Source organism: Mobula birostris, chromosome 5, assembly GCF_030028105.1.
Source record: "Mobula birostris isolate sMobBir1 chromosome 5, sMobBir1.hap1, whole genome shotgun sequence".
NCBI lineage: Eukaryota > Metazoa > Chordata > Chondrichthyes > Myliobatiformes > Myliobatidae > Mobula > Mobula birostris.
In genome coordinates this window covers 113,326,231-113,470,409 of record NC_092374.1, presented here as the reverse complement: position 1 = coordinate 113,470,409, position 144,179 = coordinate 113,326,231, and the positions used below count along the sequence as shown (strand labels likewise).

General features: G+C 40.8%; 2 protein-coding genes across 3 annotated transcripts; both read left to right on the top strand.

The window, feature by feature from the left end:
• The first annotated feature begins 55,152 nt into the window (after window positions 1-55,152).
• Window positions 55,153-141,979, top strand: dars1 (aspartyl-tRNA synthetase 1). Of its 2 annotated transcripts, XM_072258586.1 has the most exons (18): window positions 55,155-55,286; window positions 63,854-63,950; window positions 64,905-64,931; window positions 72,794-72,851; window positions 75,435-75,527; window positions 77,401-77,503; window positions 86,008-86,110; window positions 87,068-87,145; window positions 90,672-90,731; window positions 102,038-102,149; window positions 111,682-111,816; window positions 114,020-114,167; window positions 121,088-121,234; window positions 122,602-122,644; window positions 139,027-139,107; window positions 139,207-139,318; window positions 141,251-141,322; window positions 141,416-141,979. In XM_072258586.1, the coding sequence occupies exons 1-18, from the start codon at window positions 55,264-55,266 to the stop codon at window positions 141,505-141,507; spliced, it is 1,584 nt and encodes a 527-aa protein (XP_072114687.1). In that variant the 5' UTR covers window positions 55,155-55,263; the 3' UTR covers window positions 141,508-141,979. The 2 variants fall into 2 exon arrangements, with proteins under 2 accessions (XP_072114688.1, XP_072114687.1); XM_072258587.1 differs by lacking the exons at window positions 139,027-139,107; window positions 139,207-139,318; window positions 141,251-141,322; window positions 141,416-141,979 and adding an exon at window positions 124,566-127,451 and having other exon boundaries at window positions 55,153-55,286.
• LOC140197943 (uncharacterized) lies at window positions 127,473-135,626 on the top strand. Its single transcript, XM_072258588.1, has 2 exons — window positions 127,473-131,359; window positions 135,272-135,626. Exon 1 carries the CDS (start codon window positions 130,447-130,449, stop codon window positions 131,356-131,358), a length of 912 nt encoding a protein of 303 aa, XP_072114689.1. The 5' UTR covers window positions 127,473-130,446; the 3' UTR covers window position 131,359; window positions 135,272-135,626.
• Window positions 141,980-144,179: the final 2,200 nt, after the last annotated feature.

Here is a 144,179-nt window from a genome sequence, read left to right as displayed (position 1 = left end):
AGAGCTCGATAAGGCGGGCCAGAGGGAATGTGAAATCTTGTGGGATTTTAGTTGCCCTTTATTCATCTGGGTTTGTTCTACTTGGTCTCGGGCATTAAACCAAGACCGGTCTGCATCCTGGCACTTTCTCAAAAACCAGAGGAGTTATTTCTCTGACAACCTGGCCAGAAATTCATCTTCCAGACACTATAACCAGAAACCGGACCCAGTCCAGCGCCATCAACCAAATCCAGTTTTGGAGTCTGACCGAGCTGATCCTCACCAACTGAGAGGACTCACACATAGCAAGTGGGCAACTTGGCCTTGTGGTGGTGGATCCAGCAAATCTGCCTTTTAAAGCTCCTGGAGCCTTTTGGCCAGCTCAGTGCTATCGTGAGTCTCTGAAATATTATGACATACAAGGGGTGATTGATAAGTTCATGGCCTGAGGTAGAAGGAGTCAATTTTAGCAAACCTAGCACATTTATTTTTCCTACATTTACACACTTAGTCCAGCGGTCATGGAGCATATGGACCCCTTCTTTGCAGAAGTCGGCCTCTCGGACCTCCAGAAAGTGGTCCACAGCAAGGGTGATTGATAACTTCATGGCCTAAGGTAGAAGGACGTGAGTTATTAACTTCAAACTTTCTGCATTTTCACTCAAAGAGTTGAACTACACGTGCATGTAATGAGATCTGTATAGCTCATCCCCTTCTACCTTAGGTCACGAACTTATCCATCACCCCTCGTAAATACTTCCAAAAAATCCTAGAAAATAAGTAAATATATTTGGAGCATGTTACCATATGAGAACCCAAATAAAAACATTAAAGTGGAGTATAATAATGATAAACATACCTGCACTTTTTACTTAAAAAAATCATGTCATTCCTTGTTAAACCCAGGTTACCATTAACAAGATGGCAGATTAAGTAAAAAAATGCTGGTAAATAGTATACATTTCATTTTGTTTACTTCACCTTGATGTTTTAATTGGGTTTTAATATTATAAGGTGTTTTAAACAAATTTATTTCATTTTATGTGTGTTAATAGTTCAAAGTTAAAATAACTCAGAGGCTGATCATGGCAGTTTGCTGGTGACACAGGAAAGGATGCAGTCTACTTATGCACAGCAAAATCCCACAAAATAGTAGAGTGAAAATGGTGACACGATGGCCCATATCATACTTACCTCTGGCCAGCTCTGGTAATGGAGAGAGATCCGATACATCAGCTGACTCAAGAGGAGGATGTAACTGGAGTTTCTCACAGATTTTCTCGTTGCTATTTTGTGGAGGCTTATTGTGTACCAACTACTGTATTTATTTCCTTCCCTTTGTTACAATAGCAACTGCACTTCAAAAGTAACTCATTGGCTATAAAACATCTTGGGAGGTCCTGCTGCCATGAAAAATTATCTGAATAATAATCTTCCCTTACAATTTACAACCAAAATAACTGGTTTTAAAAGTGATTATGAATTGGAATAATAAATAATGTTAGGTTTCCTTGGGACCTGCTTTTTATCTGAAGCAGGATTATATAAACTATTGTGCATTGCTTTTTCTATGAACATATTCAATATGGAGGGTTTGTGAAAAATATCAACACATTGCAGGTGAAAAATTGAGTCATCCGGTTTATACCTCAAGATGTCATTGTTGATGAACTAAGAGTTAACAGACTGAAATTATTCCGCTCAATCTTGTTGGGATGAGGAATTTAATTCTAATCATCAGATTCCCAATGTTGTTTCAATCATAATATGCAAATCCAATGGAAAAGCCATTGGATAAATATTTAAGGGTGTCAAAAAAGTCTTAAGCATTGGAGACAGCAAAGACGGCAGACGCTGGAACCTGAAGCGAAAAATCTATCTGCTGGAGGAACTCAGCAGGTCAAGCAACAATTGTAAAAGGAAAGAAATTTTCACCTCTGCAGGCCGAAACTGTGTATCAGGACTTAATTGTTCTTGTGTAGTCAAGTACTCCTTTAGAGAATTTTATTCCATAGCTGATTGACCTAATCTATAGCATGCAATAAAAAACTGCATATCACTGCCTTCGGAGAACAAAAGTTGATTTAAGCAACTTCATAACTAATCTGCACTGGCAAAATTAACCTCTCCAATATCTAGCAGTTGTGCATGCTACAGAATGTTTAGAAGATATAGATGAGATAAATTCAAGCAAGGCTTACTTACTGTGAGTCAGCAGTTACATTGCCACAAAGACATCAGAAATATGTCCTGACGAAGGGTCTCGGCCTGAAACGTCGACTGTACCTCTTCCTAGAGATGCTGCCTGGCCTGCTGTGTTCACCAGCAACTTTGATGTGTGTTGCTTGAATTTCCAGCATCTGCAGAATTCCTGTTGTTTAGAAATATGTTCAAATGAGTTAAATAACTTGGCAAAGCCAGAGTGGGGGGGGGGGGGGGAGAAGGCTGTATTTCTAATAAATCAGTCACCAGAGAATTAAATAGCCTTTTAAACTAAATTGTGGAGGGTGGGTGGGGGAGTCAATTGTTGAGGATCCCAGTGGTGGGAAATTTAGAGGGTGAGACAGGAACACGAAGCAGAACAGGAAATGACTGGGGTAAAATTAGCCAAATAACATAAGTAATGCACAGATCATACAAACAAAGGATAGTGTTATCAATAGGATATTGGAAAGAAAATTACAAAAGACAAATTGGTCTTTAGTACAAATATAAGCATCAAGATATCTAAAGGCAAGCCTGAAAGTGCTGAATCTAAATGAGAGTCTATAAGTCACAGAGTCATAAAAAAGTACAGTACAGAGAGAGGCTCTTTGGCCTATCTCGTCCATGAATCTTGAAGCATTCACAATAAAGAAAATTAGTAACAGTGCAAATAGGCACTAACTGATATGAAATGTTTGCTGTTATACAGACATTCAGCACTGTGCAAAATTCTTAGACACCATAGATTTTTTATATAATTTCAGATGGTATGACCTCCACAGAACCCTGATCTCAGCATCATCGAGGCTGTCTGGGATTGCCTGGAGAGGCAGAAGCAAACGAGAAAGCCAACATCTGCAGAAGAACGGTGGCAAGTTCTCCAAAATGCTTGGAACAATCTACCAGCCGATTTTCTTATAAAACTGCATGACAGTGTACCTCAGAGAATTGATGCAGTTTGAAGGGCAAAGGGTGGTCACACCAGATATTGATTTGGTTTAGTTTTTTACTGTTTACTGCTCTTCATAGTATTTTTTTTGACATTTAGAAGCTTTTCGTTTCATTATTTTTGAAAGCATCATCGCTTTACAGAATTTTTTTTTGTGTGCCCAAGACTTTTGCAACTACTATAGCCAAGACAGGAGCTGAATATCCAAAGATTTAAAAGAACCCACAATATAACAAAGCAAGTAGGTGGCATTATTCATAAAAGACGAAGGCAGTGCAATAATGGTGCAGAGTAATAGTTCAGAAGAAGAAGCTGTGGAATTTGTTCAGGTGGAGCCAAGCAGCACCAAAGATGGGGAGAGGGTGGAGACATTGTTGGGAGGTGTCCACGGTGGTGTAGTGGTCAGCACAACGCTTTTCAGTACCAGCGACTGGGGTTCAATTCCTGCCACTGCCTGCAGGGATTCTCCCTGTGAACACCGAGGTTTACTCCAGGTGCTCCAGTTTCCTCCCACAGTCCAAAGATGTACCAGTTGACAGGTTTTTTTACACAATATTTTTATTGAATTTTACATATATTTCCCATATACAAATAAACAATAATAATAATTAAACTAAATAGTGAAACACGTCCTCATGTTTTCACAATCATCAAAGGAAAAGAGATATAACATTTCACATACTTCACATATTTAATAAAGAAATAAAAGAAAAACACATCAGAACAAGAACCGTAGAAGCACTCAACAACACACAGCTATTTCAAAATGGCTGTGCACCTTGACGTCCAAGAAACTCCAATAAAGGTTTCCACATTTTTTCAAATTCTCCTGCCCTTCCTCTACTTATGTAAGTCAGTCTCTCCAATATAATACAAGATGCCATCTCCTTCACCCATACATGTATCGAAGGTATATCCATTTTTCTCCAAGATAAAGCTATCATCCTCCTGGCCTGCAGGAGTCCAAAGTCAATTAAAATTGACTGTTTTGGACTAACAGTAAAGTTCTTTGGATATATAGCTAGTACACACATTTTTGCTTAGTGAGGCATCTTTACTCCAACGATCTCAGATATGATCTGAACAACTGTTTTCTAGTATTTTTTTAATTTTGGACAGTCCCATACACAGTGAAACAGAGCACCCTTTTCTTCTAAACATTTAACACAAGTGTCCGGGATGTCAGGGGTCCAATGCTTCAGTTTGACCGGGGGAATGTAAGTTCTCATTCACCATTTGTATTGTAATAGCCTCATTCTCGTGTTAATTGATTGTTTTTGGTCTTTTAAGCATGCCATTTCCCACTCAGTTTCTTGTGTGTCCTCTTGAACATCCAGTCTCTGTGCCTCCAGCCTGTCAATGGTGGACTCCTTATCATATGACATCAAAGCTGTATAGAATAAAGAAATCTGACTCCTCCCCTCTAGGTTTAGGAATATAAGATTTTCAAGATGTGATAGTGGTGGTTCAGATACTGAATGCTTATATTTTCAGTTGCAAATATTTAAGAAGTGTTTTTTAGGAATATGTTATGTCTGACACAATTAATCAAATGTAATAAGATTACCATTCATATAAAGGTCCTCTATTTTCTGCACACCTTTGCCTGCCCAGATTCTGAAACCACCATCTGCTGTTCCTGCCCTGAAGTATGTATTGCCCCATATTGGGGAGAAGCGAGAGATGCGAGGAGTATCTTTAATATGCTGATGTGCTTTCTACCAGATGTCAGTCATATTTTTGGGGAAAGGGTTCTCAGTTGTTCTTTTCAGATTTCTTGGGTCTGCAGAGTACAGATAGAGCTTTAATGGGAGGTTTGGTACTGATGCCTGTTTAATATTCACCCAGGCTGGAAGGGCCTCCATTGAGAAATAAAACATTGCAGAACGTAACTGAGCAGACCAATGATATCATTTCAGGTTCGGGAGCCGTAGCCCTCCCCTTTCATAAGGCTCAGTCTAGAATTTTTATTATTCCAAATGAATTTACTAAAAATACTATTAAGCTTATCAAAAAATGATTTTGGTAGTGGGAGAGGAAGTGATTGAAAAAGGTATAGAAATTTTGGTAATATATTCATTTTGATCACGTTTATACGGCCAGTCATTGATATGGGCATTGTTATCCATAGACCCAACGTCTCTTTCACTTCGTCCACTAGTGGGTCATAGTTTGTTGGGACGATCGTTTTAATTTCAGGGGTAATTTTGACACCAGGGCAGGTAAATCCTTCCTTTGCATTTTCAGTGGGGTTTTTATGACTGGTTTCAGTCTTTCTTCTTTGTTCAAAAATAGTACTGTATTGATGATTTTGAGTTGTTAATGTTGTAACCAGAGAACTGCCCAAACAATTCAATCTGTTACATTAAGTTTGGAATACTGATGGATGAATTTGTTAAAAAAAAGAATCATGTCATCAGCATGTAAGGATATTGTATGTTTCTGTTCTCCTAGCTGGATGCCCGATAGCTATGGCGTTCTTATTGCCGTAGCCAGGGGTTCTATGGCCAGTGTAAACAACATCGATGACAAAGCGCATCCCTGGCGAGTAGATCGTACCAGGGTGACTGGTTTAGAAACTATACTATTTGTTAAGACTCTGGCTATTGGGTTTATACATAAAATCTGAATCCACTTAAATAAGTTCTTTCCAAATCCAAATCTAGGCAATACATTAAATAAATATGGCTATTCTATTTTATCAAAGGCCTGCTGAGCATCCAGTGATAATACTGCTGTATCTTTAGCATCAAATTTTTCATGAATTATGTTAAGAACTCTTCAAATATTATGGAATCCTTGGCGTTTTTGCACAAAACCATTCTGATCATTATGAACTTGATGTGGGATATGAGGATCCAATCTTCTTGCTAAGGCTTTACAAAGTATTTTTGTGGCTGATCCAATTAGACTTATCGGGCTAAATGAGGAACATTCTGTAGGAGGTTTGTCTGGCTTCAAGATCAGTAATATTATTGCCAGCCTTAAAGAGGATGGGAGAGTTCCATTCCAATAAGATTTGTCATACATATTTTAGAGTGGGACTAGTAATTTTTCTTGAAATGTTTTGTAGAATTCAATTGGTAGGCCGTCAGGCCCTGGCACTTTACCACTGTTAATATTTTGGACAGCCTATGATAACTCTTCATTTGTTAAACCTCTATCTAACTCATTTTTTGCATCTTCTGTCAGTGTCTGGAATTGAAACTGATCAAGAAATTTGTCCCGTTCTTCTGAGGCTTGGGGGCATTCTGATCTATATAAATGTTCATAAAGTTCTCTAAAACAGTTATTCATTTCCAATAGGTCTACTATTAGGCTTCCTGAAAAGGTTATTATACTGTTAATTGCTCTATCAGACTAGTTTTTAATTCTCCATGCCAAAAGTTTCCCAGCTTTTTCTCCTTGATTGCAATAAGATTGCTTCAGCCACATTAAACTTTTTTCAGCTTTATCAGCAGATAATTTATTATATTTGACTCTCAAAAGTAGCAGATCTCTTTGTTTTGTTGGATCATCCCTTTCATTTAGTTCTATCTCTAAAGATTTAATTAGTTTTTCCAAAGTTTTCATCTCTATTTTTTGTTGTTTGGACTTAGAGCTTGTATAGCTAATGATTTCTCCTCTAATATATGCCTTGAATGCCTCCCATCTCGTGCTGGCACTAGCTTGATCAGTATTTAACTCAAAATAACTATCTATTTTAGTTCCCAGAAATTTAACAAAGTCTGAGTTTTGTAGCCATCTCACCTGAAATCGCCAGTTAGGGGGGCTGTGAATAAATTTCTCTATATGAATACTTAATGAAATCACAGCACAGTCACTTATTACTATGCTATCATACCAGCAACTTCTAATCTTTGATAAGAGCTCTCTGGAGACAAGAAAATAATCAATACGAGAACAAGATTTACATATACTTGAAGGGCAAGAGTATTCTATTTTGCCAGGGTTTTGTTCTCTCCATACTTCAACCAAATTTATATCCACAATGTATTGTTTTAGTAATTTTCTAGTTTGTGCCTTATAGGTATCACAGCCTGTAGAGCAATCCATTGCTGAGTTTAAAGTGCAATTAAAGTCTCCTCCAATGATATAAAAGCCTCGTAAAGTGGACAAAGTAAGGAAGGAATCTTCAAAAAATTTAGGATTATCCTCATTTGGGCCATATATACTGACCAGGTTTAATGTGAAAGAGAGGATATTACCTTGCATAATAACATACCTTCCGGCAGAGTCTTGGATTGTTTTCATAATTTGAAATGGTATTGTTCTATGAATAAGAATAAGTACACCTCTAGCATAGTTGTTGTATGTTGCATATAATACTTGGCTAGGCCATCTATTCCGTACCAGTTTAATATCTGAGACTGTCAGATGGGTTTCTTGAAGAAAAATTATTTTGGACTTAAAATGTTTGATCCTATTTATAACTTGTTTCAATTTGGTTAACTTCTTTAGTCCCCTAATGTTTCAGCTCGTGACTTTTATATTGAAGATATTCTGAGTGCTCGTCTGTTCCATATATAGTACATGTCAATTATACCAGGAAAAGGAGTAAGAAATATTACTGCTGTGTTGGGTGCACAACATACATATAGAAAAACAAAAAACACATATACATTTACACATCTAGACATTTGAACTCTTGAATTCCCCCTCCCTTACTCAAAACAAAGAACTGTAGAGCTTGTGCTGATCTATGGAGGAGCAGCCAAATTATGGCAACTAGTGGTGTCCATCAACCATGCACATTATTATATCTTAGAACATTACATATTCAACCCATTTAGCATAAAAATAAAGTCAAAGTAGCCACTGAACTGTATGCCAGTATCGTCTATTATAAATGTTCATTCAGATCCATGGAGTCCCATCTCAATAGAATTAAGGTTTGAACAAACAAAAATGTTGTATATAATAAAAAAAGACAAAATAATAAAGCTATTCTGGCTGTATAAACTTGTTACATACAGCTGTTCGGGTGCATTCTCCAGTTAAGGTAACCGTAACCTTCAGCCAGGAGCAGATGTCATCAGGTGGTTCCCAACCTTCACCGAGTGTTTCGACCCTTAACCCAGACACTCTCCAGCTGGTGGGCCGGCAATGGTGGCCAAATCACTGCCCGTCTGCTCCTGGCTTCCAGCTCCCCTCCTCTCGCCTACTCCAAATCCAACAAGAAGCTCATTCTGCCTCTTCCCCCATCCCTCGAGCTGCTTGTTTTTTTCTCCTTTCATCCAGGCCCAGATCTGACAACAACTGCCATGCTGATTTGGCTGGGAAACCTCTGCAGCCGATCTCCACAGGGAACAACCATGCCTGCCATCCCTTGTCTTTACACTCCTGCACTAAGGGCTGGTACTTCAAGGCCTTTCTCTCATGGGCCTCTTCTCATTCCTCCTCCCATGGCACAGTCAACTCAACCAGAATTATTTTCTTGTCTTCCGTTGACCACAGTACAATGTCCAGGCGTAGGGTTGTGAGCACCACATCCGGGAACCGCAACCTCCTTCCCACATCGACCCTCATCTCCCAGGACCTGGCCGTTAGCAGCAGATTGGGCTTTGGTTGTTTGGTTACGAAAAGCCTAGCTCCCTCTTTGATGAAGGTGATGGCCTTCCTCAAATCTGTGCCAGCCGTCCTCTTCTTGCATCTCTCCCTCTCTAGTGTGTCAACAAGAGCCAGAAGCACCTTATCATGGCGCCACCTATACCATCCTTGAGCTAGAGCTGTTTTACACCCGGACAGTATATGAGCCAGTGTCCCCTTTTGACCACAGAGCTTACAGTTCGGGTCTTCTCTCATCCCCCATGTGTACAGATGTAATGGTGAAGGAAGGGTGTCATACACGGATCGCAAGAGGAGGGAAATACGGAAGGACTTCAGTCTCCATTACTCTGCCCATGAGATCTTGCGCTTAGGCAGATCCCACTTTGTCCAGGCATCCTGGGACCCTTGTTTCACTGCCTTTGAAATCTGCTTCTCTTCCTCACGGATCCGTACTTCTGCCTGTATCATGTTTCGCCTGTTCCTTATGCTTGCGTTTCCCCACTTCTGGAAGTGAACTGAGCCGAGGCCTTGCCGCCCGACGCAGGGGTTGCCGATGATATCTCGCAGCTTCAGTAGGAACACACTGTCTCCTCCACAGCAGCGTTGGCTGCTCACTTATGCCCAGATCTGGTGGTAACCCCTGCTTGCTTTACCAAGACGTCATTAGAATCTCTCAAGCTTAATAAAGTTCTGCATTTTGCCACCTCGAATTCCTCCACAACAGATGACAGGGGAAGCTGCAGTTGCCCAGAACGAATGTAGAGGCCCACTGAAGAGAAGCTTGGGGGAACTCCCAACCATCTCCGCAGGTGCTTGTTGGTTTTCCTCTCGATGCCCTCTACGACAGTCATGGGGAACTCATAAAGTGTGAAGAGCCAGAGAAGCCTGGGCAGAATGCCGTATTGGTACAGCCAGATCTTGAATTTACCCAGAAGTCCGGATTTGTCGATCTTCTTCAGCCATTCCTCTGTCTGCTTCACAGCATTGGTGATATTGGCCCCATCTGTCAGTGACACATTAAACCACTTCTCCAAGCATTTTATCAGGTTATCTTCGATGGAAGGGATGACCTCACCCTGAACCTGGAGGCTAAACTTGCTAGTAACTTTGCCCTTTCTGATCACCATACACCTGGACTTCTTAGCCTTGAAGGACATCCTCACCCAAGTGGCTACATTACCCAGGGTTTCCAATACCTTCTTAAATACAGTATCTTTTCAAGAATAGAATAAAAGTGGCTAAAATGGCAGTTCTAGTAAAAGAAAAATAAAGAAAGAAAAAGAAAAGATGTCTTCTGGGACTCAGTGTAGGCTTATACCTGTTAAGCAGTCAGTATCAGCTAATTCTCATGAGTATGGAAGTAAACAAATCTCACTACTGCCTTAATCAGACCCCTCAAGCGTGTCCTCGATGGAAATCTTCCGCCTCTTTTGGATATGAAAACAGATGTATTTTCCCATTGTGGAGGACTCTCATTTGCATGTATTATGTTGAAATCCGCGGAAAGTTCCTTTTTCGACAAACACACTTCTGACTGTGTTAAACTCGTTTTGCTGTTGCATGGTCTCAGCTGAGAGGTCCTGAGTGAAGAAAAGCTTGTTTCCCTCATACGTGATAATATGCTGTTTAGTGGAGCGGAAAACAAACTCCCAATCTTGAAATTTCAGGAGCCAAATGAGAACTGCTCTGTTCTGGTTTGGTTTTGGCAGTGCTAGAGTTCCGTGAACTCTTTCTAGAATGAAGGATCTGTCGGTGACCAGTTCCAGCCAGTGTGGTAGCATGTTTTGTATAAACTTCAGCAGTGGTTGGTTTCCCTCAGCGCCCTCCCGGAGGCCGAACAACCGCAAGCTTTTCCTTCCACTCCGATTCTCCAGGTCTTCAGTCTTGGATTCCAGGTAGGCAATGCGTTTCACGGCATTGGTTAGTTCAGCCTTGTTCTTTTCCAGGTGCTCCTCTGCCATCGTTATTTGATTTTCAGCCTCTTCCATCGGTGTGGTATTAGAAGCAACATTTCACTTCACCTCCGACATATTGTTTTCCAAGGCAACGACAGAGCTGGCCATCTTACCCAGACGGTCATCTATCCAAACTCAGAGCGAAGTAACTTTAATTCAGCTAGCACCACCATTAGCTAGAAACATCCTCATCTTGCTTCATCAATGGAGTGTTGATTTTCGATTTTTTGGAGCCACATTTTCCGGTGAAGAAATCATAGTCCTTGATTGTAGTCGTTTTTGACATAGCCTAAATTCAGTTGGTATTGTTAACTTAGGGTTTTAAAGTTGTTTAGTGCAAGGTTGTATGGAGCCTCCATATTAAGCTGCCATCTTGGTTCATAGCTCCATAGTGCCCCCATCAGTTGGTAGGTTAATGGCCATTGTAAATTGTCCTGTGATTAGGCTAAGATCAAATTGGGGACAGCTGGGCAGCATGGCTCAAAGGGCCAGAAGGGCCTATTCTGCACTGTATCTCAATAAATAAATAAAATAGTTCTCCATACAGTGGTGATAATGTAAGGAATGGCAAAAAACTGAAATTAAAATCCATGTATCTAGGGCATTTCAGTAACTATGGGTGACTTTAGTCCACAGATAGACCGATCAAGTCAAATCAGCAAGAAGGTCGTGAAGACAATGGGATAGCTTTTCGGACCACTATGTTGAGCAGTCCATGCAAAGCTAGGTATTCCACAACAAGAAAGGATGAATTGTCATGCTGGGTCATTAGGAAGGAGTGATCGGAATATGATAGAATTCTTCATTAAAATTGAAAATTAAATACTGTAGTTCAATCTGAAATTGTGGTCCTAGGTATAAACAAGGGTAACTATGAAGGAATGAAGAATACATTGGCTATAATATATCATAGCAAAGCATGATAGGATAGGTAATATTTAAAAAACAAGTGCAGGAATGACAATAAATTTATGTTAACACCTGCGATAAGAATACAAAGAAGAGTGAATCAATTGTGGCTAACGTGAAACTAGGTATGTTTATTTGTGAATGTAAGGAGAGTACAAAAAGGCTCCAAAGCAGTTTCAGAAGATTAAAGGACTAGGAAAAAATATATAGTAGATGCAACAGAGATAAAAGTGAAATTATCCATATAAACAGGTAAAACAGAAAAGTAGCATATTACTTAAATGGCTTTACACCGAGGAGTGTTGATGTAAAATACAGATTGAATATCTCTATACACAAACAGTGGCATTATTTCATTTGGAGTTTGATCAGAATTGGTTTGGCACCAAAGACACTCGCAAGTTTTTACAGATGTACCATAGAGCAGTGGTCCCCAACCACCGGGCCACGGACCGGTACCGGGCCACGAGGAAACGATATGATTTGACGATAGGAGTCAGCTGCACCTTTCCTCATTCCCTGTCATGCGCACTGTTGAGCTTGAATGCATGCGAGGTCATTACGCACGCGTCATCCATGTCAGCGCGGGAAGGAGATCAACTCCTTGAGCTTGCAAATGACGGCGGGCCAAAAAGTATGTTTGACATAACATCTCTGCCGGCATTCTGGATCAAAATCAAGGTTGAATATCCTGAGATAGCCACGAAAGCACTGAAAACGCTGCTTCCATTTCCAACATATCTCTGCAATGAATGCAACGAAAACTAAATTGCGGAATAGACTGGACATAAGGAACCCCCTTCGAGTATCGCTGTCTCCAGTCACCCCTCGATGGCACCATCTAGCTTGCACGAAAACAAGCCCAGGGCTCCCACTGATTCAGCGATATTGGTGTATTGCAATGATTTTATATGTTCATATGGGGAAAATATGTGCTGTGTGTTTAATATCCAAACGTTACTTAAAATGTTATGATGCTATTGACTTATAAGTGACTTATCTAACCATATAACAATTACAGCACGGAAACAGGCCATCTCTGCCCTTCTAGTCCATGCTGAACGCTACTCTCACCTAGTCCCACCGACCTGTACTCAGCCCATAATCCTCCATTCCTTTCCTGTCCATATACCTATCCAATTTTTCTTTAAATGATAATATCAAATCTACCTCTACCACTTCTACTGGAAATTCATTCAACACTTACTTGAAGCTCCCCCGTCCTCCCCTGATAATTGCCTTATCACTATATTCATGCGAGGAAAATATGCGCTGTGTGTTAAATATTAAATTTGTTAGATAAGCCCCTTTAGAAACGAAATTGAGTGTATTAGACACTTATCACCTATATTCCAGTTGTGATTAACACCCCCCCCCGAACAGAATCGCCACAAACGATTTTGTGGAAAAAAAATGAGCACGTACACACATGCACACTGGCTCCCGTGCAAGGCTTCATGGACATTGTAGTCTTTCTCGGGGTAAACACAACGTATTTGACTGCTACCTCTTGTCCATTGGCAACTGTTACCCCCCCCCGCCCCCCAGGTCGGCTGGTCCGCAAGAATATTGTCAATAATAAACCGTGCAGAAAAGGTTGGGGACCCCTGCCGTAGAGAGCAGGTCACTGGCCTGAGTGCTACTGGTACCATGTAACCCAGTACTACCTGTCTCATGATCGGGTGGTCGATGACTAAACCGGATCCCCCACCAGGCTTGCCTGGTGAGGAGGGAGGCTAGACACCCTGCAGGATGAAAAACAAGACCTGTCAAAGGGCGGATGAACCCTCTCGTCGGGTCAACAGCCATTTAGCAAACATGTGCCGTGAAGCGTGGAAAGGGCATCCCTTGCATCGAAGCTTGTTCTGGCTATTCACTGCAACAGAACTTCCCCCAGCCGTCTTGGACCCCACCATGCCGCTGGATCCGGGAGGGGATGTCGAGAGGGGGGTCTGGACCTGTGCAGCCCCCTACTCACCTAAATCCATTCACGCACACGCTGTTCCTTTCTGAGGAGTGGGGTACCACCCCAATAACTGACTGAAAGGAACCATCATCATCCTATGGGATGGATAGCCAGAAGAAGAAGACTGTAGAGAACATCGTAACTGGCTGCATCACCACCTGGTATGGAGGGGCTACTACACAGGATCAGAAAAAGCTGCAGAAAGTTGTAAGTTCAGCCAACTCCATCATAGGCACAAGCCTCCCCAGCATTCAGGATACCTTCAAAAGACAATGCCTCGAAAAGGCAGCATCCATCATTAAAGAACCCCCATCACCCAGAACATGTCCTCTTATCATTGCTACCAGCAAGGAGGAGGCAGAAAAGCCTGAAGACACACACTCAATATTTCAGGAACAGCTTCTTCCCCTCCGAGTCAGATTTCTGAATGAACAATGAACCCCGGAACATCCTCAGTACTTCTCCCTTCTTTTTTGTGCGAGTTATTTGATTTACTTTTTAGATATCCTTCTTATTATAATTTATACTTTTCATTACTATGCACTGCTGCCACTAAACAACACATTTCACAACATTTGCCAGTGATATTAAACCTGATTCTGATTCAGAATGCAAACATCCAGCAAACAGTTAAAAAGGGAGAAGCAAGCTTTAGCCTTCAAAGCAAAAAGATTTGAATAGGTGAGTAAAGATGATTTACTATGGCTATATGGAACCTTGGTGAGATCACAACTAAAGTATGTTATGAAGAGTTTTGCCTACTTATCTAAGAAGGGAAAGATTTGCAGTTGAGAGATTTCACCAGACTTATTTCTGGGGAAGCAGTACATGAGGAGAAATTAAGTCAATTAGGTCTGAATTCAGTATTGCTATTTTCTAAGAGACTGTTCTGCATAAAATAGTGAGAAGAACCACATAACACTCAGATGGAACTGGACAGACCAGATCTGGGGAAGCTGTTTCCCCTGGCTGGGGAGCCTGAAAGAAAAATGAATAGTAGTAGTAATGTTGAATGAACTATTTCCATTCCAATCTGCTGTGAGACAATGTTGTATGAAATGGTGGGCAACAGAGTATGTCTATATTTCTATAGAAATGTGGTAAGTTTACACATGGAGGCAACCTTACATAGTAGCATCCAAAAATGTGCAAGGCATCTTTAGGAACCACTAGTCATTTATACATTCATTGGATGGGGGCATTGCTGAGAGGCTAAGATATAATAATTGTCTTTAATTATCCCTGAGAAGGTCCTGGAATGGTGCCTTCTTGATCCAAGAGAGAAGCACAACCTTTTTTGCAGTTGACTCAACACTAATTACGTGCTGAGAACAAATGGGTTGCAGTTCATGGACTGCAGGGGTCACATGGGAGGCAAAGTCTGTAGAAGGATCAGCGCAAGAGGTGCATGGGATTGGGATGATACCGAATCAAAACATCATTAGAACAGGAACATCACATTGGTTGTGGATGGGGGTTAAACTCATAATCACCTGCTGTAGTGGTGGAGTCTCTGAGGGATAAAGGTTGGAACTGAGTGTTGAGAGTTCAGTGTCTGAATCAGACAGGTAACATTGAGGGGAAATGAATAACTCCAAGGAAACCTATCGGTGGGTAGTTCCAAATGGCAGATTCCACAGACTGAGGCCTGGTCAGGAAAACAGCATTTAAGTTTCACTTTGGCAGCCTCTAAAGACATACTGCACATTTTTGGATGCAACTACGCATACCAGGGGCATCTCCTTACATAGGCGTGTCATATGTATGGCAGACGTAGAAATCAGCTGGCGTGATTCATTATAGATGAGAGATGCTCACTAATCATTATAGGTCAACTCACAAACAAGAGAAAATCTGCCGATGCTGGAAATCCGAGCAACACACACGAATACTGGGGGATCTCCTTATATTCCGTTTGGGTAGCCTCTAATCTGATGGCATGAACATCGAGTTCTCAAACTTCCAGTAATGCCTCCACACTCCCCTCACCATTCCCAGTCCCTTGTCCCTCTATCATGTTATCTCCTTGCCCGCCCATCGCCTCCCTCTGATGTTCCTCTCCCCCACCCACCCCTTCTTCTTTCTTCCATGGCCTTCTGTCTCTTTCACCAATCAACTTCCCAGCTCTTTCCTTCATCCCTCCCCCTCTGTTACGCCTATTGCCTGGTGTTTCTCTCTCCCTTCACCCCACCTTTCAAATCTTCTCCTCAGCTTTTTTTCTCCAGTCCTGCCAAAGAGTTTCGGCCAGAAACATCGACTGTACTTTTTACCATAGTGCTGCCTGGCCTGCTGAGTTCCTCCAGCATTTTGTGTGTATTATTGCTCGGTTACTTGATTAAACTCTGCTGCCTAGCACACTGTCTCTGCATAACATGGAAGCACTGAAGTGATTTGGTGAAGGTTTGTAAAATGATGAAAGCATCCGATTGTTTTGGTATAAACAGTTTTGTTATGTGTTGTAACTTCAAAACATTAAATTAATTCAAAGGAAGATACAGGGATCCGAGAATATGGATGTAACTTCAAGTTTACTTTAACGAGGTGCGCACACATCATGTGGTAGTGTGATGATGTATACAATTAACCCATTTTTACATATAACTCAATGATTTATTTAAGGGAACAAGAATGCCTAATCAAACTATACATACAGCATTACTAAACTATTACTGAACTATTAAATTCACAACACTCCTCCCTGCTTGGCTATAAACTCCAGCCCAATAGAGAATGCATCACAACTACATACACAGTATGCTAAATAGTACAACTACTGCATACAGACATCCGCAGCATAGTCACTTTTTAATTTGTCCCATTCAGGCCTAAAGATTTAATTGCTGTGGAAGATTAATAACTCTTGTGGGATAACATCTTTCCTGACAAGGGGGTTCACTCTTCTTGGCAGGTGAGACCTGTGGCTGTGAAACAATCTCAGGTTCTGGGGCCTCCTCTGTGGTGGTTGTAGGAGTTGACTCTGAAACTGCAAAGGAAGTGGTTCTGATTGTGGTAGCTAACTTTCACTCAGAGCTACCACTTCACTCTGCTCTCCTCATATGATTGATGTGTTGTCTCCAGGTGACATCAAACACAATCTCCACTGTGTAGGAGAGTGGTCCAGTTCTGTCCTTAGTCATTCCGAGTACCCCCTTTTGATCTGCTCTGTAGTCCCTCGCCAGGACTGCTTGTCCAGAAGTGAAATATCGAACCTCCTTGTTTGAGGAGCCCTCAATTTGTCTCAGCTGTTTGTCCTGCATTCTCCTTCTGAGATTGGGTTTGAGGAGATCCAAGCAAGGGACGACCCAGGAACAGCACAGCTGGTGAGTTGTAGATGGTGGAGTATCCTGCATTGCGATATGCAAGGAGGAAATTGGCGAGCATCTGATTCAGTGTCAGTGGAGTGTGTCCTGCTGACATTGCTCACAGTGCATTCTTTAGGCTCCGGACAAACCTTTCCACCAAGCCATTTGTAGCTGGCTGGTACGGTGCAGATGTAATATGTCTTATTCCATTCATCTTCGGGAATGACTGAAACTGTTCTGCACCAGACTGTGGTCAATTGTCACTAACTAAGTGTTCTGGAACACCAGTCCTTGTGAAGAGGCTTCTCAATAGCTATAGAGGAGGTTATTGGGAACATTTCTGGTCACTTTGTAGTGTATCCACTACTACCAAGAAATTTGTGCCCATGAATGGTTTCACAAAATCCACATGAATCCTCTTTCAGGGTAATGCAGATCATTCCCTGGGAAGGAGAGGTGCTACACCTGGCATCTTCTGGAAGTATTGGGACCCCCTACAGAGCTTGACAAGCTACTCGATCTGCTGATCTATCCCAGGCCACCAGACAAAGCATCAATCTAACACTTTCATTTTAACCACGACCAGTATGTAGCTCCTCCAACACTTTGGCTCTCAGCTTGAATGGTACAACAGCTCTCAATCTCCACAAGGGCAAGTTCATCCCAGCGCTGGTAAAAATGGGATAAATGGGATTTCTGTTGTCCATTCCAGCCATTTTGGGTTGCCATGTACACCTGAGACAGTGTGGGGTCTTTTCTGATTTCCCTTTTTATTATCTCTGCTGTAATAAGGAGACTTCCGATTTGCGTTAGGGAGAATATGTCAAGGAGTGTGTCTTTTTCAGTAACTTTTTCCGGTACTTCCTCTTTCCAAGGGTAAATGGGACAATCCATCAGCATTTCCACTATTAGTTGTCCTCTTGAATTCGATCTCGTAACTGTGTCCTCCACGAAACAGAGCCCATCTCCGCATTCATGGCGTGCAAATGATGGATGGATCTCCAATCAAGTTTTAGTTGTCTCAATTGCTTTAAATAATGAATTATTCAAACAAACAAGAATGCATTATCAACCAATATATATGCAAGATTACTAAAATATTATTGAAATATTAAATACACAAGTTTGTTACAACAACACACACAAAATGCTGGAGGAACTCAGCATGTCAGGCAGTACCTATGGAAATGAATAAACAGTCAACGTTTCAGGCCAAGGTTCTTTTTCAGGATCAACAGGGACAAATGGATCAAAATCTCAAGTTTTGCAAGGGCATTAGTTAGGTGCCAGGAGGTGGCTTTTCTATCAAAAAGTAATGGAATTGACTGTGACATCATACTGTGAATGTTAATCAGTTAAATTCCTCAAAGCAAGAACTGCAGTTTTTAAGGGAAATATCATTTTGTACAAGAGTTTGACTTTGATGTACCATTAATTGGGCTCAGAATGATCTTGGGAACAAGTTGTGATCAAGCTTGGGAGAAATTTTCTAGTTGATCCCATTTTCCATCCTTAGATTCTTCAAAACCACTTGTCCGTTGGCAGCCAGTTCCTGTTTTTATGTTCCTGCTTAAAACATTTCCTGCTTCTTAAAATTAATGGACAAAAGCATTATGGGCTGGAGTAAACAGTTTCCTGACGTAGTGCACTTCAATATGGTTGTCCACTTAACGTTTACTTTTAAAAACAAACATAAATAGTGTGACGGCTGGATTTTTCAAAAACACGTACAGTTTCCTGTTTACAAGCATAAACAATTATTAAACCAAAATAGTTCAAACAAGAAAGGTATTTATTAGATTTCCCTTGCTAACACTACAATCATAATAATCACTGCACACGTTCACACGTTTGTAAGGAGTTTACAATGGTAAATGCACTTCAATCAGTTTGGCCCCAATTTAATGCTTAAATCGGATCAGCTCGCGATCCAGAACACAGGTTGATATCCTGGCTGCCGCTCCAGGTTGGAGCCAATTCCAGGACGGCGGTGCAAAGTAGGGAATTCAACAGTGGAGCACAGACTTTCTCACTGGGAAATCTGTCTGCTCTGCCTAAGTCAGGTTAACCTTGGCGCATGTCTAACAGACTGAGAAAAACCATCAGGAAGAATAGGCAGTTCAAATAAACAAATGGCAATCAATTTCCTTCTTTATGTAATGTAATTCTATTTAATTATTTTAACTGGCTGTCTTTCCTTTTCAGTGTTTTAATTATTATTAAATATTTTAGAAATATTTTAAAGGTGTACCCCTGAGTGTACAGGGAAACCAAATATATTCACAAGCTTTCAATTTAAAGAGCAGTTTAGCATGCAAAAAGCCTCAGGTGGGATTGTGCACCATGCCGGCCTTTTCAATCGCCCTGGAATCAGCCTCCAGCAGAAGACCCCACTCGGGGGGTGGAGACACCGAAAGGAGGCCAATCCACCGGATACTCAAGCTGCTTGCTGTCTGGTAGAAGATTGCTGTTATTTACCTGTATGAAATGAAATTGTGATAATATATTGGCAGGGGTCTGTGCAAATTCTTGGGGAAAGCGAAGAAACTGCTGTGGGCACATGCCCTTCCACTCTCTAACCTGTGCTGATGCACAAGCTGATGAAGCGTTCTGGATGAGGTCACCAGACACTAATATATGTTAGATAAGTACTAGTGCTGGTCGAGTGGGGAACACCAAAGAACAGTGAGGGAGCTGCTCTACATTGTAAGAGCCATCTAGAGCACGGAAAGGTGCAGCACAGAAACTGGCCCCTTTTGGCCCTGAAACGTCTGCCAGCCATGAAGCCAATCCAAATTAATTCCTTCTGCCTCAACATGATCTTTGTCCATCCATTTTCTGCAGGTTAATCTGCCTGTCTAAACACATCTCAAACTCCACTACCCAATCTGACTCAGCAATTTGTACAAGACTGCATTTTTAGCCCAGACCGGTCAGATAGCATAACCACTGTGTCACCACCAAGTCCTTAATTGCAATTATTCACCCAATATTACAAAGTGCCAATTAAGTTCAATGCTAAAATTTCTCAGTCCCTTTATGCACTAGATTCATCTTTATTCTGACCTGAGTTCAAATCTCAACATTTATGGAATCAAAATGATCAACAGAGCCATTGTCTCATAACACCAGAGACCTGGGTTTTATCCTGACCCCATTGAGTTAATGTAAGGCGAAATGGATTTCCTCTGGGTGATCTGGTTTCCTCCGAGTCCAAAAATGTGCTGGTTGGTAGGTTAACTGGTCACTGTAAATTGTCCCTAGTGGTCGAATCTGGGACTAGTTAACAAGAATGTAAGGAGGATAATAAAACAGATTCATATAAGAGGAGTGTAAATGGGTGGTTGACTGTCTGTATGGGCTTGGTGGGCTGAGGAAGACCTGTTTATATGCCGTGTGTCTCTTTCAATCTAAAACAAAAACCGATGGCTAGTACCTGTAATGAACTGTTGGATTCACTAGTCTCCTTCATTGAAAGAAATCTGCCTTCATCCCCTTGTCTGGCCTATGTACTGTTAATATCACACTCACTGATGTGATTGGCCTTGAATAGCTTGTCATCTCGCTCAAGGACAATCAGGATGAGAAATAAATGTTGTCCCAGTTCATCTTCCCCAGGTAGTAAAACAAAATTCCTAAAAAGATTACCTTGAATATCCTACTGTACTGGTAGGATTATCATCTGTCAAAAGAGTAGTCTTCTTTCCTCCTACAGATAAATGTAAAAGATCCCCATGAAAATACCAGAAGCGGTTCTGTTTCCTTCAGTGTTATGACTCACATTTGGCTCGGTCCACGGACAGAAAACAGTTTATCTGGTTATTACATTGTTCTTCGTGAGACATTGCTTGAGCCAATTGCCTACAATAATTTCCAGTACTCCAACTCTGAGTACACTTCAAAAATGCTTAATTGGTCGTTAAGAGTTATATCACATCCAGAAGTAATTAAAGATACTGATTGAATGAGCATTTACAATGTTCCGAATGCTTTTCATAATTTTTTTAAAAGTTTCCCTTCTTTGACTTCTTGTTCTCTGATGCTTGATTTGTAATTTGCATTGCTGATTTCTATTTCTGCAGTGAAAGATCGCCCACCTGCTTAGTTGCAGTTTACCGTTGCAACTCTGTGAAGGCTAATGCTTTCAGAATACATATTAGATAGATTCATATATAAATTACCACGTTCATATGTTAACCAAACAGTAATGTTGATTAGAATCAGGGGATATACCATTTAACCTCCATCATGACTACGTTTAGTATCCCCACTGAGAATATTTTTTACCTTACCCACACTAACACCAGTATTTTAATTTTAAAACTCTAATTCAAAACTCAGATGAGAAAGATGCATTTAACTTGCAGATGCACTAAACGTAATAAAAAAATGTTAGTATGGTATGATTATGAAATATCTGCAAAGAATAGCGATCAGAATACCAGCAATCCAATAGGAAAAATGAGTCCAGAGCCTATGTGATGGGATACAGATATATAGAGACCCGGGATTCTGAAGAGCAAAAGATCCCACAGGAGTCATGAAGTCACACGCTCCACCATAAACTAGGGCACAATGCTGGAGGAGAGTGCAAGGGGATTCAGCAATCACCGAGTTAGCCACTGGTGTTTGAGCATGGGTTTGACATTTATACCAAGAAAGGGATATCGGGCAACTTTGAGTTTGAGGCTTGAATTCAGAAACTGCCTGTCTCAATTGGTAGACAACTGAAATCTAGCTGTCCTAATTATGTGCATGTTATTAATTCACACTTGCTTTCAAACAGTTGGGAGTCCAAAATCAAAGTCGAGTTTATTGTTATATACACAAGTACACGTATGAAACCTGAAATCAGTGTCAAAAACATCTGGGAAGATAGCAACACTTGACATGTAATCACTTCTAATATACATTCAGTGGCCACTTTATTGGGCACTGCATGTTAGTGCAAATATCTAATCAGCCAGTCATCTGGCAGCAACCCAACACATAAGAACATGCAGACATGGTCAAGAGGTTCAATTGTTGTTCAGCCCAAACATCAGAATGGGAAAGAAATACGGTCTTAGTGACTCTGACCGTGCAGTAATTGTTGGTGACATACAAGGTGTTTTCTGTATCTCAGAAACTGCTGATCTCCTGGGATTTTCACACATAAATCTCTAGAGATTACAGAGAATGGTGTGAAAAACAAAAAAGCAAACATCCAGTTAGTGGCAGTTCTGTGGGCGAAAATGCCTTGTTAATGAGAGAGGTCAGAGGAGAATGGCAAGACTGGTTCCGGCTGACAGAAAGACAACAGTAACTCAGATAACTAGGAATTACAACAGTGGTGTGCAGAAGAACATCTCTGAATGCACAACATGTCGAATCTTGAAGTGGATGGGCTACAGCAGCAGAAAACCATGAACATACATTCAGTGCCCACTTCATTAGATATAGAAGGTACCTAATAAAGTGGCCACTGAGTGTATGTTTTATACGATACCTGTCATCTGAGGGGTGAGGGTCAGTAACTTTAAATTCTTGGGGGTCATTATCTCAGAGGACCGGTCCTGGGCCCATCATATAAATGTAATTGTAAAGAGAGCATGACAGAGTGCCTCTACTTCCTTAGGTGTCTACAGAGATTCAGCAGGACATCAAAAACCTTGGCAAACATCTATAGTTGTGTGGTGGAAAGTGTGCTGACTGGCTTCATTACAGCCTGGCATGGGAACACCAAAGGCTCTGAATGGAAAATCTTACAAAAGATAGTGGATACAGCCCAGTGCATCATGGGTAAAGTCTTTCCAACCATTGAGAAAATCTACATGAAACACTGTCGTAAGAAAGCAGCATCCATCATCAAAGATCCCCAGCACCCAGGTCATGCTCTTGTATCGCACCTGCCATCAGGGAGAAGGTACAAGAGCCTGCGGACTCACACCGCCAAGTTCAAGAACAGTTACTACCAAAAGGGGATAACTACACTGATTTATTGTGATGTTCCCACAACCAAAGATCGCACTTTAAGGGCTCTTTAACTTGTTATTTCATGCTGTCAGTATTTATTTCTATTTGCATTTTCACAGTTTGTTGTCTTCTATGCTCTTGCTCTTTCATTGATCCTCTCTACAGTTACTATTCTGCAGATTTGCTGAGTGTGCCTGCATGAAGAAGAATCTCAGGGTTGTATGTGGTGACATTTACGTACTCTCATAGTAAATGGATGGTGACGGCCCTTCATGGTGATAATACCTTCTTGAGGCACTGCTTCTTGAAGAGGTACTTGATGATGAGGAGGGTTGTGCCCATGACAGGAGCTGGTTGAGACAATAATCCTCTGCCTGTGCATTGCAGCATCCCTGCCAGGCTGTAATGCAACTAGTCAGAATGCTCTCCACAGTACCTCTGTAGAAATTTGTGACAGACTAAATCTCCTCAGACTCCTAATGAAGTAGAGCCTTCACGGGAGCAAAATCTCAACAAATATGGCACAATTTTTATACATCTGAAAAGGCTACTGGCTGCCTGGCTTGAATCTTGCTTGTCAAGATGTTCTTGAGTGCCTTTGAAATCAATGTTCCCTCTAATATTTTTTACAGCTGAGCAAACCAAACATTGCTCTGAGCAGGAAATTTTCACATGGCCTGAAAACTACACGGCTCTTTATTTTAACATTGCATGAAAGAAAATTTCAGCTGCACAGCAACAAAGGCTCAAGGCACAGGAACATTTCAATTACTGCGTGGCCACACACCTGTGGAGCCTAGAAGGAACTGTGTTTGAAACTTACTTGTGAATGACAAATTCTGACATGTGTAATTGTGCCATCTTCTGATTTACCTTTGTTTCAGATGTAAAGCAGGGAGAATGTTCATGGTTACGGTTCATTTATCACTCAAAATTAAAAACACTGAGATGAAACGCAATGTCATTTGACGTTAATGACAAAATTGTCACAAGACGTGCTGTTAAGAACAATTTCTGTCTATAAGGAAATGATGTTCTTCCTGCCAGCTGCAACAAGTAAACAGTGCAAAAATTGACAAAGGGAACCTGAAAAAGACATGAAGCTGATCAGATTATTTTCAAGAACAATTATTGAGATGAAATACTAAGGGGCTTATTTATTACTAAGAATAAAATAATGCTTTGCAATATTCTACCCTTTTAAATCCCATTCAGGCCCTCTGTTGGTCAGCATTGACCATATTTGTTGCATCCCAGATGTGTACATGATAGCCAGACAGTACACATCCCAGTAACGTACAATATAGAGAGCAAGCTGTTGCCCATGCATCAAGCTCCTCCTCTCCATGCAGCTGATGAATCCAAAGGAATGGCAGAGACTGATATAGTTTGACACCAGCGGCATTGCAGAAGCTGCTAGTCAGCATTGAACTAAGCGTAGGATTCCGTTAGAGACTCCAGCTCTAGATTTTTCCTCCAGGTTTACTCCCGAAACCTTCCCTATGAGTGGGTGTTACTACAAGGCAGCAGAGGCTTGAGGTCAGAGTTTTCCTTCTCCTAGATGAGCTGCCAACCATAGCTAACAAGCTCCAACTGCCCAAAGCAGCTGGTTTTAAGTCACCTGTAACCCACCTTTGCCCCTTCTCCTGTCAGTAGAAACAGTTCCACTGGGCTTCATAACTAAGCCACATGTGAGGGCCAGGACCTGGACTTGGCTTCACAGGCTATTTGACATGCACACCACTGGAAGCATTTGCTAGGTAATAGAAGCTTGTGCCCATTACCACCCCCAGCTATAACAATGGTAAGGAACCTATGTTTACTACAATAATAGATAGATAGATAGATAGATATACTTTATTGATCCCGAGGGAAATTGGGTTTCTTTACAGTTGCACCAACCAAGAATAAAGTATAAATATAGCACTATAAGATGATAAATAGTTAAATAATAATATGTAAATTATGCCAGATGGAAATAAGTCCAGGACCAGCCTATTGGCTCAGGGTGTCTGACCCTCCAAGGGAGGAGTTGTAAAGTTTGATGGCCACAGGCAGGAATGACTTCCTATGACACTCAGTGCTGCATCTCGGTGGAATGAGTCTCTGGCTGAATGTACTCCTGTGCCCAACCAGTACATTATGTAGTGGATGGGAGACATTGTCCAAGATGGCATGCATGTTGGACAGCATCCTCTTTTCAGACACCGCCGTCAGAGAGTCCAGTTCCATCCCCACAACATCACTGGCCTTACGAATGAGTTTGTTGATTCTGTTGGTGTCTGCTACAATCAGCCTGCTGCCCCAGCACACAACAGCAAACATGATAGCACTGGCCACCACAGACTCGTAGAACATCCTCAGCATCGTCCGACAGCTGTTAAAGGACCTCAGTCTCCTCAGGAAATAGAGACAGCTCTGACCCTTCTTTTAGACAACCTCAGTGTTCTTTGACTAGTCCAGTATATTGTCAATTCATATCCCCAGGTATTTGTAATCCTCCGCCATGTCCACACTGACCCCCTGGATGGAAACAGGGGGTCAGTGGCACTTCATTAGGGATGAGGGACTTCATTTATGTTGAGAAATCACAGTCAGTCAAATTATTTCCTTTGAGCAGAAGGAACACTGAATTGAAATATTCAAAACTATGGAAGATAGTAGGGAGAACTTGTTTCCTCTGCCAAATAGGTAGGAAGAGGGTGGTAATACCATTAAATTAATGAACAAAAATAATGAGTGTTTCAATTTTCAAGATTTTGATGGTGCTGCAAGGGTAAGTATTTATCCCCTGTACCTTTGAGTAAGTGCTGATGAGTCACCATTTTAAATTGCTACAGTGATGGCACCAACATAAAGCTGTTATTGACCCAGACTGCATGAACCTTGTAGTTTCTGCTGGTGGTACTCACACAAAGCCGTCACTGGCCCAGATCGCATGATCTTTACAGTTGACACCTGTACTAGTGCTAAGTTGTACTGCACCTGTACTAGTTCTAAGCGTTTGTAACAGCCTGGCTCCTAACACTCTGCTGCATCACGGCCCAGCTTTTCCTTGTGACACAGCAAACTGTGACTGGAATCTCAGACATGTGGTGGAAAAGAAAGGGCCAGGCTACTTTAAGGACCTTATGGTTCAATTCAGTCTTCCCTCTGCTCAAAGGAGATAATCCTGTCTATTGATGATCAGACAAGATTATGGAGCAATGGATCAGACGAATGAATGGAGCTGTGTTATTTGCACTAGCTATAGTTTGCAAGAAGTTGAGTGAAGGGCCTCCTACTCTAGCTAGGTATTTACAGAATGTCCCTCCACTTAACAGTGAGTCCAGGGGCACATTGACGCAAGCATTTTCCTGACTTCTGCACTGCACTCCACAGACACAAAAAAGCACACACAAATTGACATGTTTCGAGACAGACTAAGTGAAACAAAATAGCAGATGGAGCTAATATAAAGTTACTCACCAGTAAGGAAAATAGAAAAACGGAATACGTTTTTAAGCAGTGAGAAAGTAATAAGAATTGCACTCACGTTTTTATGATGCATGAACACATCAAGTTAGCATGCAAGTTTACTAAGTAACAGAAAAGGAAAATCGTTTCATTTGACTGCATTTGTAAAGGACATTAGTGAGATGACAGCTAAAGTACTGTATGCAGTTTTGTCTTCAACCTAAGGAAGGATGTAATTGCCTTGAAATATGGATAATATAGACTCATCAGATGGGAATAGAGATGGTCAGGGTTGGAAGTACTTTATCCAATATGGACAGATTTACTAACTGGAGTTTCAGAGAAAAGGTGGTCTCAAAGAAACATATAAAACTCTGAAAGGCATCTAAAGCAGGAGTTCCCAACAGTTTTAATCCATGGACTTCTACCACGTATAATTCCTTAAGGTTATTGTAGCTGAAGTTGGTAATTGGGACAACTTCTCACTACATATTAAATGCTCCCAATGGCATGTGCTTCAAGTAGCCTCTGATGACCAAGTCTAGCTCCTGGCTTTCATGTGTGGCTTAGTTACTCTGCCCTGTAGAACCATTTCTACTGACAGGAGAAGGGGCAAAGACAGGTCACTGGCAGCTTAAGGCCAGTCACTTCGGGCAGATGGGGCATGTCAGCCATGGTTGGTAGCTCATCTAGGAGAAGGAATACTCTGATCCCTAACCTCCACTGCCTTGCAGCTAGACCACTCCTGGGGAAGGCTTTGGGAGTGAACCCCGAGTGAAAAATCCAGAGCCGGGGCCCCTGAGGCAGCCCTACATTGAATTCAACATTGACTGGCATCTCCTGGTGCGAACATGTGTCTGCTGTTCTTTTGGGTTCATCAGGTGCATGGAGAAGGGAGCTTGCTACATGGGCAACAGCTTGTTCCCCTTATTGTACTGGCCCTGACTTGCCCATCTAGACAGCCAGGTTGCAGTGTCCATGGTTGACCCTGACCAACAGAAGCCTCACTCACCCCTACCATGAACCGAGGGGTCCATGGAGCCCAGGTTGGGAACCCCTGATCTGAAAGTTTGCTCCTTCTGGCCGAAAAATTTAGAAGTACTGGGTATAAATCTCAGCAGAGCATTATTTATGCTGGTTTAAAGAGAAATTTCATCAGTAAGCATTTTCATCCAAAGGACAGTGGGTTCTTACTCATAGAATGTGTGAAAAAAGGTGCAGGACTACAATAATCGGGGGTGGGGGTGATCGGGAAGAAAAGTGAATGAGGTAAAGGAATATTAAATGAGAGTTGAGGCACAAAAGGGTGTATTACCTATTTCTGTCTCCGAGTCTTGTGTTCTTGTTGTTGCAGTAAGGGAAAGCAGGAAATGGTTACATACAGGTCACTGTGTTGCTGGATGGTACAGTAAGAGTCATAGGGTCATAAAGCACTGCAGCACAGAAACAGACCTTTGGCCCATCTGGTCCACGCTGAACCGCTATTCTGCTCGAGAATGGGAAGATGTAAAACACTGAGGAAAATGGTGGAAATGTAGTTTCTGCCAAAAAGTTTTTTGTGGTAAAGAATTGGCAAGAAGTAGGAAATTTTCAAATAAAGCTCCCATAGGGCAATAGGCATAAAAGAACCTTAACCATCGTTTAAGGACAAAATGCTTACACATCAGGTAGAAATCAGGGATAAAGGGTCAGGCTGAGATGGGCTTAAAAATAAAAGTTAACCTACCTTCACGACTGTTTAGATGCAAATTCAGCCCAGGCAGATGAGGCAGGTTCTGTTCAGTCTCAAAATTTCAATATAACCATATGGGTATGATGAAATTTCATACAAGGGAAGTGAATTTCATCCGGTGAGTTCAGTTACATAATTGCTCCAGCCACAAACCCCAAGGAAGTCCAATTTAGAACAGCCAAAACACAACACTCTTCAACTACTCCAACAATGCCAACACTGCTTCAGTTATGATAGAACAAGAATTTTCTACTATTTGCTTGTTACTAATGAAAGGATAATAATGATCAATAGCTGCAATTTACAGTAAAAAATGTAATTTTAACCATTCAGAAGTATATTTTACTGCATTCATTTAAAAACAATTGGTATTCTTTTGAGTTGTAGCTTCATTGTACATACTCATTGCATTCATTCATGGTAGGAGAATTAAGGGTTATGGGGAAAGGCAGGTAGGTGGAGATGAGTCCATGGCCAGATCAGCCATGATCTTATTGAATGGCAGAGCAGGCGCAATGGGCCAGATGGTCTACTCCTGCTCCTATTTGTATTCTAATGTTGAGATTACTGACAAAGTCAGCAATGATTAAATATCTGTATATGCTCTTGAGAAGACAGTGATTAATTACCTGCTTGAATATCTTCTACCTGTGATCTGACAATATTCCCAAGGTCCTGTTAGCTATGCATACCAAATATTTTAATCTCAGGGAGGATATAGGAACAACAATTTATTTCTAACACAAGATGGTGACTGACTTGGGATTATAGTTGGCATTTCTCTTCTAAGTGATTTGTCAATTTCCATTCCAAAGACCTTAATAAGTTGATACATTTGCATCTGTAAATGGCACATTCTACACGATGGGAGTAATGAAAGCTATATTGGATTTTAAGGTTTTTAAATGTTTGCTGAAGATCCACACATTTAGGCAAGTAAAAGTATTCTATCACATGGTGGTAGACAATGAAAAGGTTTTTGAGATTCCAGAATAAATCATTCACTTGGTCTTGCAGTTAGAATATTTATGTGGTTTGTTTATCTATGGCTTTGTAAAACAGTGATATTACATGGAGTGAAACTGAAGACTTGCTTTGGTAGAGATGGGATCGTCAAAGGAGAATAAAATGCATCAAATACTCATTTAGCTGCAAATGCTCTAACTTTATCTATGGGCTCCATCATCTTTGAAAGGATGACTGCACATGAAGCTGCCTGCACCTGTTAGTCATTATCCACCATAATTCACATCGGATTTGGCAGTACTGCAGAGATTCATCCTGATCTTTCACTTTGCTATTACATGCCACTTTTGCTTTTGCCATACATGAAATCCTGGAATGAAAATAGAAAACACTGGGAACATTCAGGCAGCATGTGTAGAAAGAGAAACAGCTTGAACATTTCAGCTCCAAGACCCTGGGCTGTGGTTTCACCAGCCTGGCACCTTATGTTTAAATATGCCAGCTCTCATGCTCTTCGCCACTCCACACTGAAATGGAATTGATTCCCTGCTGAAGGACAATAATAGATGGAGGAAGTGCTGAGCCATAAAGTTACAGAAGTGATGGACTACCATTCTACTGCTCTCAGTTGCCCTCAGCGATTTGTGTCTGCCCATATTTGAGCTGCTGAGTCTACTCTGCATCTATTTCTCTTAAAGAATAACGGGAGCAGACTATTAAACCCCACTAGCCTGTCCCCGGGTTGTAGAGAGGAGATACATCTCTACCAAAGGAGGTGTAAGGCCTTCCTTCCCTTTGCTAGCCTGCAGTTCACCCTTGGGCAAGGTGTCGCACATGGTAGCCCCCGATCAAAGTGACGTGAAGCCATGGGAGCAGCTGGTGGGTGGTCAAGTCCTGGTTATGTTACCACCGACACCAGACTGACAACACTGAAGAGAATTAATAATGATTAGGGTCACCTGCCTTGCAGAGACACAGACCAGAAGAAGGAAATAGCAAATCACTTCTGTAGAAAAATTTACCAAGAACAATCATGATCATGGAAAGACCATGATCACCTACGTTGTACGACATGGAACTACAATGAACGAAGCCTGTTCCACCATTCAATGAGATCAAGTTGGATCTTTTTCTTCAATGCCATTTTTCTGTTCAAAACCTTTATTTGTCAATTCCTTTAATAATTAGAAACCTATTGATCTCTGATAGTAGGGTGAATACAGTGGGGTGTAGGGATGGGATCAAGTCATTACTGTTGATGCTGATGCAGGTTTTGGATGTTGGCTGGTAGTTAAGATGCAGAATTTGAACCGTTGAATTACTTCCACGGGGCAAAGAAGGCCAAAGAACAATTCAAGAGTCATTGTCAGATTACAAAGTATTTCACAAGATATATGAGCCTAAGCTACATACTCAGTGGAAAGTCAGTAAGAAGGGCCAATTAATTTGTTGGTAATTTGATTCAAACTAAGGCACTGGCAAAGGAGAAGAATAAGATCATTCACAAGAGTAAGCAATTTGTGGACGGAGCCAAAAACAAATCTGTTGATCCTTCACACTTTTAACTGGACAACACAGTAAGGTGAGCAAGCCATTCTGACGATATTAAATATATTGATCAAGTTGTCCATGTATTCAAACACCAGAAAGTCTGCAGATACTGGAGATCGAAAGCAACATACTGATGAAGGGTCTCGGCCCGAAATGATAGCTTTTCCACAGATACTACCTGGCATGCTAATTTCCTCCATCATTTTGTATGCGTTGCTTCGGATAACGTCCTGCAAGATCAATTCATTGCTGTCTCTGAAAGGAAGCTCATTAGAAATGACAGTTGAGTCAAGACAAATTTAAATCAAGCAGTGATATTTTTCTTCTTTTGAATTTCCCTGCGAGTATGCCAAAGAGCATGACTTTCTGATTCAACTAGAGGTCCTGCCCAGAGTTGGTATAGCTCTGTGATGCCAAGTGGGCCTTGACAATTACTTCAGCAAATACAGATTCCTATGAAGCACATTCCTCAAACAATGATCACACGACACCAGCAAGCATGGTGGAGACCACTGACAGGATTCCTATAGATTTCATCAGGAAAGGCTCTGCAATTGTGGAAATGTAGGTCGTCTATAGAGAACTAGAAAACACACTGTTCACACACTTTATGTGATTGATGCCAAAGAGAAACGTAAATCAGATGAAGAACAATTTGGGTTTAATAAATGTCTATGCCAACTGAAAGCAGCAGGGACAAAGATCTTCTCCAGGTCCTCCTGTCAAGAAATCAAGGACCATTCAGTTGGAAACTGGGACACTTGTCACATGTACAACGGGAAGCTTCGGATGTGCCCTTGCAACCATCACCTCTTGTCATATTCAGGGAACAGATTTCTTGTTATGGAGAGATTCAGGTTCTAGTGAAGTTAGAATCACTCCCCCTGTGATCGTGAATGGGAATACTCCTGAAAAAATAGAACTGAAAAGAAATCTTCGGCTACAAAACAAAAAAATGCTCCTGAGCATTCAGTGCAGGAAGTGATGGATAGATGTGGATGAAATTCAGGAAGATAAGGGTCTCAAAGTGGAGATCTACATGTGAGCAGATGCCACACCCAAATTCCATAAGTTAAATACAAAGGCCTTTATCTTAAAGGTACATTTATTATCAAAGAATGTGTAAGTTATACATCCTTGAGATTTGTTTGCTCACAGGTAAGCACAAAGTAAGAAGCCCAAAAGAACTCAATTAAAGAAACAAATACAAATAAAACACCTATACCCAATGGCCAAGAGAAAAAAAATACAAATCATGCAAACAATTGAAGCGAACAACACCATTCTGAACCAAAATTGAGTCCTCAGATCTGAACCCCAGAGCAGCCTGGAGCAGGCCCAAAGCCTCACTTATCAGGTCATCATGTTAGCGGGCATGGAGCACAGCAGCCGCAGCAGTCTTCATAGCCTCTGCGCCATGGAGAGAGGAGTGACTATTGTGGAGAGTGAGTGAAATTGGCTCTCGCCTCCGATCCCGACACCCTGTCTTTCCAGTCTACCTGGGCTGGCATTTAAGTTGTTCAAACAACAGACAGTGAAAGGCTCCAGCACCCTGGTGAGAGGAGTGAATATTGCGGAGAGCAAGCGAAATCCACTGTAGCCTCCAAACTGGAACGACGTTTAAACAGTCTAAACAGCAGATCATACCTCGCACTAGAACCCAACAACTGCGAATGACTCTGGGCTTGACCACGCTACCAAGAAACTCACTCCGGGCCCAGGTTTCCCCACCAAGCCTGAAGCCGCACTCAAACTCTTCAAATCAGCTCAGCACCCAGAGCAATCCAGCCTTGCACCCAGGCCAGTTGCATAGGCATTGAATCTCCTCTGCCTGGGCCATGACTTCTCCTCTTCGTGCCCAGAATGATCCAACCTCGCACTCAGGCCAGTTGTACAGGCATCGGAACTCCCACCTGCATCAATTCCGCAACACACCATCTCGGCTAATCCCCAGAACTTCCCTTGCCATCGCTTATCTCTTCACTGTTTGTGGTGATAATCTTACATAATTTACCAGACAGAAGGTATTTTTAGTGATGCTTTTAGTCAGATTTGTTAACTTTTCAACTACCAGTGAGTTGTCGAAAAGTTTCGGCAACACCATCTTAACCAGAAGAGTCACAGTTTTTTTGGCAGCTTAGGTCAAAGTTCTTAATTCATTACAGCCACTTCGAGGGAAGAATGTTCCTTGCATGCTTGATCACTTTGACAATGGTCACTAACTATTTATTTGGATCTCTCTTTGTCATCTGAAAAGAGGAACTCCATATTGTTTCAGACTTGGATCTCCAGTTCTTCTTCTTCTTTTTCTTCTTCTTCTTCTATTTCTGGCTGTTTAGGCACATCTAGGCGTATTACAGCCCTCCACAGGATGTATAATTAATTATAGAACTTCAAGGAACTCAAATTCTCGAATACAACCTAGTCTCACGTATAAACTGAATAATAGACTTTTCAATCAGATGTTGATTCTCTTGATGGCCAAACAAAGATTTAATAGAAAACCAAAATAAATTTAAGCCAGGTAGCCTCTTGAACAACATGCTTCTTTCAATTTTGTATCGATTACAGCTCAGCAAAACATGCTGGACTATCTCTGGACTACCACAGTCACATAATCCAGTAGGATGTTTTCCTTTAAATAACCTTTAAATAATAGTTTAACCCACAATGCCCCAACCTAAGTCTTGTTAATTTCACCATATCTCTAGGACTTAATAGGTAACAGTCTGAGACCTTTCTAACTAGTGGGTGATTAGAAAAATAATGCCTGCCCCTTAATTCATTTTTCCAATCCTCCTGCCATTTCTTCTCTATAACTTTTTTAATCCTACTTCTCAATTCTGCTCTGCCCAGGGGAACTCTAATTTCTACTTGCCTGCTCTATAAGGAAGACTTTGCAATGCCATCCACAATATCATTTCCCTCCACCCCAGCATGGCCAGGTATCCATCAAAATCTAACTGCACAACCCATCTTCCCTACTCTAAACAATGCTAAGAGAATCTCAATAACTATGTCAGGATGAGCTTTTGATTTACTCCCTTTTATAGACTCTAAGGCAGCAGCAGAATCCAAACAGATGATAACCCTACGTGGTCGAGAGTCTTCTATCCACCATAAGGCCCAGAGGATTGCTAATAATTCTGTTGCAAAGACAGAAACACCATCTGAAACCCAATCTTAACTCCAAGTTGAGACGCATACATCCCAAGTTCTGCCCTGTTGTTCTCTGGGTCCACTGAGCCATCAGTAAAAATCTTCAGATAAGATCCTCATTTATTATTTAAATATTCATTTGTGATCAACACTGATGAAATTGCATTGCTTCCTTGAAGCTGAAAAAGGAGGAATAGGTCTACTTCTGGTTCTGGGAAGAGCCAAAAAGGGACGGGTGGCAAGCAAATTTGGTCAACTATGTCTTCCTCAGTCAGTTTCAATTTCACAGCCCAGTTATTAACCAAATCCAAAGATGGGTATCTTTTAATTTTACTTTGGTGCTCCGACTTTCCCTGCAAAAGACGCTTTGTTGGACAGCTGTGATTGAATCCACTTAGTTTTTCCCAATACTGCAGGCCTAACTGAATTCGCCTTAAATGCAGAGGCACTTCTCCCATCTCCACACATAATGCTGGGACTGATGTTCTAAAAGCTCCACAACAGAGTCTTTGGACTGCACAGTGTCTAGTTTTCCAAGCACTGCCGTAGCAGTGGAACCATAAATAATACAACCATAATCTATAACTGATCTAATCATAGCTAGATATATTAAGAACATAGTTTCCCGCCCTGCTCCCCAGTCGCATCCAGGAATACTTCTCATAACATTTAAAACTTTCTCACACTTTCCAATTGTTTTACCTATATGAACCCTCCAAGTAAGTCTTTCATCAAACCAGACACCTAAAAACTTGAACACCTTGACTCTTTCTAGTGGAGAATCATATAGACACAATTCACAATCAGGAATCTTTCCTCTAAAGCCAAAAATCATATATTTGGACTTAGAAGTAGAAATCCTGGAACCTCATTTATTAGCCCAGTTTTCAACTGATCTTAAAGCCTTTTGTACCTGACTTAATACGTTTGTATATACTTGATGTTTCTTCCTCTTTTCCAGATTGCACCATCGTCTGCAAACGATGATTTGCCAAATCCTGTCCCTACCTGATCAAAGATATCATTTATCATGACATTAAAAAGAACTGGACTTATGACACTTCCTTGAGGGGTACCATTACCTATTTTAACTGACTTGGAGCTTGTTCCGCCTATTCTTACTTGAATTGTCCTTTCGTTAAGGAAATCCTTGATCCAGTTAAACATTCTACCTCTAATTCACACATCATAGAGTTTAATTAATAAGCCATCCTTCCATGGTGAGTCATATGCTCTTTCAATATCTAGAAATACACTTACCATTACATCTCTATTTTGAAACGCTATATTACAGATCTCCAGTTTCTGCCTGACCTCTCTTATAAGAAACTCCATCACACTGTTTGAAAATTAAGGGGTTTTAAATAAAACTTAACAATTAGGAACAGGATTAGACCATTTGGGCTTTCAAGTCTTCTCTGCCCTTTTTCATGATCGTGATTAATTTTCCTACTCAAGGCCATCTTCCCACACAGTCCTGTACTATTAAAGAACTTATTTTGCTGCATTCTGTTTGAACTTTGTGCTCTTAAGAATATAGCACAAATCATGTCTCCTAATTTGAGGTTCAACTATATTTGTTTGGCATTATCTGCTCCAAAACTACTGCCCCAAGCTATCTAAGACAAGCTGCCAATAAACATTGAGGGTGAGCGTATCTGTCATGTGATAATGAGTTGCAAATCTAAAATGGTTTGTACCTTTTACTTAAATTAGAGGCGGTTGAGCTGGACAATCCAACCACTTTGCCTTTATCTTGGGCACACCCAGAAACTCCCCCTCTGATCAAGAGTACATTTGTGAGCAAGAGTACATTTTAAGATGTTAACTTCTGGGATTTCCCCAGCTGTATTTTTAAAGTACTCTTCTTTGTTGCGGTATTAATAGCCACACGTTAAAAATAACCATCCTTCTCCAATGCACATGGCGAAACATTTATTCTAATGAAGTTCCTTCGACCTGAGATGCTAACTCTGTTTCTCTTTCCACACACTGTGCCTAATTTCCTGAGTGTTTCCAGGTTTAACTGCTCTTATCATGAGCCCTGCAGCTTGCCATAGAGCGATGAGCTTCAAGGGTTCTTGAACACCTGTATTTACTAATCATTATCTTAACTAGAGCCGTTGAGCCTTGTGTTTTCAATTTAATCTGGGCAAGTTAATTGTGGCCAGCACAGATTTCCTGCATTCTATGATTATTTAAAGAAGACTCTCGTTTACTGCCTCAGCAGGGTCATTGTATAGGAGAGAGTGAATTGTTTTGTGGTATAACTCAGTTGCTCCTCCAATGTTCTGTTGGTATTCTTATGTCTTGTTTTTGTTCTTTCATGGGGAAACTGAAGCCCTCTGCTGCTGGGCTTGAGTTGTTGACAGTACTTCTTGTGACTGACAGCCTGCCATTCCTTCTGCTCTTGGGTCCAGCCCTGTCCTCTGAGTCCACACTCTGTCAGCTTTTTGTTAATTTCAGAGTAGTTTCCTTTGATTTTCATTTGTTCTTTGGTCCTCTTGCCCTATTATCTTTCCCTTCTATATTTCACCAAGATTTCTATTGACTATTGTGACTTTCTGACATTTCCTTGCTGTGCCATTGTGTTTGCCAGCCTTGTTTCCACTCTCTTCTGCTGTATTCTTTCCACTTTGTTGCATTTTATTTGTGTTACTATGCTTTGCTTCCTCACTTGGCTACTTTTTAATCTGTCCCTGAAATAAAATCAATTTAAGACCATCAGGCATAGGAGCAGAATTAGGCCATTCAACCCATTGTGATGCTCTGCCATTCCACCATGGCTGATATATCATTCCCCTCATCCCTCTATATATTTTATAAGTCTTACATTAAAATACAGCTGTATTAAAAATGACTTCTTGGGATCATTTGCCTTGAAGTCCAGCACTGATACCACTACACCACCAGATGGCTAATGTGGGTTTGTGTTTGAAGTACCAGGAGTGAGTTTACCATAAATAAATAGAACTTCTTTCAAGGGTATCTCTATCTTGATGAACCAACATTTATTGGAAAGAAGAGATTTTCAATTCTATAGATTTGCTAAGGCAAGAATTCTGTCAATGCAACCTTGCTCTAACTAATGTTTTCTTCAACACTACTCTAAATGTTGGACTGTATTTCTTTACTTTTGGACATGCAAAGGATGCTCCATTTATCCAATAAACCATTTTATAACCTTAACATTTCAACTTCAAAATGATTATCCTTCAACCATCAGGCTCCTGAATATGCATGGCCATCTCCACTTACCACACCAACCTGATCATTGACCACACATTTTGGATTCACTCTCCAGGACTCTACAACTCACATTCTCATTATATTTATTTACTTATTTGTTTGTTAGTATTAATACTTGTTTATTTTTGTATTTGCACAATTTATCAGTCTTTGTATGGAGCTTTTCATTGATGTTGTTGTACTTCTTTGTTCCACTGTGAATGCCTGCAAGAAAATGAACCTCCAGGTAGTATTTGCTGATATATACATACTTTGATAATAAAATTTCCTTTAAACTTTGATTTGGTTATCTGTGAGAATTAAATATTCACATCTCAGGTGCTCTCCATTGTATACTTATACAAGAAATTTGTATAAATGAGCAAAGATTCCTTTCTCTTTTCAAAGTGCTAGATAAAGTATTGGCCTAGAGTTTGTGAATGGATGAATATTTGTCTGAATTAGGAGCAAATTCCTAGACTAATAAACACCTAATAATGGGACACAGAGACTGCAGATGCTGAAATCTGGAGCAACAAATGGGTCAGGCAGCATCTTTGGAGGGAAATGGACAGTTTGCATTTCAGATTGAGTCCCTTCTGGACTGAAAGATAGAGGGGATATAATCAGTATAAAAACATAGGAAGGGGAGGAGCAAGAACTAGCAAGCAATGGGTGGGTCAAGATGAGGAGGGGTGACAGGCAGATGGAGGAGTGAAGAGTGGAAATAACAACTGAGACTGGAAGGTGATAGTTGGAGATGTCAGCAGGTCGCAGATAATGTATCTGCTGGGAGAGCAAGGAGGAACATGGAATTAAGTAAGGAAGGAGCTGTGGTGGAGGGGAACCAGTGAAAGGAGTGTGTGGGTGATGAACAGGTGGAGGAGGATAAATGGGGATGATACCCCATCCTTTCCTGCACCTATACCATCTGGATATCACTCATATACTCCTTCCATGGTCTATTTCCCTCCACAACACATACCTGGCATACTAGGTTCCTCTAGTATCTTGTTAGTTGCATCATTAATTTTCTCCTAATGTTGGTAGCTTACTTAGGGAAGTGGAGAGTTGCAATGAACTTTACAAAACAGAGAAACAGAAAATGACAAAAATAAACAATAGCAACACACACACAAAATGTGTTTCGGCCCGAAATGTCAACTGTACTCTTTTCCATAGACTCTGCCTGGCCTACTGAGTTCCTCCAGCATTTTGTGTGTGTTGCTCGGGTTTCCAGCATCTGCAGATTTTCCCTTGCTTGTGATTAAAACACACAATAGATTAGGCAGCATCTATCAAGAGAAAAACAAAATGTGAGGTCTGTGACCTTTCATTGCAGATACCAATGGGGTTTCATAAAAAAGGTCATTGACTTGAAAAAAATATCCCTTTCACACTCCACAGATGCTGACTGACTAGGTGAGATATTTTTGATTTACAAGTTCTAAATAACATGTTATTTTAAAGACCTTCAGATCTTAAATTTATTTTAATTTACTTTTTGATCTGGAAAGATCAAGATTTGAAATGCTGATTATTCACCAGGGTTTCATGTAACAGTTTGGAGCCCATTACCTAAATTTGTAAAAAACATCCTAAAAGAATTAACTCACGTTACTCTGACCTACAATAACACCTAGATGTAACTTCTAGAGTGAGAGAATAAAAGCAAAACCAATTATCGGTAAAGTCTAGGTGCACAAGTCATTCATTATATTAATTTGTGGGTTTTGGTGATGGGGAAGCTGGAAGATGGTACCAGCTAAAGATTTATTGAAAAATTCTGTTTTTTTACAGCCAGAACTAAATTTACCAATTTGTGTTTTCTTGCCGTGTCAAGAAGGAGCCATGTTTTCAATGTCTGCTGACATTAGTACATATGTGTGAATTGTTATTAATTCCATCTCCTTTTAGCACCAGCTCGGCAGTTAGAGAGAAGATACTGGAAAAGCGATGTAACACAGAGCATTGGTGATAATGACACATGTTTCTGACCAGAAGATCACCCTGGAGTTTGAGGTCATTTGTCTTGTAGTTAAGCAAATGAACCAAACAAGAGCATCGAGATTGTGCAAGCGTGTTATCAGATAGGATGTTGCAGCTTTTGTCTTGGATGAAAGAGAGCAGAGAATGCATGTAGGATATTGTAAAGTTGTTCCATGGTACCTTACAGTGCTGTTGGACTAAGTTAAGGGGACGACGTCTCCAACAACAGAAGAACCACAGAAAATAACAAGAACGTGTGTGAACAGCAAAAACACACAAAGGGAATAATGTAGACACGGGGAAAATAAAGTAATATAAGTGGAAACATTAAGGAAAATAACAAATGTAAGTAACTTAAGAGAGAATAACAGAAGAGAACAAAACACCAGTAGAACAGTTGTAGGAATTCACTAGGAAGCATCATGCCCCCTGATGTGCAAAGCGCTGGAGTTCTAATGAATGGTCTCGGTCCAAAACATTGAGTGTTTATTCCTTAGTAGACGCTGCCTGACCTGCTGAGTTCTTCCAGCATTCTGAGAGGGTGTTGCTCAAGATTTCCAGCGTCTGCAGAATCTCATGTGTTTATCTTTGATTAAACTCCTGACGTGGTTTAATCAAAGATAGCGGTAGGAACTGCATTGGGCAACCAGACACCTGATTTTCTTGCTATCTGCACAACCAATCACAGTGGACTACCAGAAGAATTCAGTGGGAGACAGAACAACAAGCTTCAGCACAGCATAGATTTCCAGAGCTTACACTGACTTTGAGTGGCATTTATTTATAATTTTTTTAACATCAAGTATGTAATAAGTAAATACGGAGTGAGGAAATGAAAATAATGAGTAAGATGCTGCAATAGACTTTTGACATATATTATCTTGTTGTGCTATTGCACCATAATTCTGCAGAGTTACAGATAGTGTCTCAGTAGCAGAATATAGATAACATTGTTCTGCTATAAGAAGTTTGTCTGCGCAGGTGAAATCAGCAAATGTATCCAGCAGGGGACAAAGAATCTAAATTATCTGTCTGAAGAAATATGATAAACATAACATAATTTGTGAGAAAACTGTAAAACAATATCCATTTTTTCTTTTCAAATCTTTTTATGATTATTATTATTATTCAAAAAATAACACGAGTACATCGAAGTAAGCAACACTTACAATGTCTCAAGGAAAAAAAAAACATTATTTTAAAGATTGAAAAAATTTTGTGATAATAAAAAAACCCTACTAAGCAGAGAAGTGATGGGAAAAAACCTCATTCGGTGTACAACCCCGGAGCCATGCATCATACAAAAAGCTTCTAAAGATAAACATCAAACCACCAGCAAGAAAAAAAACAATATCCGGTTTTAATAGGTTCTGATGAAGGATTGATGACCTGATAAGTAACTCTGTTTCTCTGTCCTCAAATGTTGCCTCGCTTTTTAAATAGTTATATTTCATTTTAATAAATTTCTGTTTCATCTAAGTTTGTATCAACTCAAGTAGTTTGCTCTTTCTATCTGAGTTAAGGAAAACCACTGAAAGGATGAAGTCAGAGTGTGCATGATATACAGCTATATAGTGCAAATAAGATAACTACTTAGGATAAGAGGTTCAGCGGAAAGTGATCTAAGATCAAGCCTGCATCTCCTAATGCCATGGATGTGGAGATAAAGTGAGACCAAGAGCACGGCTCTGGATCCCAGTGTAGAAACAGTCTGCCCCAAGCTTAGACATTTGTCAGAAAGGCAGATGAAACTGATATGAAGAGTATAGAGTTTTTGGGTTCAGTCTTCCCTATATTTGCCAGCCGGTGGTGAGGTGGCATCCGCACTGGACTTCAAGGTCCTGGGTTCGAATCCAGCCGGCTCCTTGCACACTTTCCATCCGTGCTGGGCTGAGCCTCAAGCTAGCAACTCGGCCTTGTAAAAAGCAGACAAAATGCTAAAGAAATAGCAAGGTTCCACCAGATGCACCACAGGGCATGAAGAAGAACAACAACTTCCCTAAGTATTGCTTAATCTTGCACTGGAAAACTAAATCAGGATAGTCATTTACAACGTAGAGGTGGAAGAACAATTTACAAATAATGACCACAATGTTGTTCGGTGCAATTTTTAAAAAATCGTGTAACAGAATTGTTAGAGAGGTAGTCCAATCACAAACAAGAGGAAATCTGCAGATGCTGGAAATCCACAGCAACACACACAAAATGCTCGAAGAACTCAGCAGGCCAGTCAGCATCTATGGAAAAAGTACAGTCCATGTTTCAGGCCAAGACCCTTCATCAGGAGAAGTCTGCTGAGTTCCTCCAGCATTTTGTGTGTTAGAGATGTAGTCCTTTAAGTAAATAAGCAATCCTGTCTGGTCCTCTCCAGCCAGGATGCACCCAAGTTGCTGTGTGACCTATGGATAGAAATTGCAGATTAAAATCAGTCCTCCAATCTTCATTCGACATCATGGCGATGCTAAATTGGTGAAGCATTGTAAATATTTCCCTCAATGTCAACAAAATAACGGATCATTGACTTCAGAAAGGAGGATGGTGCACTCGCTCCTGTTTACGTGGATGGTGCTGAGGTTGAGAAAGCATATCCTGGTCCTACCATGTTGATGTCACGGCCAAGAAAGTTTACTAATGCCTCTACTTCTTCAGGAGGCTAAAGAAATTGGGCATGTCTCCGTCAACTCTTAACAATTTATATCGATGTACCATCAAAAGCATTCTGTCCGGGTGGCGTGGCAAGCATTGTTCATGACCACAAGAAACTGCAGAGAGTTGTGGAAACAGTTCAGCACATCATAGGAACCAGCCTCCCACTATGGACTCTGCTACACTTCTCACTGCCTCGATAAAGCAGCCAGTATAATTAAAGACCCCACCCACCCCTGTTGTCACCTCTTCTTCCCTCTTCCATTGGGCAGAAGATACAAAAGCCTGAAAGCACAAGCAACTAGCCCAAGGATAGTTTCTATCGCTCTCTTATCAGACTCTTGAGAGGACCCTCTTATACCATTAGATGGACTCTATTTTACAATCTAACTTGTTATCATCTGGCTTTTTATTGCTTGCCTGCATTGCACTTTCTCAGTAGCTTTTACACTTTATTCTCTATTAGAGTCATACAAGAGTACAGCTCAAAAACAGGCCCTTCAGCCCATCTAGTCCATGCTAACCATTTAAACTGCCTAGTCCCATTGACCTGCAACTGGACCATAGCCCTCCATACCCCTGCCATCTATGTACCTATCCAAACTTCTTTTAAACGTTGAAATCAAGCTCACAAGCACCACTTGCACTGGCACCCTCTCACGGCCCTCTGAGTGAAGAAGTTTCCCCTCATGTTCCCCTTAAACTTTTCACCTTTCAATAACTATTATTGTTCTTTTACCTCATTCTAGCTCAATGCACCGTGTAAATTATTTGATCTGTATAAACATTATGCAAGACAAGCATTTCACTAGATCTTGAAACGTGACAAAAATAAACATACTAAAAATTGCAATCCTGACAGAGTTAAAAATGGTAAGCATGATAAACTGAGGTAAGCATGATAAACATGGTAAGCATGTAATGAATAAGGAGTTGATTAGACTAAGAGAACTGAACAGCCACTTGGGCACACACAAACCAATAATGAGGCTGCCACAGTCTCATTATCAAGAAATTGTGTTTGGCTATCTTCATTTTTGATTCAGGCAAAAGAGGGTAGTTGGAAGTAATTCAGTTGATGTGGAAATTCTAGATTTACAGAGACATTTCTCAAAGCACATCACGTTAGACGTACTAGTCAGACTTAAAGAGCCAGTGCTAATATTATGCAGAAAACAGGCAGTGGTGATGAATATGATGAACAAGGGAGAGTGATATAGGATTCTGTGACTACAGTTAATGGTTTGGACTTGAATCTAAAGGTCACAATTTCAAGAGTTGCAAGTGAGATAAAGATTGTAAAGTAACAAACTGCGATAAAGATAGCAATAGAATGATCAGATCAGCAGACTAGTTGCTGATGTAGCTCAACACAGAAAATTGTGAGGTGATCCATTTTGATAAGAAGGACAAGATTAGGAAAATATTGCAGAACATATAAACAATCACAAAATCATATGGCATCTTAGGCTACATAATCAAATACATAGAGCATTCATTTGTCTGTTACGTGCCGTGAGATATGACACAGGTGATCATGGTCTCATGACCATGACTGTTCTTGACAAATTTTTCTACAGAAGTGGTTTACCATTGCCTCCTTCTGGGCAGTATCTTTACAAGATGGGAGACCCCAGCCATTATCAATACTCTTCAGAGATTGTCTGCCTGGTGTCAGTGGTCACATAATCAGGACCTGTGATCTGCACCAGCTGCTCATACAACCATTCACCAGCTGCTCCCATGGGTTCACATGACCATGATCAAAGGAGAGGGTTAAGCGGGTGCTACGCCTTGCCCAAGGATGATTTGCAGGCTAGCGAAGGGAAGAAGTGCCTTACTCTTCCTTTAGTAGAGATGTATCTCCATCCCGCCACCGTATAGAGAACTAAAGGCTAAAAATTATGATAACCCAATGTAAAATAGAAGATCAGCTACAACTGTGCTACAAAGTCCAAGTCGGGGCATCACACCTTGTAGGAAAGATTTAAGAGGTTTGGAAAGTACATCAGAGATTTACAGGAATGGTTCCAGGGATAAGGAATGATATTGCGTGAAGGCACTGGAGAAGCAAGGTTGCTCTCTACAGAGCAGAAAAGGTTAGGATGAAATTGAGTAGACTTGTTTAAAATGATGAAGAATTTTGATAGAGTTAATAAATTAATACACTTACATTTGCTACTTTATCGATAACTAGGGAGATGTGCTTTAAGGTGATAGACAAAATAATAACAGAAAAAAAATGAGGAATTGAACTATTCTACTCAGCATTATATGAGGCATTGATAAGGCAAATAGCTTATATTTTCACCAGGATGGAAATGTCAAATGTGAGAGGGCATAGCTTTAACACAAGAGTGGAAATATTTAAAGGAGGTTTACATGACCAGTTTTATACCCATTTAGTGGCAGGTGCCTGGAATGTGCTGGTGGATGGATGCATTTACAATAACATTTAAGAGGCATTTAGACCGGCTCATAAACAGTCAGGAAATGGAAGAATACAGACCATCTGTAGGTGGATTGAATTAGTTTAGTCTAGCATCGTGGTAAGCAGAGATTTTGTGGACAAAGGGTCTGTTCCTGGGCTTTACTGTTCTATGTCTATGTCTAAGTGTCTACCTTTGGAATGCCTGATGCCATGGTGAAAACAGATTCAATTCTCGCTGCCAAAATAGGAGTAAAATTGCAGAAATACACACATAAATCTGGGAGTGAATTATTCTTTGATAGGGCAGGCTGGTAGTTAATGGGTCGTAACCTTTTCGACATTCTTCTGCTCTTTTTTTTGTAATTTATTTTTTATTGTTCATCATCAAAAAAACATTTCCATCAGATGTATTTCAGATATTGTACATATATATCATATAGTCATATATGCCACAAATCTCCACATAATATTTATCTGAGGTATACACTTACAGAAAAGAGAGGAAAGAATGTTCTCTTGTTCTATGATTCGAGAGTGAATGAAGAGACAGGTGATGGTCAAGCAAAGTTCACAGAAACAAGAAGAAATCTAAATGAAATTAAACAGGCAAGAAAGAACATTGGAAAATTATCAAAATTGTGATGGATAGAATAATATTGAAGTATATGAAAAGGATAATATCTTGTGGATGAAAGGAACATAAGTGAACCAAAAAGAAGTCTTTTGATGCCAAACAGAATCAAGGTGGTTTAAAAAAATGAAGAATCAAAAACTGACAAAAAAGAAACACTAAAATGGTTACCAAATAATATAACCTAGATGTTACATTTTATTAGCATATTCAAATATAGAGGACAGAAGGGATCAGCAAAGGTAAAAACAATGTAATTATGGAAGACAATGGCGTTATAAATTTACAAAGTAGAAGGGATTAAATGATATTGTGTTGTACATAATGATAAAAAACACTGAGCTTCCGGTTAAGATGGTGCTTGAGTACAACACTCCTTCAGTCAACAGCTCTGGACAGATCATGAAACCAAATATTTCACTTCTTTTATGTATTTTACATTTGTTTTTTGTCTTGAATGTGATTCTGGAACTGTTGGAGCCTGTGATTTGTTGTTTGGAGATCGCGTCGTGTTCCCACACTCTGCCGTCTCCGAGAGGGGCGTGAGCTGATGGTTAACTCTGTCTTGCCAATTAAAGCTTCCACTGTTTGCCGATTAAAGTGACAAGGGAGATTGAAACATCGAGACAAGTGCAGAAGCTTGGAGATCGTTTGGGTGCTTCAGCGCTCTGCGGTCTCCGGGAGACAGAGGCAGCGTATGCGAAGCTGGTAGCGGGCAGGCTGCGGGATGGGGTGCAAGCCGATGTTTCACTTTATTTCACCAATTAAAGCTCTCATTGTGCACCGATTAAAGCAATGAGGGAGGTCGAAACATTGGGGAAAGTGCAGATGCTGAGCTTTGGCTGCCTGTCTTTTGATTGCTCTGCAGGGAGTGGGGTTTGAGGGTTGATGCGCCGGTTCCACTTTGTTCATTTTTTTGTGGGGGGAGGGGAATTGGGGATTGACGTGCCTGCTCCGTTTTTGTTCTTTTATCGTGTGGGGAGCTGAGATTTGGAGGTTGACGTGCCTGTTCTGTTATTGTTCATTTTTTTGTGCAGGGAGGGGCTGATGAAGATGTGCCTTTCTTTTCTTTCTTGGTTTCATGGCTACCTGGAGAAGAAAAATTTCAAGTTGTATTCTTTGATAATAACTGAACCTTTGAACATTTAGTCATTTGCCTCATGGGCTGATATGGAGTAATTCTTTGAGCCAACTGCTGAAAAAAATGTCTCTAATGAAGTTAGCAGGGCTAAGGGTGGTTTGAATCATTTGTCCCTTGAGAAAACTATTCTGTCCATTAAAAAGGTCAGAGAAAACACAACAGAAGTTTTGTGATAGTAAAAAGTGCCCTTAGGATCATTGGGGACCTGAGTCACCCCAACCACAATCTATTCCAACTGCTGCCATCCGGGAAATGGTACCACAGCATAAAAGCCAGGACCAACAAGCTCCAGGACAGCTTCTTCCACCAGACCATCAGACTGCTGAACTCACGCTGACTTGAGTGTTCAATTTATTATAAATTATTATGAATTACTATGATTGCACATTGCACATTTAGGTGGAGATGTAACATAAAGATTTTTACTCCTCATGTATGTGAAGGATATAAGAAATAAAGTCAATTCAATTCAATTCTAAATTGTAGAACTGAACCTCTGCCCCAGTGTAAGATGGGTGCATGGTAAATATGGGTCAACTATTCACATCCATTCTTAGCATGGGTAAGTCACGACATAAACAAAAAGTAAGATGAATAGGTTAATCAAGGACAATCAGTTTCGGTTTGTCATGTTTGACTAAGATGATATTTGTGAAGTCGTCACTGTTTGGATAGATGAAGGGAAGAGAGAGAGGAGAATTGATATGTGTGGTATTTAGAAGGTAAATATTTCTTTTTACAAAATGTTTGTTAAATCAAGCATATAATGAGGAAATGGCAATGAATAGGTTGAAAGTGAAGTGATGAATAGATGTAGCTTAAACTAGAGAAGGAATGAAAGTAACACAGAAGTTCCAGTGCTGAATGAACGTTTGTTCCCAGTATTTATAAATATTTCAGAGTTCAGTTACATAGAACATAGAACATAGAATAGTACAGCACAGTACAGGCCCTTCGGCCCATAATGTTGTGCTGACCCTCAAACCCTGCCTCCCATATAAGCCCCACCTTAAATTCCTCCATATACCTGTCTAGTAGTCTCTTAAACTTCACTAGTGTATCTGCCTCCACCACTGACTCAGGCAGTGCATTCCACGCACCAACCACTGTCTGAGTAAAAAACCTTCCTCTAATATCCCCCTTGAACTTCCCACCCCTTACCTTAAAGTCATGTCCTCTTGTATTGAGCAGTGATGCCCTGGGGAAGAGGCGCTGGCTATCCACTCTATCTATTCCTCTTATTATCTTGTATACCTCTATCATGTCTCCTCTCATCCTCCTTCTCTCCAAACAGTAAAGCCCTAGCTCCCTTAATCTCTGATCATAATGCATACTTTCTAAACCAGGCAACATCCTGGTAAATCTCCTCTGTACCCTTTCCAATGCTTCTGCATCCTTCCTATAGTGAGGTGACCAGAACTGGACACAGTACTCCAAGTGTGGCCTAACCAGAGTTTTATAGAGCTGCATCATTACATCGTGACTCTTAAATTCTATCCCTCAACTTATGAAAGCTAACACCCCATAAGCTTTCTTAACTACCCTATCCACCTGTGAGGCAACTTTCAGGGATCTGTGGACATGTACCCTGAGATCTCTCTGCTCCTCCACACTACCAAGTATCCTGCCATTTACTTTGTACTCTGCCTTGGAGTTTGTCCTTCCAAAGCGTACCACCTCACACTTCTCCAGGTTGAACTCCATCTGCCACTTCTCAGCCCACTTCTGCATACTATCGATGTCTCTCTGCAATCTTTGACAATCTTCTACACTATCTACAACACCACCAACCTTTGTGTCATCTGCAAACTTGCCAACCCACCATTCTACCCCTACCTCAGTTGTGGGGATGAAACCTTAAAATCAGGTGCTGAAACAAAAGTAGAACTGGTAAATAGCCTGCAAGAAGACAAAGCCGGATTACAAAATGGAGCAACAAGTGATAGATGTAATTTAATGTGGATAATGTAATTTTATAGGGTAATACAGTACATTTTCAATAACACAAGAAGAACAGACAATAAACATTCGATCTTGTTTGGCCTTATCTTTTTATATTTTTGGTATGCCTCGAGGAAAGACTTTAGGATTATAGGAGAGGAGTTGCAACAGGATTCTCAACCCCTGAAATGTCCTTGCCACCACTGAATTGGTAATTGGTTTGGATCCATAACTGGACAATGGTGGGTCTGCCAAGATATTGATGACTATGATAATTCCACAGAGTATCAAGAGTTGCTGGTTGGACTCCTGTTTTAACGGAAAAGATCATGGTTTGGCACTTTGAATTAGATTAGATTAGATTACTTAACCTTATCGTCTTGAACTTCCTTGTTTGCATGAAGCTCGAAGTAAATAGAGATTTGTAAAATGAGATGAACTTTATTTGTCAAATGTGCATCAAGATGTACAGTGAAATGCATTGTTTGTGTCAACAACTAACACAGTCCAAGGCCAGCCTGGCACCAACACAGCATGCCAACAACTTTCTAACCCTAACCCTAACCCATATGACTTTAGAATGTGGGAGGAAACCAGAGCAGCTGTAAAAAAAACCCAGATGGTCACAGGGATAACGTACAGACAGCAGCAGGAATTGAGCCCTAGTTGCTGGCTCTGAAAAGCATTGTGCTAACCACTGGGCTACTATGCTGCTCTGGGTATATGTACAGTCTCAATACAAGAGATTCTGCAGATGCTGGAAATCCAGAGCAACACAGGCAGACTGCTGGAGGAACTCAGCAGGTCAGGCAGCATCTATGGAAATGAATAAAAAAGTCTACATTTCAGGCCAAGACCCTTTATCAGAGTCCTGATGAAGGGTCTCAGCCCAAAATGTCAACTGTTTATTCATCTCCATAGATGCTGCCTGACCTGCAGGGTTCTTCCAGCAGTCTGCCTGTGTTGCAGTCAGAAGTAGTGCAATCTGAAAAACACAAGTGACAATAACAGAGGGGTAGAGTTGAGTGTCTGAGAATGCAGCAACACCATAAGGCAGTGGAAATATAAGAAGCAATTGGTTCAGAAGTCTGAAGACTCTTGTAGTACTTCCCATGCCTAAGTATTGTTTAAGTCTTTCCTAACGGAAGCACAGATTGCTTCATGGGCGGAAGATTTTCAAATGGAATTGAATACAGTATTGCGCAATCACAAGTTCTTCCATTTCTAACTCTATGTTGGAAGGAAGTTCTCTAATGGAACAGCCGAAGATATTTAAGCCTAGGACACCACCCTGAGGAACTCCTGCAGTGTTGGGATGATTAGCATCAACTCACAGAGTTAAAACTCCGCAAAACACACTCAGTTATTTGCCAGGCTACTCACAATGCATTTCCCAAATCCACAAACAAACCACAACCATATTCCTCTGCAAACCTATGTCTCCTACCAGTGGAATGTTTTCACTTTGATACCTATCAATTTTAATTTTATCAGGGCTCCTCGATACCACACTTGGTCAACTGTTGCTTTGATGACATGGCCAGTTACCCTCAGCTCTTTCACAGTTCAAAGTAACTCCATTATCAAAGTACGTTTATGTCAAAATATACTTCTTTTGAGATTCGTTTTCTTGCATGGTAGAACAAAGAAATACAACAGAATCAATGAAAAACTGTGCGTAAATAAAGACTGATAAACATCCAATGTGCAAAAGAAGACAAGCTGAGCAAATACAAAAAAAAGACACATAATAAATAAATAAATAAACAACGCAGCCTGCAAGCCTCACTACACATGCAGTGTGACACAAAATGCTGGTAGAACACAGCAGGCCAGGCAGCATCTATGGCAAGAGGTACAGTGGACGTTTCGGGCCAAGACCCTTCGTCAGGACTAACTGAAAGAAGAGATAGTAAGAGATTTGAAAGTGGGAGGGGGAGGGGGAGATCCGAAATGATAGGAGAAGACAGGAGAGGGAGGGATGGAGCTAAGAACTGGGAAGTAGATTGGCTAAAGGGAAACAAAGCTGGAGACACAGGAGAAAGAAAGGGGGAGGGGAGCACCAGAGGAAGATGGAGAGCAGGCAAGGAGTGAAAGGGACAGAGAGAGAGAAAAAAAAGGAGGGGGGAAATTACCACATCTCACTAACCTTAACCCACGTCTTTGAAATATGAGAAAAGAACCAGAGCACCCAGACGAGACCCATGTGATCATGGGAGAAAGTGCAGACTCTTTATAGATAGCACGGGGAATTGAACCCCGATCAGTGATCGCAGGCACCAGAAAGTGATTATGTTAACTGCTATGCAGCCTCATTTTCCCAATACATTTTTGTGTATTGGGAAAAGGAAGTTCCAAGAACACCTCCATCCTTTATTCGAGTCCAAAGGACACAGCAGAAGAATTTCCAATTTAGTTCAGCAAAAAATGCCAAGTGGATAAAACATCATGGCTTCAAGATTACAGAAGCCAGAGGTCAGACTGCAGACCTACCTGATGGTAACAGTGAGAAAAGGGCATCCCTGGGTGCTGGAGGTCTTTAATAATGGACGCTGCCTTTCTGAGACACCACTCCTCGAAGATGTCCTGGGTACTTTGTAGGGTAGTACCCAAGATGGAGCCAACTAAATTTACAACTCTCTGCAGCTTCTTTCAGTCCTGTGCAGTACCCCCCCCCCCCCATACCAGACAGTGATGCAGCCTGTCAGAATGCACTCCATGGCACATCTATAGAAGTTTTTGAGTGTATTTGTTGACATACCAAATCTCTGCAAACTCCTGATGAAGTAGAGTAGCTGTCTTGCCTCTTTGTAACTGCATCGATATGTTGGGACCTGGTTAGGTCCTCAGAGATCCTGACACCCAGGAAGTTGAAACTGCTCTCTCTCTCCACTTCTAGTCCCTCTGTGAGGATTGGTATGTGTTCCTTCGTCTTACCCTTCCTGAAGTCCACAATCAGCTCTTTCATCTTACTGACATTGAGTGCCAGGCTGTTGCTGTGACACTACTCCAAAATAGTTGGCATATCTCACTCTTGTAAGCCCTCTCATCACCACCAAATTTATAAAATTCAGCAAATTTATAGATGGTATTGGAGCTAAGCCTAGCTGCACAGTCCTGGGTATATAGAGTAGAGCTAAGTAGAGAGTAGGGCTAAACACACACCCCTGTGCGCCAGTGTTGATCATCAGTGAGGAGGAGATATTATCACCAATCCGGACAAATTATTTTCTTCCAGTTCGGAAGTCGAGGATCCAATTGCAGAGGGAGGTACAGAGGCCCAGGTTCTGTAACCTCTCAATCAGGATTGTGGGAATGATGGTATTAAATGCTGAGCTATAGTCAATGAACAGCATCCTGAAGTAGGTATTTGTATTGTCTGGGTGGTCTAAGGCCGTGTGAAGAGCCATTGAGATTGTGTCTGCCATTGATCTATTGTGGCGATAGGCAAATTGCAATGGGTCCAGGTCCTTGCTGAGGCAGGAATTCAGTCTAGTCATGACCAACCTCTCAAAGCATTTCATCACTGTAGATGTTGAGTGCTACCAGGTGATAGTCACGACATAGTCAGTGATAATAAACCTGGTTCTCATTCTGATAACAAAGTATAAAAGTTATCAGCAACAGTGCCTATGATAGATCCTACTCACTAAGAACATGCTGATTTAATGCCCAGCTTGGATTTTGCCTATACCACTTGCATTGCAGCCCAGTGTGGAAAAATGCTTGTAGGTCAACACATCCATTCAAAGATATCACATTCTGAGTGTGCAAGTGTGCACTGTCATGAAAGAGCTGAGAACAATGTAGCATTCATTCAAAGTTCAAAGAAAATTTATTATCAAGGTACATATATGCTACCATTTAAAACCCCGAGGTTCATTTTCTTGCGGGCATCCTCAATAAAATCCACAAGAGAATAATAACCATAATGGAATCGATGAAAGACCGCACCATCTTGAGCATTCAACCGGTCTGCAAAAAATACAAAGTGTGCAAATACAAAAAGAAAGAAGGAAAGAAAAAGTAAATAAATAAATATCAAGAACATGTGATGGAGAGTCCTTGAAAGCGAGCCCATTGGTTGTGAGTGGAGCAAGTGAAGTTGAGTGAAGTTTTCCCTTCTGGTTCAAGAGCCTGATGGTTGAGGGGTGATAACTGCTCCTGAAGTTGGTGGTGTGAGTCCTGAGGCTCCCGTACCTTCTTCCTGAAGGTAACAATGAGAAGAGAGCATGACTTGGCGGCAGGAGTCCCTGATGATGGATGCTGCCTTCCAGTGACAACGCTGCATGTAGATGTGCTCAATGGTGGGGAGGGTTTTATCCATGATGGACTGGGCCACATCTGCTACTTTTGTAGCATTTTCTATTCAGTTGCATTGGTGTTTCCGTACCAGACCATGATGCTGCCAGTCAATAGGCTTTCCACCACACACCTACGGAGGTTTGTCAACGTTTTAGATGTCGCGTCGAACCTTCGTGAACTCCTAAGGAAGTAGAGGTGCTGCTGTGCTTTCTTCATAATGGCAATTACGTGCTGGGCCCAGGCCAGGTTCACTGGGACGATAACACTGATGAAGTTAAAGATGCTGACCCTCTCCAACTCTGAATCTTTGATGAGGACTGGCTCATGGACCTCTGATCTCCTCCTCTTGAAGTCAACGATCAGCTCCTTGATCTTGTTAACAGTGAGTAAGAGGAGGTTATTATGACACCGCTCAACCAGATTTTCAATCTCCCTCCTACATGCTGATTTATCACCACCTTTGATTCGGTCCACGGCAGTATGGTGTCATCATCAAACTTAAATATGGCGTTGGGACTGTGCTTACCCTCACGGTCTTAAGTGTAAAGCGAGTAGATCAGGGGGCTAAGCACACAGCCTTGTAGTGCACCTGTGCTGATAGAAGTTGTGGTGGAGATATTTGTTGCAAACTGACTAAGATCTGCAAGTAAGGAAATAGAGGATCCAACTGCTCAACGAGGTACTGAGGCCAAGTTCCTGGAGCTCATTAATTACTTTTAAATGGATGCTAGTATTGAATGCTGAACTTGAGTAAGTGAAGAGCATCCTGATGTATAGGTATGCATCTCTGCTGCCCAGATGTTCCAGGGTTGAGCTGCACCAGCAGGCAAGTTGGAGTGGATCCAAGTCGTTTCTCAGGCAGGAGTTGATATGTTTCATGATCAGCCTCTCAAAACACTTCATCACTGTGGATTGAAGTACTGCTGGACGGTAGTCATTGCAGCAGGCCACCACGTTCTTCTCAGGCACCGGTAAGGGTGAAGCCTGCTTGAAGCAGCTGGGTACCTCAGACCGCCGAAGCAGGAGGTTAAAGATCTCAGTGAACACTCCAGCCTGTTGATCAGCACAGGTCTTTAGTACTTGGCCAGGTACCCTATCTGGGTCGGATGCTTTTCGTGGATGCACCCTCTTGAGGGCTGCTCGCATGTCAGCCTCAGAGACGGAAATCACAGGATCATCGAGGCTTTGGGAGTTTGTGATGGTTCCTCCGGGTTTTTCGCAGTCAAAGTGAGCAGAGAAGGGATTGAGCTCATCTGGAAGCAAAGCCCTGTTGCCACTTATGTCGCTTGATCTTACTTTATAAGAGATCCATTCAAATCTTGACACAGCTGTCGAGCATCCTGCATTGATTCGAGTTTAGTCTGGGATTGCCACTCTGCCTGTGAGATTGCTTTCTGGAGATCGTACCTGGATCTCTTGTAACTTCGTTGGTCACCAGACTTAAATGCCTCAGCAGATTGTGAATCTGCATTCAAAAACAAAGTTAAGATAGTTTTGAAAATAATATATTGCCAAAGTTAGTGTATTAAAGAAAACAAATGGTAAATCTAATGTATAGGAAAGTAAATATTAAGACAAGGAATTTTTCAAAACGACATTGTTGATAACTCATTAAAGCTCATGCAAGCAACATGCATGTCGCTTGGATTTCCAGCATCTGCAGATTTTCTCGTTTGTGATTAAGGCTCATGCATTTTATTTTCCAAACACTGAGTCTTAGAGTTCAACATTGTAAAATCCGAGTGTAGTTAGTGACATTTCTTTCCTCAGATATTCTAGCTCTGGAGATCCCGACATAGCAAATTATATAGATTTTATGACAATATCTTCCAAAGGAATAAATGAATGGTAAAATATATCTTTGAGTAACTGAGGCACTAAGTCTAAATAAAAACTGCTTGAGGAATTCAGTGGGCCCAGCAATTTCTGCAACAGATCCCAACATCCCTTGTGTCTCCTGGTATTAAGACTACTTCCACTGAAATCTGAATCGAGATTCTGTAGACATTCTTAAAATAAGGAAATCTCAAATCAAGTCAAGTCAAGTCACGTCACTTTTAATCGTCATTTCAACCATAACTGCTGGTACAGAACATAGTAAAAATGAGATGACGTTTTCCAGGACCACGGTGCTACATGAAACAATGCAAAAACTACATTAGACTACAGACCTACCCAGGACTGCATAAAGTGCACAAAATAGTGCAGGCATTACAATAAATAATAAACAAGACAATAGGCACAGTAGAGGGCAGTAGGTTGGTGTCAGTCCAGGCTCTGGGTATTGAGGAGTCTGATGGCTCGGGGGAAGAAACTGCTACATAGTCTGGTTGTGAGAGCCCGAATGCTTCGGTGCCTTTTTCCAGATGGCAGGAGGGAGAAGGGTTTATATGAGGGGTGCATGGGGTCCTTCATAATGCTGTTTGCTTTATGGATGCAGTGTCTGGTGTAAATGTCTGTAATGGCGGGAAGAAAGACCCCGATGATCTTCTCGGCTGACCTCACTATCCGCTGCAGGGTCTTGCGATCCGAGATGGTGCAATTTCCAAACCAGGCTGTGACGCAGCTGCTCAGGATGCTCTCAATACAACCTCTGTAAAATGTGGTGAGGATCTGATATTAAAGAAATCGAATTTCCCTCATTTGAGAGTTTATGTCAATTATCAGCAGTTAAAAACAATGTGGTAGAAAAATATATCTTCCTGAAACAATGACATTAAAATTAAACAATTTTACAAAGTACATCAAATTCTGAAATGTGGAGCAAATATATGCTGTAGGAACTCAGCGGATCGAGTCCCTTCTGCAGATTGTATTTTGCTCCAAGTGCTACACTGATCTAACAGTAGACTACACGAGCATTTTCCAAACGACGTTTGATTCTACACCAAAACAAATGTTATATTGTCTCTCACAACCATACTCTGCTCACTTACTTTAGGGGCATAAATCAGGAATTGATTTGGATGATTAAAAAATACATGCATGGTAAAAGTATACTTTTAACTTGTTCTAAAATTAGTTTTATTTTCTGTTAACTTTCAGAATGATCTTCTCCTTTCCACTCTTTCAGGTTCCATTGCTTAACAGATTTTTTTAAAAACCCAAGCTTCTGCCTGTCCGCATATTCTACCACCCCGGCTAGTTGTGCCTGCCCGGATCCATGTTTGGGAACGTCTGTTGCACCCGGAGAGGTGGCTGGCGTGCAGTAATCCTCTTCCGGTTCGTCAGGGCTGCGCAGTGGGGCAAATAGCCGGCCGCGGGCGAGATTTGTTCGTTCATTAAAAGAGTCGGTTCTTTGTAAAGAAATCATCAAGATGACAAAAGAAGAAGCCGTGGGGTAAGATTTAAGCACAGAAAGGCAGCCATAATAAAACAATTATAGTTCAAAATGAAGGATGACAGAACCTCAGCTTTCACGAACGTTGCATCATCCTCTCCATCCTCTTGCCGGGGCTTTCCAATTCCCCTTTACCCCTCCCTCCCCACAGGGGCTTCCCAGTCCAGCCCACCCTCTTGCCTCGGGGCTTCCCTCACACACACACACACACACACACACACACACACACACACACACACACACACACACACACTCACACTCTCTCTCTCTCTCTCTCTCTCTCTCTCTCTCTCTCTCTCTCTCTCTCTCTCTCTCTCTCTCTCTCTCTCTATATATATATATATATATATATATATATATATATATATATATATATATATATATATATATATATATATATATATATCTCCCCCTCTCTCCCTCCTTCCTGTGCCCTCCAGCATTTGTCTTCCGCTCGGCCCTACGCATTCGTTTCCCTTCCCATCTTCCACACCCTGGCTCTCACATCTTCCCTTCATTGTTCTCAAGACATCCCATGCCCCGACACTGATCAACCCTTAACGTTAGTAGTTTATTACCATCTACCAACTTGTGGAGTACAGTATTTTGTGTGTGTCTGTCTCACCAACCTTCCCGTCTGTTTTGCACTAACTAACCTCACTTTAGACCTGCAGTACCATGTGTACCCGACTTCCTGGTACCAAACCTGCCACAAAGAGCCGCGCCGTCTTCCTCCCTTACCACGCCAAGGTGGAATTGCAAGTCATTTTTTTTATTACACAGTGGTAGATGCTGGGAATGCACTACTGGGGAAATTGTGGCAAAATAGATGATAGCAATGTTTTAGGGGCACGCAAGCAGACGTAGAAAGGAAGGATGTAGACCATGTGCCGTTTCATTTGGAATCATTGTGAGTTGAAGGGCTTGTTCTGTTACATCAAATGCTGCCTTGCTGCTGAACTCTATATTGGTCCAGGGAAGGACCACTGATGTCCTATGCTCGGGGCTGGATGCACTTTGTGTTTGGCTCCTTAGCTTTAACGTGTTACATTTGAACTGCATCTACTGGCAACTCATTCCACACACGCACCAGCCTCTTGAACAAAGTAGTCTCCTCCTCAGATTCCCCTTGAATATTTCACTTTACACATTAAACCTATGATCTCTAGTATTCATCTCATCCAACCTGAGGGGGGAAGTGTGCACTTTATCTATACCACCCATAATTTTTTATACTTACTTAAGATCTCTCCTCATTCTCCTGTGCTCCAGGGTGTAAAGTCCTAACCTATTCAGCTTATCCCTGTAACTTGGGTCCTCAAGTCCTGGTAACATCTGTGTAACTTTTCTCTGCACTCCTTCAAGCTTAGGTAGGTAATCAGAATTGCACCCGATATTCCAAGCTTCACCTCACTGACATCTTATACAATTTAAACGTAGCGTCCCAACTCCTGTTGTTCAATCCTGTGATATATGAAGGCCATCTGCCAAAAGCTCTCTTTACAACCTGTGATGATGCCACTTCAAAGGAATTACGGATCTGTGTGAGTCCTGCCTTGGTTTACCCTCCCAAATTACAACACCTCACAGTTGTCTGTATTAAATTCCATCTGCTATTGCTCAGTTCACTTTCCCAGCTGGTCCAAGTCACTTTGCAAGCTTTGATGGCCTTCCTCGCTGTCCATTACACCCCTAATCTTGGTTTCGTCTGCAAATTTACTGATCCAGTTTGCCTCATGATCATCTAAATTTTTACTGTGCCCATGGTCTGTTCTTTATCAAATTATGGTATTGCTTTGCACTGCTATAACTATATGTTATAATTATGTGGTTCTGTCAGTGTTAGTCTTTGGTCTGTCCTGTTTTCTGTGCTATCACTCCAGAGAAACATTGTATCATTTCTTAATGATCGGACAAAGTCAGCATGGATTTGTGAAAGGAAAATCACGTCTGACGAATCTCATAGAATTTTTTGAGGATGTAACTAGTAGAGTGGATAGGGGAGAACCAGTGGATGTGGTATATTTGGATTTTCAGAAGGCTTTTGACAAGGTCCCACACAGGAGATTAGTGTGCAAATTTAAAGCACACGGTATTGGGGGTAAGGTATTGGTGTGGGTGGAGAGTTCGTTAGCAGACAGGAAGCAAAGAGTGGGAATAAACGGGACCTTTTCAGAATGGCAGGCGGTGACTAGTGGGGTACCGCAAGGCTCAGTGCTGGGACCCCAGTTGTTTACAATATATATTAATGACTTGGATGAGGGAATTAAATGCAGCATCTCCAAGTTTGCGGATGACACGAAGCTAGGTGGCAGTGTTAGCTGTGAGAAGGATGCTAAGAGGATGCAGGGTGACTTGGATAGGTTGGGTGACTGGGCAAATTCATGGCAGATGCAATTTAATGTGGATAAATGTGAAGTTATCCACTTTGGTGGCAAAAATAGGAAAACAGATTATTATCTGAATGGTGGCCGATTAGGAAAAGGGGAGGTGCAACGAGACCTGGGTGTCATTATACACCAGTCATTGAAAGTGGGCATGCAGGTACAGCAGGCGGTGAAAAAGGCGAATGGTATGCTGGCATTTATAGCGAGAGGATTTGAGTACAGGAGCAGGGAGGTACTACTGCAGTTGTACAAGGCCTTGGTGAGACCACACCTGGAGTATTGTGTGCAGTTTTGGTCCCCTAATCTGAGGAAAGACATCCTTGCCATCGAGGGAGTACAAAGAAGGTTCACCAGATTGATTCCTGGGATGGCAGGACTTTCATATGAAGAAAGACTGGATGAACTGGGCTTGTACTCGTTGGAATTTAGAAGATTGAGGGGGGATCTGATTGAAACGTGTAAGATCCTAAAGGGATTGGACAGGCTAGATGCAGGAAGATTGTTCCCGATGTTGGGGAAGTCCAGAACAAGGGGCCACAGTTTGAGGATAGAGGGGAAGCCTTTTAGGACCGAGATTAGGAAAAACTTCTTCACACAGAGAGTGGTGAATCTGTGGAATTCTCTGCCACAGGAAACAGTTGAGGCCAGTTCATTGGCTATATTTAAGAGGGAGTTAGATATGGCCCTTGTGGCTACGGGGGTCAGGGGGTATGGAGGGAAGGCTGAGGCGGTGTTCTGAGTTGGATGATCAGCCATGATCATACTGAATTGCGGTGCAGGCTCGAAGGGCCGAATGGCCTACTCCTGCACCTATTTTCTATGTTTCTATGTATGCATTTCTAAATGACAATAAAAGAGGACTGAGTTCTCATAATCTAATCATTAATATAGATGATAATGTACCCAGCTGCAGTCCCAGCAGCACACCACTAGCTACAGGTCTCCAATCAGTGAAACATCTCTAGTGCTTTTTAAGTAAATAATTTTTCATATTTACTTAAATATATAATCAGTGATAATCAAGAATGTTCAAAAGCCTTTCCGGAGTCATTTAGGATATTCTAGGATTATGGCTCAGAGATCTGCTACCTGTGGATGGTTATGCAGTGTGGAATGCCAGTTGAATCAGTTGGAGGAATCAGAAGCTAGTTCAGTTAAAAATAAATGAATCTTTTATGTTCATCTTTGGAGGTGATGGTTTGATTATTTGAGTAAAAGAAATAAATTTCCATACCCTTATATTTGACTGGAACAAATAGTATAAAGAGTACTGTTGTTATTTAGAGTTATTACTAATATAAAAATGACTCATTTTAGCCTGTCACTTCCTTAATCTAATTTGCTAGCAGCTTTCATGTTTTATTGTCACATGGGTAGGAATGCAGCTTTAGTCATTTTCTCTCTCTTAAAAGATTGTTTTTCTGTTTGTATTGATAAATTACAATGCACTGAAAACTGGTTTCTCGTATGCAATATCTACAAGAGTCTTCTGGCAGACTTGTCCTCTGTTAAACATTGATCTTGTTTGTAATCATGTTAATTCTGAGCTGGTCTGTGGACAGTGTCTCTGTCAGGACAAGCTTTGAGCTATTTCAGTGATTACTGTTTGGGATTGTTATCTGCAGGTGATTTCCTATGGAAACAGAACAGTGGCAAATCTAGAAACGTAGCTGGAAGACTTTCCTGTTAAACAGCATTTTTTTCATTACTAAGCAGATCTGGCAAAGCAGAGTTGTTTGTATGCTACGGCAACATGGAGAATTGCAGGGACAAGCCAGTGAATCACACTTCCTGAGTACCACTTGGTGTATCCAGCTGCATTTTACTTTCATTTGAGTAATTTAATTGCTGTATGATTCATTATACAACTCTGTTTATCATCAAAGGGATACAATATCTATTCATAATGCACTCTGATAAAGGACATTAAACATGTTTTTCCTCTCAGAGTGTGCTATTTTAAAAATAAGATGATAGCAAGTAATTCAAATACTATGACACTTCCCTCGTCAGAACCAGGGTCCTTACACTTCTCATTCACTGCCTTCAGCTGAATAATGCAAGTTATCAAGACGTATAGGATATCTGATTCTACAGAGTGGATACAACTGTCATTATTCTTCCTCCAAAATATTGTATGGAAGTTAATTGTCCTAACTGATCCTCTGTTAACTAATAGTGTTAAATGGTTAATGTCTTTTGTGTGATTTTAGTTGGACACATTGGTGCTAATGGTGGATTTTATTATTTTGCAAGCTTTGACACAAGTGTTGTGTGAAGGAAATCACAGTCAGGATTTCCTGTTTATCAGAGGAAATGTTTGAAGCTGAATTTTCCGCATTGTCCCACCATTCAGAAAAGCTGCAGGTGTATCCATTCATAGTTTTGGACAGCTGGATTTTAAAGAAAACAGTTACAGTAATTGTGGGTTTGTGTGGATTGGAACCAGAATTGTGTCAGTGCATGTGAACTTACCTTCCTTTGCTCTAATACTGGATTGAATTTGGCTAAGTTTCCACACAAATATGTCCCATTTTAATAGTCATACCATCCTAGGCTTTTATAATGACTTTCATTAGCTAAATGTATAACTTTTGTCAGTCACACCAAAGATTTCACTCCTTTTTCCCAATGCACAAATTGATTTAAGTGTAACTGAAAGCTGATGTGTCCATCTGTTCGCTGCTTTAGCTTAACCAAGTTTTGATTTCTTCATCTCTTTGTAGGTCAGAGGTAAGATGTTAGATTATTATACATGCCACGTTCTTGCCATATGATATTCCAACCAAGACTAGCATGTGACTTCCTTGGGGAATTGCATTCTGTGACTTGTGTGCTCTTTGTAACCAGTATCAGTAAATATGGCTCCTATGCTCTGTTCTGTGTTTTGGCAGTTATTTTCTACTTCTAGTTTATTTTTTCTCCTCAAATATTATCATAATCCACTTTTCACGAAAAAATTATTTGACATGTGAGGCTAATTTCCCAGTCATTCAACTACTGTGGCATCTCAAGAATGTTCACTGTCACAACCAAACGAATAATTCACCGTTGGAAGGGTTAGGATTTTCTTATATACCCATCAGCTACTATAGGGGTCAGTTATTCTACCAGTGCACACATCATTGGGATGTAAGAGAAGACTGGAGCACCTGAGAGGAAGCCACGCTATTGAAGAATGTGCAAACTCCCCTTTGACAGCAATAGAGGTCAGATTGAACCTGGCTTGCTCAAGCCGTGAGGCAACAGGTCTTGCTCTGCCTCTGTGCACTTCCTAAAGATGATGTCGTTTGAGGCTGAAAGAGATGCTGAGCTTGCAGGCATCCTCCAGCCAGGGAGAATAATGAAATTTGTGGCAATGAAACAGAATAAACCACCATTTGAGATGGCGCCACTGAAGGCGAGCGACAGCTTATCTGTAGTTTGAAAGGCAAGAATTTCGGTAAAAATATTTCTAAATAACACCTTTTCTGAAGTAAATTGTAGTAAACTGTCATTGCAAACAATGAGTGAAGGTGAAGTGAATTTGAAGGATGATCTGTGCTGGTGCGTTGCAAAATCAACACAGATGCGGTTGAAGTGAGCGATTCAGAGAGGAGACGTTGAGGCAAGGGAGTCTCAATGCCTGTCCAACTAACCTGGGTGCAAGGTTGGACTGCCATAAGTGCCAAGCCAATTGGAGAGATGGAGAACGGCTTCAGACTGGGCAGCGGGATCCAGAGTGAATCACTGGGTAGCATGGTCTAGGCCCAGAGTGTTTCACGGTGGTGGGGCCCAGGTCTTAATCCAAGGCACGATCCACTATTTAGACAATTTAAACGCTGACCCAAATAGACCGGAAAGGTAGGGTGTCGGGACTGGAGGCGAGAGTCAGGCCGATTTTGCTTACCCTCCTGTGATGTTCACTCCTCTCTCCGCGACACTGAGGCTGTGAGACTGCCCGGCTGCTGTGCTTCATGTCTGTCATCTTTGTCCTGCTAATATGTTGAACTGAGACTGAGGCTTGGGCCAACTGTGGGGATTCAGATCTAAGGACTCAATTTGGTTCAGAATGCTGTTGCTTGCTTCTGCTGTTTGCATGGTTTGTGTATTTCTCTCTTTATGTGCATTGGGTGTTGGTCTTTCTTTTAATTGGGGTCTTTCGGGTTTCTTGCTTCACGGCTGCCTGTGAGCAGACAAATCTCAAGGTTATAATTTGTACATTCTTTGATTATAAATGTACCTTGAATCTTTAAGTACATGAGTAGTTGCAGTGCTTAATTCAGATTTCTAATTCAAGATCCAAAATCAAATCAGCAGTCTAATTCTGTATTTTGTGTTTTATCATTGTAAAAAGAAGCCATTTGGCTCATTTGAATCTATGCTTGCTGTCAGAACATTCTTTTCAATCCCGTTCCCTCACACATTGCAACCTATCAATTCCACCCTGGTTCTCCCACTAGCCATACACCTGATAACTTATCAAGCAACATATCTTTTGGGATGTGGGAGAAAACCAGGCAGAGCCAAGTGATCACAAGGTTAATATACAAAGTCAGTGCAAACAGAAGTGGAACGGTGAACCTTGATCACCATAGATTTAAGGCAGTGTATTACCTGCTGTAGCAGAAAGCCGACCACAATGATAGAATCAATGGCAGGTCAAGATAGGTTGAAAAGGTGACCATTCTGGAATATGCCTCATGATTTTGTATGCCTTTGCCAAAGGGCATTGCATTGATGAGGATTAGCTGGCATACATAGGTGAGTTTTCTGGATATGGCATGGGAAAGAAAATCTTCGTTAATGGTGATTTGCTGGCTGTAATTTGATGGATAAAAGTTGAGCTATGAATATAGATCCATAAACTTGAATAAAGACAAGATATTCCAGGAGAAAAATGCATTTTATTTCCTGAAAAATGTAGTGTTTTTACATTAGTATTTAGCATTCCCCTGAATTACAAAAGTTAATGCAATCATCTCTACGAATGTTAATGCTTAAGAAAAAGGTCGGCTGAATTTGATTATAATTTCAGTAGATTAAAATGGTGTAAAGTTTGGAATTAATTTAGACTTTGGGGAAATGAATCTCAGGGTTGTATGTTGGACATATAAGTACTTTGACAATAAATTTACTTTGAACTTTAAATTTTGTTCCTTCAGGATACAAAGAATTTAGGAGTACTCACAACACGCTGGAGGAACTCAGCAGGTGGGGCAGTGTCCATTTTCCACAGATGCTGCCCGACCTGCTGAGTTCCTCCAGCGTGTTGTGAGTGTTGCTTTGACCCCAGCATCTGCAGATTATTTTGTGTTTAAGAATTTAGGAGTGTTGTACGTAATTTATCAACAGTATTACTTGAAGCCTTGTATGTCAAAATATTTAATATTAATGTACATCAACCGAACTTTTGTTCCTGTTTTATTATGTTCAGTTGGCAGTAATGTTACATTCACAAAAAAGACAAAAATACCCAGTTCTTTTATTACAATGGAATGAACAGGGCTGAATGAGTTGGGTGTCGCCTGTTGCTAGCATTGTGTTTAATAAAAGCTATTTAATGTTAATAACAAAGGATCAATGGACTTCAGGACTAAAAGCAAATCTGTTACTTATCTCTGAATAACATCTGTTCTAGTCCTGTTGCATTTATAGAATTACAGAACAGCATTTGATAGCCAGGCTGTTGACTGTGAAAGTCAGCTGTGGCTGGTGCTCATCAGACGCTGAGTCTGATTCCAGTCCAGTGTGATTACATTATGTCTGAATGTCCCTGGCTTGGGCATTCTAATTTAAGTGGAAGTAACAAGATGACTAACATCAAAACAAGTTTTGAACTTATGCAACACGCACAAAATGCTAGAGGAACTCTCTTTGTTTTCCTTACAGCTGGTATCCCACAATAAAAGTTCATGTGTGTTTATTTCCTGAAGTTGTTTAATAATTGAATATCAACTGGATTATTTGTCAACCTTGATCTATTATAATTATTTTTGTTAATAGGGAATATAGTGTGGAATACAGCATTGTAAAATACAAAATCATCTCCACATCTAATAGAATTCCATCTACTTCCTAATAACTTACTACCATCCGGAAGGACATTTCTAAAATGTTAATAGGTAGAAATAACAAGATGATAATTTTGCATTGCCATTTCAAAAGCATTTCAGTGATTGCTGCCACTTGATCCTACAGTGTCCCGGAGGACCAGGCACAGTCGAAGAAAGCAGCAAAGAAGCTACAGAAAGAAGCAGAAAAGGCTGCTAAAAAGGCGGAGAAGCAAGCCAAATTGGTTGGTTTAAAAATGTTTTCAGATGCGTGAGCTTGCTCACGCCATTTATGGAAAATGGATAACTAGATTATTTAGATTTGCAGATGTAGATGTGGCTTTTACAATTCGTAAGTATAATTGGTGACAGAAGATCTTGCTCAAGTTATGGAGGTTAGCTTGCCTTTGATCTTGTGCTCAACTTCAAAGATATCAGAACCTTAGCCTCTTTTGTGAAATCCACTCTTCCAACATACGTTGTGGCGTTTAATTTGTAAGTTAAAAGATTACTGCATTCAGAGCAGGAAATATGTTTGTATTTTAATTCACAAGAAGTATGCTGTGTTTTGTCTTACTCCAGGTTTTTCCCACTCTTTCCCAGACACTAATGATTCATGCTGTCTGCATCTCATGGTTGTCAGCAAGCTTCTGGGGCCCTACCCAGAGGGCATTCTTCTTTAGAGAGCACCAAGAATCTCTGTAATCATGGGAAGTATTTCACCCCAACCAAATCTTGTCCTCTCCCAAAGTCCACAAAATGGACATTTTCCAGCATTTGTCACCAGATGATAACTAGGGATTCCCAATATACCTTTGCTTTTTCTTACCCACATCTTTCATCCATAAAAAGAAGACCCTGAAGATCTAAATGTAGTACCAAATTGCCACTTTGTCTGAGATTAGCTAACTCCTCATGTATTGATTTAGATTATTTAGCTTGGCAGTCAGCTCTCAAGTTATCAGGATGGCTATTTGACAAATTTTCTTTAGAAGTACTTTAAGGAAAATTTCTTGAAACCTAGCTATGGAGATGTAGTTGTTCAAATTTTTAAATACAAAATATAATTGCATTATATAATTATATAATTGCCTGGCTATCATAATTAATGTTAAAATGAATATCAATATTTGTATTTGATTACTTTATTAAAAAATGATTGATGTAACTAAGATAGTTAATATTTTTATTTCCTATAGGCAGCAGAAAACCAAGCAGATGAAGAGGTAGGTTATATCTAAATTTACAATTTTAAGTTTATTTTAACTTTTGAAAATTAAATATTACAATTTGTAGTGTGTCCAGAAATGTTGCTAATTTTTACCATTAAATAGCTTTGCCAAAGTTAGTGTAAATACTTTTCCATTAGGCAATAAGACATCGGAGCAGAATTAGGCTATTCAGCCCATCAAGTCTGCTCCACCATTTGATCATGATTGATTTACTTTCTGTCTCGATCCTATTCTCTGGCTTTCTCCCCTTAACCTTTGATGATCTTACCAGTCAAGATCCTGTCAATCTCTGCTTTAAATATACACAATGATTTGGCATCCACAGCCGCCTGTGACAATGAGTTCCACAGATTCACCACTCTTTGACTAAGAAGTTCCTCCTTATCACTGTTCTAAAGGGACATAGTTCTATTGTCAGGCTGTATCTTCTGATCCTAGACTCTCACTATTGGAAACATCCTCTTCATGTCCACTCTATTTAGGCCTTTCAATATTCAATTTGTTTCAATGAGATTTCCCTCATCATTCTTCTAAACTCCAGTGAGTATAGACCCAGAGCCACCACATGCTTCTCATACACTAACCCTTCTTTCTAGGATTATTCTCGTAAATATCCTCTGGACCCTCTCCAATGCCAGCGCATCCTTTCTTGGATAAGCCCAAAACTGCTCGCAATTTTCGAAATGCAGTATGACCAATGCCTTATGATGGCTCTGCATTATACCTTTGCTTTTATAGCCTAGTCATCTTGGAATAAATGCTAACACAGCATTTGCCTTCCTTACCACTGATTCGTACAAGTTCACCTCTAGGGAATCCTGCACAAGGGCTCCCAAGTGCCTTTGCACCCCTGATTTCTGAACTTGCTCCCCATTTGAAAATTAGTCTACACCTTTGATCCTTATGCCAAAGTGCATGACCATGCAGTTTCCTACACTGTATTCCATCTCCTAATCTGTATAAGTCCTTCTGCAGACTCCCTGCTTCCTCACCACTATCTGCCCCTCCACCTACCATCAACAAACTTGGCCACAAAACCATCAATTCTATCATCCAGACCATTAACCTATAATGTGAAATGTAATGGACCCAACACTGACCCCTGTGGAATAGCACTAGTCAATGGCAGCCCACCAGAAAAGACCTCCTTTATTCCCACTCTCGGCCATCTGTTGCTGTTTTGTTTTGCAGTCTCGTGTGGCATCGTGTCAAATCCAAGGAAACAACATCCTCTGACTCTCCTTTGTCCAACCTGCCTCATATTTCCTCAAAGTCCAACAGATTTGTCAGGCAAGATTTCCCCTTAAGGAAACAATGTTGACTTTGTCTTATTTAATGGTGTGCCTCCAAATACTCCAAAACCTCATCCTTAATAATAGACTCTAACCTGTTGCCAATCATTCGTTGATAACTGGCCTATACTTTCCTACCCTTTGCCCCCGTGCCTTTGTAAAGAGTGGAATGATACTTATGATTTTCCAGTTCTCTGGAACCGTTCCAGAATTTAGTGATTCTTAGATCATTGCAAATGTCTTCACAACCTCTTCAGCTACCTCGTTAAGAACACTGCAGCATAGTTCATCTGGTCCATTAATAAGTCTTGAGATCTCCAGTTCCCAGTTTGGTAACTAAAGATTTTTAAAACCTAAGCATGTTTGGTTCTCTTAAGAATACATGTTTTCTTCTGTATTGATTATATCACATGGAAGTCATCCATCACCTACATGATTTTATTTTCATTCTTGTTTCGGCTGTGTCCCAGCATGATGAGATTTTAGTGCAGTTTTGTTATTTTGTATGTCTGTTTGGGAGCATCCACTTTCATCTTGTAAATTCATGGAATTTTAACCTGGCTCTTGGGGTAGTGTGGTTGCTTTGGGCTGCCTTCAGGATATGCAAAAAGCTTCACAATTCATTATTCCCTTAAATATTTGTGTTGCATTTCCTGTTCTAGTTCATTACCCTTGATTTTTTTTTTAAATTAAACATGCTGGCGAGCATTCTGTTTTCTACATTTGAGGATGTGTATTTAGAGGTCTCTTTCTTTGTAGTGGAACATGATACATCAGTCTTCATGGATGAAGAATGTATTTTAAGATGGTGGCTGCGTGCTGTATTAGCTTAGTTCCTGATTGTGAACTTGCCCCATAGATAACTTGAAGAATTTCTCGGATACATTAAGAAACTATGTATAATTAGAACTCTTTGTTGAAATGATTTCCTAAATAATCAAAATAGTTGAATTGGCCTTTGGGTCATACTGCCATGGGTGTGCATGCCTACAAAGGTCCCTGGCCACCTTTGCACCTAACTTGCAAATGGGGGAAAAAAAGAGGTAGAGACATTTTCATTCCTGAAAAATAAAGGGCAAATTTTCTACCTACTCTTCATGAACATGGAGTGGGAAAGATGGCGAAAAATATTCCTGAACATTTTCCAGTGCATATTCACTTGAATTCCATGTGGAAACCACAAGTTAATATGGTGGTGATCAAAGCAAAAGGTTTAAGTTGATTAAATGTTTTTGAGAATGCAGGTGTTGTAGGGGTCTGGCTATTAATGGATTCTGAACAATTTTTAATCAATGTTAGGTTGAATTTCAATCTTGGTCTTTAAGGCCGATGATATTGCAATAACAAAATTAGCATCAGAGTGTATTTCAGTGCAAGATTCTGACAATTTTAAACCAATTAGACAAGACCTTAAATATTTAGTTTTATGACTGTATTGTATGTAAAGTTATAAATTTATAGTGCCTTGAAAAAATATTCAGTCTCCGCAGCTATCTTCACGTTTTACTGTCTCATTTTCTAAATTTAAAATGTATTGATACAGCATTTTTGAGCTAATTTACAAAACATTGTGTATCATTTCAAATCAAAAGAAAACTTCTAAAACCTGTCAACCATTTAGTATAAATTAAAAACCAAAATTGTGATGCTGAAAAAATATTCATCCCCATAAAGACTTTACAAGGTGTTACTGCACTGTTCTTGAGAATGTGGATAAAACAGGTTTTAATTTTGAAAAGAAAAAAATTTAAATGTTAAGAAACCTAAACTTATATGTTTATAGAACAAGGTCTCAGCAATCAAGCAATATTTCGGTGAAACCTCCTGATTTTTTAATGTTTTCTTAAAAGATGTGTTTTGCCTGTCATTACTTAGTTTTTGTCAACACAGTCAGACACAAGCTAATTATTTCTATTTATTTAGTCTTGTATAAATTTAGAGCTTTTAAATCATTGTGTCTACACCATAGGTACACATATATGCTGTTAAATGTTGAATATTCACTTTTGTTCATTTTTTAAATACTACTTCATGTGTACTTTAAAAGCTCTTACATCATGCAACTTTTATCATTAGCATTAAATATACAAAATAACCATTTTGGACATAAAAAAACACATTTTTAATTTTAAAGAGACAATTACTTTAATAAATCAACTGTTTTGGAGGAACAGATTGTAAGCATATTAATTTAAAACAAAGAAATTTCCATCTGACGATGGTGGCAGTGGCCTAATTACAACAAACAATTCCAACTTTTTCACCACTCAAGTCAATGCTTCCTTGCTTAACAACTTTATTTATCAATTTGGTACAACAAATAACAATTTGTGATATACATTTTATCCTTCTGTAAATATTAACAACAACGGTAAACAGCAAGATAAAAACTGCAGTACAACTGCAATGTTTAAGCATAAACATCAGAAAACACATCAGGAAAAAAAAAATTCCATCCATTTCTGGGCTTGAGAATCTTCCAAAACTTCCAGTCAGCTTTATCAGGAAGTAGACGATTAATATGCTTCTCTATGAAGTCCATGACTTCAGCAGACAGGTGGTAGATCTCTCTTGTCCTGCTTGCACGACCCGGTGATGATGGCTCCATCAGTTTGACCAGAATATCTTCAACTGGTACGAAGCACATATCCTTTCCACCTGGCTTTGGATGGAAGCGCGTGTTGGGCCCATGAGGGTGGAAAAACTCCACTTGAACATCGATGATGAGCATCCGCAGTGACAGCCTTTGCTAACCACCAATTTTAGTTAAAAATGACTGCAAGCCAATCTCCACAATTAATGACACCAGCAGATATATCTGTCGTAGTCCCGTCAGGACCATTCTGGGGTTCCTACTCCATTTCCTCCATCAGCATTACCAAAGGCCCTCTGTTCTTTCCCATTGTGGTAGGGCCATCATTCTCCTCAGCCTGTACCCTGCCATGTGTATTTTCAGTCAACTGAAATGTTGTTGGGCTGAAATACTGGCACTTCTGTGGCTTACTGCAGAAACATGACAATGATCTGCAATGGATGCTGTTTCCGTAAGGTATGACCTGATGGATTTTCCTTGTTGCTGGTACAGGTTATAGTGGTTGAGAAAGGAGTGTATTTTATGTCTGCATGTCACCTTCAGCAATATGATAGAACTGAGTACTGCAAAGGCTTCTCCCAACCATTTCATGGAAGATTTTGCTTCCCTGTAGAATTTGCTCTTTTTTTTCTTGGTGATTCTTGTGTTTTTTATTTCTAGTTTGCGCTTGTGGCCAACGCGTTTTCAGTTTGTTCCTATCTTTTATTATCTATTGAAGTTTATTTTTCAAAGCTTTCATCTCTCTCAAGTATCTTGCTCTTGTTTTCTTTCTTGCCCTTTCCCCTGCCTACTGCGAGCTGGCTCCTGTATAGTCTGATCCAATGGACTATCTGGCGGAGTTTCTGGGCGTTCTGGGCCCTCTCTCTTACTGACTCTCTCCCTTGACTCTTGCTGTCTACATTTCTATGCCTTTCTCTTACTCCTCTTTTCCCTTTCATTCAAATCACTGATCGTTTTTATCTTCCCATCCTCTACTCTCTTCTTCCATCTTTGCTTTTCCTTTCTCAGGTATTCCTCCTTTAACTCTGGCTCACTATATGTTTTCTCTGCCCACTTTTTTTAGTATTCCCTGTTTCTTCTCCTTTGCTCCTCCACTGATTGGTGCTATAACTTCCTAAAGTACATAAAAGGAAGGTCAGAATTTAATGGAATTACTATGAAATTGTGCAAAATTACTATGAATTTAATTATGTTTAATTTGGTGAAGTTCTATAAAATGATTATGAAATGGTGCAACTAAATTCATTTCTGGTTTTAGTCATTGGGGATACATATAGTAAGGAGATATTGTAGGCCTGTGTGTGAAAGAAATAAAGGGGAAATTATGTATAGTATAAATAAAGTGGTTAATGAAACATTACAAGCCATATTACTGTTTATTGTGATCATAAATTATACTCAAACCTCCACTGAGGATGATTTGGATGTTTTTGTCAACACCGTCAAACTGTGTGTCACCACTGTCAGACAGAAAACCGGATGGTGTTGATGTCTGATGGTGGTGACGAAAACACTTTTTTACAGGATGTGCATGAGTTGCATACAGGAGCCATAATGTTTTCTCTCTGTTGCTAGCTGCCCCGGGCCTCTAATTAAAATGCATGAATATATGTCATAATTTAAAATATTTCTTTCTGTACAAAAGAGACAGTGTTGACACGTATTGGTTGTGACAGTAGCAACATCAATAAATATGTAAAAATTATTGAAAAATAGCAAACTTACAGGAGCTTGTTTGACCTTGTTGCATTTAGCAGATGTAGAGGGTGGAAAGGGGGTCCTCAGGAATATAGTTGAACATGTGGTTGCCTGATTTTATTGCTTTTTTATAAATATCTGATGGTGTTGACAAAAAATTGGGACACATTTTGAGCAACCACAAAATAAGAGTAAATATTGTTGAAAATTCACTGCTTTTAGTTTTAAAGAGGTTTTTCACTCTACTCTTTCATCTGTCATATATATTATACATCTTAAATGAATTTTTTCACACTTTTTTATCAAATTGAAATGATAATTTCTTGTCTGAGGACAATTGATTTTGTGGGTACTGGGCTATCATATAATCATATAATTTATAAAATTAAAAATTATATGATGTTGGCCTTCATAACAAGGGGAGTTGAATATAGGAGCAAAGAGGTCCTTCTGCAGTTGTACAGGGCCCTGGTGAGACCACACCTGGAGTATTGTGTACAGTTTTGGTCTCCAAATTTTGAGGAAGGACCTTCTTGCTATTGAGGGAGTGCAGCGTAGGTTCACAAGGTTAATTCTCAGGATGGCGGGACTGTCATAAAAAGGTCGGAGCAACTGGGCTTGTATACACTGGAATTTAGAAGGATGAGAGGGGATCTGATTGAAACATGTAAGATTATTAAGGGATTGGATATGCTAGAGGCAGGAAACATGTTCCCGCTGATGGGTGAGTCCAGAACCAGAGGCCACAGTTTGAGAATAAGGGGTAGGCCATTTAGAACGGATTTGAGGAAAAGCTTTTTCACCCAGAGAGTGGTGGATCTGTGGAATGCTCTGCCTCAGAGGGCAGTGGAGGCCAATTCTCTGGATGCTTTCAAGAAAGAGTTAGATAGAGCTCTTAATGATAGCAGAGTCAAGGGATATGGGGAGAAGGCAGGAACGGGGTAGTGATTGTGGATGACTAGCCATGATCACAGTGAATGGCGGTGCTGGCTCAAAGGGCCGAATGGCCTACTTCTGCACCTATTGTCTATAAAACAAACATGAAAAAAACACTGCATTTCTGCAAAAGACCATCAGCTGATCAGCTCTGAGTATTTTAAATAAGAAAATGTTACTCATTTTCTATGGAATTAGCACTTTTCTTAGTGGGACATGTTTTCACTGAAGTCTCAAGAATCAGTGACTGATAAGATACTGTAAAGATGTGGTAGAAGGTCTTGTGGTTAGATGAGACTAAAGTGCAACTTTTTGGCCTCAACACTAGTCAATACATGTGGCGTAAATCTAATATTGTGCATCAGCTAGGTAACACCATGCCTACTGTGAAGTGTGGTGGAGGTTGCATACAATGGGGATGCTTTTCAGGGACTTGAAATCTGGTCAGGATTAATGGGAAAATGAATGCTGTTAAATACAGAGAGGTCCTGGATAAAAACCTGCTATAGCCTCTGCCAGAAAGCTTAGACTGGGGAGGAAGTTCGTCTTTCAGCATAACAACAACCCAAAGCACACTGCCAGAGCAACCATGGAGTGACTTGAAATGAAGAAAATGGATGTCCTTGAGTGGCCCGGAGTCCTGACCTTAACCTGATCAAACATCTATGGCAAGACCTCAAAATTGCTGTCTACCACTGTTCCCCAACTAATTTTGCAGGGAGGAATGGGTAAATTGTGTCTATCATGTTTGCAAAGCTAAGAGACTTATAGCAAAAAAGATTACTAGCTATAATAGCTGCAAGAGGTGGTTCAACTGAGTACTGACAAATGGGAATGAATACTTCTGAACTGCTGGCATTTCAGGTTTTGTATTTTCAGTTTCTCACGCTTTACAATTGTCCCTTTTTATGGGGAGGGCTCTACTATGAATAAAAATTCTCAGCTAAATACTCATTTAGGTGAACAAAGGTTTGGGGCTGAATATTTTTACAAAGCACTGTATATGTAAAGTTACTGTATGTAATAGCTTCTTATAAACTTCATAGTAAGTTGCAATAGTGATAGAAGTTCCTGTGAAGAATAACAAAGGCCTTCTTAAATGTATCAATACAATTGTTTAAAATTTGTGGCGGTAGAATGCCATTTGCTTTACATATGAAATTGCTATAATCAAATTATCATCTATACTGGGGTACCCAACCTGGAATCCAGGGACCCCTTGTTTAATGGTATTGGTCCATGACATAAAAAAGGCTGGGAACCCCTGATCTATAGAATATTTACCGTTCACGATATATGTAAGCCTCCAGTGTACTAAATATGGTTTCCCTTTTTAGGACTTTGCTAAGGACAGATATGGAATTCTTCCAATGATCCAATCACAAGAAAAACTGGGTGAGTTTAATAATTTAAAAAAAGACTTGCATATTATGCAAACAACAAGAAAAGTGCTAAAGAATACTTTTCTTTTAAAGAATCTTAAGTTAAAGTCTGGTTCGATAGTTTCAAAAAGAAACTCTAAATTCGAGTGCTTTCTTCGAGCTAACAGATGCTATTGCACCAGCTAAAATGTCAGAAACAAAAACTAAATAAATAGGTTAATTGTTTTCAGAGACACAAGAAAAAAGTCCCAAAACTGTGATTATATTACTATTTCGCTTTATTTTCTAAAGCCAAGGGTTTTATAATACAGGTTGAGTACCCCTTTATCCGAAATTGCTTGGGGCCGGAAGTGTTTCAGATTTCGGATTTTTGGGGATTTTGGAATATACTGTGTAATGAGGTAGCTTGGGATTGCCATCATTTCTGACTCTGAATTTATATGCGACTGGTAAGAAGTCTTTATCTTACACTTGTTCATCATACATTTGTACTTAACAGTAAAAATATTACATACCATTAATATAATGAAAATATAATGTGTGCATGGTAACAAAAGCAGCACGGCAGCATCAGGAAAATATCTGGATCGGCTGTTGAACAACAACAAACAACGGCAGGCTTTTAGTCTCCACCTCCAATGCTGTATTTTGATTAAAAGGTTACAGTACATTGTATTTGTACTTTACTTTTTTTTTCGGTTTATGTAGGTGTTAACTAACCGGCAACAATGAATATCAATCGAGACAGGTTATATAAAAACAACCAAACATTTATTAAACACGGATAAATAATTTTAAAAAATGAAAACCTCAACTGGAAGTTAACCACTATGCGGCCGTTCAACAAATCGTCATTCGGCACTGGTTCTTAAAGCGTTAAATGCGAAAACTGTTCTTAAAGCGGTAAAGTCAGATACAGTTCTTAAAATGGTAAATTCGAAGGTCCAACAGATTTATACGTTCAATTGGGAGAGACTTCTCTGGAGAAGGATTTCTTCATAGACGCGACTTTCCTGCTGGTTCTGTCCAAAGGATTCACGGTGGAGGAAATAAACGGCTTAAGACAACTGACCTTAATTTCTAGGGAGCACCTTGCATGAACTTCCTTTCTCTTTTGGCAAGAGTTATCTTTAATGCAGGTCGCTACTCCTTCAACGAAGACTCAATAAGGTCGATCCTTTATTAAACTACCGAACATTCCTGACTTCTCTTAATCCTTCATATCCTGTACTTCGATAAAGTCTTCACTCTCCAATACTGCTGGAAAAAGATACATCAACACATCGAGCAAAATTTGCCAGTCCAGCACTATTGTACCTTGCAACAGAACGTAACACTCCATTTTAAGAAAAGAAACTGCGTCATAAAATAAATACGCAGCAGAAACGGAGACACAAACACATGTTCTAGCTGGAAAACTAAAAACTAACTGTGTCATCTGAGGTCTTCCCTTATATACCCGTGGTGAACATGTCATCACGTGACCTCACATCGGCAGAAAAATTACCTCAGGTGACCTCCAAAAGACCATTACATCATTCTCACAAAAAAAAAATCACAGATCTCCTTGAGGCATGTAACAGTAGGGTATAAAACCGAACAGTATTGTAGGCTTGTTCTTTGTTAGATTTTCATCAGTGATGATCTTCACAAATTTATCAATGAATTTCTTTGCTGCTTTGTGATCAGCAAATTCTTTATCTTTAAAACCTTTAAAAATTTAATACCATTCTGTTTCTTAAATTTCTGCAACCAACCTTCTGAATATTCACAATTAGCGTCAAATTTCAGGTTTTCTTTGTAGATCTTTGTTTCATTATCCGCATGCCATTAAGCGGCATATGCTCACTGACACTGCCGAATTCATTCTTTCAATACATGATTGAGATTTTTTTTTTTGCTTTAGGCAGTGTTTTCTGTTTTTTCATTAACTTCATTACATATGTGATGTCACTTCTCATAACTGTCTGTGATGTGCAGAGACCTGTGCATTGCCTGCGATTTTCCATTTGTGACACCATGTCAGCGCTCAAAAAACTTCAGATTTTGTAACTTCAGATAATGGGTACTCAACCTGTATAGGAAAAAATAATAAGAGTCCTATGATGCAAGATTAAATGATGGAAATTCAACTTCCTTTATGAGGGTGCTGAGATTCTTTCTCTCTTCTCTTCTCCCCCCAAATCCTCATATTGAGAAAGGATGATCTGGAAGCTGTGTGTAAGCAGCCTAAACAGACTGCATGTTTTGCTTTCTCATCTGTATATCACAGTAATTTGATCTTTGAGATGACACACTATTTTCGGAGCTAACACTAAAACGGTGTTGCAACACACACCAATGCTGGAGGAACTCAGCAAGCCAGGCAGCATCTATGGAAGAGAGTACAGTCGACATTTTGGGCTGGGACCCTTCATCAAGTCCTGATGAAGGATTTCGGCCGGAAATATTGACTGTTTACTGTCTTCCATAGATGTTGCCTGGCCTGCTGAGTTCCTCCAGCATTTTGTGTGTGCTGCTTTGGATTTCCAGTATCTGCAGATTTTTTTTTTTTGTGTTTGTGATACTAAAACGGTGATACCTTCTTTATGTAAAGACCGAGTGTTGGTTCATGTGAAAAATCTGACAGAAGATAAAGCCAACCAGATGGTCTGGCTGCGTTCCAGGGTCCACACCAGCAGAGCAAAAGGTAAGAATGATGCACAACGGTATTGACTTGTCTTTCCCTTTTATACTTGGTCAACAGGAAACAGCTTTCTGGGGGTAGAAGTTTCTCATGACAAGAATAAGGCTTTTGGAAGAGCTTACTTCAGCCCTACAAACAAATTAGACAACAAGCCTGAACTTTTTGAAGATAAAATAGAAAGCACATACAAAATTAATTTGCAAACTACTTGACTGATTAACGGTAGTGCTTTCATTCTGTGAATGGGAGCCCAATGGCAAAAAGTAGATATTATAAAACTGGTTAAACAGCATGTGGAGTATTGAATGCAATTCTGGTTGCCGCATTATAGAAAGGATGTTTAGGTCTTGGAGAGAATGTAGTGGAGGTTTACCAGGATGCTACCTGGATTCGAGGGTGTGTACAATTAGGAGAAGTTGGACAAACTTGGGTTGTTTTCTGTGGCGCAGCGGAAGCTGGGGGGAGACTTACTAGAAATTTATAACATTATGAAAGACATAGATAGGGCAGGCAGCTGGTACCTTTATCCCAGAGTCAAAATGCTTAATACTAGATGGCATTTAAGGTGGGGGGGGGGGGGGAATTTCAAAGGAGATGTGCATTGCAAATGTTTGTACACATGAGTGATGGGTGCCTGGAATGTGCTGCCAAGGCGGGTGGTGGAGATCGATAGGAGTTACAGAGCACTACAACACAATAAAACAGGCTCTTTGGCCCATCTAGGTCATGCTGTTCTTGTTTTCTGCCTAGACCCATCAACCTGCACCTGGATCATAGCCCTCTATCCCTCTGTCATCCATGCACCTATCCAAACCACTGCTGCGGTCAAGTCCTGAACTTAACCCAGTATACTGAGGATGGCTTTGATATGCGACAAATTACAGGGGCTGTATTTGTTGACTTAACAGCAGCATACGATGCTGTGAATCACAGAGGCCTTCTACTGAAATTCTGCTTCTCTTTCCTCAAAGCCTCTCTATATGTTAGATCTGGCTTTACTCCATGCACTTCACTGCTCTATCGCTCCGTGTCCCATCCCCCTTGCAATTTAGTTTAAACCCTCCCGAACCATGCTAACAAACCTACCTGCAAGGATATTGCTCCCCCTCGAGTTCGGGTGCAACCCATCCAATCTGTACAGGTCCCACCTTCCCCAGAAGAGATCCCAATGATCCAAAAATCTAAAACCCTGCCCCCTGTACCAACTCCTCAGCCACGCATTTAACTGCCATCTCCTCCCATTCTTACCATCACGTAGCACTGGCTGCAATCCTGAGAACGCCACCCTTGAGGTCCTGTTCTTCAGCCTTCTGCCTAGTTCCCGAAACTCACACTTCAGGACCTCATCCCTCTTCCTGCCTTTGTCGTTGGTGCCAACATGTATCACGACTTCTGGTTGCTTTCCCTCTCGTACCAGGATGTCGTGCACCCAGTCAGAGACATCCCGGACCCTGGCACCCGGGAGGCAACAAACCATGCGGGTGTCCTTCTCACGTCCACAAAATCTCCTCTGTCTGCTCCCCTGACTATAGAGTCTCCAATGACGACAGCTCTCCTCTTCTCCGTCCCACCCTTCTGACCCACATTTTGTTAAAATCATTTTGGCAAGCTAGGAGTCAAGAATTATTTTGCCACAAAGTGAACAATTTGGAGTTAGTCTTTCTGGAAATTTTAGCTAATTAATTTGGTCTGTGAGATTCTGATAGATAACCCTTTCATTTGATGTGTATAGATAGAAATGTTTTTCTGCACCTGTTTCTGTCCAGCTTTAAAGGAAAGCTATGAATAACAAAAAGCTGTGACTAAGAAACAAAGGAGTGTGTCAAGGGATCTTGTGTTATGTAGCACTCAATGCACACTATTTTTATCTCCACAGGGAAGCAATGCTTTTTAGTTCTACGTCAGCAGCAGTTTAACATCCAAGGACTTGTAGCTGTGGGAGACCATGTGAGCAAACAGATGGTCAAATTTGCTGCTAAGTGAGTTCAGAATCACATCCTGTTTGAAGTACAAATATGAGAAAGTACATTATAGGGTTACTTTGTTGGCATGGTTCTGATAAATTAATGTACAGTTCCTAAATGCCATTGTTTTGATGTTCAAGCTGTAAAGGAATATTAGAAGTGTAAAAATTATTCAAACCTAGTCCATTCTGAAAATTCAAACTAAAACTAATCTGGTATTTTCTGAAAGAATGTCCTCAGAATCACGTTTAAAATCACTGTCATATGTTGTGAAATTTGTTGATATGTGGCAGCAGCACATTGCAATACACAATAAAATCTGTAATTTACAGTAATATGCATTTATTAAGAAAATTTAAATAAATGTAAAAAGAATAAAAAAGGATTAAAGTAGTGTTCATGGGTTCAGTGTCCATTCAGAAATCTGTTGGCAGAGGAGAAGGAACTGTTCCTGAATCGTTGAGTGTGTGTCTTTAGGCTCCTGTACCTCCTCCCTGATGGTAGCAATGGGATGGTAGCATGTTCTGAGTGATGGGGGGGGCCATAATGATGGATGCCACCTTCTTGAGACATCACTCCTTAAATATATCCTGGATGCTAGGGAGACTAGTGCCCATGATGGAGCTGACTGAGTTCACAACTTCCTACTGCTTTTTCTGATCCTGTGCAGTGCCCTCCACCCCCATACCAAATGGTGATGCAGCCAGATAGATTGTTATGGTATATCTGTAGAAATTTGCGAGTTTCTTTGGTGACATATTAAACCTTCTCAAACTCCTAATGAAATATGGCTGCTGTCGTGCTTTCTTTGTAACGGCATCAATATGCTGAGCCCAGGACAGATCCTTAGAAATGTTGACACCAAGGAACTTGAAATTGTTCACCCCTTTCATTGCTGATCGTTCAATGAGGACTGGTGTGTGTGACTTCATCTTACCCTTTCTGAAGTCCACAGTCAGTTTACTGACATTGAGTGCGAAGTTGCTGCTGCGACACCACTCAGCGAGCTGATCTATCTCACTCCTGTATGTCTTCTCACTGCCATCTGAAATTCCTGATGTAAACAAAATTATGAAACCCATAGATTGGATTGGCAGACAACTACAAAGAGGAAAAGATTGCTTAGTAACACTACTTAAGGGATGGGAGAAATAGAGGGAATTTGAGGAAGAAATTTTTCACCAACGTGGTAGTTTTAATTGGGGAAACAATGCCTGAAGTGGAGGCAGAGATTTTTGCAACATTTAAGATGCCTGGAGATGACCAAGACATAGATGGCTATGTGCACAGTACTGGAATATGGATTTTGATGGTTTGCATGAATCTGGTGGGCCTAAGAGCCTGTATTCATTTATTATTCTCTGACAACAACCTGAAAGTGGAAACACAAGTAAATAGAGTGATATAGAAGGCATTTGGTATGCTGGTCTTCATCATTAGGGGCATAGTGTATAAGAGTCAGGAAATCGTGCTGCAGTTGTATGAAACTCAGTCAAGCCACTCTTGAAGTACTGTGTGCAGTACTGATTGCCACATTACAGAAAGGATGTGGAGAGGATGCAGAAGAGATTTACCAAGATGCTATCTGGTTTAGAGGGCATTATCAATACCCTGTAATGTTGATTCCCCTATTTCTAAATAGGGAACAAATTCACAAATTGAGGTACAAAGGGACTTGGGAATCCTCATGTAGGATTCCTTAAATGTTAAGTTGCAGGTTGAGTCAGTAGTAATGAAGGCAAATGCAATTTTAGCATTCATTTCAGGAGCACTAGAATATAAAGGCAAGGATGTAATTCTAACATTTTATAAGGCAGTGGTCAGACCACATTTGGAATATTGTGAACAGTTTTGAGCCTCATATCTAAGAAAGGATATGCTGGCATTGGAGAAGGTTTACAGGATTTCCACGCCCCAGGGCCCTGTCTTTTACTGTGTTTAAACTGCCCTAGTTTTACTTCCCAAAATGCATTGCCTTGCACTTGTTAGTGTTGTATTCCATCTGCCATTTGTTTGCCCACTTTCTTGGTTGGTCTAAATCCTGTGGTAACCCTTAGACAAACTTCACTGTCCACTGCACTACCAATTTTAGTGTGAACAACATAAACTTACTATTCATGCCACTAATTCCTTGTCTAAATCATTGATATATAAAACAAACGATAAGGGACGCAGCACTCAGCACTGGTCCATGTGGTATGTCACCGATCACAGGCCTCCGGTCTGAAAAACAAACTTACACTGCCACCCTCTGACTCCTGTGGCTAGAAAAATTACAATCTTATCACATCAAATCTCCCCCACATTCCCGTCTCTCTCACCATTGCTTTTTCCCTCCCTCATCTGCTTTCACTATTGTCTGCTGCTCTCTCTGCCTGCCTCCAAATCTATCCTTTATGACTGAGGTTGCTGGCTCGTCTGCCAATGTTTTCCCTCAGAGGTTGTTGATTAGAGTCACTGATCGAAACCAATATGAGCAAGAACTAGTCGATTTTTTTTCCCCTGCATTCAGGATTTTGGTGATTGTGACTATACAACTATTGTGACTATACAACGGGGTATGACCATTGAAATTTTGGAATCCTACTTGTATACTTATTTGAAGAAATTGATGGTAAAAGATAAAGGGAAAAAAAAACTAGAGTTTAGCACTGTTTTAGTTAGCTCTTTCAAGAAATTTGTGCAGTTTAGGACTCTTTTTAAATAAATGCTTGTCTATATTAATATAGTGTTAATATAGTGAAAATATATTTTCAGGATACTTTGAATCAAATTCTAAAGACCTAATTTTTAAATAATTTAAATTTTTCTTAGATTTTTAGCCATTTTTTCTTAAAGAACCAACATCTGATTGTGCAATTGTTTGGCTCTGGTGTTTAAAATAGATATCCTGGCGGATGTTTTTGTGAGGATGATTACGGGTTGCAGGTCATTAATGGACTTCATAAACTTAAGTGATTACTCTACTGCGGACTTTTTTCACAGCTGTCTCAGCTTGATTGTGTTAAACTGATATGCCTGGTCTAACAGGCGAGACAGGAAGTTCATTTGCACCTGCCTCGGTTTGAAATGTTCTGTTACCCTTCACGGTACTTTTGTGTGGGAGTGTGATCACAGATTCAACTGGAGGGTGCTAGTTAGCAAAATATGTCCATATCCTTATTATATATGCACTGCCTACTCATGCAAATATGTATTGATTTCATATTTTCTTAATTATAATCCTAATAATTTTAAAGTTTTCTTTCAATATAAAAAGACTTACGATTGTAGCTATTTCTAGTAGGACTCTACATTGCATAAACACTAACTTTTATGTAGTTTGTAGTGACAGTAACACACAAAATACTGGAGAAGCTCAGCAGGTCAGGCAGCATCTATGTAAAAGAGTAAACAGTCAACGTTTCGTGCTGAGAACCTTTCATCAGAACTTGTTTTAGTTAGCTTTTAAAAACCATCTAGGATATTGAAGGTGTATTGTAGCCATAGAACATAAGAGCAGGGAGGTTTTGGTAAAAGTGTATACAATCCGAGTTAAAATACAACGAGCACTAGAGGGAAAAAAGTCTACAGTAAAGTAATCACAGATAATAAGTTCTAGATACCATATTATAGGAAAGATATGATTGTACTGGAAAGAATGCAGAAGAGGTGAATGAGAATGTTACACAGAATGGGATATTACAAACCACAAGGAAACCTAAAAGAATCTGGGCATGTTAATTTTGAACAGGCTTATTAAGGGAAATTTAATTGTAGTGTATAAAATGTGAAGGGCCCAGATAGGCATATGTCTTTAATCAGAGGGCTCAGAAGCCAAGGAGCATAGAGTAATTGATGGAAAGATTAGATGAGAGATGTGGAAATACTTTTTTCACTGAGAGGGTGCTAGGAATCCACAACTCATTGCCTGAAATGCTTAAGGCACCGGCCTGCATTTATTTAGAGATACTGCACAGAACAGACCCTTCTGGCCCTTTGAGCCATGCCAGTAACCCCGATTTAGTCCTAGTGTAATCATGGGACGATTTACAGTGATGAATTCATCTACTAACTCTATGTGGTGAGAAACCGGAGCACCCGGAGGAAACCCGTGTGGTCATGGAGCGGGTAGGGCATACAAACTGCTCCGTGATTCACCAGAATTGAACTCCGCCCTGACCTGTAATGGTGTTGCACTAGCTGATACGCTACCATAGTGCTGGAAGGTACCAATAGGCTGTTTCATTTCCTTTTGACAACCAAGGGCATGATGCTGCTGAAATTAGGAAAGTTAATCTAATTTCGATGTTTATTGCTAACGGATAAAGTATATCAAATATCAAGGGCTTTGGTGAACTGTATGTAGAATACTGCATACAGAATTGATCTTTTTAGGAAGGATGTAATTATATTGGAAGCAGGACAGAAAAGATTTACTAGACTAATATATGAATGGGTAGCTTGTACATTGAGGAAAGATTAAATGGGCTAGGCTTGTATTGGCTGGAGTTGACGGGTTTGATTGAAACAAGAGTCTTGATAAGGGTGATTGATGTAGAGAGACTTTCCTTGAGTGGGAGAATCTCAGGAAAGAAGGGGTTGTCTATTTAAGACAGATGAGGTGAAGCAAAGGAAGTGAAAGTTTACTGTTGTTTAGATGGGAATGCAGAGTTGGGTTACTGTCAGCTCAATATCTTTTTAACAGGCATGAGGGACCAAATGAACAAGGCTGCAAAGACATATTACTTCAGGCCATGGTGTCTGGACTGACTGTGATCCCAATTTAAATTGCTCATCTGTCTGCATGTGGTTGATACTTCTCACTTCCCTGTCTGATCATGTGTTTGTCTAAATGCATCTTAAACATTACTGTATTATTGTATCTGGTTCCACTGCCTCTCTGGTAGTGCATTTTAGGCACCTACCACTCAATGTTAAAAGCTTACCACATACATCTCCTTTAAACTTACCCCCTCTCATCCGGGGGGGATGGCATGGTAAACTTTCTACCCTGTTGGCCCCTCGTAATTTCATATATGTCTGTCAAGTTTTTTCCCAGCCTCCATTTCATGTCTGTCCAACTTTTCCTTGTAGCTAATGCACCCCATTCCAAGAAACATCCTGGTTAACTTCTTCTGCACTGTCTTCAAAGCATTCATCTCCTTCCTATAGTATGGCAGCCAGAACTGTACATGATATTCCAAATGTAGACTAACCAAAGTTTTGTACAACTGCAACGTGACTTTCTGACACTTATACTCAATATTCTGACTGATGAAGACATGTACGCCAACCACTTTCTTTACCACCTTACTTACCGCGTGCAGAGAGCTATGGACCTGCACCCCAATCTCCCTCTGTACAACATTCCTGAGGCTACTTCTATTTATATGTTGCACTTCCATATAGTTGAGAATGGAGATATAGTCAGTTGAATGGGAATAATTGTGGAGCCTGCACCTGCACTGAGTTATTTAATTGACCACCACCATTGGAAGTAGCAGGATCTGATTTGTTATGGAATTGCACAGACAAGTAACATGTCTGTTGTATGCTGTTTGTGTTGTCTATCATGCAAGTTGTCTTGTACTGTAGCTTCACCAGATTAATTCCTCATGTTGAGATGTGTCTGTTGCTGCTGCTGCACTCTTCATTGGAAGCAGGGTTGCTCTGCTGGTTTGTTAGTGATAGTATGTGTTACAGCTTCTGCTTAAATAAATTCTGCTGCTGATGACCTACAGTGCTTTATGCAACCCTATCCCTAGACTTCTAGATTTATTTAGCATGAAGGTAGTATGATATATACAGTGCGATAAAGTGTATTTTCACTGTGAAAAAAGGATTTTATCTCCACAAAGACTATGGGGGTCACTCACACTGGTGCTGTCTTAGACAGAAGTGTTTGTCTTCAGCACATTAGTTGTTCTTAGTCTTTGTTCATTTGTCGTTTTTTTTGTAAATTCTATTGTTTTTCTGTGAACGCCTGAAAGAAAATGAATCTCAGGGTAGTATATGGTAACGTACATGTGCTTTCAAAATAAATTTACCAAATAACCATATAACAATTACAGCATGGAAACAGGCCATCTCTGCCCTTCTAGTTTGTGCAGAACTCTTACTCTCACCTAGTCCCACCAACCTGCACTCAGCCCATAACCCTCCATTCCTTTCCTGCCCTTTACTTGAACTTCAGTGAAGAAAATATCAAGTTAGCAAACCATCTTGTTGATACGCTTATCATCAGCCACATATCCAATCTAGCATTTATGTCTTTTAACACTGGGCCAACTTGATGCCACTTAACTACTCTTGGTAATGGGCATTGAGATGCCTTCCTCACCCTACTCACCCTGTCCTGTCCCATCCCACCCAGCTAGCTCTCCTAGAATATTTTCCTTGCTTTTGCCACTCTTGGTGCTTACTTCACAGTAGAGTTTATTTCCTGAAATACATGTATGTACAGATGCAATAAAAAGCTTATTTGCAGTATATCACAGACACATCATCAGATACACAACAATCATAAGGAAACCTATTTCTACAAGAAAGAACACATTTATGACATATCGATCAAAGTCACAGTGCTGCTGTGTTGAGGTGGTAATTAGACTTGTACAGGTTGCTTGAAGAGCCGAATGAAAGGAAATAGCCGTTCTTGAATCTGGTGGTGTGGGACCTCAGCTTTTGTACTTCCTGCGCAATGGTAGCTGCAAGAAGATGGCATGGCCTGGATAATGGTGGTAGATCTCCCCTTCCTGAGGCAGCGCCTCACGTGGATACTTCCAGTGGTGGGGAGGAACGTATTGGGCTGGGTCCACTACTCTCCGCAGCTTTTGGTGTTCCTCCATGTTTCAGATTGTCATACCAGGATACAGCGTAATCAGTCAAGGTACATAATGAAACTCCACCTTCTACAAAAGTGAAGGTACTGGTGCACCCTCCTTATGGTTACATCCACGTGCTGGGTCCAGGTCAGACCATGAAGTGTCACCAAGTGGTGTTCTACATGGAATAAAATGAATTCCTTGGCTATCGAAGAATGATTGGTGGTAATCAGCAAATGATTCCCTGCCCAAGCAGAATCAGAATCCGAATCAGATTTATTATCACCAGCATGTGTCGTGAACAATGCGATACATATTATAGAAAGAAAGTAGATAAATTACAGTACGTATATTTATGCATAATAAATAGATTGAAAATGGTGCCGAAACAGAAGTAATATATATTTTTAAAAAGTGAGATAGTGTTTATGGGTTCAATAGCCATTTAGAAATGGCATTACGGAGGAGGAGAAGCTGTTCTTGAATCAGTGAGTGTGTGCATTCAGGCTTCTGTACCTCCTTCCTGATGGTAGCAATGAGAAGAGGACGTGTCCTGGTTGATGGGGGTCCTTAATAATGAACATCGCCTTTCTGAGACACTGTTCCTTGAAGATGTGTCAATACTACGGAGACTGGTACCCAAGATGGAGCTGACTAATTTTTTAACTTTCTGTAGCTTCTTTCAGTTCTGTGCAGTCGGCCCTACCCATACCAGTTAGTGATGCAGCCAGTCAGAAAGCTATCCATGGAACAATATAGAAGCATAGCATGATACTATAAGATCAGGTGTTATTATTGAAAACTTAAGTTTCCTCCTGACTGTATACCTCTTGTGTTGCTGCCTCTGTTGGGTCCATCCTGCTGGTGGAACAGGACCTAGCCACGGATGGATTTGAAGGTGTTTGGCATGTTGACTGTAAGTTAGGATTTGTGGGTATGACTATATCGAGACGTTGCTGATGACCGCTGTCCCAGTTTTGGCACAAACCCCCAGATGTTGGTAAGGAGGTTTTTTTTTAGGTTTACAGATCAGGTTTTGCCATTGTCATTTCCACTGCCCGGGTCCCTTCCAAGTAATCCATCCAGTTCTGTTTCTTTGTGGCTTTCTAGCTTTGTCCCAGTTTGGATGAAAGATTTTTCATTCCACTGACAATACCTAAGAGGGCCCAGGAAGAGCTAATGATATTCCCAACAATTCACAGTTGGCCTCACAAGTATGTGGATCAACAGAGAGTTAATAGATAAAAATTACTTAATTTGCTTTCACTTTTCTCTTAATCATTCCATGCCAGTGATGTCACTAACCCTAATGGCTTTTGTTGGTAGAGCCTATATGTGCATTCTTTTGTGTACACAGTCACTTTCTCTCTGTTCATCCATCCTGGGATACTGCATTCACAACTTTGCCACTGGCTGTCTGAGATCCACAAGTTAGTCCACAATGCTGTAATTATTAAATGAACAATGCAGTAAAGAATGTTTATTTTGGAGAAAAAGTGCAAAAGTATCTGAAATAAAGATTGATTAGATCATTTTAATGTGCTTGAATGCCAAAAAATTATATACATACCATTGTTTGATTTTTTTGCATTTGGTTAGTCATAATCTGACAAAATGTTACTGAAGTATTTCAATTATTTTGTAAAGCTGTCTTTCATAAAACAGCTTATAGAATGGAAATACTTATTTATTTTCATACTATTTTATGTGTAGCATTAGCAAAGAGAGTATTGTGGATGTGGAAGGTTATGTTCGGAAGGTGGACCAGAAAATAGAGAGCTGTTCCCAGCGTGATGTTGAGCTCCATATTGTCAAAGTAAGTAGCTTCTAAAGCTATAGGATGTGTTACATATGCTGAGTTAACTGCTGAATGATAATGCAGCTTGGTGTGGTGATGACCTTAAAAATACATTTTTTGATGATTTTTTTTTTGTTACTTCCTTAAGCATCCAAATAACAATTCAATGAAAAGCGGGCAGCATCTGTGATAAGAGAAATAATTAATAATTGTCATGCAAGTTCATTGACCTGCATATTGGGCGGGTGGAAAAAGAGTACCATGGGAACTATACTTGGTTTGTCAAGAAACAAAGGTATGGGAACTAGTTGAGGTGTCTTTCTTGTGTTGTTAACTATAGTAGAGGGGAAATCACAATTGAAGAACACGTCTGTGGGAAATCTACTCGTTGGTGTAGATATGAAGGAGACAGAGGGACTAGAAAAATGCAATAGAATCTTTACAGGAGGTGGATTTGGAGAAAGTATACTCAGGATGCCTGTGTTAGTCTGTAATGGATATTTGGCACAATATGTCCCAGAAATAGAGATACAGAAAGGGAAGGACACAAAGGATATATGAGGAAGTAAATCACATGAAGTTGATAGTAGAATTGAAATTTGCAGCAGAAGTATTAAATTTTTGGAGTTCTGCATGAATACAGGCAAAAACAGCATTACAGTCATCAATATATCATAAAATGTTTTGAGGTAGGAACCCAAATTGGACTAAAATAGGACTTTAATGTGCTGTTTTAATTAATATACTCTACATTGAACCAACCATCCAAGTGTTTTCTGTATTGCTTCAAAAAATCTATGCTAGTTAATGTTCTCCTTTCTATAATATATATTTGGGAACCACACGTCTACTTAAAGTACAAATTCAATTTACTACACCTGAGATCTTTTAGTGGTAAAGTTATCCCAGTGTATGGTTCTGTCCATCCTGTCATGTTGTTACTATCCTAAGAATTATGGCATCATTTGCTTTCAGATCTTTGTTGTAAGTGCAGCTGAACCACGCCTTCCTTTGCAGCTGGATGATGCAATACGACCCGAGGCGGGTGATGAGGTGAGTTAGATAATTTCATGCTTACAAGATATCATTGCTGTACTTTGTTTCAATATTGTTTAAAGCATAACAAATACATTGCATATAGATTAAAATGTCAAATTCTATTAGTTCCTTCAGTAGTTTGTTAGATTTAAGTATTTGACAAAACTGAATGTCTACAAAAATTAATGCAGACAGATCACATCACTGGTGTAAAAATCATGGGATGCATACTTTGCATCCCCTCTATTTAGTCAAGATGTATAAACTTACACAAGGTGCAGATGGATGTTTTCAGTCAATCATTACCAAATTCGTAGTTGATGTAAAGAATTTCAATTTATTGTTCAAAGAATCCTGTCAGTTCATCCAGTCATATCTTCCTAGAGTATGAAATTTCAGTTTTATCTTCCTCTTGGCCTCTTCATTGTTTTATTGAAGCATTAGTTAAGGCAGTATGCTTTATTGTGTTGTGCCATTGTCATATTTACATATCCCAAGATAGATCTCTGAAATGGTAAATTTATTCCAAATGTTAATAGAAAAAGATAACCAGTGTGATCCTACTTTTCAGCACGTCCATACCTCTTGACATTTTAAGTACTCTCTAAATGTAATGTGATTTTGTACCATATTTTCAAGCAAATATTTCTAGCTTCCAATGTTTTATGGGAAAACCAAATTGTTTCCTGCTCTCTCCAATCATTCCACCAAGAACCCTGCTAATGAAAATACTTATTTTGCGCAGCCCCCTTACAATTGTAAACACTTGAATTGCTTCTCCTCAGTTTACTCTACTCCAAAGAAAATCTATTCCAAAGAAAACATTCTTTTCCTCAAATCTGCAATTTTCAGGTACTGATAGCATCCTTTTTTTTTCTGTCCTCTTCCCAGCACAATTCTATCTTTTATCTGAAAATGAAGAAGAAGAAAAGAAAATGCTGGAAATCTTAGTATAAGGGTAGCCATATCTCCTATAAGGCTGACGATTTGCATTTCCCTTCACAAACTTGTCTAGTCTATTGGACATTCTATTTTTAGTTGTTTTTTATATCAGTTTCAACCTCCATTTCACCATTTTCACTCTTGTGTGTTTTCTCTCTAACTACCAGCATTAATCAATCAATCTATATCGAAAAAGTTCAAGATGAATTTATTATTGAAGTACATATATGTCACCATATACATTCCTGAGATTCATTTTCTTGCGGGCATACTCAATAAATCCAATATCCATAATAGAAGTAATGAGAGACTGCACCAACAGGGTGGACAACCAGTGTTCAAAAGATGACAAACTGTGCAAATACAAAAAGAAAGGGGAAAAAAGAAATAATAATTAATAAGCAATACATATTGAAGACACAAGTTGAAGAGTCCTTAAAAATGAGTCCATTGGTTGTGGGAATACTTCGTTGTTAGGGCAAGTGAAGTTGTGTGAAGTTATTCCTCACTATTTCAAGAGCCTGATGGTTGAAGAGTAATAACTGTTCCTGAACCTGGTGGTGCAAGTCCTGAGGCTCCTGTACCTTCTTCCTGATGGCAACAGTGAGAAGAGGGCATTACCTGGGTGGTGGGGGTCCCTGATGATGGATGCTGCTTTCTTGAAAGAGTGCTCTGTGTAGATGTGCTTATTGGTGGGGAGGGATGCACTGGGCCATATCGACTACCTTTTATAGGATTTTCCATTCAAAGGCGTTGAAATTTCCATACCAGGTCGTGATGCAACCAGTCCATATACTCTCCACTATGCATCTATAGAAGTTTGTCAGAATGTTAGGTGTCGTGCCAAATCTTCACAAACTCTTAAGGAAGTAGGGGCACTGCTGTGCTTTCTTTGTAATTGCACTTCCGTGCTGTGCCTCTGAAATAATACCAAGGGATTTAAAGTTGTTGACCTTTTCCATCTTCAACCTCTGATAAGGATTGGCTCTTGAACCTACAGTTTCCACCTCTTGAAGTCAATCATCAACTCCTTGGTCTTGCTGACACTGTGTAAGAGGCCAGTATTGTGGCACTACTCAGCCATATTTTCAATCTCCTTCCTATAAGCTGATTCACCACCACCTTTAATTTGCCCTGCTGCAGTGGTGTCATCAGCAAACTGAGATATGGCATTGGAGCTCTACTTAGCCACACAGTCGTATGTGTAAAGCTGGTAGAGCAGGGGTTTAAGCACAGACCCTTCTGGTGGCAGATAGATTAAGGTATCACCATGGCAACCCTGACCTCACTCTTTCACACATATTCCCTATCGTTTCATCCTATCTGCACTCTCTGCAATTTAGAACTCAATTGCTTTCTCACTTTCCCAATTCCCATTAACTTTCTTTTTCCAAAAGTGTTACATAACCTGAACGTTCTCAGTAATTGCTGTTTTTATCTCATCTTTTCTCTGTTGTGGTCACTGGGACTAGATCATTTTAAAAATGACTTAAAATAGCTATATAATTTTATTACATTTGAAAGTTGCACCCAAAAGTATCTTAATACAGTAATATAATTTAGTCTTCACCCGGATAAGATAGTTCGATTGTTCTCACGGAGATTGACCCGGTGTTAATTAGAATTTGTTCTAATATTGGATCCTTAAGGAGCAAGTTAAATTGGGCATTATTTTTAATTGCATTTTACCTGTAAATTTATGATGAATACATTTTTGAACAGTTATGATTTATTGCTTTTATAACTGATCTATTTGGTGTGTTAATTTTGACCTTATGTGAAAATTGAAGGTGATGATGACAGCTAATTCTCATGGAGAATTGGCAAGGAAGCTTATTAAAGATAGATAATCATTGCCTACTGGAAGAGCACTTCAAAGAATTCCTCAATTGAACCTCCATTCTCCAATAATATTACCAACAATTCTTCACTGATATATAAATGAAAATTGGTTTTGGAGCTCCAGATAAAATATGCTTATTGATGTCTTCAAGTATTTTTCTGTTTTTATTGAAAAATAAAAATCTCAGATTCAAAGTAATAAAAATAATATTCCTCTCCATAAGTAATCAAGACAAATGAAGGCCTGTGGGACAGTGTATCTAGTGAGCTGGAGAAGCTTAATTTAAACTCTTAAAAATGCAGCTGTATGTGGTCAATTAAAAAAAACAAAACGTTGATGTATTTAAGATAAAGGCATTGTATATTACAGAACCCTGATAAGATGCAGATTGTTGTTGAAACAATAATAGCTTTTCCTGTTCGCCATATTAAATGCAGGAAATAGATTAGATGATTCCTTGGTCATTATTATTGTCCTGTTTATGCACTGGACTAATGGCTAAGGTCTTTGATCATAACTCTAATACTAACCAATTCATTTCAATGGGTAACAACAGGAAGGTCAACATCAATAGCTTTCGTCAAACTTTAACAAATTGGGGTTGGCCAAATTTTGCATGTTAATTTACTGATTTTGTTGTGTAGTTTTTAAATATTGGGACTAGGGAGAAAGAATTATCCCTTTCTGAAGGCATAAGATTAAGCTACTAGTATTCAATGTTGATTATTTGATATATGTTCTAATTTTTCTATAAAGGAAGGACGGGCCACTGTCAACCAAGATACAAGACTTGATAATCGAATAATTGATCTAAGGGTAAGCTACATTGTGTATTGTTCACCAGCCGCCTTAACATTTGCTTCACCAATAATAATCCTTATTCTTTCTTGCTGCATTTAATTTTAGTTGCCTATCATTTGTCCAGGTTTCTTCCTCACCACATTGGTCCTGATCATGGAACATGACTTGCGTAATTGAGTTGAGCTCCTCGCATTTGTGCTTCCTTCCACCATATAACCAATTTTACAAATTTCACTCTTGTCCAGATTTTCACGATATTCCTCATAGGATTAGCTCTTTTCATATTTCTTTTGTCTTGTGTTGAAGTAATCCAGTAATTGTTATAGAATTCCCATATAACCGATGCAGTCAGTAAATCGGTATATAGTTAACTTGTTTATAATGGAATGCTTACAGGTATGAATTTTCCCAGTTATCTGCCCAAATTCTTTGGGTTGGTTTATTATTGTCACAGACACCGAGGTGCAGTGAAAAGCTGTTTTGTACATCATTTCACAGTACATTGAGGTAATTCAACAATAGATGCAGAATAAAGTTAAACAGCTATAGAACGAGATGGATTATAAGGTCAAGAGTCCATCATATTTATCTGCCGAGGGGGTTTTCTGCCATCCTCCTGGTAGCAGTATACATGAGACCTGAGGCCAATGTCAGGCAGGCACTGGAGGAGCTGAATACTGTGATCAGCAGCTAGGAAAGAGTATTCCTTCCCTGTCGTTGCAGGGGATTTCAACCAGGCCAGCTTGAAGAAGTCTGAACAGCTACGACTATCACCTTGGTACCAGAGAAGTCAACACACTTGACCACCAGTGGGTTATACCATCATCAAGAATGCTTACAGTGCCATCCCACGCCCACACTTTGGAAAGTCCGATCACCTGACTATACTTTGACTCCCAGCATATAGGCAGAGATTGAAGACTGCAGCACCAGTGATGAGGACCATGAAGGTATGGTCAAGGGAGGTGGAGGAACACTTATGGGACGGCTTTGAGTCAGTTTACTGGACAATATTGAGGAATTCATCTTCGAGCCTGAATGAATACACCACAATTGTCACTGACTTCTTCAAAACCTGTGCGGATGAATGTGTGCCTTCGAGAACATACCAGGCATACCCAAACCAAAAGGTGTGGATGCATCAGGAGATTCATAGTCTGCTGAAGACTAGATATGTGGCATTCAAAACCAGTAATCCAGAACTATATAAGAAATGCAGGTACGACCTACAGAAGGCTATTTTAATAGCAATAAAAGTGATTCTAATTGAAGTTAGAAACTGAGTCGGATGCACATTGCTGGCAGAATCTTAGATGGAGAGAAGAGGGCGTACAGGTACGAGATATACCAGCTAGTTGAGTGGTGTCGCAGCAACACCTTGTACTCAGCATCATTAAGACTAAAGAGCTGATTGTTGACTTCAGCAAGGGTAAGACAAGGGAACACAAGCCAATCCTCAGAGAGGGATCAGAAGCGGAGAGAGTGAACAATTTCAAGTACCTAGATGTCAGTGTCTCTGAGTATCAAACCTGGTCCCAACATATCGATACAGCTATAAAGAAGAAGCTATGACAGTGGTTATATTTCATTAAGAGTTTGAGGAAATTTGGTTTGTCATCTAAAACACTCAGAAACTTCTGCAAATGTACCATGGAGAGTATTCTGACAGGCTGCATCACTCTCTGGTATGGGGGGGAGGGGAAGGGTGCTTCTGCACAAGATCGAAAGAAACTACAGAAAGTTGTAAATTTAGACAGCTCCATCTTGGGTATTAGTCTCTGTAGTATCCAAGACATTTTCAAGGAGCCGTGCTTCAGGACGGCAGCATCCATTGTTAAGGACCCCCGTCACTCAGGACATGCCCTCTTCTCATTGTTACCATCAGGAAGGAGGTACAGAAGCCTGAAGGCACACACTCAACCATTCAGGAACAGCTTCTTCCTCTCTGCCAATCTGATTTCCAAATGGGCACTGTACCCATGAACACTACCTCACTTTTTATTTTTTCTGTTTTTGTACTATTTTTAATTTAATTATTTAATATACATATATACGAAGAAGAAGAAAGCCCTTAACTCCGAGTGGACGGCGTTTTTATAGCAGACTTTCTTATTTTTACGAAGCCGAGTTGCTAGCTCGACGCTCAACCCAGCACGGATGGAAAGCGTGCAAGGGAGCCAGCTGGATTCGAACTCAGGAGCCTTCGCTCCGAAATCCGGCGTGATACCACTATGCCACCAGCGGGCGATACATATATATATATACACACGCACTATAATTCTTTTTTTTCTATATTTCATGTTTTGCATTGTACTGTTGCCACTAGGTTCTCAAATTTCACAATATATGCTAGTGATATTAAACCTGATTCTGATTCTGGCTGGATTTGCAGGCCATTCCTTCCTACAAAGTGAAACCTAACAATACAAATGACTGTGATGCTTTACTCCCACCTTTTATGCATGCTTTGAACAGGGGAATAAAACTACACCTGTGTAAATCCCTGCAGCATCTGGTGACCCTGCAAACTCTCGGAGGCCAATGTCTGAACATCTTTCAAGTGGGTGAATCCTCGCAAGGCATCAAGCCCTGATGATGTACATGACTGAGCTCTATAAACCCTCCTAATGGGAGTGTTTAAGGACATCTTTAATCTCCTACTGCTGCAGTTGAAGGTTTCCACTTGCATCAAAATTGTGACAATCGTACCAGTGCCCAAGATGAACAAGGTGAGCTGCCTCAATGACCATCATCCAGGGGCACTCTCATCTACTGTGATGACGTGTTTTGAGAGGTTAGTCACGGCCAGAATCAACTCCTGCCAGAGCAAGGACCTGGACCCACTGCAATTTGCCTGTTGTCACAATAGGTCTACAACAGATGCAATCTTACTGTCTCTCCTCTCGGCCTTGGATCACCTGGATAATAGCAATACCTATGCTGTTTTTTTGATTACAACTCAGCATTCAACACAACCATACCCTCAGTTCTAATCAGCAAGCTCCAAAACCTGTATATCTGTACTTCGCTCTGCAACTGGATCCTTGATTTCCTCACCAGGAGACCACAGTCATTGCAGATCAGAAATATCATCTCCTCCTCACTGACAGTCAACACTGGTGCGCCTCAAGGATGCATGTTGAACCCACTGCTCTGCTCTATTTACACGCATAATTCTGTGGCTAGGCACAGCTTAAAGGCCATATATAAATTTGCCAATGACACAAGTATTGTTGGCAGAATTTCAGATGATACGGGAGTGAGATAGACCAGGTGGGTGAGTAGTGTCGTAACAGGAACCTTGCACTCAACATCAGTAAGACCAAGAAATTGATGGTGGACTTCAGGAAGGAAAAGTTGAAAGAATACACACCAGTATTCAAGGGAAAGGAAAGCGTGAGCAGTTTCAAGTTCCTGGGTATCAACATAGCTGAAGATCTTTCCTGGGTCCAACACATTGATGCGATTACAAAAAGGTACGACAGCGGCAATATTTCATTAGGAGTTTGAGGAGACTTGATAAGACTCTCGCAAGTTTCTGCAAATGTACCGTGGAGAACATTCCAACTGGTTTTGTCACCATTTCTGAAGGGGCCACTGCACAGTATCGGAAAAGGCTGCAGGAAGTTGTAAGCTCCGCCAGCCTCATCGTGAGCACTAGCCTCCCGAACATTGAGGACATCTTCAAAAAGTGATGCCTCAAACAAGTGGCAACCACCGTTAAGGACCTCCATCATCCAGGACATGCCCTCTTCTCAGTGGTGCCATCAGTGAAGAGGTACAGGAGCCTGAAGGTAAACACTCAGTGTTTCAGAAGCAGCTTCTTCCTTTCTGCGATCAGATTTCTGAATGGACAATGAACCCATGAACACCACCTCACTATTTTTCCCCCTCTTTTTGCATTGCTTATTTAATATACCTGTTTACCTATCTATCTATCAATCATCATTTATAGTGATTTTTTTTTATCATGTGTTACAATGTACTGCAAAACAACAAATTTCACAACATGCCAGTGATGTTAAACCTGATTCTGATTATTGTTGTAAGAAACCAATCAGGGTAGAAGCTATCCTTAAGCCTGGTGGTAAATGCTTTCAGGCGTTTATATCTACTACCTGATGCAAGAGGGACGAGGAAAGAATATTCGGGATGGGTGGGGTTTTTGATTGTAGTGGCTGCCTTACAGTGATAGCGAGGAGTGTAGACAGAGTCCATGGAGGAGAGGCTTGTTTCTCTGATGTGTTGAGCTGTGGCCACGGGTAGAGCAGTTACCACACTAGGCCATGATGCATCAAGGTAGGATTCCCAACAGTGCCTCGACTATCTGACAACTTCTAAGGAGCAAAATCTGCAAGATGCTAGTAGTGTGAAGTAGGCCAGAGGATCACTACAGTTAACTGGAGATACTCTTGGTGTCTCTTAAAATAAGAAAAAAACACCAGGACTGCTTTGATTACAATGGCCAAAAACTCCACAAACTGATTCATCACAAGTGCAGGCTATTTTTGGATTGGTACCTACAAATGGTTTCTGGGTGCCTATGGGGTTTTCTTGCCTTAAGGCCAAAGTCCACGAAAACATTCACTTAGGGAAAACAGATGGTGGTTGGGAAGAGTTAAAGAGATTCAGCAACTTGCTACTCGTCTCGATGTATAGATTCTTCACTGTTCTCAATACTGTATGAAACCCAAACAATCCAGCTCCACCTGGCTGAGAAGCAAGAGGGGGGCTTATTCAAGACAGACAAGTCAGTACCAGCTGGAAGAAACACTTTAAAGAACTTCTCAGCTGGGCCTCCATCCTCCAATAATGATATAAACAGTTCTTCACTGAGATTTGGATGAAAATTAGTTTAGAACTCCAAATAAAATTATTGTATTTTGCTTATCAATGCTCAAACAAGCCATCCAATTGGCCATACAGCACTTCCTGTATCATCTGTGGCAGAACCTGTGGATTTAATAGTGGATATGATTGCTATGTGCTTCTTCTTTAAGTCAAATGGCATGTTGGATTGATTGATTGATTTACTTACTTACTTACTTACTTAGTGATAAGGAACATCTTTGGAGTGTGGGAGGAAACTGGAGCACCCAGGGAAAACCCATGCATTCCATGGGGAGGACATTACAGAACTGCTTACAGAATGGTGCCAGAGTTGAGTTCTGAACTGTGGAATGCCCTGAGCTGTAATCGCGTCACGCTAACTGCTGCACTACCGTGGCATCCAGTTGTCATCAGATTAATAGATCAGTAGTGGGAGGACAGAATTTGTCAGAACAGAAGTTGTTTGCTTCATTTTTCCCAGCCTTCAGCTGAAGGAAATTGCACTATATCGAGAATCGATGTTCCAGAGACCACCTTCGTGCCAGTAAGATGGTGTTGAGATTGTAAGCATCCCCAAATATATAAGTGGTATTTAGGGAATGGTGTGGTGTATTTTTACTTCCAGAAGGCTTTTGATGACATGTTGCTAACAAGATTTTTCAAGAATTGGAATGGACAGTATTGGTATGACTTAATGGAAGACAGTGTAGAGGTAAATAGGTTGTGAAGAAATGACCGCTGGGGTTTACAGGGTATGTTTTAGAGCCACAGATGCCCACACTCTACAGCAGTCACTTAATGAGTGAATTAAATGTAAGATGTAGAAGTTTGCTGATGTAGCGAAGCAGTGTAGAGTGTGAGAAGAGATGAGAAAGGACTGAAAAACTAAAAAACATGTGCTAGAAGTCTGAAATTAAAACATGTTAGAAATATTCACCAAGTCAGACAGCACTGCTAAGGATTCTCCCCGTAAACTTGTGGGTTTCCTCTGCATGCTCTGGTTTCCTCCCACATCTAAAGACGTACGGTAAGTTGTGGGCATGCCATGTTGGCAGCAGAAGCATAACAACACTTGTGGGCTGCCCCCAGCACACCTTCAGACTGTGTTAGTCATTAACGCAAACAACACATTTCACTAGATGTTTTAATCTGCGTTTGACATATAAAGCTAATCTTTAAACTGGGGAAAATCTGGAACCAAGATTAAAATGTCTGGAAACCTGAATGGTTTGAAGAATTCTGATACTACTCAACAGGTCAGGCAGCAACTGTGTGAAGAGAAGCAATTACTGTACTATATGTCACCAGAACTGGAAAAGTTGACTGAAATAATTGAGTTTAGTGTTCAGCCCTGGCATCTGTACCATATCTCATATGATAATGAAGATATTGTTCATCAACTTATGTTAGCTTTTATTTAAACAGTGTAAGAATTCAAAGACATGCTGTGAATGTGATGGAGAATTTGAGTAACATGCAACTGGGAGCTTAGATTCACCCTTGGGCAGCAATCACACTGTCTGTGTGTGGATATTACAGTGCAGAGTAGGTCACATTGTGATCGCTGATTTCCTCCCACACTAAATTTAAGAGAGTACAAGTGGATTGCTGTTTCTCCTTGAAGTGCTTGTGTTCCTAGAATTGGAAAGGGTGGGTTTTATTCCTGTGGCTGTATGAGAATGTGCCTTGAGAAGAAACAGATGTCAATGAAAATGGAAGAGTGAAGCAGTGAATAGCAGAGTGAATAGTCCTCTTGGAATGTGGATGGGAGAAGGGAGGGGCAAAGTGGAGGAGATTTTGACGATGGAGACTAGTGGAGTGTAAAGTGAGAATAATAGCGACCCTTAGCCTCTCCTCTCCTGGGAGGGATTAACAGCAGATGTGCAGGAAATGAAATAGATGCGTTTGAGAATTTGTCAATTATGGTGAAAGGGAAACCTCAATTAAGAGATAAAAGATGATGTCTTGGAAGCAATGGACTAAAAAGTGTAGTTTCTGATCTGATGAAAACGGAGCTGGGGAAATTAGGAAAATGGAATGAAGTCCTTGCAGGAAGAGAATGAGAAGTTTTCATCAATGTGGTTTTGGCAATCTGAACTCATGATAGAAACTGGTTGCTAACTTACTCTCTGGGGTGGAGCATATAAAAGTGAAAACAGTGAAAGTTGTAGCAAAAGTGAGGTAGTTTTATAGTTGTATACCTCAACAGAAAGCAGCACGAACAGTCTTTAATGCCTTAGGAAAAGAAGTGGGCTGTGTAGGACTGAAATAAGGCTATTCTATTTATTCTGCAAGTTGACAGGCAGGTCTTGGTCTTATGTGGGATCCCATGGTTCTGTTTTTAATTTGGTTGAGATGAGTAGAAGCGGATGCTTTCAGTATGAGCATTCATTTTGTGTTGATTCTGCTCAATTGTATCATAATTTCGAAATGTTTTGTTACCACTTAATAGATTCTAGCAAGTTTTCCACCACTGATGCCAGGCTATTGTCTAAAGTTGTCTGCTTTCTTTCTTTTTCACTTCTTAAATAGTAGGGTTACATTATCTCCCTTCTATTTGGTGGGAACTGTTCTAGAATTGATAGAATTTTGGAAAACTACTTCTAGCTATCTTCTTAGCTACTTTCAAAACCCTCAAGAAGAAGGTTATCATGATTAGTTTTAACTAATGCTAATTTCCTTGACCACCTGATTTACTGTTGACTTGCAGTCCACCACTATTTCTGAGAGGTTATCTTCTGTGAAAATGGGTACAAAAGGTTTATTTGTTTAATTTATCTTCCATTTTTGTTCCCCAATGTAATTTCTCCACTTGCAGTGTGTAAGGTTTGTAAATCTTAGTCATATAGTCATAGTCATACTTTATTAATCCCGGGGGAAATTGGTTTTCATTGCAGTTGCTCCATAAATAATAAATAGTAATAGAACCATAAATAGTTAAATAGTAATATGTAAATTATGCCAGTAAATTATGAAATAAGTCCAGGACCAGCCTATTGGCTCAGAATATCTGACCCTCCAAGGGAGGAGTTGTAAAGTTTGATGGCCACAGGCAGGAATGACTTCCTATGACGCTCAGTGCTGCATCTCAGTGGAATGAGTCTCTGGCTGAATGTACTCCTGTGCGCACCCAGTACATTATGTAGTGGATGGGAGACATTGACCGAGATGGCATGCAACTTAGACAGCATCCTCTTTTCAGACACCACCATGAGAGAGTCCGGTTCCATCCCCACAACATCACTGGCCTTACGAATGAGTTTGTTGATTCTGTTGGTGTCTGTCACCCTCAGCCTGCTGCCTCAGCACACAACAGCAAACATGATAGCACTGCCCACCACAGACTCGTAGAACATCCTCAGCATCATCCGGCAGATGTTAAAGGACCTCAGTCTCCTCAGGAAATAGAGACGGCTCTGACCCTTCTTGTAGACAGCCTCAGGGTTCTTTGACCAGTCCAGTTTATTGTCAGTTCGTATCCCCAGGTATTTGTAATCCTCCACCATGTCCACACTGATCCCCTGGATGGAAACAGGGGTCACCAGTACCTTAGCTCTCCTCAGGTCTACCACCAGCTCCTTAGTCTTTTTCACAGTAAGCTGCAGATAATTTTGCTCACACCATGTGACAAAGTTTCCTACCGTAGCCCTGTACTCAGCCTCGTCTCCCTTGCTGATGCATCCAACTATGGCAGAGTCATCCAAAAACTTCTGAAGATGACAAGACTCCGTGCAGTAGTTGAAGTCTGAGGTGTAAATGGTGAAGAGAAAGGGAGACAAGACAGTCCCCTGTGGAGCCCCAGTGCTGCTGATCATTCTGTCGGACACACAGTGTTGCAAGCACATGTACTGTGGTCTGCCAGTCAGGTAATCAAGAATCCATGATACCAGGGAAGCATCCACCTGCATTGCTGTCAGCTTCTCCCCCAGCAGAGCAGGGCGGAGGGTGTTGAACGCACTGGAGAAGTCAAAAAACATGACCCTCACAGTGCTCGCTGGCTTGTCCAGGTGGGCGTAGACACGGTTCAGCAGGAAGACGATGGCATCCTCAACTCCTAGTCGGGGCTGGTAGGCAAACTGGAGGGGATCTAAGTGTGGCCTGACCATAGGCCGGAGCAGCTCCAGAACAAGTCTCTCCAAGGTCTTCATGATGTGGGAGGTCAATGCCACCGGTCTGTAGTCATTGAGGCCGCTGGGGCGCAGCGTCTTCAGCACGGGCGAGGCAGGACGTCTTCCACAATACAGGAACCCTCCGGAGCCTTAGGCTCAGGTTGAATACATGGCGAAGTACTCCACATAGCTGAGGGGCACAGGCTTTGAGCACCCTGGTACTGACACCATCCGGTCCTGCAGCCTTGCTTGGGTTGAGACATTTCAGCTGTCTTCTCACCTGTAGAGCTGTGAAGCCCACCGTGGTGGTTTCGTGTGGAGAAGGGGTATAGTCATGAGAGTAGGGTGGGGGACTGTGAGGAGGGATAGGAGGGGAGAGTGGAATATGTGTTGGTTGGGGGCCAACAACAGGTGGCTCGTGTGGGATGGGCAGGGGCCACACTGTCAAATCTAATAAAGAACAGGTTAAGTTCATTGGCCCTGTCCACACTGCCTTCCGCTCCTCTATTGCTCGTTTGCCAGAACCCAGTGATGGTCCTCATCCCCCTCCAGACCTCTCTCATGTTGTTCTGCTGGAGTTTCCACTCAAGCTTCCTCCTGTACCTGTCTTTAGCCTCCCTGATCCTGGCTTTCAGGTCACTCTGTATTGCCCTCAGCTCCTCCCTATTTCCATCTCTAAACGCCCACTTTTTAGCATTCAGGATGTCCTTAATGTCCTTTGTTACCCATGGCTTGTTATTTGAATAACAAAGGACAGTTCTTGTCGGAACATTGCAGTCCACACAGAAGTTGAGGTAATCAGTGATGCACTCTGTGAGCCCGTCAATATCCTCTCCATGTGGCTCACAGAGTGCCTGCCAGTCTGTCACCTCAAAACAACCCTGGAGCGCCTCATAAGCCTCCTCCGACCATTTTCTCACTGTCCTCGAGGTTGCAGGTTTACTCTTCACCAGAGGCACGTAGCAGGGTTTTAGATGCACCAGGTTGTGATCTGACCTTCCCAATGGGGGGAGGGGAGAGGAGCTGTATGCATCCTTAACATTAGCATACATCAAATCCAGAGCCTTTCCCTTTATAAATCTTTCCCCTTCTGCTCCGCCAGTTGTTTCCCACTAGCCTATTGTTGTCTATTTCTCTTCTTGTCAAGACAAGAATAAGCAGTTGGTGATCAGCACATCCTTGGTGGGCTGTGGGGCACTGTTTCAGTCCGAAACATATCTGATTCTAATCTTCTTCAAGTATCATAGACATCTGGCAGCCATAATAACAGAGCTGAGCAGAAAAGTAAAATTCTCACACTAGAAAATAACACAGTTCTTAACTAATGTACTCAGTGGTATGCTGACTCCTATGTAAAAAAATGTATAACTGAAAAGTTTTAAAAAATCTTTTATTTTGAAATGTTTTTAAGACTTTGTTTCTTTGCCAAACAGTTAATATGGCCTAGACCAGCGCTTACAAACTAAGTTGAAGTCTCAAATATAAGCATATGAATCTGCACATTTAAAATTGAGACCAGTTCTTGTTGTATCTGAAATTCGTGTCCAAAAGAACGATAATTTATAAAGTCACAATGTGACTATATTGTGAGCACATAATGTTATTGTCACTTCATGGCTTGAATAACTCTGATCAACTGTTGGAAAGTGAAACTACTTTCATAAGCTAAATGACAACACTGAGGTTTGTGTGGTCGTGAAGGGAAATCATCTGTACGTTGCCTTCTGCAGCTGCTTACGTCAGTGATTAGATATGCATATTGTTTATGTGCCTTGCACCAAAAATTGCAGTCATACCTTTCACCCTCAGTAGTTCAACAGCTTTTGTAGTCAGTTCAAATGTGAGCTTTAGAGATGCATTGAGCAGAATTAGATCTTCCCCACTCGAGTTGGAGGAGACAGAGCCTGTTCCAGACTAAGGCTGTCTTAAGCCTAACTAGTGGAAAATGGCAGCAAAGTAGTGTTGTCTAGCACCTTGGTTAGATATGGTACCCAGCTTGAGTGCATAAACTTGTAAACAAAAGAATGCATCAAATTTGCAGGAAATCTTTCAGGCTAACTTGCATTAGTTGCTATAGTTCTATATATAACCATTTTCAGTCACCATTTTATAATTTTCCTTGGTGACTTCTGTTTTAATTCCCCTAATTGCTTTCATTTGTAACAAAGGCAATCTTCAGCAATCTCAGACTTGTATGAAATTAATCAGTTAGGAATTCCATCCTGACTGCTTTATTAAGATTGGTTCATTAAGACTTTTTGATCATAGTTGTATTAAAACCTGAGAAAAATAAATCCAGTTATAAGTTTCAGTGATTCGATAGTAGATCATATAACCATATAATCATGATATTTTAAAATCTCCTCTTTGACTTTATTACAGACTATGACAAGTCAATCCATCTTTCGTCTGCAGTCTGGTGTATGTCAACTGTTCCGGGAAACATTAATCAAGAAGGAGTTTGTAGAAGTCCAAACTCCAAAAATTATATCAGGTATATGAAACTTTATTTCTCGATTGTGATCTGGTTGTAGGTCATTCAGTGTTCTGTTGCTTAGAGTACAAATTAAAAACTAGATGCCACATTGTAAAGACGTGAATGGAAATAATTTATAAATACTTGGCCCAGACTTTTTTGTTTAAATATAAGAATTTCTGAGTGGTATTTTGCCTTTCAAATACTTTTGTGGATATGCATTTGTTAGTTTCCTGTGTGTGGGTAGTTCAATGTGGAAGTCCTGTACCTAATTCAGTAGAGAACCCCGGTAGAATCAAATCTCAGAGATCAGCCTTTCTGAGATTCCTGAGCATTACACTAGGGAATTTCATTCTTAGGCAATAAGGTATAAGAGCAGAATAGGGCTTTTGGCCCCTTGAATCTACTCTGCCATTCGATCATGGTTGATCTACATTCCCTCTCAATGCCATTCTGCCTTCTCCCGTAACCCTTTGACACCCTTACTATTCAAGAACCTATCAACCTCCATTTTAAGTATACCTAATGGTTTAGCCTTCGTAGCCATCTATGGCAATGATTTTCACAGATTCGCATCCTCTGGCTAAAGAAATTCCTCCTCATCGCTCTTCTAAACGGACGTCATGTTCTAAGGCTATGCTCTCTGGCCCTACCCTTTATTAGAAACATCCTTTGCACAATTATTCTATGTAGGCCTTTCAATATTCAGTTTGTTTCAATGAGTTCGCTCCCCCACATTCTTCTAAATTTAAGAGATTATAAGCCCACAGACATCAAATGCTTGTCATACGTTAACCTTTTCATTCTCATGAACCTCCTGGACCCTCCCAATGCTAGTACATTCTTTTTGAGATAAGGGAACCCAAACTGCTCACAATACTCCAAATGTGGTCTGGCCAATGCCTTATAAAGTCTCCTTACTACTTACTACAACCTACAAGTCAAAATTTAGGGAATCCTTCTCCAGGACTCCCAAGCAGATCTGATTTCTGAATTGGCTTCCCATTTAAAAAAAGATAGTTTATGCCTTCACCTACCAAGTATGTGTGATGGAAGCAGAGTAATCGGCACTTATAATATCTACACTTTTACAAGCTTTTTGAGCAAAATGTGTAATTTCCCACATAATTATTGAAAGATATTTTTAAATGAAAATGTGCCAAGTGGTCTACCTGGCAAATGAAATTAAACTAACTTTTATGAACTTTAAGAAGTGAGGTATTAAAAGGAGTTGTACATTAAATGTAAAGCTTAATAGGTTGGTCTGGTTGACACACAGAACAATTGCTGATGTGATGTTTGCCAGTGGTGCAATTTTTCTTTTATCTTCCAAACAGGTATTTCTAAAAAAAAATTTTAATTTATAAGACCGTGGCCATCAGGAGTACTTAAAAATATCTTTTTGATGAGATTTCTGCCTTCAGTATGGATAATTTAAACACCCTATCCCCAACCCAAAGCGAAATTGAAGTTGTTGATGTGGTCATTGCCAGTAACGTACTTATTTCTTGCTCTGGCCCGGCTTTTGAATTTCAGTCATTTAATTAATTGATGCAGCAGTGCCCTCTGCTGTCCAAAGGTCAAATTATTTATTCATTTTTCAGTACCTGGGCCTTACATTTATTACCAAACTCTGAATGCCCTTGAGAAATTGCTGCATTAAACTGCTGTAGTTTTTCTATCTGCTGTAGATCTCTTTGTAATTCATTGTAAGCTGCTTCACCATCAACAAGGCCACTTAATGTAGTATCTACTACTTATCATTAAGCCAATTCTGAATCCATCTTGCAAACTCCCACTGAATCCCATGCAACCTAAACTACCAACCCAGCCTACCATGCGGGGCCTAATCGAAGGCCTTTCTGAAGTCCGTATGAACAATATCCAGTGCCTTCCCTTCATCTATTCACTTGGTTACCTCTTCAAAAAAAATTACCTAAGATTCATCGGACATGACCTCTCACACACAAAACCGCACTGCTTATTCTTGATCAGGCCTTGACTATCCAAGTAATTTTAGATCTTGTCCCTCAGAATTCTCCTCCAGTAATTTCCTTACAACTAAAGTCAGGCTCACTGGGCTGAGGTTCCCTGATCTGTCCCTACTACCCTTCTTGAATAATGGAACAACATTGGCCATCCTCTGGTCTTCTGGTGCTTCACCAGTGACTAATGATCAAAGAAATGTCTCTGCAAAGCCCTGCACGATTCCTTCCCTGGTGCTTGGCCAGCCGTTTCCTTGTAATATCAGAGAAACGTCTCTGCAAAGCCCTGCACGATTCCTTCCCTGGTGCTTGGCCAGCCATTTCCTTGTAATATCAGGCTTCACCACTTATTACATATTACACTCACTATTTCAGCATTCTTGATGTTCTGCTTAGCAAACACTGGGGAGAACTAGATATTAAAAACGTTGGCCACCTCCTTTGGTTCCACACATAGGCGGCCCTGATGGTCTTCAAGAGGAGCTCGTCTCTCACTAGTCACTCTTTTACTGTTAATGTGACTGTAGAACCTCTTGGGAATATCTTGAATCCTGCCTGCCAAATTCATTACATATCATCTTTTTGCCCTCCTGTTTTCCCCGTAAGCCTGGTCTTAAATTTTTGATATTCATCGAGGGATTTCATTCATGCCCAGCTCCCTAAATGTGATGTACACTTCCTTTTTCTTCATACCAGAGCCTCAATATCTCTCATTAGTCAGGGTTCCCTGAACGTAGTCTACCTTTCACTCTAGTAGGGACATGCTACCTCTGGACTCTAGATATGACATTTTTAAAAGCTTCCCACTTGTCACTGTTCCTTTTGAGTCACCTAAGAGGATCCTGTCTAATGCCCTAAAAGTTAGCCCTGCTCCAGTTCAGGACTTGAACCTGTGGACCTGTTCTTTCTTTTTCCTTAACTACTTTAAAAATTAATAGAATTTTAGTTATTGCACCCCAACTGTCGCTTCAATTAGTTAAACATAGAATATAGAAGAGCACAGGTCAGGAACAGGCCCTTCAAGCTCCCAGTGTTGTGCCAGACCAATTAAATTAGTAATCATTTGTCTAACTAAACTAATCCCTTTTGCCTACACAATGTCCATGTCCTTTCATTTCCCTTAATTCATGTGCCTGGTTAAATGTCTCTTAAATTCCCTAATAAATCTGCCCCTACCACCACCCCAGGCAGTAGATTCCAGGCACCCACCTCTGTGTTTAAAAAAAAATGCAGTACTCTAGATGTGGTCTAACTAGTGTTTATAAAGCTTCAACATAACTTCCTGACTTTTGAACTCAGTGCTTTGATTAATAAAAGCAAGCATGACTTGTGCTTTCTTAACCACCCTATCAACCTGTCTAGCCACCTTCAGGGAGCTATGAACTGGACCCCAAAGTCCTTCTGCTTATCATCATTGTTAAGGGTCTTATTGTCACTTTACATTTAACCTACTAAGCTTCAACACTTAAACATTTAGCTGGGTTAAACTCCATCTGCCATTTCTCCACCCATATCTGCAACTGATCTATATCCCACTGTATTCTTTTCCAGTCTTCTACACCATTTACAACACCGTCAATCTTCACATCATCTGCGAACTTACTAACACACCCATCTACATTTTCGTTCAGGTCATTTATATACCTCAGACAGCAGGGGTCCCAATACAGGTCGCTAATGACAGACCTCCAGTTAGAATAAGTCCTGTCAACCACTATGTTTTGTCTTCTATGGGCAATCCAGTTCTGAGTCCAAACAGCCAATTCACCGTGGATTCCACACATCTTAATCTTCTGAATGAGCCTCCCATGAGGGACCTGGTTAAACTCCTTACTAAATTCCATGTAGACAATGTCCAAAGCCCCACCTTCATCAATCACCCTTGAGACCTCATCAAAAGAAACACAACTTGCCATGCTGCCTCTCACTAACTAGACTATGGTTTTGCAAATGCTTATAAAGCCTACCCCTAAGAATTCTCTCCAGTAACTTCCCTACCACTGACATGAGACTCACCAGTCTATAGTTTCTAGGATTATTCCTTGTTCCCTTCTTAAATAATGGAACAACATTAGCTGCTCACTAGACCCCCAGGACCTTGCCTGTAGCGAGAGAGGACACGAAGATATTGGTCAATACCTCAGCAATCTTAACTCTTGCCTCTCTCATTAACCTGGAGTGTATTTCCCATCAGGCCCAGGGGAGTTATCCACCTAATTGCTCTTTAACAGACCCAGCACTATCTCCTCCTTTACCTCGAAATATCCTAGCATATCTCTACTCAGCACAGCTCTCCCTATCTTCCATGTCCTTCTCCATGGTAAATACTGATGTAAAGTACTCACTAAGAACCTTGCCCACATCCATTGCATCAAGCAAATGTTCGCCCCTTTACCCTTCAGTGGTCCTACCCTTTCCCTGGTTATCCTCTTGCTCCTGATATGTGCATAGAATGCCTAAGGATTCTCTTTAATCCTACTTGCCGAGGACTTTTCCTGGCCCCTGCTAGCTTTCCTAATTCCCTTGAGTTCTAGTTTATTTATAATCCTCAAGGGCTGTGTTTGATTCCAACTTCCTAAGCTTCGCATACTTTCCCTTTTCTTCTTGACTAAATTCATCACCCCCCTCAACATCCAAGGTTCTCTTACCTTGCCATCCTTGACCTTCCAACTGACTGGAACATACCTATCCTGTACTCTGTGTAATTGGCCTTTAAACACCCTCCACATGTCAGATGTGGATATTCCCAAAAATAGCTGTTTCCAATTAACTCTCCCAACTTCTTGCCTAATGCTCTTGTAATTTGCCCTGCTGAAATTTAGGAGTCTCCTGCAAGGTCTATACTACCTTAAAACTGAACAAGTTGTGGTTAGTGTTCCCTAACTGCTCACCCACTGAGAAGTTGGTCACCTGGCCAGGCTCATTGCCGAACACCAGGTCCAATACAGCCCTCCCTCTTGTTGGACTATCTACATACTGATTGAAGAAACCCTCCTGGATGCATCTAATAAATCCTGCTCCATCTAAACCTCTTGCAGTCAGTAGGTCCCAGTTTTTATTAGGGAAGTTGAAGTCCCCCATAACAATAACTCTATTGTTTTTACGTCTTTTCTTAATCTAACTGCATGTCTGTTCCTCAAATTCTTGGTGGCTATTGAGGGGGTTGTCTGTAGTACAATCTGATCAGGGTGATTGCGCCCTTCCTATTTTTCAGTTCTACCTGTATAGATTCAGTGGAAAGCCCTCCATTATGTACCCTCTGAATGCAGCTGTGATTATTCCTGATTAGGAGTGCAACTCCCTCTCCCCCCCCCCCCCCACCCACCCCATCTTCCTGTCATTCTTTTCTAAAGCAATGAAACACTGGGACATTAAGTACCCATTCATAGAAACATAGAATAACTACAGCACAATACAGGCCCTTAGGGCCACAATGCTCTGCTGAACATGTACTTACTTTAGAAATTACGTAGGGTTACCCATAGCTCTCTTGTTTTCTAAGCTCCATGTACGTTCCTGTCGCCCTCTCAACCAAGTCTCTCTAATGGCCACAACATCATAGTTCCATGTAATGATCTATGGTCTAAATTAATTACTTTTACCCAGAATAGTCCTAACATTAAAATTCACACACTTCAAACTTATCCTCCTAGTGTATCCTGACTGTTTTTACCAGCCCTGACATCTACCTTCCTCTTCATCCTTTTACTTTCTGACCTAGAGTTCTGGTTGTCACCCCCCTGCAAAACTATTCTGTAACACTAGCAAACATCTGAATACTTAGCCCTCATCACTCCCTAACAGGAGGTCCAGTATTGGTCTTTCTCAAGTAGGTTCCTGTATATGTTACATGAGGAAACTGAGTGAAAAATTTCCCATCTTTGACCTGCTGTTGTTTCCTCTCTTATCAAAAAGACATTACATCTTTTTGGGTTCAGTTTGGGTTCAGACCAAACATCAGAATGGAGAAGAAATTTGATCGAAGTGACTTTGACTGTGGATTGATTGTTGGTGCCAGATGGGATGGTTTGAGTATCTCAGAAACAGCTGATCTGCAATTTTTACGCACAACAATCTCTTAGAGTTTACAGAGAATAGTGTGGAACAACACAAATCATCTTGTGATCAACATTTCTGTGGGCAAAGGTGCCTTGCTAATGGTCATCCTGTTTGAAGCTGACAGGAAGGTGACAATAACTCAAAAAACCACACATTACAATAGTTGTGTTCAGAAGAGCATCTCTGAATGAACACCACATCAAACCTTGAAGTAGGTGGGCTACAGAAACAGAAGACCACGAACATACATTCAGTGCAACTTTATTATGTACGGGGGTACCAAATAAAATGGCCACTGAGTGTATATTTCCAATTTGGATCAGTGTGTAATTAGGAGCAAACAGGCAGGTTGGTCTGTTCCTTTGTGGTGCAGGTCACAGGTGTAGGAGATCTTGACAGAATAGCTCATCCTGGTATATTGTAAATGGGAGAGGCTGCAGCCAGAATGTGCTGATTGTAGATGGAATGCCTTGTCTTAAACTGTGTTGAGCTGCTTAAATGTTAGTGGAACTGCACTTATCTAGGGAGGTGAAAAGTATTCCACTTTTGTTATAAAAACCAAAAATACTGGAGGTACTTGGCAGGTCAGGCAGTGCCTGTGGAAAACAAAACAGAGCTATTGTCTAACGAAAGGTGATTGACCTGAAACTTTAAATCCTTTGCTTTCTTCAAAGTGCTGATCTGAGTTTTTCCAGTATTTTTGGGTGTTACTGCAGGTTTCTAGCATCTGTGCCATGCCTTTTAGGTGGTGGGAAAGTTGCTGCTGCTAGGGCAGTGCATAAACTGAATTTCTGTGGACATGATGACCAGTGTGTGCACACGCACGTGTAAACTTCTAGCATGTGTCGAGCCAGCTGTCTTATTTTGCAATAGTACTAACGTGCATGAAATGAATGCCTGGTGGAGCAATTCAGGTGGGCAGGTTATGATGTTATTTAACATGCAACACTGATTTAAAGATACCAAGTGAGAATTCTGCTCTCTGAAATCTGTTATTAAGCTCATTCTACTAAACGTGGTCAACCCCAGGAAATGCTATTTAAAGAAAAGATCAACTATTTATGGGTTAAAAGCTGATCTTTTTAAATTAATTTTAGCTTTGTTTAATATCTGGTTTGCTTTCTAGACAAATTTTAAGAATGTTGTCTTATCTCAAGAAGATTATCAAAGAATCTCAGGGCAACACAGAATGGCGTACCATGTACTGAGATCTCCTTTAAGGGCTCCAGATTTGGATGCACTAGTAGGCAGTCTCCTTGGAGTGCAGCTTCTGAGAACAGATGAGGCTTCAGTTTAACATCTCAACAGGAAAAAATGGCACTTTGAATGTTGTCACATCTTTGCTGTGTTGAACTCTGTTCCTATGCTCAATTCTTCTGAATTGGCATTTGAAATCATATCCTTCTTGTTCACTGGTGGTGAAGATTGTGTATTTATTTAAGAGAAGTTGCAGGAACTACAGGCCAGTGAGCCTAATGTCAGTGATGGGAATGTTGCCAAAGGAAATCCTGAGACAGAGTTTATCCACACCTATCTGCATTTGGGAAGGCATGGACTAATTAGGGATTGTAAATATAGCTTTGTGTATGTGGGGAATTGTATCCATTGAATTGAATGACTTTTTTGAAGAGTTGGCCAAGAGGGTTGATAAGGGTTAGCCAGTAGATGTTGCTTATCTGAACCTTAACAAGTCCTTTGGCAAGGTCCCACATGGAGACTGGTCCGGAAAGTTAGATCCACATGGGATTCAGGATGAGCTAGCCAAAGGGGTACAAAATTGGCTTGGTGAAAGGAGGTGGTGTTGGTGGAGAGCTGTTACTCAGATTGGAAGCCCTTTATCAGTGGTGTGATGTAGTGCTCAGTACTGGGACCCCATTTGTTAGTCATGTATATTAATGATTTAGAAGAGAAAGGAGAAAGAAGGAAGCATGATTAGTATGTTTGTAGATGACACCAAAATTGGTGTAGTAGACAACAAAGAAAGCCATCTAAGGTTACAATAGGATCTGGATCAACTGGAAATTTGGGCAAAGGAATGGAAGGTAGAATTTAATTCGAAGAAGTGTGAAATGATACATTTTGGGAAGTTAAACCACACACTGTGAATAGCATGGCCCTATGATACTGTAGAACCAAGTACGTAGTTTTCTGAGAGTGATGATATAGTTAGACAAAGAGGTTAAGAAAGTGTATAGCACTTGTCCTTTCATTGGTTGGAGTATTGAGATCATTACACCATTTTGCAGTTGTACAAAGCTGGTGAGCCTGAACGTGGAGTACTGTGTGCAGCTCTGATCACAACACTATAGGAAAGGCGTGATTAAACTAGTGAGGTTGCAATAAAGATGCTGGCAGGACTGAAGAGCTTGAGTTATAAGAAGATGCTGGCTGAGCCGAGTGATGCAGAGATGTTCATAAAATTGTGAGGGGCGTGGATAAAATGGATGTTTACAGAGTAGGAAATCTAAGACTATAGGTATATGGAATAAGTTGCCAGAAGAGGCTGTAGGGGTGGGTTTAATTCCAACAAAGATGGGGACAAACATAAGGTCATGCTCAAGTAGTCACCTTTGTCAGCATAGACAAGTTGTGCTTCATGCTGTATAACCCTATGATGTAAAAGTGAAGCCACTAAACCACAATAAATCATGACAAAAATATGCAAGGATGTATCCTGATTGTCACTGAGATATTTTCATTGAAAATAATGTGACTAAAGTAAATATATGCAAAGCAATAATTATCAACTCAGTTTTTAAAATTCAGCTCAAAGAAGGACCATACATCTGTTCATGCAGTTGATCTACTTTTGGAATCTTTTCATTATTCTCAGATAATATGCACACAGCAAGAGCTCAGAAGGGAGATTGCATTGTACCTATTTAAAATGCATACTCAGCAAAGTTTCATAAAATTTAAGAGCTTCCTTATCTACATGACAGTTCAAGCCCCTATTGAGTTTCAGTACTACAGAACACCCCATCTCAAAAAGAATAGGCAACTTTGTTCTGCTCAGCTTTGGCTTAAAATCTAATCAAACAGACACATCATTCTCTGTCGAAGTCTTGGATGCACTATGATAAAGTCTTAGTTGCTTAATCTGAAAAGGATTATTTCTTTTATTTTTCTAATCTACAAATATGTTTTATGCAAGGTGTATGAGAAGTACAGTACATGGCATTGTTGCATTTGTTTCCGATGTATGGATACATTATTAAATATTTACTGTAATATTTTCAGTTAAAATTCTGTTATATATTAATTTTTAAAATTTCTATTGTATAAGAAATTGCATTCTTTCTGAATTTCCAAGATACTGTGTCAAAAGGTGGCCTTGTCAATGAAGGGTTATAAAATCTAAAGGGAACTTGGAGGTTCCCCAATCAGATATGCAATGTCAAAAATTCAGATAGAAGACAGTTTTTATTTTTAAAAAATCTAATAGTTATTTTTAAGATGCAAGTAGTTATTTAGTGTAATAGATTAAAATTATTGATTTCTTGCAGCCGCCAGTGAAGGAGGGGCCAATGTGTTTACTGTGTCCTATTTTAAAACCAGTGCTTACCTGGCTCAGTCACCTCAGCTCTACAAGCAAATGTGCATTTGTGCTGACTTTGACAAAGTGTTTTGTATCGGACCTGGTAAGCCATTATATTGTACCCCATCCTTTAACATTATAATTAAGGGAGGGATTGTGTTGGCGTAGAGGATCCTATTACTGATTCTGCCAAGTTATGGATAACTCATAATTGTGCAGCTTCACATGAAAACTAGCTACAGACAATGTCTGCAGTACAAGGGCTGGGGCTTGCAGACATCCCACCCTGGAAAAACTCATTTTATGGAGGTCTCAACCTCATTTCAGGGAGGTCTCAACCAGAAGCCTCAACCTCATAGCAGTCTGTGTCAATGAATTTGTTAATTTTGCAAGACATCAGATTCACAAGTGTTTTGTGAGACAGCTGACTTCTGAATTCTGTCTTAATGTGCCACGTTCACAATAGCTGCTATCCTGGTTGATAAGCAGGCATAGTTTTTTGCTGTTTCTGAATCGGGAAACATTTTCCTGAATAGCTTGCCTCTGTGCTTACACACCTCGAATGGCAGGTTATGCTCAACGATGAAAGATGTAAAGTACACCTCAGCTCTAGTGACCTTCTCTGTCAGACTTTGGTTTTCTGCTGAAAAGAACTGTGAAATACTTAAGCAGCCTTCCCTGCGCTTAGCCTCCATAATATGTTGTGGTCCCTAAAGAAATAAAAGCATAAGTTGTGTCCTTATTACAGGTGTGCGCCGCTTAATGTCCATTCGGACAACGTCCGATCGCATATACATCCGTTGTCTGTCTGTGTCTGTCTGTCTGTCTGTCTGTCTGTCTGTCTGTCTCTCTCTCTCTCTCTCTCTCTCTCTCTCTCTCTCTCTCTCTCTCTCTCTCTCTCTCTCTCTCTCTCTCTCACTTTCTCTCTCTCTCTCTCACTCTGTCTCGCACTCTCACACACACACACACACACACACACACACACATACACACTGCAATAGTCGATCAGAACTTACTTTTTTACATCGAAATGGGGGATTTTAAAAGAGTGATTTAGAAGTTCTGTATCTTCAAGTTCAAGTTTATTGTCATCTGGCTGATCGCCCACAAACAAAACAACCTCTGTCCGGACCATGGTGTAGCCGCAATAAATATATCACGCACACCACATAAAACAATATACTACCATATTATTTAATAAGGTGTAATTCAAAATGCATATAAAGTGCGCAGCACAGGTAAACAGTTTGCTGTCCTAATGAGGAGACCTCGGTGGGGGCCGAGTATTTATTAAAATCGTTTTTTCTTCTGAAAACGGCTGCGCTTAAACCCAGCCCATCGCGGGCTTTGATGTACCTGTAAGTGGAAGTATTTCAGGGAAAAAAACACGAAGAAGTTGCTTGCTGCGAGCGCGTTTTTAAAGATGTCTTAGCAGATGATTTTGGAATTTCAGTCCAATTGAAATCCCGCTCTAATCCCCTTTAAGATGCCAATGCGCTCCGCCCGTATAGCACAGTCTCGCGTAGTCAGGTTGTCACCACCAGCCTTGGGGATTTCTTCGCCTGGCTTTTGTACTTCACTGACAGTTGTCCGGATCATTTCAGCATCATTACAGACGGCAGTACTGAACTGATGGAATATGGAAGCGAGAGAGAGGTTGACTGTAAAGCCTACCCACAGAGAAAACTGATAGGTCTACTTAGCGCAAAGAGAGATCAAGCAGGATTCATTCATTTTCTTTCTTTTTTTTCCCCCTCTCCCTCTAAAAAATCGATTTCCAGAATATTGTATATTTTTTGCGGGCATCAAGGAGCCGCTATCGATTTCCAGGAGAGATGGGATGTCTGGGCTTGGTAGCGTTCCTAGAATCTGTACAGTGAGTTCCCATTACATGAAGCCATGTCAGCATGCATCAAAAACGCAAGCTGAGAAAAAGTATTTCCTTTATCTGACTTAAATTCAGTGAGTGAACTTATTTCCATATTTGTGACTTCTGTGAGGGCAAATTTCCTTTATCTGAATAGCTGTAATGCAAGGTTTTCTGTACTACCTTGTATGTTCTATTGATGAAGTATCAACTTGCATCAATTTGGATACAAATTCTTGAAGTATTTCTGTACTCTGAGCTGATTGTCTAATTTGGGTTTAAAACATCATTGGTAAGATCAGATGTACTGTACTATATTTTCACTGCATAATCAATTTTTTTAAACAAAACTTAAATTTTTATTATATCTTTACTAATACAAAAGTAGCTCTTTTATTTTAAAAAATGATTATTTTAAGTTTTCTTGAATTTTCCACAGTCTTCCGAGCTGAAGACTCCAATACCCATCGTCACCTGACTGAGTTTGTTGGGCTTGATATTGAGATGGCATTCAACTATCATTACCATGAGGTGGTAACTGAAATCGCTGATACTCTGGTGCAGATTTTCAAGGGTCTGAGGGACAGGTAAAGTAAACTCTGCTTATATTTAGTTTCATTTTTTTTTTCTTTGGCCAATTTTTCCCACATGGTTATTATATTGTACAGTAAAGGTGTAACTTGAGTGTGCAAGGGTGTGTTCAAATATAAGCTATACAATACATTTATCTATCATGTACCTTAATATTTACTAAATTACCAGATGGTGGTAAATTTGTCTGCTGATTGCTTAAAGCCTCTGTGGGGATTTGTGCTGCTTTTGGGTGAGATGTTAAATGAACCATCATAAAGTTATACAGGACAAAAACAGGCTACACAAACTGCACTAACACCTATTTTGTCCATGTACAGTTACAAGAAAAGTTTTGTGAACCCTTTGCAATTGGTTTTCTGCATTAATTACTCATAATATGTGATCTGATCTTCTTCTAAGTCAGAACAATAGACTAATGCAATCTGCCTAAACTAATAACACACAAACAGTTTTACTTTTCATGTCTTTAATTGAACACATTGTTTAGTCATTCATAGTCCAGGCTGGAAAATGTATGTGAACTCTTGTACTTATTAACTGGTACAACCTCCTTCAACAGCAATAACCTCCACCAAATGTTTCCTGGAGCTGCTGATTAAACTTGCATAATGGCAAGGAGGAATTTTAGACCATTGCTCCACACAAAATTTCATCAATATATCTGGAATACTTTGCATGAGCAGCCCTCTTCAGGTCATGCCACACCATCTCAATTCGGTTAAGGTCTGAACTCTAACTTGGCCATTCCAAAACACAAATTTTCTTTTTTTTAATTCTTCTGTTGTTGACTTACTCTTGCCTTTTGGATCATTGACTTGTTGCATTATCCAACTTCTATTAAGCTTCAGGTGATGGACTATTACCCTGACATTCTCCTGTAAAATGTCTTGATACAATTTTGAATTCATTGTTCCCTCACTGATTACAAGTTATCCAGACCATGAGGCAGCAAAGTAGCCCCAAACCATGAAGTTCCTTCCACCATGCTTTATAGGTGGGATAAGGTTTTGATGTTGGTGTGCAGTGCCCTTTTTCCTCCAAACAGTGATTGTGCGTTTCTGCCAGAAAGTTCAACTTTTGTCTCATCTGTCCACAGAACATTGTCCCAGAAGCATTGTGGAACATCCAGGTGGTCTTTTGCAAACTTGAGACATTCTGCAATTTTTTTTTGGAGAGCAGTGATTTTCTCCATGGTGTCCTTCCATGAATGCCATTCTTGTTCCCTGTGTTCCTTATAGTAGACACATGAACAGACTTAGCAAATTTTAAAGAATTCTAGAGATTTTGCAATATCCCTTGGGTTCTTTTTCATTGCACGTTGTGCTCTTGGTATGATCTTTGCAGGACACCCACTCCTAGGTAGAGTAGCAACAGTACTGAATTTCTTTCATTTATAGACAGTTTCTCTTACTGTGAAGTGATGACCACGCAAGTCTTTAGAAATGTTTTTGTAGCCTTTTCCAGTTTCATGCATCTCTACAATTCTGCTAAGGTCTTCTGAAAGTTGTTTTGATCAAGCCATGGTGCACATAAACAGATCTTTCTTGAGAAGAGCCGGCTCTGTCAGTAACCTGACTTTGTGTGTCTTTTTTTTATAGGACAGAGCACCTCTACAACCCACCTCATTGATTAGAGCACCTGACTCTAAGTAGCTTTTGTAAAAGGAATTACCCCAGAGGTTCACATACATTTTTGAACCTAGACTGTGATTGTTTAAATGGTGTACTCATTATTGAGAGAAGAAGTGCTATTGTTCGTGTGTTATTAGTTTAGGTAGATTGTGTTTATCTATTATTGTGACTTGGATGAAGATCAGACCACATTTTATGAGTAATTAATGCAGACAACCAAGTAGTTGCAAAGGGTTGACAAACTTTTTCTTGTAAGTGAACACAAGATAGTATCTGGAAACCACAAGATATTTCTGCAGTGGTGATGAGCAATGTTTGTCCTTCAGCTAAAAGTAATTTGCATTGCTTCTGCTTTACAGGAGTGTTAAATTTTAAACTTTGTACTGCAGATTGCAGGATGAGTGAGAGACTTGAGAAATTCTAAAGCTTTTGGGTTTTGGACTGCTGAAGGTAAAGTTATTAATCATGTGTTAGTGAAACTTTGGGAATCCCAAAAAGTTGGGAGATCACAGAAAACCTGAAGGGTTAGAGTAGGATAATGCAAGCAATGGATTTAAGAAGAAGGATGAGATTGTTTAAATCACGGTGTCGTCTCATGGGGAACCAATACAAGTAGTAGCACAGAAGTTATTGACTAACACTAATAAATGCATGTTAAGATGCAAGCAGCCAGAATTTGGAAATGTTTGATTTTACAGGGAAGTGTTGAAACAACCGTAAATAATAGAGCTATAGTTAAGAATTTTAGATGATGTGTGGTAAAGATAGAGATGGGTTATGTTTATTGATTCTAATTAGATATTGGTATTTGCACTTGATCGAAGTTCAAAGTAAATTTATTATCAAAGTGCATATTTATTATTTAGCGACACAGCACAGAGTAGGTCCTTCTGGCCCGTCAGGCTATGCTGCCCCAACAATCCCGATTACCCTAACCTAATCACTGGACAATTTACAGTGACCAGTTAACCAACCCAGTACGTCTTTGGACTGTGGGAGGAACGTGGAGCACTCAGGGTAAAACCCACTCATTCCACATGGAGGACATACAGAGACTCCTTACAGATGACCCTGGGATTGAATTCCAAACTCTGATGCCCTGATTTGTAATGGCACCACTCTAACCACTGTGGTAATCCAATCATTAAAAAAAAGAGAGGTCCTACCAAAGGGTTTTGGACCGAAATGTCAACTGTACTCTTTTCCCTGATACTGCCTGGCCTACTGAGTTCCTCCAGCATTTTGTGTGTGTTGCACACTATTGAGGTGCCCCATATTTCACCATTTACAAACCTGAGATTCATTTTCATGTGGGCATACACAGTAAATCCAAGCAACACAATAGAATTCATGAAAGACTGCACCCAACAGGATGAACAAACACCCAATGTGAAAAGACAACAAACTGGAAATACAAAAATAATAATAAATAAATTAGCATTAAATATCGAGAATGTGCGATGAAGAGTCCTGGAAAGTGAGTCCATGGGTTATGAGAACTGCTCAGTGATGGGGACAAATGAAATTGAATGGTTATCCCCTTTAGTTCAAGAACCTGATAACTGAGGGGTAATAACTGTTCCTAAACCTGGTGGTGTGGGTCTTGAGGCTTCTGTACCACCTTCCTGATGGCAGCAGCGAGAAGGGAGCGTGGTATGGATGATGGGGTCCTTGATGATGGATGCTGCTTTCCTGAGACAACGCTCCATGTAGATGTGCTCAGTGGTGGGGAGGGCTTTACCCGTGATGGTCTGGGCCATATCCTCTACTTTTTAGAGGACTTTCCATTCAAGGGCATTGGTGTTTCTATACCAGAACGCAATGCAATCACTCAATATACTCCACCACACATCTATAGAAGTTTGTCAAAGTTTTGGATGACATGCCGAATCTCGTATGAATATTGAGTATAACCGTATGACTCTGCTTCAAAATAATAAGTTTATCCCCAAATGGATAACTTGCTAATTTATTCTTTAGTAAATAAAATTTGAGTAACCAAATATAATTACAGGAATAAATCTGAAATGTTAACTTTGTACAGTTTTGTGGAATGCAGCTCCTCATATCTTGGTCCATTAGAAAGATTTTTTTGCTCAAAATAGAATGTAAAGATAAACCAACCATTATTTAACAGTCCATTTAACAGAGAGGCTGATGAAGGCAATGGTATTAAAATACAGTGGATTCTGGCTACCTGGGACACATTGGGACCAGTACACATTGGCCCAATTAAGCAGCTGCCCCACTTAACCAAAGTTTCATGGAAATAGTTAAAGAAGGCAAATTACCATTTAACTGAGTCATAGATTAAATTTTTAAATGAAATGAAAAAAATAGAACACTATCAATAGCACTACAGTACTATAAAATGTGTATCAGTTCCTAATATTTATTGACGGACGCATTCATCCAATGTACACTGATATGTTCCTTTGACTGCAAATTAACAAACACCGAGTGCAGATAGTGGGCTGCCTTCATACATTGCTTCTGGTGATTCCTTCCTCCAAATCTGCATTTTAGTTGCAACATTCAAGATGATTGTTGATCTTTAAAATTCATCATGGTTCCTAACTCGGTGATGAAATTGTTTCATTTTCACTCCTGGCCTTTTCTATCATCTCCATGCCTGTAGCCACAGTGAGCAAAACAGTTCTAAATTGTCTTACTGCTTATTTGTCACCATCTAAAATCACTGCTTTTGCGCGCGCACACACACACAGCCAACTGACACTGTTTAAAACTGTTTGCTGTAAGCATGGTGTACTGTCTAACAATCACACAAGTGCAAGTGACTGACACTAGTTAGAAACTGTTCGGCATCAGACTCCTATCCCAATTACGCGGCATAGTATCCCAAATAAATGAAGAGAATCACTGCTATTTTCTGGATTAGTTTTTGTTCTTTAGGAATTGTCGCAAATAAGTTGCTGTCCCAATTAACTGGAGTCCACTGTTATGTGTGGATTTTCAAAAGCAATGGATAAAGTGCCATAGTATTGACTTTCAATAGAATTGAAGCCTATGGAATAAGGGATTGTGGCAATGTGGATGCATGATTAGGCAAGGGATAGAAGAGTTGTTGTGAAAGGTTGCTTCTTGGAATTGACATTGGCAGATACCAGAGTTTCCCAGAAATCCGTATCAACACTGCTGTTTTTCTTAATGTGTATTAAACTTAGACATTGATGTACAGGAGCCTATTTTTAAGTTTGCAGCTGATACACAAGTTAGAAGAGTCAAAGTATGTATACCATATACAACCTTGAGATTCTTCATCTTGCCTGCATGCTTTAAACAAAGAAACACAAAAGAATTCATGAAGAAACACATACATTTAAGACAGACAAGCATCGGATGTGTGCAAAAGAGGACAAATAGTGCAAATAGTGAAAAAAAGGAAACAGATAATACATAGAACATGAGATGCAGAGTCCACAGCTGCGCAGTCAGTTCAGTGCCGAGGTAAGTGAAACCGTTACAGGAGCCTGACAGCTGCAGGGCAACAACTACTCCCAAAACTGGCAGCGTGCAATGCAAGGCTGAAGGGAAAATAGTGTAGCATACTTCAAGGGGGCATCAAAAGGCTAGTGAAATGGGTGGGATATGTGTTAGAAGAAATTTAACATGAAGAAGCGCAGGTGATGTACAATATTTGGATTGGAATAATGAGGAAAAGCAAAGTAATCTGAAATATATTGTTTTAAGGAGGTGCAGGAACTGGGAAACCTGGGTCTCTGTGCTCAAGTTTCTGAAAATAGGGCAGTTGGAGAAATCAACTTTAGTTTTTCATTTTCATTTTGAAAGTATAAAATTCTGGACTTTGTAGTTAAGGAAGGATAGAAAGCCATTATTGATGGATATTTTACAAATATCAAGACATAAATCCTTGACCAATAAGATCATGAGATTAAAAAATAAACAAAAATTTGGTTGGTTGATGGTCATTAGCAATTATAATTTGTCAATATCTTTATAAAGACTTGATTTTCTCTTCAGTCAAATTAGCAATTTGCAGTAGTGAGATCCTTAACTCTGAAGAGGCTGATGGTATGATGCTGTTTTTATAAAGCTGAAGGTGCCTTAATACAAATTAGCTATTGTCGGATAACAATTAAAACATCTTTTCATTGCGCCTGCAAAGTGTTGACAAGTTTGTAAAATAATTATGTCGCCCATGATCCAGACACCTTTTTTGTTATTCAGAAATTCAGTTACGTGAAGTCTCAATATATCACTTCCCATTGTAAAATGCTTGATGAGAGAAGATTAATAATATCTATGCATCATGTCTGCCAGTTATAACAAATAGTTGTTACTAAATGGCACATATTGAAGTTGCTGGTGAATGCAGCAGGCCAGGCAGCATCTGTAGGAAGAGGTGCAGTCGACGTTTCGGGCCGAGACCCCTCATCAGGACTAACTGAAAGAAGAGCTAGTAAGAGATTTGAGAGAGGGAGGGGGGATCCAAAATGATAGGAGAAGACAGGAGGGGGAGGGATGGAGCCAAGAGCTGGACTGGCAAAAGGGATATGAGAGGATCATGGGACAAGAGGCCTAGGGAGAAAGAAAAGGGGAGGGAGGGGGAACCCAGAGGATGGGCAAGGGGTATAGTGAGAGGGACAGAGGGAGAAAAAGGAGAGAGAAAAAGAATGTGTGTATATAAATAAATAACAGATGGGGTACGAGGGGGAGGTGTGGCATTAGCAGACGTCGACTGTACCTCTTCCGAGAGATGCTGCCTGGCCTGCTGTGTTCACCAGCAACTTTGATGTGTGTTGCTTGAATTTTCAGCATCTGCAGATTTCCTTGTGTTTGTGTTACTAAATGAGTTTTATTCTGCATCTAATTATTTGTAATTCCTTCAAAATTTATGTCATTTCAGTTTGTACAGAAATTCAGTTACATGAAGCCTCAATACATCACTTCCCATTGTAAAAAAAAGTTGAATAACATCTCTGCATGATTTCTGTCAGTTATGACAAATATTTGTTTCTAAAGAAGTTTTATTCTGAATCTAATTAATAGTGATTCCTTCAAAGTTTAAATCAGCATAGTTTATTGTAAGAATAAATTTCATTATAACTTTGACCAAGCATTAAGTTAAAAATTTAAAAACTGACAAGTATTTTTTAGTTTAAATTTTGCTTTCTCTTATAGTTAGAACTGAAATCAAGAATAAAGGAAAGCTAAAAGTGCTTTAAAGTTAATAGCACTGTAGTCTAAAAGTATGCAAAATTATAATAAAGCATTAATTTACTGTTTTTTTTAATGGCTAGGTTTCAAACTGAGATTCAAACAGTTTGCAGACAATACCCCTGTGAACCTTTTAAGTTCCTGGAACCAACTTTAAGGCTGGAATATTTGGAAGCTGTGGCCATGCTGAGAGAAGCTGGAGTGGAGATGGGTGATGAAGAGGATTTGAGGTAAATATCAAAATTAAGCTAGTTTTTCATTTGAATCATAATTGAACATATGTGCCTTATTCCAAGATCCACAAACCTGCCTGTCCTGGCCGACCTATTGTCTCAGCTTGCTCCTGCCCCACCGAACTCATCTCTGCATACCTCGACACTGTTTTATCACCCCTTGTTCAATCCCTTCCGACCTATGTTCGTGACACTTCTCACGCTCTTAAACTTTTCGATGATTTTAAGTTCCCTGGCCCCCACCGCTTTATTTTCACCATGGATGTCCAGTCCTTATATACTTCCATCCCCCATCAGGAAGGTCTTAAAGCTCTACGCTTCTTTTTGGATTCCAGACCTAATCAGTTCCCCTCTACCACACTCTGCTCCGTCTAGTGGAATTAGTCCTTACTCTTAATAATTTCTCCTTTGGCTCCTCCCACTTACTCCAAACTAAAGGTGTGGCCTTTTATATATTGGCGAGACCCGACGCAGACTGGGAGACCGCTTTGCTGAACATCTACGCTCTGTCCGCCAGAGAAAGCAGGATCTCCCAGTGGCCACACATTTTAATTCCACATCCCATTCCCATTCTGACATGTCTATCCATGGCCTCCTCTACTGTAAAGATGAAGCCACACTCAGGTTGGAGGAACAACACCTTATATTCTGTCTGGGTAGCCTCCAACCTGATGGCATGAACATCGACTTCTCTAACTTCCGCTAAGGCCCCACCTCCCCCTCGTATCCCATCTGTTACTCATTTTTATGCACACATTCTTTCTCTCACTCTCCTTTTTCTCCCTCTGTCCCTCTGAATATACCTCTTGCCCATCCTCTGGGTCCCCCCCCCCCCCCCCGTGTCTTTCTTCCCGGACCTCCTGTCCCATGATCCTCTCGTATCCCCTTTTGCCAATTACCTGTCCAGCTCTTGGCTCCATCCCTCCCCCTCCTGTCTTCTCCTATCATTTTGGATCTCCCCCTCCCCCTCCAACTTTCAAATCCCTTACTCACTCTTCCTTCAGTTAGTCCTGACAAAGGGTCTCGGCCTGAAGCGTCGACTGCACCTCTTCCTACAGATGCTGCCTGGCCTGCTGCGTTCACCAGCAACTTTGATGTGTGTTATATGGACCTTTTGTTCAGTCTCTGCAGAATAATCCTTACCTGTCAGCTCAGTCTGGCGATATAATGTTAATCAAATCATTTATTTTAGCATAAACTATTGTATTCACAAGAAATTACTGAAATAACTAGTTAATAAGATAGATTTTCCAATTTAATTCTTGAAGGTAGAATGAAGCATAAGATGGCAAGTATTGATATTTCTTTATCAATGGTTAATGAATTACCAATTCAGATTATGAGCATATTACTTATACTTTCAGCACTCCAAATGAAAAGCTGTTGGGTCGTCTGGTGAGAGAAAAGGTAATAAAAAAGTGATAATTTTTTTGTAAGGTGGAGAAAAGAATATTCGAGATTTGAATGTTTTGTTTTTCTTTGTAAGAAAATTAACAGTGAATATTCTGCATGAAATATTTGACTACATTACGCTACATAATATTTATGTAATATCTATGTCTTATTTTTCTTGCATATTTAGGGCATTTTACATTGGGAGTCATTTGTAAATAACTTAAATTTAAATTGGTTCAAGTGTTTTTTCCTAATACAGAATTATTAGAAAATACACTACATGCCAATTTTCCCTAAGTGTATCAACTTAGTCCCCTACATGACTGCTAAATTTTCAGTTATAAAGTTATTATATGAAAAGAATCATGTAATACAAAATTGTGTTATAACCTGATGCACAATGCAAACAGCATTGACTGCAAGTATAATGGCTGCAACTAGTGGTGATTCCATCTTGCTTCTCCGCTGGCATTATCACAAATTCTTGATCTAAAAGTATGAAATAAAATAATTATTAAGTCTCTCAATACTGGAAATGGGAATCTGATTCCGTTCTTTAAGCATTACGTCCTACAATAAGGCTAATTCAGTAATGATCTGTTAGTAATTTTGTGCAGAGTACATTTTAAAAAAAAAAAGGATGGATAATAATTAGCATTCTTAGTTTTAAAGTTAATAAAAAAAAATTGAAAATTGAGCCCTTAAAGAAACACAGGTTTTTACAGGGGTTGGAATCTTGAGCAAAAATAACGACTAGAAGAATTGAGTAGGTTAGAGAGCATCTGTAGAAGCAAAGGGATGATCAACACGACACAACATCAGGCCTGAGAAAGTCAGTATATAGAAATGAGAGGGAGGGGTGAGACGGGGGGGGCAGGTAGATGATAGGTGGAACCAAATGAGGAGAAGATGATGCAGTATGGAGCCAAGAGAGCGAGTGTTAAGATGGAGGCTAGTAGCTGATGTGTGGAACCATTAAAAAAAAAGAACCTAGACAGTTGCGGCAAAGTGGGTTGGGGAGGAAGGGTAGAGACATAGAATCATAAAGTCCTTGCAAAGTACAGCATAGAAACAGGCCCTTCGGTCCATCTAACCCATGCAGGACCATTGAAACTGCCTAGTCCCATTGACCTGCTCCCGGACCATAGCCCTCCATGTAACTATCCAAACTTCTCTTAAATGTTGAAATCAAACTCACATGCACCATTTGCACTGGCAGTTTCCATGCTCTTGCAACCCTTGAAGTGAAGAAGTTTCCCTCGTGTTCCCCTTAAACATTTTGCCTTTCACTCTTAACTCCTGACCTATAGTTGTAGTCCCACTCAAACTCAGTGGAAAAAGCCTGCTTGCATTTACTCTACCATTACCTCTCATGATTTTATATACCTCTATCAAATCTCCTCTCAGACTTCGACGTTCCAAGGAATAAACCCCTAACCTATTCAATCATTCCTTAAGATCCAGTTCCTCCAGTCCTGGCAGCATCTTGAAAATTTTCTCTGTACTCTTTCATCTATATTTACGTCTTTCCTATAAGTAGGTGACCAAAACTGCACACAATACTCCAAATTAGGCCTCACCAACATCTTATACAATTTCAACATAATGTCCCACTTCCTGTACTAAGTACTTTGATTTATGGAGGCCAATGTGCCAAAAGCTTTCTTTACGACCCTATCTACTTGTGTTCAACTTTCAATGAATTATGGATCTATATTCCCAGATCCCTCTTCTACTGCACTCCTCAGTGCCCTACCATTCACTGTGTAAGACCTACCCTGGTTGGTCCTAACAAAGCGCAACACCTCGCACTTGTGTGTTTTAAATTCGCGCTGCAAGCTGTGAGAGTCTTCCTCATTGTCCACTAGTCTTGGTGTCATCTGCAAATTTGCTGATCCAGTTAACCACATTATTGTCCCGATCATTGATACAGATGACAAACAACGATGGACCCAGCACCAATCCCTGTGGCACTCCACTAGTCACAGACCTTCTGTCAGAGAGGCAACCATCTACCATCACGAATGCAAGATGGCAGCACGCATGGACACAGCGGCCCCTCGGGGAGTGATACGTGTATCTAGTGTTTGTTCTGTTTGTCCTAGACACATAACATACAGTCGGAATATGCTCGTTAACATCAGGGCATACTATGTCGGAAAAACTGATGAGTTCTGGTGTGACATGGACAGTTTACGCCGCTACGGACTACTATCCGCTACCAAGCCGGCTGCTTCCCAAGGGAGGAGAAGCAAAAGCGCTGTGAGAGAAAACAGAGGAGGGGTAAGAGGGCCGGCATCTATGCTAGGCTAAAAGCTAACCCCACCAGGCCAGCGGTACCGTCCCTCCTGCTCTCAAGTGTCCGCTCCATCGACAACAAGCTGGATGAGCTGTGTCTGCTGAGAGAAACACACAAGGAATTTAAAGACTGCTGTGTGTATGTCTTAACGGAATCCTGGCTTCATGACAACATACCGGACGCGGTGATACAACTAGAGGGAATAACATCGTTTCATGCAGACAGAGAGGCAGCTAGCTCCGGTAAGAGCCGAAGAGGAGGCTTGTGTATTTATATAAACAAAGACTGGTGTGTGAACTCTACAGTAGCTGCTAAACACTGCTCACCACTGGGTGAATTTCTCATTGTGAAATGCCGGCCGTTCTATCTGCCGAGGGAATTCACCATCATGCTTGTGGCAGCTGTTTACGTAGCTCCCAGTGCCAATGCTAAGGCTAATGCTAACGAAGCACTGGGAGGGCTACATGAAGCCATCAGTGAGCTACTGACTACACATCCTGATAGCTTTGTGGTGATTGCTGGGGATAACCACACCAGCTTAAAGACTGTGTTCCCCAAATTCCGGCAATATGTGGATTGCAAAACCAAGGGAGACAACACACTGGACTTGGTTTATACCGACACACCACAGGCATACAAAGCAGCCCCCCCCCCGCCCCCATCTTGGCCACTCTGACCACATGTCTGTCATGCTAACCCCAGTGTAAAAACCACTGCTTAAACGTGTGAGAGCAGAGAAAAGAGAGATAAGGGCCTGGCCAAAAGGAGCAGCCTCAGCACTACAAGACTGTTTTTTGCATACAGACTGGGACATATTCAAAACAGCAGCCTCCTATGATGACCATACAGACATTGAGGAGTATGCGGAGGCAGTAGTCACCTACATGAGCCAAATACACGGAGGATGTCACTGTGATGAAAACCTTCACCACACGTGGTTTTAAAAAGCCATGGATGACAACAGAGGTGCGGTCACTACTGAAGGCCCATGACACAGCCTACAGATCGGGGGACAGGAGTGCGCTTCGCTCTGTCAGGTCTGCGCTTTCACTCGGGATCAGGAAAGCGAAAAGGGCCTACGCGGGCAAAATACATGGACACTTCTGTGACACAGGTGACACCAGACGGATGTGGCAGGGAATTAAAGCTCTGACAGACTACAAGATCAGGCAGAAAACTGATGACAGCGACGCCTCTCTTCCATACAGGCTTAACAATTTCTTTGCACGCTTCGAAGCATCAAACACTACAGCAAGGAGGAGAGCCAGTCCCTTTTTACCATCTGACCAGCTGGCTCCAATCATTGATCCAGAGCAAACACGGAGAACCCTTGCCAGGGTCAACCCACGAAAAGCAGGAGGTCACGACAACATCCCTGGACGTGTGCTCAAGGAATGTGCTGATGTATTAGCAGATGTCCTGACAGACATTTTCAACATCTCTCTTAGTCAAGCCATTGTCCCCAGATGCTTCAAAACCTCCACAATCATCCCTGTAGCAAAGAAATCAGTTGTAGCCTGTCGGAATGATTACCGTCCCATTGCCCTGACCCCCATAGTGATGAAATGTTTTGAACGGCTTGTCAAGCCTCATATCACAGCCAGCCTCCCCTCATTGCTGGATCCTCTACAGTTTTCTTATCGTCCAAATCGCTCTACGGAGGATGCAGTATCCACCACACTGCACACAGTCCTCTCTCACTTGGACAACAAAGACACTTATGCCAGAATCATGTAGATTGATTTCAGTTCAGCGTTCAATACCATCATCCCCCAGAGACTAGTGGAGAAACTGTCGCTGCTTGGCCTTAACACTGCCATGTGTCGCTGGATTCCGGATTTCTTGACAGAGAGACCACAGTCAGTCCATGTTGGCAGGAACATCTCTGACTCCATCACGCTGAGCACTGGATCCCCACAAGACTGTGTGCTTAGCCCATTGCTGTTTACATTGCTAACACATGACTGTGCAGCCAGATTCAAGGAGAACCTAATCATTAAATTTGCTGATGATACCACAGTGGTGGGGCTCATCAGCAAAAATAATGAAACAATGTACAGGGAGGAGGTCAAACACCTAGAGAGCTGGTGCAGGGATAACAACTTGATGCTTAATGTCACCAAAACCAAGGAGATGATTGTCGATTTCAGGCGGTCTCAGCCTGAGCATACACCCTCCAGCATCAGCGGCTCCACAGTGGAGAGAGTGGAAAACATCAAGTTCCTTGGGGTGCACATCTCGGACAATCTCACCTGGTCCAGGAACACCACTGGGATTGAGAAACGGGCCCAGCAGAGATTGCACTTTCTGAGGAAGCTTAAACAAACATCATTCCCCACTAACATCTTAACTACGTTCTACAGAGGCATGGTTGAGAGTGTGCTGACCTCTAGCATTGCAATCTGGTACTCCAGCTGCAGCGCTGTCAACAAAAAAGCCTTGCAAAGGGTGGTTAGAGGAGCAGAGAAGGTTATTGGGGTCTCCCCACCTTCCAGCCAAGACCTCTTTCAGAGTTGATGTCTCCAGAAGACACGGTACATCATTAAAGACCCCTCACACCCTCTATCCAAATACTCATATTTCCAGTCCCTTAGAATACCTTCCAATAACTTTCCCACAACTGATGTCAGCCTATAATTTCCTGCTTTATATTTAGAGCCTTTCTTAAACCAATGGAACAACATTAGCTATTATCCAATCCTCTGGTACCTCAGCTATGACTAAGTCTAATTTAAATATCTCTGCTAGGGCCCCTGCAGGGTCTGAGGGGATTTGTGAGGCCTTTGGGAACTTAACTTGCCTCAAGACAACAAATACCTCCTCCTCTGTAAACTGTATAGGATCCATGAGCTCACTGGTGCTTTGCCTTACTTATATAGATTCTGTGTCTATCTCCCGAGTAAAACAAATGCAAACAATCCATTTAAGATCTCTCCATCTCTTTTGGCACCACACGTGGATTACCATTTTGATCTTCCAGATGACTAATTTTGTCCCTTGCAATCCTTTGCTCTTAACATGTGTGTAGAACCTCCTAGAATTCCACTTTCACCTTGTCTGTTATGGCAACCTCATGCCCTCCTGATTCTTTCTTAAGTGTTCTCTTGTATTTCTTGTACTCTGTAAGCACCTCATTTGTTCCTACCTGCCTATACGGCGCCAAGGTAACTGAGCAAATGTGATATCAGTCTGAATAAAGTTAAATAACTAGAGTTTACTACTCATCTGAGTTGACAGGTCTAAGCCGATAACTGTTTTCTGCACAAGTTTTTTTTGCATCTTAATGCATGGCCAGTTTGTGTCTCTTTCATGTTTATGTTGCTTTTGGTAATACCACTCTATCATCAACCGGTGATAAATTTCATCATCTCACACCATTTGTAACACTAATTTTTAGTGACCTTGCTTGTATCTGATTTCCCATAAGTTTTGTTGCCATAGTTTCTGTCCAATGGAGATACCCCCTTTGTAATCTTGAAGATGACTGTCACCTCTTGATCCATTTTTGCTGCTGAATTGAGCTAGTTAGTGTTGCCTGAGAGTTGTTATCTATTTTCAGATTGTTTTCTTTTGCTCTTTTTTCCGGTGCCTTTGTATTCTTTCTGTAATATAATTCAGGGTGCATACAGTATTACCAGGATCCTTTGGATATTGTCAGCCTTATAAAGGCAGTAGAAAAAAGAAATAATCTGTGGGAAGATAGGTCATCAGCCTGATATCATTGCAACAAACATGAATGCCATAGAGTTGTCAAAACACTTCACCCCGTTTAACCTATCATGTTGATATCAGAACGAAGATGGAGCAAAGACCAGGCCATTTAGCAAATGCTGTTGTGTCAGATTAATTAAATCTCAAACTAAACCAATTCTCTCTGTCCACATATGTTCAAACCCATCCATTCTCTGCCCATTCATTTGCTCTTGGAAGGCCTCTGTCACATTTAGCTCCACTGCCCATCTTGGCCAACACATTCCACCTATGCATGTATGGCGCTGGTATCTGGCGACTCTGCACGTGCTCTCCTGAGCAAACTGCCCTCTACACTATCCTATACCCGAGAAACCCTTCTTATCCTCCAATCTGCTACATCCAGCAAGGTCAACAGCACCCTGGCGAAGCTACTGACCCAGCTGGAGATCACCGTGCCAGAATTGCTTCTTCAACTCCGGACCGCACCTGGACCCGACCAACAAGGCCTGGTCCGAGGCCCACCACGTTCCCGGAGACCCGGGGCCTGCTACCGTGCTGGAGCGCTTGAAGACGCGGCCTATTCTGACCAGCACCTCTCCGAAGCAGACGACCATACAGAAGTGATGTCGGAGACCTCAAGGTGCCCCAGATGCTTCCCCAGAGCGACCACCATAAAACCCCGTTGGTGGACATCCACAGCTGCCGGAAGTGAGGCCTCCGCTGCCGACCTTGGAAATCGAGCCCGAGGCTTGGCTGGAGCAGAGGTCTCCGCAACCGTGACTCAGGTCACGGACTTGTTTCAGCCAGGAGCCCAGCCCTCCGGGATTAAGTGTCAGAATCGGGGCCCGACCCAATTGACAGCCCGGGCCCCCGGCAGCTGGAAGTGGCAGCGGAGCCTCCCCCATCACTCGGCTTGACCCGGAGCACCCGACGACGCGACCTGCCGATCAATCCCCACGGGATGCATCCACCAACCTCAAAGAGCTGCCAACAACACACTGCATCAATGAAAACCTGGAAAGATGCACCTTTTACCGAGGAAGTGTGGGAAAAGAGCTGGGCTGCTGATCAGATTGAAGCTGAGGGACTTCAGGGCCCCTATGCCCACCATCCTACTAGCTAATGTGCAAGCCATGGCGAACAAGGTGGGTGATCTTAATGGGAGACTCACCTACTGCAGGGAGATGCAGAACTGCTGTGTATTCTGTTTCACCAGACCTGGCTCTCCCCTGCCACCCCCAACTGTGCCATCCGACCGGAGGGATTTTCGATCCATTGGATGGACTGCACGGCATCTTTGGGCAAGATGAGGGGAGGTGGTGTCTGCCTACCGATCAACACTGCGTGGTGCTTGGACACAGTGGCACTAACAAGCTCCTGCAGCCCGGACCTGGAACACCTGTTGGTGAAGTGTCATCCCTACTATCTGCCACGGGAATTCACCTCGGTCGTACTGACAGCGGTCTACACCTCCCCCCTCTACCGGTGGACATGGAGTGTGCTCTGAACGTACTGTATGCCAACATCAGCGAACTTGAGACCAGGTATCCAGAGGCTTTGCTCATTACAGCCGGGGACTTTAACCAGGCCAACCTCAGAAAGGCACTGCCAAAGTTATACCAATATGTCTCCTGCCCCACTAGGGGCCTGAGTATACTTGACCGCTGCTATACAGCAGTCAAGGATGCCTACCGTTCCGTCCCACGACCTCACTTCGGAAAATCAGACCATCAGGCCGTACTCCTCCTCCCCGCTGACGAACAGAAACTGAAGCGGGAGGTCACAGTGTCAAAAGTAGTGTTGTGTTGGGCGGAGGAAACGGATGAGGTCCTCCATGACTACTTTGAATCGGTTAGACTCGGCAGCTAACCTCGATGAGTATGCCTCAGCTGTCACGGACTTTATTTGGAAATGCACAGAGAACTGTGTGTCTCGCAAGACGATTCGGGTATTCCCTAACCGGAAACCTTGGATGAATTATGAGGTCCAGTCCCTTTTAAAGGCTAGAGCTGCGACTTTTAGGTCCGGGGATACCAGTCGCTATATGGAATCCAGGCGTGATCTCTGGAAAGCCAGTAAGGGCGCTAAGAGGCAATATCAAGCCAAGTTGGAAGCCCGGGCTAACCAGAGGGATGCCGGTAGACAATGGCAGGGTCTAAATGAGATCACTGGGCGCAGAGAAAAAGCTGGGAATATCAATAACTGTGGCACTTCTCTTCCTGACGAACTTAAAGTACTCTACGCAAGGTTCGAACAGAAGAGGAGCGTCCTGCTCCCTCCGGATGAACCGGACCTGGTGGCATGGAAATTCATTGTCACAGAGGAGGACGTTAGAAGGGCCTTCCTGAAGATAAATCCAAGGAAGGTGACGAGCCCAAATGGCGTCCCGGAATGGGTTCTCCAGGCCTGTGCAAGCGAGCTAGCTGGAGTGTTTGCTGACATCTTCAACTGCTCCTTGCTTCAGTCTAAGATCCCCTCATGTTTTAAAAAGGCAACGATAATCCCGGTGCCAAAGAAGAGCAAGGTGGCATGCCTGAATGACTATCGACCTGTGGCTCTGACATCAATTGCTATGAAGTGCTTCAAGCGATTGGTTATAGCACACATCAACCACAGCCTACCGGTCAACCTCGATGCTTTGCAATTCACCTACCGGAGCAACAGGTCAACGGCAGATGCCACCTCTCTGGCCCTACATTCCTCCTTAGAACACCTGGAGAATAAAGACATATAATGTAAGACTCCTTTTCATTGACTAAAGGCATCCGTTAGTCTTGTGAGACCATGGATCTGTGCCTGGAAAGTCTTCACTCTCTAGGGCGCAGACCTGGGCAAGGTTGTGTGGAAGATCGGCAGTTGCCCATGCTGCAAGTCTCCCCTCTCCACGACATCGATGTTCTCCAAGGGAAGGGCATTAGGACCCATACAGCTTGGCACCAGTGTCATCGCAGAGCACTGTGTGATTAAGTGCCTTGCTCAGGAATATAACACGCCTCGGCTGGGGCTCGAACTCACGACCTTCAGATCACTAGGCAAATGCCTTAACCACTTGGCCACATGCCCACACTGTAGTTCATTGACTACAGCTCTGCCTTTAATACCATCATTCCAAATAAACTGATTCCTAAGCTCCGGAACCTAGGCCTTAGCACTCAGATCTGCAGTTGGATCTTCAACTTCCTCACAGACAGGACCCAGACTGTGAAAATAGGGGACAGGCTCTCCTCTACAATCACTCTGAGCACCAGTGTCCCACAAGGCTGTGTACTCAGACCCCTGCTGTACTCACTGTACACCCATGACTAGTGCAGTGACTAGTGGGGTACCGCAAGGCTCAGTGCTGGGACCCCAGTTGTTTACAATATATATTAATGACTTGGATGAGGGAATTAAATGCAGCATCTCCAAGTTTGCGGATGACACGAAGCTGGGTGGCAGTGTTAGCTGTGAGGAGGATGCTAAGAGGATGCAGAGTGACTTGGATAGGTTGGGTGAGTGGGCAAATTCATGGCAGATGCAATTTAATGTGGATAAATGTGAAGTTATCCATCTTGGTGGCAAAAATAGGAAAACAGATTATTATCTGAATGGTGGCCGATTAGGAAAAGGGGAGGTGCAACGAGACCTGGGTGTCATTATACACCAGTCATTGAAAGTGGGCATGCAGGTACAGCAGGTGGTGAAAAAGGCAAATGGTATGCTGGCATTTATAGCGAGAGGATTTGAGTACAGGAGCAGGGAGGTACTACTGCAGTTGTACCAGGCCTTGGTGAGACCACACCTGGAGTATTGTGTGCAGTTTTGGTCCCCTAATCTGAGGAAAGACATCCTTGCCATAGAGGGAGTACAAAGAAGGTTCACCAGATTGATTCCTGGGATGGCAGGACTTTCAGATGAAGAAAGACTGGATGAACTAGGTTTGTACTCGTTGGAATTTAGAAGATTGAGGGGGGATTTGATTGAAACGTATAAAATCCTAAAGGGATTGGACAGGCTAGATGCAGGAAGATTGTTCCCGATGTTGGGGAAGTCCAGACCGAGGGGTCACAGTTTGAGGATAAGGGGGAAGCTTTTTAGGACCGAGATTAGGAAAAACTTCTTCACACAGAGAGTGGTGAATCTGTGGAATTCTCTGCCACAGGAAACAGTTGAGGCCAGTTCATTGGCTATATTTAAGAGGGAGTTAGATATGGCCCTTGTGGCTACGGGGATCAGGGGGTATGGAGGGAAGGTTGGTGCAGGGTTCTGAGTTGGATGATCAGCCATAATCATAATAAATGGCGGTGCAGGCTCGAAGGGCCGAATGGCCTACTCCTGCACCTATTTTCTATGTTTCTATGATTGTGTAGCCAAGTTTCCATCGAACTCAATATATAAGTTTGCTGATGACACCACAATTGTAGGCCGTATCTCAGGTAATGATGAGTTTGAGTACAGAGAGGAAATTAAGAACCTGGTGGCATGGTGCGAATACAACAACCTATCCCTCAATGTCAGCAAGACAAAGGAATTGGTTGTTGACTTCAGAAGGAGTAGCGGACCACACGACCCCATTTACGTCGGTGGTGCGCAAGTGGAACAGGTCAAAAGTTTTAAGTTCCTCGGGGTCAATATCACAAATGACCTGACTTGGTCCAACCAAGCAGAGTCCACTGCCAAGAAGGCCCACCAGTGCCTTTACTTCCTGAGGAAGCTAAGGAAATTTGGCTTGTCCCCGAAAACGCTCACTGATTTTTATAGATGCACCGTAGAAAGCATTCTTCTGGGGTGCATCACAACCTGGTATGGAAGTCGTCCTGTCCAAGACCGGAAGAAGCTGCAGAAGATCGTGAACACAGCCCAGCACATCACACAAACCAGTCTTCCATCCTTGGACTCACTTTACACCGCATGCTGTCGGAGCAGTGCTGCCAGGATAATCGACCCACCTAGCCAACACACTTTTCGTCCCTGTTCCCTCTGGGAGAAGGCTCAGGAGCTTGAAGACTCATATGGCCAGATTTGAGAACAGCTTCTTTCCAACTGTGATAAGACTGCTGAACGGATCCTGACCCGGATCTGGGCCGTACCCTCCAAATATCCGGACCTGCCTCTCGGTTTTTTTGCGCTACTTTACTTTCCCATTTCTATTTTCTATTTATGATTTATAATTTAAATTTTTAATATTTACTATCCATTTATACTCCAGGGAGCACAGAGCAGAATCAAATATCACTGTGATGATTGTACACTCTAGTATCAATTGTTTGGCGACAATAAAGTATAAAGTATTTCTTCGTGCAAAAAAAAACTTGCCCCACTCATCTGTCCTGATGATGGGTCTCGGCCTGAAACGTCGACTGTTTACACTAGTTATGCCTCTCATATTACAAACTTTTATCATGTCTCATCTCAGCATCCGCCTCTCCAGAGAAAACACAAATTTGACTAGCCTCTCCTTATACTGCATGCTTCTGACACAGGTTGCGTCCTAGTGGGCCTCCACCCCCTCGAAAGCTTCTACGTTATTCCTATAATATCATATTCTGCATGGAGGTCAGTGACCAGTGGTGTGTCTCAGGGATCTGTTCTGGGACCCCTACTCTATGATTTTTATAAGTGACCTGGATGAGGAAGTGGAGGGATGGGTTCGTAAATTTGTTGATGACACCAAGGTTGGGAGTGTTGTGGATAGTGTGGAAGGCTGTCAGAGGTTACAGCAGGACATTGGTAGGATGCAAAACTGAGCTGAGAAGTGGCAGGGATGGAGTTCAACCCAGTTAAGTGTGAGGTGGTTTATTTTGGTGGGTCAGATATGATGGCAGAATATAGTATAAATGGTAAGACTCTTGGCAGTGTGGAGGATCACTGTCAGAGAGATCTTGGGGTCTGAGTCCATAGGATACTCAAAGCTGCTGCGCAGATTGACTCTGGTTAAGAAGGCATACAGTGCATTGGCCTTCATCAATCGTGGGATTGAGTTTAGGAGCCAAGAGGTAATGTTGCAGCTATATAGGACCCTGGTCAGACCCCACTTAGAGTACTGTGCTCAGTTCTGGTCGCCTCACTACAGGAAGGATTTGGAAACCATAGAAAGGGTGCATAGGAGATTTACAAGGGTGGTGCCTGGATTGGGGAGCATGCCCTATGAGAATAGGTTGAGTGAACTCGACCTTTTTTCCTTGGAGCAATGGAGGATGAGATGTGACCTGATAGAGGTGTATAAGATGATGAGAAGCATTGATCATGTGGATAGTCAGAGGCTTTTTCCGAGGGCTGAAATGTCTAGCACAAGAGGGCACACTTTTTAGGTGCTTGGAAGTAGGTACAGAGGAGATGTCATGAATAAGTTTTTTACGTAGAGTGGTGAGTGCGTGGACTGGGCTGCCGGCAATGGTGATGGAAATGGATACGATAGGGTCTTTCAAGAGACTGCTGGATAGGTACATGGAGCTTAGGAAAATAGAGGGCTATTGGTAACCCTGGCTGATTTCTCAGGTAAGGAGATATTCAGCACAGCTTTGTGGGCCAAAGGGCCTGTATTGTGCTGTAGGTTTTCTATGTTTTATACCTGCTATGCACCTCCTTTTTTTCCTTAACCAGGGCTTTAATATCTCTTGAAAACAAAGGTTCTCTAAACCTTTTATCTTTACCTTTTATTCTGACAGGCACATACAAGCTTTGTACTCTCAAAATTTCACTTTTGAAGGCTTCCCAGTTAACAGATACACCTTTGCCAGAAAGCAGCCTGACACTAATGGTATGATCACTAGATATCAGAATCGTAATCAGGTTTAATATCACCAGCATATGTCATGAAATTTGTTGACCTAGTGGCAGCAGCACTACTACATAATAATAGATGTGCAAATGAGCACGCACACGTACATACAGTGGTGCTCGAAAATTTGTGAACCCTGTAGGAATTTCTTTATTTTTGCATAAATATGATCTAAGATGTGATCAGATCTTCACCTAAGTCCTAAAACTAGATAAAGAGAACCCAATTAAATAAATAACTCAAAAACATTATACTTGTTCATTTATTTATTGGGGGAAAAATGTTTCAATATTACATGTGTTTGTTGGAAAAAGTATGCGAACCTCGGAGGTAATGCCTTCTACAAGAGCTATTTGGAGTCAAGTGTTCCAATCAATGAGATGAGATTGGAGGTGTAGAGGTGCCTTGCCCTATAAAAAAAAGACACACAAGGTCAGAGTACTGACAGAGCCTGCTCTTCTCAAGAAATATCTGTTTATATGCACCATACCTTGATCAAAACAATTTTCAGAGGATCTTAGAAGAAGAATTATAGAGATGCATGAAGCTGGAAAAGGCTACGAAAGCATTTTTAAATATCTGAGTGTTCATCAGTAAGAGAAATTGTCTACAAATGGAAGAAAATCAGTACTGTTGCTACTCCCCCTAGGAGTGGGCATCCTGTAAAGATCACTCAAAGAGTACAACATGCAATGCTGAAGGAGGTGAAAAAGAACCCAAGGGTAACAGCGGAATCTCTGGAACTTGCTAATGTCTCTGTTCATATGTCCACTGTAAGAAAAACGCTGAACAAGAATAGTGCTCATGGAAGGACATCAGGGGAAAAAACCATTGCTCTCCAAAGAAAAACATTGCTGCATGTCTTAAGTTTGCAAAAGACCACTTGGATGTTATACAATGCTTCAGGGGCAATGTTCTGTGGATGGATAAGACAAAAGTTGAATTTTTTTGGCATAAAATATACATTGTTACATTTGGAGGCAAAAGGGCACTGCACACCAACACCAAAATCTCATCCCAACTGTGAAGCATGGTGGAAGGACCAACATGGTTTGGGGCTGCTTTATTGCCTCGGGGTGTGGACAGCTTGCAATTTTAGAGGGAACAATGAATTCAAAATTGTATCAAGACATTTTACAGGAGAATGTCAGAGTAGCAGTCTGTCACCTGGAGCTTAAAGGAAGTTGGATAATGTAATCAGACAGTGATCCAAAAGACAAGAGTAAATCAGCAGCAGAACTGTTTAAAAAGAAGAATGGCCGAGTCAAAGTCCTGACCTTAATCCTATAGAAATGTTGTGGAAGGACCTAAAGCAAGCAGTTCATGCAAGGAAGCCCACCAACATCCCAGAGGAAGCAGTTTTGTAAGAAGGAATGGCCTCAAATTCCTTCAAGCAGGACAGATCAACAGTTACTGGAAATGTTTGGTTAGAGTTATTGCTGTACAAGGGGTCACAGCAGGTACTGAAAGCAAAGGTTCAGATACTTTTTCCAACATATATATGTAATATTAGATTGTTTTCTCAATAAATAAATTATTTTTTTGTATAATGTTTACAGTACCAGCAACCTGGGTTCAATTGTAATAAATTATATAATGTTTTTGTGTTATTTATTTAATTGGGTTCTCTTATCTAGTCTTAGGACTTGTGTGAAGATCTGATCACATTTTGGGTCATATTTATGCAAAAGTAGAGAAGATTCTAGAGGATTCACAAACTTTCTAGCACCACTGTGGTGGTGTAGGATATATATAAGTTAAAATAAATAAGTAGAATAAAGATTAGAAATTTAAAAAGTAGTGAGGTGGTATTCATGGGTGTAATGTCTACTCAGAAATCAGATGGCAGAGGGGGAGAAGCGTTTCCTGAAATGCTGAGTGTGTACCTTCAGTTTTTTGTACCTCTTTCCTGATGGTAACAATGAGAAGAGGGCGTGTCCTGTGCGATGAGGGTCGTTAATGATGGACGCTGCCTTTTTGAGGCATCACTTCTTGATACGACAGAGGCTACTACCAGCATCCTGGTAAATCTCCTCTGCAACCTCGCTAAAGCTTCCACATCCTTCCCATAGCGAGATGAACAGAACACTGGGTGTACAAGACAATGAGAGGCATTGATCGTGTGGATAGTCAGAGGCTTTTTCCCAGGGCTGAAATGGCTAACACGAGAGGGCACAGTTTTAAGGTGCTTGGAAGTAGGTACAGAGGAGATGTCCGGGGTAAGTTTTTTACTCAGAGAGTGGTGAGTGCATGGAATGGGCTGCTGGCGACAGTGGTGGAAGTGGATACAATAGGGTCTTTAAAGAGACTTTTGGATAGGTACATGGAGCTTAGAAAAATAGAGGGCTATGGATAACCCTAGGTAATTTCTAAAATAAGTACATGTTTGGCACAGCGTTGTGGGCCAGAGGGCCTGTATTGTGCTGTAGGTTTTCTATGTTTCTAGGCTACACAATATTCCAGATATGGTTTAACCAGGGTTTTTGTTTTGTTTATTTATCTGTCTCTTCATTTATTTATTCTAGCCCTTTGAACCACGCTGCCCAGCAACCCCCGATTTAACTGTAGCCTAATCACAGGACAATTTACAATGACCAGTTAACCTACCAATCAGTACATCTTTGGATTGTGGTAGGAAACTTGTGCAGTCATGGGGAGAACGTACAAACTCCTTACAGGCAACGGACTGAATTGAGCCCGGGTTGCATTGTGCTAACCACCACGCTACCGTGCCACTCGAGAGAGAGAGAGAGAGCTGCAAAATTACCTCGCGGCTCTTGAATTCAATCCCTGAACTAATGAAGGCCAACATAACATAGTAACCCTTATCAACTTGCACGGCAGTTTTGAGGGATAGAGGCCTACAGATGATAAGAGGCATAGAACAAGTGGATAGCGAGAGACTTTTTTTCCCAGGACAGGAATGGCTAATATGAAGGGGGATAATCTTAAGCTGATTGAAGGAAAGTAGAGGGGGCATGTCAGAGGTAAGTTTTTCACACAGAGTGTGGTGGGTGCATGGAACGCCCTGTTGGATAATGATAGACCAGATACATTATGGACATATAAGAAACTCTTCGACCCATGGATGATAGAAAAATGAAGGGCAATGTAGGAGGGTTAGATTACTCTTGGAGTAGATAATAAAGTCAACACAACATCATGGGATGAAGGGCCTATACTGTGCTGTAATGTTCTATGTTCTCTGTTTTACAAACACTTATCAGCCTCTGCCATCTATTTTTATTTGCCCATCACCCACATACCCGTCTACCTACACCAGCTGGGTATTCTTCTCCCTTGGTTCACCTTTCTTATCTCTTCCCCAACCTAGTTACATCTGTCCAACATCCTTCTCTTTATCTGGTTCTATTATCACCTATCAACTTCAGTCCAACCCTTTCCTCTATACATTGGCTGTCTTCCTTTCGCACTCTCGATGCTGATATGGGGTCCCTTTGTCTCCACAAATGCTGCTCAACCTGCTGAATTCTTCCATCAGTTTAATTTTTGCTCTTTAAAGATGCATGTTTGGGGACTTCTGTGCATTTGGATTCTGAAATATAAATATTATTTTAACTTTTTTAATTCAAAAGACAGTTATTTTGCAAATAAGAAAATAAATTCATTTTTTTCTCACAGTATGATACAGACTTTTATATCCTTGACAAGTATCCTCTAGCTGTGAGACCTTTCTATACAATGCCAGATCCACATAACCCTGTAAGTAATACTTTCATTTTACTTATAACTTTAGTATAACTTCATCCTCACAAAATCTGTTGCATTTCTGTATTTTATTTAAATTGTTCAACATTCCAGAAATATTCCAACTCGTATGACATGTTTATGAGAGGAGAGGAGATTTTGTCTGGCGCCCAGAGAATCCATGACCCTCAGGTCTTAACCGATCGAGCTCTCCAACTTGGTTTAGGTATGTGTATTTCATTGTCTTAAAGTTGCAATGCCTAATGTGAGAAATGTAATACCACCGCTGTGTCATCTACATAATTTTATTTTTGTTTGGATTTCCAATTCAATAAAGTTGACAGATACAAAGGCCTGGCAATTGAATGTACCTGATTTAGTCAGTGCCAGGATTATGGCATATTGATCAACTGGTTTTATTTGTTTCTAGCTGGCTGCAAGTATTAGAAGTGGTAAGAGGAACAGCAAGCTCAATTGCCTCAATAGATGCTTGCTGAAACCATTAAGATCTGAAGACAGGTGACACCAGTCAGCGATGGGAAATGGGATACTTCCTGTCTTACTGGACAATCTAAAATTGATAACTTGCCCACCAATGAACTGTTACAGTTAGTTGCAATAAATTGGATAATTAATTTATAAATTAAAATGATTTTCAGTTGTACCTTTGGTAGTAAATTGTTAAATTATAATTGCTATATTAAAGACAAAAAATTTCCATTACTATTTTTGTCACATCTTCTGTGACTATGAATGGTTGTGAAGTATTTACAATGGTGCTAGAAAGTTTGTGAACCCTATAGAATTTTCTCTATTTCTGCATTAACATGACATAAAAAGTGATCATATCTTCACATTAACCCTAAAACTAGATAAAGAGAACCCAATTAGATAAATAACACAAAAACACTCTACTTGTTCATTTATTTATTGAGAAAATTGATTCGATATTACATGTATTTGTTTGGAAAAGTGTGTGAACCTCTAGGATTATCAGTTCGTTTAAAGGGGAAATTAGAGTCAGGTGTTTCAATCAATGGGATGACAATCAGGTGTGAGTGTGGGAGGCCCTGCCATATTTCAAGAACATAAACCTGGGTCTTCACTATCAAAGTCTGATCTTCACCACACAGGTTTTTGGAGTGTGCCATGCCTTGATCATAGGAGATTTCTGAGGACCTGAGGGGGGAAAAAAAGAGTTGTTGATGCTCACCAGGCTGGAAAAGGATACAAAACCATTTCTGAGGAGTTTGGGCTCCACCAATCCACAGTCAGGCAGATGGTATACAAATGGAGGAAATTCAACATTGTTGGTACTTTCCCCAGGAGTGCTCGACCAACATCTAAGGAGCCACAGGCCGCTTTTGGATTGGCTAATGTCAGTGTTCATGAGTCTACTATCAGGCAAACACTGAACAACAATGTGCATGGCAGGGTTGCAAGGAGAAAGCCACTACTCTCTAAGGAATGCATTGCTGCCCATCCTAAAGTTTGCTAAAGACCATATGAATAAGCTAGAAGGCTAGTGGAAGAATGTTTGGTGGATGGATGTCCAAAATAGAACATTTTGGCTTAAATGAGAAGTGTTATGTTTGATGAAAAGCATACACTGCATTCCAGCATAAGAACCTTGTTCCATCTGTGAAACATGGTTGTGGCAGTGTCGTGGTTTGGGCCTACTTTGCTGCCTCAAGACTGGGACGGCTTGATGGAACTATGAATTCTGAACTGTACCAGCAGTTTCTACAGGAAGACCCGTCTGTGAACTGAAACTCAAAGGAAATTGGGTCATGCAGTAAGGCAATGACCCTAAACACACAAGTCAGTCTACCAAAGAATGTTAAAGCAGGCCAGGCTGCATCTATGGAAAAAAGTACTGTCGACGTTTCGGGCCAAAATCCTTCAGCAGGATCAAGTATAATGTTTTTAATTGGGTTCTCTTTATCTAGTTTTAGGACTTAGGTGAAGATCTGATCACATTTTAGGACATATTAGTGCAGAAATAGAGAAAATTCTAAAGGGTTGACAAACTTTGTAGTACCACTGTATACAGGAGTAAAATCAATGACTCCAGCATATTATTTCTACCAAGTGACAGTGCTAATTGCCACAATGCCTTTTATTGTTGGATAACTGAGGTTTTATTTTTGCATTACAGATGTAGAGAAGATAAAATCATACATTGATTCCTTCCGCTTTGGTGCACCACCGCATGCTGGTGGCGGTATAGGTAATGTTGTTTTACTGCATGTGTCAATATATAAATAAATAACAAATAGATATAATTGCATATTCATTATTTTTTCCTTTCCTCATCATTTAGGTTTGGAACGTGTCACAATGCTATACTTAGGATTGCATAATATACGTCAGACATCGATGTTCCCCCGTGATCCCAAGAGACTAACTCCTTGATCAGGCTCAAAGGATATGAAGATCTGTTGATACAGTATTATAACTGGTGTTTGTCTTTTCAGAAATAACAAATGCTAAATACTAATAAATGCCAAAATTGTTTTTCATTTTCTGACTTAAGTTCACATTTTATTTGTTTTGAATTAAAATGCTAAATTACAGGACTGAAAATTGAAATTCTGTTAAGAAAAAGCAGCTCCACTTTACCATTTCTAATGCAATGACAATTTATAAGACTTAGGAGGATAAACAAAAGAACGTAATTACAATGAGAAATGGGTATGGACAAAATTCTGCTTTAGTTTGCATGTGGTAATTTATAAGATGATTTGCAAATACAGACTTAATTTCATGTGGTAAATCAAAGGAAATTACGGGGTAAAAGTAGTAAGTTATTAACTTACTATTGTAATAATTTTTCAATGTTATTATTTTCTGGATTTTATTGCAATAAATTGGAATTAACTAAAAATGTGAAATGATTTTCTGTTGTACACTTGATATTAAATTGTTGAAGTATAACTGATAGATTGACATCAAAAAAATTCTTGTTATTTTTGTCACATCCTTTATGACTGTGGAATGCTAGTGAAGTGCTTTTTGGACAAAGGTGGACTGAATGTCAAGTGAGAATTCTAATTACCAATCCTTTATCAGATTGTTTAGAAATACTGAAGCTGCTTTGTATGATGTATTCAAACACAGATCCATTGTTTTATGGGTTCTTACGGTTCTGTTCAGTCTACATAAGCTGGTTTTGATGTATGAAGTCCATATACAGTTCTGCTTTAAGAGTCCAAGTGGAGAACCATCAACTTCTGATCCATCTGGATTGAAGGAGGTGCAAAGGGGGAGGAGCCCTGTCAAACATGGAAAATGGTAACATAATCAGATTTGTTTCAGTTTAGTGGAATTCTGACTAAAAGTTTGGAGTGGTAATCGAAATTTAGTATTTTAATAATTGCAGTTATTATATACTTACAGTGCTCATTACATCTGTGAGTTTTGTGTTGCTTTTGGGTATGTGTAAAGTTATTGGTAGAATTTAAGCTTTTCCCACAAGTTTCCCATGATGAATCATTTGGTAACCTTCTAGGTCAGAGGTGACCAAATCTACTGTTCTTTTGGAGCCCATGAAATAATAATAAATGTTTGTCAGCTGGAAGATCTACAACTTCTTTATAAGCACTTGGAGGGGATTCTGAGAAACAGGTCTACCAGCATTTGGAAAGGCAAAGCTGGGTTAGAGATGTGCAGCGTGGTTTTGTGTCTTGGAAACTATGCCTCAAGATTAAAGTTTAAATGTTTGAGGCAGGGCAGTAGACGTGGACTTTATAAGGCTCTTGATAGGATACCACAGAGTAGAATAGTGTGGAAGTTTAGATTAAATGGGATCCAGGATGAGCTTGTCAAATGGTTGTAAAGCTGACTTGTGGAAGGAGACAGAGGATGGTGGTGGAGGATTGTAATTCAGATTGGAGGCTCATGCTTCATGTCGTTGGCTCATGGCACCATATGGATAGTGTAGCTGTCCACAGGGTTTTCATGGCAAGATACGGAAGTAGATTGCTGGGTCTTTCTTCCACACAGATGGTGCTGCCCAGGTTGTGACCCAGACAGATGCAAGCTCAGAATCATCCACCTCGAAATCCAGTGCTGATGCCACTACACCAGCTGGCCTTCTACCCCATTATAAAGGTTCACATCTTGAAAGGATCATCCTCCATATTTGCTAATCTTTTCATTTTAATGTTTCAGTAAAAGCTGGAAGCATAGAAACAGACTCTTGGCTCACTGACTCTACACTAATTATCAAGCACCCATTTATATTAATGTCTTTAATTTTTCTACAATTTCTCCAAATTTCTAGGACACACCTGGACAAGAAGGACAACTTGATAGTGGCCAATAAACCTGATGACTTGCAGCTCTTTGGAGATGCAGGAGGAAACCAGAGCGCGTAAAGGAAACTTGTGTGGTCTCAGAATTATTCAAACTCCCACACAATACTGGAGGCTTGAATTGAACCTGGGTAGTTGGAGCATTGAGGCAACAGCTTTATTAGGTGTGCCATTGTGCTACCCCAATCTAATTCACTTATGTTCCATTTACCTTCATCAGTTTCGTGAACATCCTTTGTTCAATTCCAAAGCACTGTCTACAAGCTTAATGCTTTTTCAGGCAACTTTATTATATTTTTTCCTCAGATTCACAGCCATATTTGATTTCAACTGTACTCCTTAGATTTACCAAATTTCCTATTGTGTTTTGTGCCACAAGGGAATATATTTTTGTCAGAAGTTATGTCTCAGATGCTAGCTATTGTATGTCCACTGTCACAACATTTAATGTCATTTTCCAGTTGACCACATCCAAATTACCCAGTTTGGAAGAAGACTAGCTCTCAGGTCTTCTTCTGCCGGTCTCTTAAAGTTAAACAATCTCCCTCAAAAGGTAATCGGCAGGTCAGCTTTTGAACTGCACTCATCAACTGTGGAATTTAATACCTAAAACTATAAGGGATGCAGACTCAGTTGACATTTTTAAACATCAGCTTAAAACCCATTTTATTTATCTTTGCTTTTAACTAACATCTTTTTGTCTTTTATTTTCGTGTTTGCACTTTATCCCATTGTAAAGTACTTTGAACTACATTTATATGAAAAAGTGCC

Excerpts from the sequence above, each read along its gene's own strand:
- dars1 (XM_072258586.1), top strand. The coding sequence starts at position 55,264 with ATGACAAAAGAAGAAGCCGTGGG. Across the intron at positions 72,852-75,434 it reads CCAATCACAAGAAAAACTGG|ACCGAGTGTTGGTTCATGTG; the intron begins GTGAGTTTAATA and ends CTTTATGTAAAG. Across the intron at positions 86,111-87,067 it reads TTGAGCTCCATATTGTCAAA|ATCTTTGTTGTAAGTGCAGC; the intron begins GTAAGTAGCTTC and ends ATTTGCTTTCAG.
- LOC140197943 (XM_072258588.1), top strand. The coding sequence starts at position 130,447 with ATGAGGTCCTCCATGACTACTTTGAATCGGTTAGACTCGGCAGCTAAC.